The following is a 113,670-nucleotide window of genomic DNA, read 5'->3' as shown; positions in this document are numbered from 1 at the left end:
TCTTGCTTAACACATTTTAAATAAATTAAGGTGGATTCATAATTTCCGCAACCTGTCGTCTGCTTTGTGGCATGGCACACTAAAATTGAATAACACACATTCAACATTAGCAGTACTAGGACTGCTCACGACACAGTACAGAGCAAGCAAAGAAAACTCACTTACATGGCTAGAAGAATAGAGGTACAGTCTTCGGTCAGTTTTCAGCTAGAGCAGAACAAGATAAAAAGTCTTCGTGATTCGCTGAAAACACCAACAATAAAGCATCCATCCACGTATCTACTGTATGCCAAAGGTCTCTCGCTATATCAAATAATAATAATCATAATCATTATCATCAATAATGATTCTCTTTCCTTTGAAGACACGCAGATCTGCTCGCTCGTGTGCATGTAGATTGGAGAAAGGGTTTAAACGAGTTTAGCGCTGATCTAGATTGTGAAGTGGACTACTGGGGAACTAATCCATGTGCCGAGGCCGTCCCGTTGTGTTTTCCCTTGTTTTTATATACAATATTCCGAGGTCTCTTTTTTTTTTTTTTTTTTTTTGGTATGCGCGCTCTTCTGTCAGTAGCTACAATCGTCTCTAACGCTTATAATATAATGCTGACAAAGATATAGTCAGTTTAAATTAGTGACAAGACCACATTGTCCCTTGTCACAGACGTGTGATGCAAGTCCGTGCCTTGATACATTCTACTCGGTTCTCTCAGTGTTCAATTCTGCAGTCTACTCATAGGCTACATGTTATTCATAATTTTCAAATTTTCTGCTCTTGGGTGCTGAGCTTTTGAACCCTCCTGCCTCTATTTTTTAAAAAGAAAAATTTTGAGATTCGTTTCTGATTTGCTCTTCCTCAGTAAATATAAAGTCTCTGGCGTTCCAACTGTTTGTTTGAGTACTTTATGTTTTACATAGATCAGTGGGCTGGGTGTTTTCACTGGAAATTACTTCTTCCTAGTCATGAATTTGCACTGAATGAGAGAGTGGGGAGAAGTGATTTAGGGTTCTGGGGATGAAACCAAAGCACCGGACGAAAACCTCCAACAACTGGCCATATCAACATGTGCCACATAAAATCGAGAGAAGTAGTTATGACGTCAGACGAGAACTGGACTGCATGTGTGACAAATGGTAACCAGGTCGCCTAGAGATCGATAGATATTGGCAATTTAAACCTGTAAGTGAAACTTGAGTGTCTTACGTGCAAAGTTCGCTTTTTGCATCTGTCACAGAATCCCGCTCGCGTTCAGGAACTGCCTGCGACTTCTCTCCGGGGTCTGGGGAGAGAGAAGTCTACCTTGTCGTGATTTTAAAACCACACTATTACGATCAGGGCACAACAATTTTATCAACAAACCTCACAGGCGAAGATGAAACCTACATTTTACATGAGATTGCGATGTCGGTAAAGAATCAAGTCTTGTGTCTCAAACTGACTTCACGTAACGCCTAGCGTTAAAATGGGTAACAGCCAGTAAATTCGAATGTTTATTCTGGCTGATAAAAAACATGCTGATGCAAGGCTTTAGCTTTCCTATTGTATGTTTGTTTGTCACTCTTGACCCTGTCTAATGTTTACACCAGATGACTTGCCCAGTGTCGGTCGCTAATATACACTAATGATGCAGAGAGAGGACAGACGCTGCAGTAACCGCACACCAGGGTTCTGAAGCCGGTGAAGGACCCTAGAGCGGGCGCGTGGTCTTACAGAAGTCACTTTCCGCGAGCTAACTACCTCTTTCCTTCATTATTTTCCCCTTTTGAAGAGGCCCTCTCAACAAGTTCTTACGGCCAGAAGGGAGAAAACTTTAGTGGGGCGAGTAGTGCTTCCCCTTTGCTCTGCTTCTAGGGAGTGGAGTTCCTTCCTTTATTGGTGCAGCGATGGGTATTGCACCGCTCCAGCTGTCTTTGTCCTATTTGGCCGAGGTCTTCGCGTTACCCAGGTAAAGAATGAGAGGAAACTTAAGCGCTTGTTAGAAAATAATCTCGTTCTGTCGGTGCCGACGCGCCGCCTAGCGCTGCAAGTGCAACACTTGGCGTATCCCCGACCATGTCAGATGTCCGATGATACGACAAGGCGAGAGAAGAAGCGCTAAGGCAGCTTATTAGGTTGCAATATATTCTTTTAACAGCAAATTTTTTGAATGAAAAGAACAGCGAAAACTATGAAATCATTCGCGATAGTTGTTTTGAAAAATGTCAGTCGTCTATTCGAATAGTTGGCCAGCTCTACTGAAAGACATCAGCATCATCCAAATTAAGATCCCCCCCCCCCACACACACACACACACATTTGAGTATCCCACTTTAGCCCATTCAAAAACAAGGTGAACTGGATCACAAATTCGCAAACATTATTTCTGAACTATTTAGAGCTCTGACAATTGTAAAATGATCGATACACCACTGTATAGTCCGTTTATGCAAGAACTTGATAACTATCGAGTGAAGCTAGAGTTACATTGCATTGTTTGTCCCTTTATACTTGTGTTAAGTGGACTTTTAAGTGCGTTTTATTTTCAACGAATGGCATTCCGTATTATTAAAAATCCCTTTAACAATATTTAGGAATCACTTGAGCCTTTTGTGATCACTTATTTGCTTTTGATTCAATTGAAGGCTTTACTCATTCTTTTATAATCTATCTGTATTTTTTGGCCTCGTTACATTTGAATAAAAAACAAATTAGTAATTACTATTTTAGACACTAAAATTATCCATCTCTACACAAATCTTTAATAACATTCATATATTCAGTCCCAGAGTTTGTCTACATATGAAATAGTCAAAAAGATGAAAAAGTGTCAAAAAAACAAAAACAAAGAAAAGAACCAAAAACCCACTCCATCCTTTTTGAAAAGCTAATATCAGGCTCCCAAAAACAACACGTTTATTTACGTGCACTTGTTAGAATAAATGAATGCTTTCTTGCCTTGACCATTAAAGCATTATTGATGATAAAATGATGCGTCTGTACTTTTTCAATGAAATATAATGCTTTCATGCGAAATCTCATATATCGGTTATCCAAAGGAGGGAAATGAGCCACGACGAGGTAACGAGCAAGTTGGAGATTCTTAAGCTTGAGCGTAATGGTGTTCAAGTGTTGCTAAAAAAGAAGAGAAAGAACATAAGAAGCTCTGTGAGGAGGAGAAAAAACCCAGAAGGTTAGTGAGGGAAGAAATTAGAGAGGGAGACAGAAAATCGGGATATTTTTAAAAGGAAAATATCACTTTCATGAATTATTATTATTAATAATAATACCAGTAATAAACGTGTGATTTATCTAGCGCGTAATCAAGTTATTGAAGGAGCATGCTTTCAGTGCTTGAGACAAGAACGAGACTTGAACAGCGTACGATGTACTGTAGAAACGTTTGGTAATATTTGACTAAAATATATTCTGGCCAAAATTAGTGATTTTTGAAGTATATATATATTATATTTTAAAAAATAATGCCTGAGAACTAGGGCTAGTTCAATTTACTTTATTTCCAGTTTATGCTTAGGTTATGAGTATCGTGATGGCAGCAGGTTCATACAGTTACTTAGGGGACTTAGATGAGTTTCCAAAGCTTAACTGGTAGAAGTCATATGCAAAAATCCTTTTCAAATAAGTTTACTGAAAAGGAAGGTAAATGGTTAGAAGATACTGAATTATTGAATTTAGCTCTTCTTTAATACTGGGTATCTTCTTAAATTTTTTTTGATGCCAGTCTCTTTAATTATCTGCGCAAAGTATTCTTCAATTGACAAAAGAAATCGTAGGTCGTAAAAATCTGTTTAAAACCACGAACCGTTATATAAGAAAATATTCCATAAGAAATTAACCAGAGTACAGAACAGAGCTTTATTGAATAGACCATCGGCCCGTTTCCAGGGGGGCATAAAAATATCAAGGTAATACACAAGCTGCAAAGACCTATTAACACAAATTTTAACCAGCGTACAATAAGCAGAGAAAAATTATTACCTTGTCGACGTAAGCTTTCTGGTGACTGAGGTCACTGATGTCACAAATGTCGGTCAGAATTAGGAATATAATTGGTCTTCACAAGTCTTACTTGTGTGACGGTGACAAGTTGGGACATAGTAATTTGACCGTCCAATGCAACAGTTCAAGGATATGCTCGAGCACCTCTGCATACCTGACATGACACATATGTCAAGAAGAGAAAGATGAAGCCATCATGGTCGCAGCACCACTCTTCGACTAAATGGGGCACGAGGGCCCTAAAGAGTTCACACCAGCCATACCTCGAGCTCTAACGAGGCCCATTCCTCTTCCCTCTCCCTCTTTCACCTCCTCCTGCAATTGCTACCATTATTCTGCTACTGGCACTACCACCACACCATTGTCATACAACGATTGCTGTTACTACCGCTGTTAGTGTGACAGCAATGAAGTCGAAAACCAAATCACGCTGAATGCCTCCAACGTCGATTTTCGCTCATGTTTATATTATTGTATATAATAATTTATCTGAAAGAAAACTAGAAAATGTCGAAAATGAAATTGTGGAGTTTACACGCATGGACTCAAAAAGGTTTGACTATGCATTTGAAAAAAAAGGCATCTGGCCAAAATCTTATAACTTGGTAAACTTGGAGCATCATATTTCATAGAGCGGCAAAGAATATAGTAAACGAAAAAAGTGAGATCCATATCGTGTGATTGCTGCTTGTTAACAAACCTAGTTTCTTTGAGCTGACAATGTTGTTCACTTACTGGACAATGAGGCGCTGAGCACACCAGTGTATTTATTTGACTCCGTCGTCTGCTCGCAAGGCTCTGACGGTTCATCTGGTTTAAAGATGGAAAAGATTACTGCCACTCCAGCAGAAACGTACGTCCACCTTCATTAACAGGCGCGCACGACCATTTGCAGGCGCTGTGCCGCAAGTAACATACAAGTGAAGGTCGCATAACCCACTTATCACTGGACACCGTGGGTCTGAACAATGACGGGCGTAGTCTCCCTTTGCGGCCTAGTTATTAACATTGAGGAGAGAGAGAAAAGAAATTGGCGCGCGTGAATTAAAGAGGTGGGCAAGGCTGGCAGTGCTGTCTCTCTCTCACTCTCCTTAATGTCAAGGCCATTTCCTGTGATGGCAATTACTGAATGGCATGGCGTACTTTTGAATAGTTCTTCTTGGTGTAGCTCTCGGTCTCTTGTCGAGTCGAAACCAACTATAGAAGTTAACCTTTCTCTTAGCAGCTTTCAGAAAGACAGAAAGATGGGGGCGAAATAAAGAGAGGGAGAAGATGAAAAGGGAGGAACATGGCTCGAAAGATGGGAAGAGAAAGTGTGCATAACGTACGAAGAGCAACTTTAACAACACGTAATGAAATTGTAGAGAACTTTCCCCAAAGCGTATATCCTCTAAAGGCGGGCTCAGTGCATATCGCTACAAACAAACCGACAGCTTCCTAAACAAAAGAGAAACAAAAGCAAGAGCAAACGGAGAACATCCTAGCAAACGGGGATGAGGAACTGAGAAGCGAGCGAAGGAGGTCAGTCAGTTATGAAAGTCACATATTGCAGTATTTCTTGTATGGAGGAATTTGGAAAAAGAAACAATCATAACAGCACAGAACGATTTAACAACTGGTGCAGTAAGACGAAAAGAGATCATAACCGTACAATTTTATGTTGTTTACATGTCCTCATCAATAATATGTTTTTCTATAGCCTGACAATGGTAACAGAAAATAAATTTCTTCATCTAGGTAGTAGTAGATGAAAAAATAGTGTCGAGCAAACGAACATCTGCGCGCGCGTTTATGTGGGTGTTTGAATGTTCATGGTCATGTGTGATATTTGAGCTATGGACTATGCTCATGAACGAACTGAAATTTCACGTTGCATAAGCCCTACTGGCGAATCTTCAAGAAAGCACAGGTGCTGTGCACTAGAGCATTATAGCTTGAAGTGTCGGGAAGAAGAAAAGATGGCAAGCCGCAACTTTACAGGCCAGCTCTTCCTGTCCCGTCGTCCCTTTCGGCCCGGCTCGTGCGCGGCCCGCCTGGACACCATTGTCACCAGGAGCTGCCTTCCGGTGATAGAGCGCCACACTCAGGACCCACTTGACCGTCAGGGGGCGCTGCTTGCGTTGCAAGATACGCAAACGCGATGACGTGGAGAAGGGAGATTCGCAGAAGAAAGCAGCCCTTAGGAGGCATAACGGCAGGGCTGGGTGGCTTTCACAATCTAGCGATTGACCTGAAATGAAAAAAATGGCAGACGAAATTAAAGCCTGAAGGAGGGAAGACGGTGGGGTATAAGGGGTTGGGTTAAAACTGACTAGGATATGAAGAACAATGAACAAATGGGATGACGAAGATGGGCAAGCCTTTCATTCAGCACGTCCCCAAACAGACTAGAGAAACGACAGCTCCACGAGAAGTGGTGGAAAAGTACCACCCAATAGTTATAAGGTCTAAGGGGCTGCTAATACTGCGGCTAATAACGACGATGACAACTGGTGATACTGATGATAATATACATATAATTAAATAATATAACTCATTCATGTATCTGTAAAATGAGTATCGTGATCTACTAATGCTCATAATGTCATGATTTTATGTAATCTTCTTTTAATAACCACTGATGAGAGGTTCAAAAGTGCCTTGAGTATTGTATTTAAGCTGGCCAAAAGCCTCGTATCTTAACGTTGCACCAGACCAAGACAGGAACATATGATTTATCTGCCCATCTCCAACATTTTAAAACGACTTCGTCTGTCCTAAACTGCAGAAAGTTCTGCCAGATTAGTGCACCACGGAGTGACAGGTACGCAGATGGGCAGCCCCGCAATCTTTTGTTAGAATCTCTTATAACAGTACCATGAAGATATTATAGTTGTTACTACTGTTAACGCCACCATCATGAGAACCCCCACTATCACCACGACTGGTAATAAAAATAATAATTACAAAGATGTTTACGTTTTATAGTTTGATTTTCAACATATTGAATAAGAATGAAAGAGCCTATTGACATCCTCTTGTGTACCCGTGCGCCGATGCGTGTGAGTTTGCTAGTAGAGATCGAGTGGGTTGAGTCTGTTACTAGATAATTAGCAAAGGAGCTGGAATTACTCTACTAGCAAGAAGAACGAACGAATCCAAACACCGCCCCAAGGCCCCTGCCGGAGTGACCAAGTGCCACACTTAAGCTTATGTTACAACACTTGTCTTGGAATGACCGCGTCTTACGTTAGCATAAATATACACACAACCTACAGCAGTTGTAAGGCAGACACTTTTAAGGTAACGATGTGGGCATAGTGACTGAAGCAGAAGAAATCTGCGTTTCTGGACACAGTGGTCGCGAGCTGACCTGAGGAGTGATGTGTCCTCCATTCATTTAAACGTTTTGGTTTTTGTTTTTTTTTGCAAGAACACCATGCCAAAGCGACTCTGTGAAATGTGCAAAAGTTGTTCAGATCTCGGTGACGACTTTTCATCGGCTTCGTTGTTGCTGTCGTCGAGTTTTCCCTCGTGATCTTTGCCATAATGTCATAAGCGAAAGGACTGCTGGATATTAAGAACACAGAAAGAGAGAATTGACTTTTGTTGGGTCTGTATCGAAGACAAGGGGAGACAACGCCAGCAGAGCGAGGATACAGCGCGTTGTTCTCTGGATTGCTGCCTACATCTGTAATGCTTCAGTACACGGTATGTTGCTGGTGTGTCAGCTACATAGTAGTCCTCCGCGAGGATGCTCCGGGTTAGAGAATCAGCATCCTGGTTTGTGTTTGTATTGCATGATAGTAGCGTGAAAGGGCTGGGAGACAGCATGGTGCGTTGTGCTCTTGCAGCTATATAGGACAACAGCGAGTTGTCCTCTCAGAGGGATAGTCTATTCAATGTCGTACTGCGCATGTCTTCATTTCAATCCTTTTCTAAACATTTTGTTGATGCTTTTGTTGTTAATGGAGGTGGAGACAAGTCTGAAGCTATGTTGCGCAGATCGCAGCAACTGAAACAACGATAGTGTGCGCATTGCTGCACAACGAGAGCGACACGGAGTTAACTCCACTGGATGCTCTCCCTTTCGTGGCCCGTTAATGAGTGAAGTGTTTCAGAACACATAAGCCGCTCGCTTCGAGGGCTAATTGTATGCAGGAGAATCTTTGACCCTGTAAATCCTTGTTGGCGCATAGACGTAGCGAGTGTGACCCTTCGAATTAACATCTTTAAGTAGATCCTCTTGTCGCTGATTGGTGGACCGGATGTAAGAGGAGATGGGTTTGTCGCTTCGGATCTAGTCGCCTGGCCTGCCTTTGGACTGGAGTGTGTCCACATCCTCTGGCGAAGCTTCAAGGTTTCCGCTTAAAATCTTTTGATGTCTGCCATGGTGTGACTTCTGTTTACATCGCTCGTTTAACCAGATTGTCAACAATGGTGAGTGGGAAATGCACGTAGGAAACTCATTGTAGATCATTGGGGGCCATGTTGTGTATGTGTACATATTTTTTTTAAACTTGACACGGAAGTCAAAGGACGAACAATGGTTACTAAATCAACGAAAGGACGTAAATGTTTAACATTCGATTAGGCAGAGTTGTAAGGGTACTTGGCATTGTAAACGGGAAATCTCTCGTTAAAATCATAGCAGAGAGGACTGTTGATGAAATTTTGGATTTTCCTGTATCATTGCATGTACATGTGAATATCCACCAGGACTCACTGTTCCATTCAACCCATTTTATGAAAGTATAGTCGTTTATAGCGAGCGCAGGATATGCAGTTCAATCATCCACTTCGGCAGGTTTTCCCCTTTGTTTGACTTTGATAATTTTTCCGATAATGCACATTCTTTCTCCGAGCGCATAATAACCAAAGTTTGTATGTATCGTGTGTCACGATAGTGGCCAGTCGATTGTTTCTTCTTCTTTACTTTTTGCTGTTTTTCCTTCATTCTTTTTCTGGGGATTCTTATTCAGAAGTAAAGCGCATGTCAATAAGACAGCGAGAATCGTAGTTATTGCTTCAGATGTTGCATTCAGCGACTGTAATTTTTCTCTGCACATGACACGATACACATGTTTACTTGGACTAGTTTGTCACGATATGGCTCGGTTGTTGATCTAGCTAGAACCACAACCAGTCAACGCGATTACTCTTTTTCTTACCACCATCAAGTAAGTGTGTGTGTGTGTTAGTGTGTGTGTTGTGGGTGTGTTAAAAAGAGAAAAAACAAAGTTTATGTAACTTTTATGTCTGAGATGTGTTTACAGGCACACATGAATTTTTGTAGCTATGCAAATATGAAGATATGCGTCTGTCTGTCTGTCTGTCTGTCTGTCTGTCTGTCTGTCTGTCTGTCTGTCTGTCTGTCTGTCTGTCTGTCTTGTGCTTGAGCATGTCTATCCGCGTGTGTGTGTGCATGCTTTTAATCTCTGATCCAATTCAAAGCTTTTTACTTTTTTTCTTCTGGTTCATTTTCCCTCTAACATTACATTTGTTGCCTCGTCTTCGAATTTTTTGGTAAACAATGATCTTCTCCGTGATCTGTATTCGTCTCTACGTTTTGAATTTAGTTTACTTCTCTTTCCTCTAATATTTTCCACTGGCTCCCTGCGGTGTCGTGGCCACAGCGGCTGATGACTCGGTTTGAGGCCTCGGTGACAGTAATGCACTTCGTTTATACTCGCCTCTGTCGTCCTTATTCTGTTATTATTCTTTTTTTGTGATTAACTGTCGGCTTCGTTTGTTCCTTTTCTTCATAGTGCATTGATATCCCCTCTAGACGAGAAAATATATCATCATCATCAATCATCAATCATCATCAATCATCAATCAATCATCATCATCATCATCAGTAAAAGTGATCACGTTCATCTTTGACGGCTTTTACTAACACAGTAGATCCTAGTGCCACTCATTTGACATGAAATATCGTGATTGCCATGTACTACATCAGTTACATGCTATTGTCATGCTATATGTCATATTCTATGATTGTCTTCAAAATCCTGTGCCTCTTGCAACATGCCTCCCTTCCCCAACCACAGTCTCAGTTGAGGGCCATTTAGAGTGATGCCGAAAAGCATTACCCTTGAGTTAGGATGAACAACTTGCAAAGAAAACATCCAATGTGTTTAAAGTGTGGCAGCATTTTGTAGGAATAGTTTCAGGGTTGTAATCAGGTAAAGTCAATTGTTCCTTTAAAAATATGTTCCAAAAAGTAACCTGTAGTGAAGATTGTCATTCATATGACGGAAAAGAAGAAATGCAATAGTTCTTGTAGTTTTATGGTTGGAAAAATATGCAGGAATTCGCCATTATGCCAGAGAATCTCATCACCGAATTCTGTCTTTCATTTATATGTTTATATATATATGTGTGTGTCGCGCGCGTGCATGTGCTGGTAATACAAGTGAAATACGTTTGTATATTAGCCAGTGAAAGGATATATTTTTTTGTGAAATAATTTTGTCGTTGACCGATACCTTTATTTTGGTGAAACACGTAGATGTTCTTATATACTAGATGATGAAAATAAATCTTCTGAATACATGTAAGCTGCAGCTGCTTCTCGCTGGTTACATTCTGCACACTACTACAAAAGAAAATAAAAGCTTCGGCCACGAAACGGCCTGGCAGTCTGAACCAAAAAGTTCTATGACAGATTCCGCCATAAGGTCTCCACCAGACTGTGGCGAACATCTCTGCCTGCAGTAAAAATTCGATCCAGTTTAACTGCCATTAAATCACAGTTTCTTTTCAGAAGGCTGGACTAGATCTTTGCTAATGTTTTATTCAATATAGTGGAATCGACAGAGTCTAGCTTCAGTGCCAGAAACCGACACATGTCTGTTTCCATATCTTCATTATATCCTCCATCTTCCTCACGCAGTCATCTGACTGATATTCTCGCTTATAAACCATCAAGAAAGTTCCTCTCCAAAAATATGTCTAGACCCAAATGGCATGCCACATTTTCAATATACTTGCAAGTAAGGTAATTCCCTTTGGTAGTCTGGTTTACAATCACAGGGATATCTCTATCATTAATGAATGAAAACGGATTGCCTCAATTGTTGTCATAAACAGCATGTAAGGATGTCATTTAAGTGCAAAAACACCAATGCTGATTCTAATGAACTTTGCACTTCATTACAGGCACTTCAAATTTAGAACAATTGCATACGCAATGTATACAGTAGCTGCAATCTGTATTAAATAGAATATCTACTATATGTTTCACACTCTAACCCCATGTCTGACACTTATATATTTGTGGCCTTTAATATTTAATAGTGTCATGCAAGTGCCATTCACCAAGCTCATTTGCATGGTTGAGAATGAACTCGTCATGATTGGAATCACTTTACAATGTCGTTTAGAAATATGAATATACAACATTTGCGAAAAGTAATTAACACTGGGTGCTTATTGTACATGGATAGTGCTTTTCTACGATCATCCCTTTCCTTACTCCATGGACATGTGTCTATAGTGTGTGTCTACAGTGTATATGGGTCTATCCAGAAGCGAGTGGGTTGGTGCATGGGATATTTTACGGTTAGGAAAAGTGTCAGTAAAGTGTGAGTTTGAATTTGAACAACACTGTATAAATTCGCCGACGACGATGGTGACTATGACGACGACGACGAGGATGATGATGTTAGAGAAATGCCATCAAAAGCAAGGCATGAATGAATATTGCCGTGGGATTAGTTTTTTTCTTATTCAACTGATCATAGTCATTTATTGTTGTCTATAACTTTTTTTCAGACGAATGAAAGCTTGAATAACGTTTAAAGAACTTATAATTTTCTGATGTAATGTCTAAAAAAAATAAATAAGAATTTTAAATATTTTCCCAGATACAATAAACGAGTATATTTAATGGAGGAGACTGTGGAATATATATTTGGTATATAGGGCTAATAGAAATATATAAAACTCTGGTCTTAAAAACCATGAATCCTGCGCGAGTATTAGGTTTTCGTGGTCCTTGTAATGTGGTAATAACAAACCAAAGCCATACCCCGCAAAGTCGGCCTCGCAAACAATGCATGAATAGAGAAAACGATGAAAAGAAAATTACACTTGAAAACAAAATTGGACTTTCTACAATGTTTTGAAAATATTTATTTTATAGTCCTAGTACTGAAGTGAAATTAAATCGCAGAGAACCAGAGGGTAGAAAAAGGCTCTTGGCATATTACTTTAAGGGTCATTTTGTTTCCAAGGGTTGATTTTCTGCGTGACAGTCTCGCGATATTACTGACGAGGATGTATATAGCTGTAACATCAACTATTCAGCATGTCTAGAGTCTCTGAGTCACTCTGAAGCAGACGACATCTAACCGGAAACAGATTTCAAGTGGCCGCTATCAGTGGAAGCCACAATGTCGGCTTTGTCCTGTATCGCTGGCGACACTTGAGTTCTCTCGCCACACTTTCGCACGTTAACGTTACAATATATTCAAAGTTTCAAGACCAGAGATCAGCAGTAAAGGGAGTTAAATCATTTTCGTTAACGTTGTGTTTGAACAATAAAAACAGTCAACCGAAAACAACTCGTTATCCTTCAAACACAAACTGGCGAAAAGTATTCAGCAAACTCGCCTATGAGGTTTGCATTCTTATCGCACAAAAAAAAATAACATTCAGGAATAAGGCTTTGTTGAGAAATTTCAAGTATGAAAAAAGCCGACACTTTTGAATATTTGAAAATTTGTTATTGGAGAAGACAAAAACGGAAGTTGCATTTATTATGATTCTAGGAATCCTGCTTGCACGATTTATTGAGTCACTTACGAAGAGAAATGTTGGAATGAATGTAGCTGTGAAGTATATGTTCAGTTTCTATGCGCTTACCTAAAAAATTATGATACCTATATTTCAGCATAAATACTTGATAATTTGCAGGATGAATAAAACTCGGTAGACTTAGGAAGCACGTGTTTAGTGTCATTTTAACAAAAGTGTGATTCGGAAATCGGCTAAATAAGTAGAAAAGCAGGACATAAAAAAAGATCAATGGCTTTATTGTGGTGGTCTGACGATAAAACGGAAGTGAAACTAATAAAAGGTTTTGCATCTGGCGAAGACATTTGAATAGAAAGGACCGAAAAACAGACAAGGACATTTGAAAAAGACTGATAATCCTAGAGGGTCATTTGAAAAAAAGACAATAAAGCAATATTATGTTATGCATTCAAGCGTATAAAGCCTTGTCATTTGATTCCAGTGGGTACAGACCTAAACTAAGTGATGTAGGATTAAAAATTATAAAAAAATTTCTTTTCATAGAATTTTCAGGAAAACCTTATATTTATAAAGTACTTTATCATGACACATTTTTATTTTATTACGGTTTTCTAGTTTTTCTTGACAATTTATATTCATCATTATCATCATCGCCGTCGTCGTCATCATCGTCGTTGTCATCGTCATTATAGCAACGGGAGTGGTAGTAAAAGGACAAGAAACGGGAACTTGCATGTACCGGACTTACAGCAGCTGTCAATCAAAATAAGTAGGCGTGTCCAATCAAAGACCGAGTTCGAGAAGGCTACGCCTCGCCAGATCCTGCAAGCTCTGTTCATGTTCTGTCACGTGTCCTGACTGGAGGCATTAAGACTCTACGTATTAGGTCTACATAAATACCACATAAAACCTTCTCCCAAATCCCGCTAAGAAATCTTGACAAATACCAAATCGTGGAAGATTATGCAGCATGGCTGCTCAAAACCACATTTATCTAAGAATGGCGAGTAATAATCTCAAGAAGCAAAGCAGATCAGGAACGAATTTTGAGCTCGAGAAAATTCAAGATGAAGTGGAGAGAGTTTGCTTGTGGTATATCCCTGCCTCATCCTGCTGTATGATTTGAAAACTGAAAAAGTGGTGGGAGTTTGAGGCTTTTCGTACAACAATGTTCTGACACTGGAAGCCACGCACATTAATCGTTGTAAAATTTTGCATAAATCATAAATTATTACATTTCAGTTCTGGTAGTAAGGCAAGATTTGAAAAAGAAATAAAGTACGAAAAAGGTACGGCATACTGGTTTCGGTAACTGTCAGTAGTAACTATTTGAACTATCCTGCATTGTTTCGTCAGTCTTAAGGCCACTTCTAACTGGACAAATATTGTCAAATGTGTGACTATGTTTGACATATTTTCACACCACGGTCATAGTTTGACAAACATAATCGACTGAATGTGTCCGGCCTAGAAGGCCGAGTGTGGAAACCAAACACTTTTGTTTCCCCTAACCTAATTCCGTTTTTAAGACACATAAGACTTCAGCACCTGCCCCCCTTTGTGATGTCGTCTAGCGCATCTTCTGTCATCTAAATTATTGTTGTCCTCCCCCACCTTGCATTATACTTGCAGTCATTAATGTCCGCAGAGTGGGCCAAACAAAACTGGCGGCAACTAATAGGAAGTTTCTGCAGTAGCGAAAAAATGCGAAACATTCTACTCTCTACCCCACTACCACTGCCCCATTTATTTGTTTCGTTCTGGTGTGAAAAACGGGAAACACTGAAGCAATCAGGACTGGAGTAATCGGTAAGCTTTTATTTCATCCTTCGCGTCCTTTGACACTACTTATCCAAAACGACTGGGTAGAGCCACGTAGCCATCTTACCACTCATAATGTCAACTAAACCGTCATGGAACATGAACAAATTGACACGATGAATTTTCTTGATTAGTCTCAAACATCAATTGTTTAAGATTTTCTCGCTCACAGTCTTTGTTTGCCTTGAAACCTATTTTGATGTATAGCATCTTGTTTCCTCGCGATATATATATATAGGGTACTCAAGGTACGATAGGTGAACATCAAGTTCTTTAGTTAAGACTTTAGTTGTAATTTTGTATTATCAGAATATATTTTTTCTACTAGCCTATCAAAAGTTATGCTTTCGGAGGAATAGAACAATACTGGCTTACTTGAAAAAGGCAGATATTGCAAACTGAATAGCAAAAGTGTTTTCTCACATTGGTACATCTTCCCTGTCAAGTATCTCAAACAAGAACTCTCTCTCTCTCTCTCTATCTATCTATATATTATTCTACAAATTCCTGTTCTATTTCTTCAAAAATAGTTTCTTTGTTTTGTTTTTTTTTTCTTTGTTTTTCGTTTGTTTTGTTTTCTTTTCTGTTTTTGCTGTTTGTTTGTCCATTTCTTTGTTTCCGTATTTTTCTTTTTTGCCGACCGAATAACATTTTCTTGTTTTCTGTTCAATTATCTGAGTTTTAAATTACTTTTTTCCACGAAGTACACTCTATCCGTTTATCATTTGGGAGCATTATAACTTAATTCTCTGCATGGGTTCAGGGCGCTAGCCCCTTAATCTTCCACTAGCCTTCCTGCGTGAGGCTATGTCCAGGAAGGAAATAGAAAACATAGCCACATGTCGTGATAAGCTTAGCCTTCCTGCCTACACATGCTGATTCCCGCTAAACCTTAGACATCGACGGTGCCCGGTGTCCTACGTCACCCGACTGGCTGGTGGGGCTGAGAGCAGGTCTGTGCATCCTCTTCAGCCGGCACACCATCTTGTACACACCCTCGTTAATCAGCCGTAAAGCGCTTAGTGTTTCCGTCTCTCTGGAGATCAGCGACGCATCGCAGGCAGCTTACAGTCCCATCCTGCCCAGAGAGGCTGCGCTGAGCAAGATTCTATGAAACGGCCCACACAGCTGAAACGAGGGAATGGTTTGAAAACATTACCATTCTTTCCTATTGTTGTTGTTTTTCTGGGGGAGGAGAGGAAAAGAGGTCTCGACTTTTTTGACTGGAGACTTTTCAGAAGTAGCCTCATTAGTATGTGCCTAAAGCTGTGTTATTCAGCTGTTACATCATCCATCTCCACTCCGTGTGAATGACCAGCACAGATCAATCCACCGAAGTTGTATTCGCAGAAGTGGCCTACACTGAGGTCAAGGTTGTAACTCAGGTCAATCCCTGCTTACTCTTTCCCTCCTAAAGCATAATGCGTTTTGTGACAAATTAACGACTGTCGCTTTTAACTTTCTGATTGCTTGGACTGGCCTTCAAGCCCCTCGACAGGCCTCAGACACAGCACTGGCTTCATCAACTGTACGTGTCTGGACCTTGGTGTCATCTTTCCTAGTATGTCCTTTTACCTTGGAAAAGTTTCACGAGAATATGCCCTCTGGCGGTCAATGTAATCCATTTTAATCATCCGTAAATATTTTTGCAGCTTTAAGTAATACTTAACATCCATGGAAGATCAGATGTTCTGTCTAATTTTGTTTATTATTTCACTTTGGTAAGCCTTATGGCAAGTAGTGACACGGTTTTGCGGTTGGGCTTGCAACATGTGAGTAGAATATTAGCAATCCAGTGATGTTCATCTTGCCACAAACATTATGTTTTATTTTTCCTGCAAGAAATATTAAAAGTACTTTCAGCTTGAGAATTCAATCCAACAAGAACTAAACTGTCGGCTTTCCCCCTCATTATTATTGTATATTTCATTTGGAAACCACAAATCAAAGAAAAAAAAAACCAAACAAACCAGAGGTACGGATTTTAGAGTACATTGTTCTGTCACATCTGTGAAATGGTATTAGTTTCATTTTTGAAATCTCCTGCTGTCTTTTTTATAACCTTTTACAAAATATTCCCCTCTCCCTCTCCTCCTCCTTTCTCAAAATCTTCTAGTAAATAAATTTAAAGTTTGCACATTCTTCTTTCTTGTATACCAACAAGTCATAGACCCACAGAATAGGCAATGTGTCGCCTAACACTAGTTTTTAAAACACAAGAAAACATAATATCTTATTAGCTTTAATAGAAAGAAACCAGTTTACTGTGCTTTAATGTACTTCGTAAGACATCTTCAATAAATTAGATAGAAGAAATCTTTGGGAAAAACTTTTAAATCATGGCGCTAAGAAGAGATTAGTAATTAAGGATATAGATGTATACAATAAGGCAAGCTTTTGTGTGGTTAAAGAAAACCAGTCAGTGTCTGGGGAGGGAAGACCTTATCTCCTTTATTATTGAAATTCATATCTCTTAAAATCACATCTACTCGGACTTCAAAGGTGCACTTTCATAAGTAACCAAATTAGCACTAAACCATCTTAACTGTGATGAAACTGACGTGTAGTTTAAATTATTTTTGTTACAGCAAGCTGATAATATCATTTGCTCTAAAATGTCAGACAACCTAAGAGCATGAAAAAAGTAGTATGATTAGCAGAACCTGATGGTTAACTGGAGAAAACTAGTTTTCTAGAGGCAAAAGAAGGAAGAAACCAGTTCTCACAATGTACGTTTTCATTAAAATACTACCTGATAATATTAACTCCTCGTATTTCCTTTTATTAAAATTTGCACACTTACATTTCCGTCAGTAAAAATAGACAAAATGAGATTCCCAAAAATGAAAGGCTTTGTAGAGTCTGTTACAGTGAACAGTGTGTGGATTTACACTATAGGTTACTGGGATAATGGATAATTGAATATCTCAATACCACTTTAGAGGGTGAAAGAATAAAGTATCTCTCTTGAAATATCTTTCTCCTTATCATTTTGTCATCTGCGCTTGCTATTCTTCCTCGTTTTGCATACAGTATTTCCCACTGTAAACAGTGTATGCATTGTCGTAGACTAACATAATACACCAAAGACGACTTACAAATCCCCATTATTTCAACTTTATTATGCCTCAACAACGAGGCTCATTGCACACAATTTGTATTTTCTTTTCGCTTTCTTTACTGAACCGTACAAGGTAACTGGTGACAAATATTTCGAGATATTTGACAACTGCTCAAATTGTAGTTAATGGAGCAGACATTGATTAACTCATTGACTAACTTTCTCATTGTCATGTCTGCAGGACGTGAGGCGCAAGAAGTCCGGAATAATGCTTTCCGACCCTCACGCAGACGACAGCGTCTTCTCAAGTCCACAGACGTGTCAGCCCAACGACACCGACGACCTCGACGTCAAGCGCCGCCTGCAGGAAGAAATACCGTCTTTCTTTGGCACGGCGAGCGATGGCGAGCGTGGAGAAGATACCAGGGAGGCCGAAGAACCTGCAGGTATCGGGAGACAACCAGTCCTTGACGGCAATGGAGAGCTGGATGGGACAGAGGAACTAACCGAACCTGGCAGTGACGCCGAGGATGTCGAAAGGGAGGTAACGCAGCAGCACTGGTCGTCCTTCGAGAACGGAGTTGGAACTGGGATGAGCATGGTGGACATTAATGCCATGAAAGTGTGCACCTGCAGTGGTTTCGAGATCCCCACCCAAGCCTCACCACTCTACAGCGCCCAGCTACAGCAGCAACAACAGCCCCAACGTCCAGACATCCAACAGCTGCAGCAGCAACAGCAGCAGCTTCTTAACCAGCAACAATCGCAACAGTTTTGTTTTCCAAACATGAGCGACGCTCCTACCTCCACTTCTTCCGTGGTCAGGTCTCCTCCACTGGATCCCATGTTGACGCAATCCCAGGAAATGACCGATTCGGATGGCCTTCCTCCATACGAACCTTCCACTTACATCTACAACACCAGCAGTCATTACTCCTCCAACCCATCGCTGCCTTCTACCCTTTCTCCATACGCAGGTGTCTCGGCTAAAGGAGTCCACCCCAGCTCTAATCTGGGGACTACGGATGTCCTTGGGGGACTTGGATCCCTGAGAAACAGACATGGCCGTCCCACGATGGAGCAGACAGGCGGTGATTTGGGCTTAGACAGGACTGTTGGCGATTCCGCGGCTTCCGGGTCACGGACGACAGCTGACGTGTTTGGTCGCCTGTCGGCATCCATACCCTCGATGGGAGGACAGGGTGTAGATCAAGATCCGGTGGGAGAAAATCTGGAGAAGGAACCAGTGACTGTACCTTTAGGTAAGTGAGCCGAGTGTTTGATGTTTGTTGGCGGTAGTTAAGAAACGTACGTAGTACGGACAGAAGTAAAATACAAACATAACTTATATTTTTGTATTTTACTTCTATAAGTACAACACTCATTTAAGAAAAAATATTGACAGGAATGAGAGACACTTGAGACAAAATATCCGAAAGCTGTAATGAACTTTGACCATTTTACATGTTGGCGGACATGGCTTTTGCAATATATTTGTGAAACAGACCTCGCCGAATCTTAATTTGTGTAATCATATTCTCGGTACAGTGTCTTGCTTGAGCTCTACAATCTCGTTTCTTGGTTTTATTTTTGTTTGATTTTTGTGGTAGAGGTGACACTGTTTTTTGGGTAATCACGTTGCAGAAATAAAAATAACCTATACTAACTGTTTGCTCCGCTTAAGCTTTTACCTTCTCCAGAAGACTAAAATTAACACGTTTTGTGCAATCAGTTTAGAATTTTATTCAAAGTAAATTACTAATGCTTATTTTTCTTTTTCCACACAAAACGAAGAGCGACAGGAAAGAGGGAGAATATCCCCTCAACTCTCACACTAATTCAGTTCTTCTGTATAAAACGTTGGATGCAGTATCTTCTTTACTTCCTGTTGTTCCAAGGCACGACATGCAACCGCAACTAAATTCGGCGGTCTCCACCCTGCTTGCCAAACCTACCAGTGTACCAGTAGGTTCCGCACACCACATTCGTACAATGCCAGTGTTCATACACATACCGCAGCCAGAATCCTTTCGAGGCCTGACTCACTAAAACTGTTACCATGCGAGCTGTGCAAGGCAAGGACTGGGTTAGTTTCTCAGTCAGACGAGATGCACTGTCCTAACCTTCTAGATCGACAGAAGCTGCCCTTTTCTCTCTTTCCGTCCAACCGATTTCCCTTTTCCATCGAGCATTCACTGGGGTATCCACTTTATACGCCGGATTAACTCATTATTAACTCCGTTCTGTGTGTTCGGACAATATCACTGAAGAGGAATAAAGAAGAAAAACAGCTGAGCAATAACAAGAATGCAAATGCATAGCTAAACAGTTGTGTTTTTTTTTTTTATTTCGCAATGTGATCTGACTCAGATGCTCGCCTGATTTTGCAATACATTGTGCTTTGCGAGCTTTGGCACTTGGCTCTCGCGACTTTAGTACATACAAGATATAAACAGACATTTTCGCACCCTTGGATGGGTCTGACGCACTGTACATCTCCCTCGCTCGAGTCTCGAAAATGTTTAAACAATCGGAACATCCGAGCAAACAACTGTCCCTTTCCTCCTGTTAACCGTGGCTTCAGTTTCATTGTAGGATGCTCTGACAATGAGCGCATTGTTTTTCCTCGAGACACTTTGGCGAAAGGTCAAATCAGGTGAACCATTAGGTCATTTTGCACCAATCCAGTGTATGAGGACTAAACGTATTGTCCAGGAAAATTAAATAAAAAAGGAAGAAAGCATAAGGCAGCCTCACTATGATGGGTTCAACCTCCACCTCATGGGAGCTTTCCCGTGTAGCAATGACCTGTCTCTGAGTCACACAATTGCCGAATTTTCCTATTTGTACTGTTTTCCCTCCTCCTGACTAGTTGCGGGAAACCTTGCAGTCTGTCACTTTTGGAGTCTTAGTTTTATCCTGTCAGGTTCAGGCTAGTGTGCAAAATAAGCATTAAATAGTATTATTTTCTTGTAAAGTTGTTTCCAACAAACATTTACGAACGATAAAAAAATCGATAATCAAAAACCATTTTTTCAACCACCAACTCCCTTTACAAATACCCAATACTAAAGAAAATAAAGATGACAATTCTTCTTGGAGATGGGTTTTAAAATAAAAATGCTACTGATTCACATTTACAATATACTTGTTTGTATACTTAGAAAACTTAATTCATAAATTTATAAACGCTGTAAGGAGGAGTGTTCTATTCTGGCTGATTGACTAGTGATGTACTAGCTTACAGTTCGGTTGTTCCACAGCCCATATCATGTAAGAATAATATAAAAGGGCTAGAACTAAAAATAGAAATAATGGAACTATAACTACGTGACTTTGGCAAACACGTTCTGATTCACTTGAAATACTGTACTGCGAGCATTTATTCCAAGAAAAAGAGGAACAAAGTAGAAAAGAGTTCCTCCAATAAAAGAACATATACACGCAAAGAGGAACAAAGCAGAAAAGAGTTCCTATGTTCCTAATCTGCTTGCTCATTATGGCTACCTCAAACTGAATAGTGGTTTACATTTCTGAGGTTAGTCATAGAGAATGAATGAGTCATGTCACCTCGTCAGCGAACCGCTTTACACAATAGAAGTTCTTCCATACGATGAGCGCTGTGTATCACCGAGATTTACTTCACAGGTCAACTTCACTGGAAAGTCTGGTGCCGGTGGGAGGTGAGCATGAATAGTGACAGGGTAGATGGCATTCATCCTATTTTCAACATGAGTAGGTACACGAACAGGGATCATAATCAACTTTTTGCTTTTGAAACCAGATGTGTTTTCTTTTTGTACAGAGTTTTGAGCTTGCCTTTGGTGGTGGTGTAAAGCGTTTTATAATAATAATGGGTTTGCAATGCTTCGTCTTTGGCCAGATCTTAAGCAGATGTAGCAATGGTTTCGGCAAAATTGTATAACTGTTATATGTGCATCTTGATGAAAATGTAACAATAATAGTTTACAGGACCGGCTGCTTTGTCGTGATATAGCCTGGCTCGGTGTAAAGCACAAATTCCCCCACCCTTCTCACCAACAGCCCTTCCTGTCCCTAACCCTCCCATCTGTGCGTTGTCCTTCGTGCCCTGTGGAAACCTTACTTGTGACTGTTGTCTGCTATGCTCGACAGAGAAGTCTTAAGGCTGCTGTGAAAGTTGGCTGTAGTAACTCAGCTGGTCTAAACATGAGTAAATGAGTAACAGCGGATGGAGTTGTTCCCATGCTGCCCTGCCTGGTAATTGGAAACGCGTTGACCCTTCTCTCACACTCCTGCTACAGGTGAACCGGTGTTTGTGTTTCACTGAAGTCTAATATGAAGGTGTTTGCACGCGCTTCTGTTTCTGCTGAAGACAGAGACAGCCACGACGTGTTACTATGGTATCGAAACCCAGCCAGGCGAAGACTACTCCGCCTTGGAAATATTACCTGTTGTATTCTTCATACTGTGTCGTTGTTTGTAGGGGGCCGAACTTGGGTTTTCTTTACCCCTCTGGTGACAGAAGAGATGGGTGCATTAGTTTTCGAGAAAAATGAGATCGGATTTGAAATACACGTATGCGAAACCGGAAAAAAGGCTGAAATCTTGAAACGCCGATTGTGTCTTGTTATCGGACATTGTCGCGCCTGGTCCAATGAAAAGCTTTGTTGAAGGCAGTCGACCAAAAAATTATAAAGTATAAAAAAAAAGAAAGGACATTTATTCTTCGTCTTGCCGGCTTAAACAAAAGGTGTATGTGTGTACAAAGGAAACATTTTAACACTTAGAAAACATTGGACATTTTGTTATGATATTAAAAGAAGAAAAAAATTCTTTTGAAGAAAGAAATAGTACATTTGCATATTATACATTTTCCCCTCTTCTGTCTTTTCCTTCTTCTTTGGTTTTTCTTTTTTCACATTTGTGTCTATCTTACGTTTATAGTTTGTTCTCTGTGTGTGTGTGTGTTGTTGTAGTTTAAACAATGATTTTTTCTGTTCATTGTAACTGTTCACTTTAACTGTTCACTTTTTTGGTAACGGGTCCTGAAAATACTTTCCTTGTCATCACAATAATCATCATCATCATCATCGTCGTCGTCACCATAATCATCGTCGTCATCATACTTCTGTATTTCGTCTGTAGACGTCGTTCAGTTGTTCATCGTACAAAAGATGTTATCAGGCCTAGTCGCCGAGACCTCCTTCAGCATGGTCTCCCTCCCTACACACACACATACCTCCGCACCCAGCTTAGTACTTAAGCCTCTTTGGTCCCCTGGCAGACATTGTGGTGTCCACTTGCTGTGGCTTCATGCAGTGCTATCACCTAGTCCAGACCAGATGTCCACCTGGACACTTAAAACCATCAAGAGCATCTTGATTTTCACCAGTCACACCGAAGTGGGACGATTGCTGCTAATCCTGTGTCTGAAGGAGCCGCTTGCCTAATAATACCATGCAGGACATGTCTTGCTGTCCAGTTACCACGTGGTACAACAAAGGTCTTCTAACGTGTTTTCAGCATGTCAGTTCTTTCCACATCGCTCTCTCCAATCTTTTGTTTAAAAGTGGGATTTTTACAGCTTAAAAGTGCTTTCTCAAAATTAAGCGGATTTACAGTATAATAATGTCTTAAATATTGTGTATACCGGATCTTAACTTTCATCCTGATGATTTACTAACACTTACGCATTACATAGTACCAGCAAGATTCTCCGATTGGTGCTCATAGTATATTATTGTCTTTTTCCATCGTCATTTGAATGTTGTTTACCCTTTTGATTGACAATTGAGTAAATGCTACCGCTTGATTATCTGTCTTTTCATAAGTTTAATTACTCAGTTAATAAATGTCTAATATACTTATATAGCACAGAATATTAAATTGCTATGGGGCTGATGGATTTGAGATGAGAAGTTTTCTGGACAGATGGTTGCTAAAGAGAATGACCATACAAGGAGGTTTATCCTCTGTTTCTTCTTCTCGTCCAGTTTCTTCCTTGCTCACTGCCTTGACAAACTTTAACCATTAACGTTTAACGATATGGTCAGCAAGGTTGAAAGAACGATGATGAGCAACAGAGAAATAAAATGTATGTTACTCAAGGACAAAATTTTATGGCAAAGAAATTTTCCTTCAAGAGTTGGATAAAGAGGCAGGCGAAATGAAGGTGGGGGTGCGATACGTAGGAGGGCAAAGCAGTGGTGGTCGTTGCCTTGTAGGTTGAGAGGCAGGGGTACAATAATTAACGGGCGTGGTTACGGGTATCCACTTGGAACACCTCTTTCATCCATGTACCGCCGTCGCAGCTTGCCACTTCCTCCGAATCCACCCTCTACCCGCCCTCCCATCCTCCCATCACTCACCCCTCTGAACTCCTTTTGTTGTGACACCAAGTCACGCCACTCACGGGAGCTCTTCAGACTCCCATCCCCATCGCCCCACCCTCCTTCCGTCTCACGTGCCGCCCAGATAAGCTCTGGCATCTTGGCTGCTGCTACCTAGGTACGGCGTCGGGGTACGCGGGCCAGCAGCACTCATCCCCCACCCCACCCACCGATGACAAGACGAGAGCCGAGAAGGTGCACTGTCGTCACGCCTCACTTGCTCTTGACCAGTTGTTCGTGAAGGGTGAAGCGGGTAGCTAGAGTGTGGCGGGTAGCGATGGGTGTCAAGCTATGTCCTGACAGCCTGAGTTGCGGTAGCCCCAACTGTGTGTCCAGTCCTGCAGCAATGTTCTGGAATCGGTCGCACCCGGATACGATGTACGGTCTTTCTAATGAAGACTGCACGTGTTTGGAAACAGGTGAGATGAAAAAAATTGTGTGTCTGTGGGAGCGAGAGAAAGAGAGAGAAATCGAGCATGTGAGCGTGCCACGAGCGAGTTAAATATTTATCTTCTTTTGCAACTGTTTGACATGGCATTGCAAATACCATTGACTAAAATCGCGTTCTTTTTAGATAAAGTTTCATAGTGTGATTGAACCTTAAATTTACATGATTCGATGAATCCACCCCATCATTGAGAGTTAAAACTTTTAATTAAGGTGTTCGGTACTCAGATATCTAGATTAAATCTTTTTGATTGTAACGATCCTTCTTCTAATTTACTTGTATTTTTTTTAGGGAGATATTAAGTATATTGAACAGTGAGACAGGTGTTGATAGTATCATCAAGAAAAACAAATATAAAACTACAGCTCAAAGTATTTAGAATTAATGCTTCGATTTAATAAGCGACACAAATCGAAAAGATGGACAAAAAATTTTAATTTAATTATCTTTTGAAAGATACTGGACCATTAAAAACATACTGAGAACTCCACAAACAAAAACAGATTAGCACATTACCATAGACAATAAAAGTAAAAAATTTATTGTGTCAGTTTGTACTGATTTGAAAAGCTATTTGTTCATAGTAAAGTGCAAAGACTTTTCCATCAACCCTTGAACAATATTTTGATATTTAAACCTAGGACTACCTTAGCTTGAATTTCTGTCATCAAAGATGAACAAATTATTAATTACTATATTTGTTTAGTCTGATCATTGCTGTTATATTTTTTAATTGCTGACCTCCTTTCTAATAGCTTTACTAGTTTTGTTTTTTTTAAATACAAGTTTAACGAAAGCAGTAAGTCTGAAAACCGATATCTGAAACTTAATGTGTAATCCTTGGCGGATGTTGTATTTTGGTATCCTAAGTATTGTATTTTGGGTACTTATCGGGAATGTCGATTTTACTGCTTTCCGTCAAATGAGAATAATGCTGGTGATGCCGATAACAGTAATTCCCTCAATATCCGCCCAGCAACATGTTTAGCAGAATAAAAACATCAGGGAAAACCCTGTCATGAGAGACTATCTCATTACCTATTTAATCCGGTTTATACCATCCGCCTCGGTCTGTTTTCCCGAGTTTCCACATGAGATCTCTATAATATGTGTAATCTGTAAAGGTTCCTGAAAAAGCCCAGTACTCAACACTTCACGAAAAATGAAAATGAAAAATGCATATTTGGGGACAAAACGCTTTTTGTGGCAGTTCAATTTACCCAGTGGAACTTTCTGTTTGTTTGTTGTGCTTGTCTAAGTTTCCTCTGGTTTTGCTTCTGGCTCCACTCAACCGGCTGTTAATATCACAGACACGCCTACAAATTGTTACGTGCAATGGAATATTCTTTATTGTTCTGCACTTGCCAGAAAATGTACAGTTCGATATCAGAAGACCTACAATGCAATGGAAGGTTTTACTGCTGTGAAGATTAACAACATGAAGTTCTTTCAGTTGCTTACAAATGTCGATCTGATTAAGACATTTTGCTGTGGCTTGCCAGCGTGAAAAATCGCATTATTATCGCACAGTCCTCTTTTTTAAAAATTAACTGAATTCATAAAACTTTTAGGAAATGAAAAAAAAAATAATCCGAGAAAAGAAGCTTTTGTAATATACATTGTAACATAATGTTGGTTTTGTTGCCTTTAAATATGTTCGAATACTGACATAACGATAATTTTTTCCTGTACCACGTGATAAAACTGCAATTCCAGGGAGATTTGTACTAATACTTCTGTTTTTGCTTCTATTTATTTACTGCGAAAATGTTACACACACACATACATCACATTTATTAAACATACATTAATGTTATTTAAAAAGTCATTTCTAAGTAGTCACAAAGATGTTATTTTTCAAATCTCTTAATACACTTCTGATCTTTGAAACCATAGCAGAATACTATCAAAAGAGGAAAAGGATCAAATCCACCTGTCATCTTTTGTTTCATTACAAGAAAGAGAAGCTTGGATGAATAATGAACCCACCACTATATACAGCCACAGTTTTACTATCTGTTTCGATACGTCCAAATAATTTCTGTGAAATTCTGTCACAGCTTATTCTGTAAGAATTTAGAAGGCGTTGACTCATGCTATTTTCCTGAGCAAGAGGAGTAAGCTAATTTTGAAGGATTTAATTTCATTGAGTTTTACCTTTGTTAAAATTGAAGGTTTTGTTTCTTACTTTGCCCACATCAAGGTATGACAACATGTTCTGTTTTTTCTAAACTGACAAAGCAAAAAACAAAACTTACAATAACCATGCAATGCTGTTTCGATCCTGACTGAGGTTAAAATACTTCCTAGACTTAACCTTTCATCTGCGCGGTCTCTAACGAATGAAATATGCCCCTTTTTTTCTCTCTTTTTCAACTGTGTCGTGATTTCTGTGTTCTGTGGATGTCAGAAAACACCACTAGTTGCTTGAAAAAACACTTTCTGCACTCTCCTCCTTTCTTCTCTTCTTTCTATCCTTTTCCCACCCACTCTTCTCCCCCTCCAGCTTCCCCTGCCACAAGTACTGGCTGACTCTCGGGTTAATCATTCACCTACTCTGCTAGCGACGCGAGGGTTTTTAGCGCCCTGGAGGGTATGTCGCAATACGCATTTGAAAACAAAGAAGGATCCCAAATACATTCATCCCATTGTTTTCCGCACGCGCTAACACATGCCGTAACTCGCTGGAGAAGCGGGGAACTATTTAGCAGCTACCCCGCCCCATCGGGCCTTGTGCGCGGCGCTTGCGTGCTGCGGTGATTAGGCGACATATGCTGAACACTTGTACTCTTCCGCGTCAGACGCTTCCCGACTTGACTACACAATTTTCTTTGGACTCGTTCACGCTTTTGGAAACGGAACTTTTTTTGTTTGAGGTAGGGAAGATGAGGGGAAAGGAGAGAGGGGGGGCTGCCATTGCCGCGGGGGGGACGAGCTTGGCGGAGGTATACAGGAAAACAGCGAAACCATCTGAAAAAACTCCAGCGACTGGGTTTGGTAACTTCGAGAAGGAATCGAGTCCAGATTAAGCACTGTTTATTCAAAGGCTTTCCGCCAGGACCGGAATGTTACTCTTTGCGCCGACAGAAAGTACGGGCTAAAGACAACACATTGTTGTCAAGCCTGGGTCCAAATGTTCCCAGTATCACGTCCGGCGCAGACATTGTTGTATTCCTGTTGGAGCCGCCGTTTGATTGGCGCCGTATTTTCTCGTGTTGTCTTTTCCTGCAATGACAGAGGAAGCAAGGGTAGGGGGGGAGGAAGTGAACTGTTTGATAAACAACATGTATCTTATGCATATTATTGAGAGCCGTGGTGCACATCAGCAAAAATGATACTTACCTTGTAAGTGTTACTCTCGTCATGCTCTGAGATTGTCACGCACAAATACGCGAGGGAGGCAATATGATTGATGAAAATACAACAAATATAAGTAAAATTATACCGGAAAAAGTTTTAAAATTCGAATTATTTTTCTTCTAAAAACTCTTACCGCAAAGTCCCAAAATGTTGATACCGCTGGTCTTGAAACTCTCCTAAAAAAATTGAAAGGCTGTTTTGAAAGGGGTGGGATGGCAAGAGCCCAAAATTATGCAAGAGGCAACAATAATTACCCAGAGGAAGATAAGCTACTTCTCCAACTAAACGTACACGTGCATTTATTTCAGTCAAAACTGGAGTCGCTGGAACCTTTCTGGACAAAGATATCGGAACTCTCATGGAAACAAGTTCAAGATTATGGCTCACAGCCTGACACATTCTGCTCAGTTTTTGGCTATGTGAAAATTTGCAAGAGAGACTCGCACCGATGTTCGAAAGCGATTTATATGACGCGCGCGAAATATTCTAATGAATCGGCGAAAGTGATTAGCTGAGGGATGATAAACAGGATCCTCTGAACTGAATTTAGGACGCATAGAGAACAGCTGCAGCGGAAAATGTTCTAGCTATGGCCATCGTTTGGTTAGCATGGAGGTCGTGAAGACAACGGGAATAGTGAACGCAGTATGTTTTCAGGTTTGACACTAAAGTGCGTGCAACCTTCGTATCATGCCAGTGTCGCTATGTACGAGTGCGTGCGTGCGTGCTGGGAGTGGAAGCCGGCACAATGGTGGTGCTTGTGTGGTGGTCGTCACTGTGTGATGAACTGTAATGGTCGTGTATGGATAGTGCGTATTTTCTCGCTTGCTTGCTTAGAGCCCCTCTGCAAGGAAGAGACAGGGATGTAATGCTAAGTGTTAGTCTTAGTTGTACTCTCTATCTCTCTCTCTTAATGCCCACACACCAAGCACACAAACACACGCATACGCAGTCAGCACTGGCCAAGTGAAGTGACAGCGCTGAAGTAAGATCACGACCGAGAAAGCCTGTTTAACTGCGATAAGTACAAAGGGAACGGAAGTGTGAATGGGTACACACAGCATCCTCTTGTGCCGCACAGGCTTATCACCCTCGACAACAAGCTCTCAAGTGAGCGTCTTCTGCGCTCGAGTCGGTGCTGTCCGGCCTGATGGCTAAGCACGCGACCGACTGGAGACTGATTACTGGTGATGAGGCAAAGGATTGCAACAACGAAACAAAACTGATGGCTGTCACTCGTCAGCGCATAAACTAACTTTTTAAAATTTGATTTTATATTTAGGCTGAATATTATTCCGCTGCAGTAGAAGAGCTGTGATATACGCGCGTGATAAGTATCACAGCCTGTCGGGTCTGACTCTGTACTTTTCTTGCAGTCGCGTGCATGAGTGAGGAAGAGGAGGTTGGAGAATGTGCATATAGGTGTGTCTGAATCAGTGTGCGCGCATGCGCCATGAAGCATTACGTGTGTCTGCGTGCGACCACGAATATTCTGACGAAACGTTAAAGTGCAGAAGCAAAGAAGGAGCTTTGTGACAGATGACATGCCGGTACCGAGCAAAATGACGGCGGACAGCCAGGCATCCACTAGAGAGAGCGAGAGTGAGAGACCGTAGTTGCCAAGGTTACCTGCATCTGCGAGTGATACCTTTGGTGTAAATCTTGTTAGTAAGCGATTGATATCACGTGCTTCATCTTCATAAATTATAGAACTGTGTAACTTATGGAAACTTTAGTACACAGTTCAGAAATGCGACATTATGCGATACGATAAAGACGAGAACCAAAAAAATAAAAAATTATAGCAAGAAATGTGTCGATCTTAATTTTAGTTATAGATTATCTTTCCTTGTGGCAGTTTGTTCTGTTCCCTACATAATTTTATAATGTTTTCGTGCAGTAAAACTAAAATAAATACACTACATGCCATTATTAATGAAAATTGTTTGCAATTACATAAAAGCTTTGCCAAGTTTTTTTACTTCAACTTTGGTTGATATATTCAAACAATGGAGAAGAGATGACACGAAAGGTACGTTCGCTGGGAATGTAAGTACAGCCACGCTTTAAATATCCAAGGAAGTTAATATTCTACACCAGCTTGTCAACAAAAAATCTGTGGAAGGAGGAAGTCGTAGCCAAAGGTTATTAGACCTCTGCAAAGTACAATTACCTAAACCTGATGAAACTTTGAACTCGCATGCTCAGCAACCAAACATTTTCAAGATGTATAGAGAGTACTGTCGGCAGACCTGTGAGACCTGGGGAATTCCAGAGTGTTTTGCTGAGCTAAATACAGACAAGTGCTGAACTAGAAAGTTTGAAGTGGTTGAAAAAAAACACTAGCTGTGGCCTGTGGCTATTTGAAGTCTGCTCGTTAACTATTTATCGCCAGTTCCGCATGCCCGACGTCGCTTCCGGCTATTGGTTTACGTGGCAAGACCTTTTGCACCGTCCTCTACGAAAGGTCTACAAGACAATTTTCAAAGTGTATGCTTCCTCCAAACTTGGCGTAGACTCTCATATACACTTAATCAAAGTTTCTTATCTGTTTTTACATCAGTGAAATAGTACACTCCTTTCGTGTTCTTGTGACTTTTTAAAAGTCAGCGCCTTCTTCTCGCTCTTCACGAGCTGCGAGCTATCAGCTTCATCAAATTATTATTCTTGTTGTTGTTGTTGTTGTTGTTGTTGTTGTTGTTGTTGTTGTTGTTGTTGTTGTTGCTGCTGCTGCTGCTGCTGCTGCTGCTGCTGCTGTGGTTGTTGTTGTTACTGGGGAACAGCATAGCCTGAGCACTGCTTGGATATACCCGAAAAAAGTATCTGCGTATATAATATTACCCATTGATGTTTTTTGAAAGGCGCTGTATGAACGCTTTTTCAGAACTGAAACAGTAGCTATCTGTTGATTTCTCTTTTCCATTGATGTCGTTAACATTCTTCATTGCTGTTGATGGTGATGATGAGGATGAGGAGAAGAGGAGGTGGTGGTGGAGGAGGATCAGAAGTGCATGTACCGGACCGAAAAGGTGTACACCTTCCCATTATATTAAAATATAAGTTCCAAAAAGTTTTCTCCACCAAAAATAAGAGAGTATTATTAAAACAAGCCAACATTACTTTTAAAAAGTGTATTATACAAAAATTTGCTTTCGTATGTGCCTCAAATATATATGTAAAAGTCAAATGAAACGTAGCGATCATCCGGTTTATTTTTGCCCGATGTCCACTACGTTTTATTTGACTGTCTCAACTATATATATATATATGCATTATATATGATAATGATTAACACAAAGGATAAGATAAGAAAGAAGAGAAAAGTGCGGGACTAAGTAAATGAGCACTGTAGAAAAAAAAGAAGGCAACAAAATAACAATGACGATTATGATGTGAGCATAATGTTGGATGATCAGAACTGCTGTTAGAAATGAGTCAGGAATGGAGGGTGAGAGAGAACGAGAAGAATAACTGCTGTGGTTGAGACGGGGAGAGAGATATAAGCCAGGACAGAGGGTGGGAAGTGATTATTATAAATACTTGGTATGAGATTACTATCATTCGTATAATGATTGTATTCTCGATGCCCCTAAAGGGTGGAGAAAGGAATAAAAAATCGTGAATCTTGAAATCTCGGCAACGTGTGGAAGGTTAACACTTCCTTTGAGGGGACTGTGAGGCTACCCATTACCTGTAAGCAGTCAGTCAACCCGAGGCTGCCGTCGTCCACCCTGATCAATGAGACTTCTTCCCTACCCTACCCTCCCTTCTCCCCTCCCCCCGGTAGCGGTATCCATAACAAACTAGGCCAAAATTTAATGAAAGTTTAAACAGTAAGATGGACAATACTTTAGCTTGGGGGTGGGATAGGAGGTGGAGGCTCCTAAGAACAGCGAGCTTCGCGCTTGTGAGCGTAAATTTGGATCCGCCACTTAACGTTTGCCCCCTTCTCTACCTCTGTCGACGCTGGAGGGAGTAGAAAATAACTTATGCACATGGAGAAACTTTCCTGTGACGTCACATGCTCCACCTCTTCCCCAACAGTCACCTCTCAGACATTTGCTATGTGACGTCATCATTACAATGGTTGCCACGCGCAGGCCCAGCCTACACGCTTCCGGCACACACTTACTGACAACAGAGCACAAACAGGAAAAGCTAAATAAATTGCGATAAGAAAAGATTATATTAGATGCTTTCGGTTTCATCATTGAAAACCGCGACACGGATGATTTTTAAGTGTGTTGTAGTAAGACTGGCTGCTCCAAACACATCAGTTCCGTGGTTGTCAATTAAATATTACCTTGATGAATTTTTACAATCTTTCCTTGCTATAATTAACTTTTAAAACTTCTGAAATGTTTGGACCTTCCGACAAAATGTATGAAACAATGTTTTCCTCAAGATAAAGAGAAGTTTTCGCAGTTTTACCTGAGCGTTGTCGGTTTTATCGCTTATATTTTATTAGTGTTTTGAAGTAAAGGATGAACACTGTTTCAAGCCACGATGTAACCTTTTTACCTGAATAGGATTAATGGGTGGTTTGTTTACAAAAGTTTCTAAATTGATAGGAAGGACAACTTTTCTTCTTGCAAGGATAGTCATGAAACATTTCTTCTCTGCAACAGAATTTGCGCATTCTTTATTTTTTCAGTCTTTAGTGAATCCTGTGTGGATGTGGATATGAATAAGTGAGTGGGTTGCTGGGTAGAGTATCTCTACTTTATCCATTACACACGGTTTTGTTTCTTCTTTCTTAGTTTATAAATTTTAGCACGTCTTTTTGAAACGACTGCTTTAATTAAAAAAATAATAATGGTGCTGTTGAACGTGGTTTGTGTCGCACGTGTGTGTGTGTGTGGGCGTTAGCGCGTGGGAGGGATGTGTATGTGTGTGTGTGGGCGTAAGCCCGTGGGAGGAATATGTATATATGTGTGTGTGTGTAAATTGTAGAAGTGTGTCAGGTTTTTGTGAGTGTATATATGTGTAGGTGTGTAGTCTTGTGTGTATGCCTGTGTGTGGAAGGTAGGTGAGTGTATATGTGTGTAGGTGTGTAGGTCTAAGTGTGTGATGGGGATGTATCTGTGTATAGGGTGGTGTGTGTGTTGTGGAGTGGGGGTGAATTTGTGTGAATAGGTTTGTGTGCAGCTGTGTGCATGGCACTGAGTATGTGTATGTGGGTGAGCGAGTGGGTGGGTAGGGTTTTGTGAGTATATGTGTATAGATGCAAGTATGTGTAAGCTTGTGTGTAGGTATATAGATTTGTATAGGGATGTGTGTAGGTACATGTTTGTAGATGTGTGTAGGGATGTATGTGTGGTGTGTGGTGGTATGTTTTATTTTGGTGGGAGTGAGAGTATGTGTGTGGTGATGCATTTTGTGAACTTAGCCGTTCTGCTTGACGCTCTATCAACAAACATGTCCACTGGCATTGTTTACATCCTGTTTATTCCGCTGCTTTGCTGTTCCCTTATGAGTCACGTAGTCATTCAAGAAAGTGGAGGGTCGTGGAGGGCTGTAGAGGTTCCATGAACTGTCGATCAAAACCTTGCCTTTTAACTTTGTGAATGAGCCTGCCGGCTTCAGTGAATGGAGTCGAAAACAGAGCGACAAGCGGAAACTCTACACGACGGAACTGGCTGCTTCAGGTGGCATTTGCATCATTTACTCGCAGCTGTAGGCGGGAATCCTAGCTTTTGTGTGGGAGGTTAGGCAGTGCTGTCGGCTGCTGGCTCTCTTTTGTTAGCAGTATTCTATTTCTGTGTGATGGCTCCGCTGGTTAACTGGTTCCCTTCCCCCTCACCTGCCAAAGTGGCATAAATAAAGTATTTATAAATGTCAGTATTGATTAGAACTACAGCTCATTATGTTACTAACTTTCCTCTGTTGTTTTGTTAATGTTTATCTATTCCTCTTTCCTGTTTGTCTTAATTTGCTTTTCTTCTTGTCTTTCTTTTGTTAGTTACATCCCCCCTTTTTTTTCTTAGTTTGCCGAACCGTGTTCCTGTTGTCTTGTTCTTTTTCTAATTGTTGTCTGATACCTTCAGCCCTCTGCCCTGAAACTTCATCCATTTCACACATTAGTTTTTCTTTATCTGTTTTTAACTTATCCTATGTGTAGTTAGATCAAACATACCAATGAGAAGATAATGATCATATGTGAGCTGATTGCTTTTATATACACATATCATTTATGGTGATGGGCAAGTGAAAACCAAAGGTCGCCAAACACTTTAGATAGTATGCAGGCTTCAGGATATTTTAATATTTCTCCCAGGGATGGTATAAGGCAGGGGTGGGCAACTTCTCCAGTCGGCGGGCCGGATATGGGGAAATGAAGTCCTTGGCGGGCCAGATTACTGGATCAATACCTTAATCGCGTATTTATCTACATATGCAAGGAATAAATCGTGTTTAATGTAAACTCGTAAACTTTAATTTTAAAGCATAGAGACCGGAAACAGTATTTAATGATGTTAACGTAATGTACATCAACAGCTGCTGAAGTCAATGAGACAGCTGCGGTCGATCACAGTTGTCAGCAAGTTGCTTGAACTCAGGCTGCATGTCGGACGTAGACATCCTGAGTAACGACTGCACGTGAACATCAGTTAGACTGGAACGCAGTTTGTCTTGTTAATGTTCATGGTCGTAAATGTTTGCTCACAAATGTATGTAGATCCGAACAGAACAAGTAGTTTCATGTCATCTTTCTCAGAAAATGGGCAAACTTGGACTCATTTAGTGAAGCATAAAGTTTGTCAATGCTTTCAGATTGGAATTTCTCTGTCAGGGTAGAGACACACTGCAGGTCAATCCATTCCAGCTGTAGGGCATCCGGCACCTTTTCAAAGTCAGCTGTAAACGGGGATGACAAGATATCAAACTCAGCAGCAAGTTTCTGGAAGTCCGCAACACGACGAGCAAATTCATTGTCTAGTGTAGATACAATATTGGTGTATTTCTCAGTTTACATCATCTGGGCTGCCATAGTCTCCAGGGTAGGAAGGTGTGTTGTGATATTCTGACAAATTCACCATCACTGAACGATTTGCTGTGCTTGGCAATGTTGTATGCGACCACCAAGCTGGCATGAGTAGCAGCTTTCTGGGCTACTTTGGTTTTTATAAATACATTCTGCTGCTTTACAAGTTTTCTGTCCAGTTCTGTTGCTCTTGTTTGCCGTTCCGCTGCTGATAAAGTCCTGCCATAGCCTACCTTAGCCTGCATGTGTCGTCGCATAATGGCGGTTAACATGTACTCTTTCATCACGACAACACTTTCACTGCACAACAAACATACTGCTTTCTTGCCGACTTCTAAATCTAATTCTAACTGAAAACAAAGAACCAAAATAACTAACAGTCACTATTATTCGACGCAGTAAGCAAGTAATTAGTACATGTAGTGGGAGATTGCGGCAGAATGTGGCCGCGGGCCACATTATCATGTACGACCAGAAACAGTCTGCGGGCCAGTCAAAATCCCTTCGCGGGCCGGATCCGGCCCGCGGGCCGTATGTTGCCCACCCCTGGTATAAGGGGTCACTGAAGTTAACATGACTCATTTCTGATCATGATATATGAAATTATTCAAGATTTACCTATTGAACTCTTTTTCAGTACTATGTTTTTACTAATTGGTAACACTTTGTAAGGCAGTAGTTGAGGGTTCCCTTGGACCTATTTATAGCCATGTTTTTATCAAGTGCTGGCTCCACACTCGGCAGTTGTTGTCAGTTATTTCAGACCTAAACATTAACCATACTGTCATCAACTGCAAACTGCACATTAACTCTCGCTGACTAACAACTTTGCACTAGGAAGTAGTTGCTGTCTCTTCTAGAAATATAAAAGGACATTCTGTAGATTTGTCAACCGGCATCTGCAGTTAGGACATGTCTATTTTTGGTGGGGTCATAAAGTAAAACAAACTGGGTCTTTCTATCTTCAGACGTAGAGTCATGGACGCGAGAGCACGTGCGTCAGTGGCTGGAGTGGACGGCGCGCGAATACCAACTGCAGGATGTTGACGTCAGCAAGTTCCAGCACGTGGACGGCCGGCGTCTGTGCGCCATGAGTCGCGAGGACCTTGTGCGCCTCGTCAACACACACAACGCCAGTGTCCTGTTGCAGTACCTCGCCTACCTGCGCCGCAAGCATGAAGGTGCGTGCACTATACTCCCAAGCGCGTGCCGATTTGACCCTTCCCCCCTTCTCGACCGCAAGATAGGGATTACTACTTTTCAGTGAAAGCTAATTTTTTTTTTAAATTTAAAAAGTTACATCAGTTTGAAGAATCTTGCACGTCTTTACTTCCCAAGAATGAGAACGTTACTTTTCATAAAAATCATGTAATTATTTCCCCCAGATTATGCTCTTTCCAAAGAATCAAAGAATGTCCCTCGTAGATAGATAGCTCTGACAGAATGAACATAAAGGTATATACAATGCGATAAAACATATAATTATAAAGCTCTGACAGCGGGGTTATAAACAATCCTCGTTTTTGTCATGGCTTCTTTCTTGTCTCCTGTTGAACAATGTTTTTGGACGACGCCATCGACGACATATCACGCCCTTTCAGTGCAAGTGCGTGCATGCATGTGTTTATAAGATTACCTGTTTCCTTATTGTAATGCTCTATGTTTGCGCATCTGTCCGCAGACTGCATGAAAAGCGCCAACTCTCGTCTAAGTGGCGGTCCGATCAGCAGCACAAACAATTTCCTGATTGGTCAGTGACTCCGGCTGTTATGCTCTTTTTACTTGATTTTTCTTCGTCACGAACTAAATAAACGATTTTTTCCAATCAATAAAAGCCACTCTCGTGTCAGACATAAAGTTTGTCATATCAACCTATGTGCAAGCACATACTAGTCTCCCTCTTATTCTAAGGTTTTATGATCATATCTTAGTTTATCTAGCTTAAATGCACTTTAGTGGACAGATTGTGTATTCTCTGTGTCTCAAACCAGAACAGTGCATGATTCTTTTCATTAGATTTTAGTTAGTGTTTATTGAATTCCAGCAACTTTAACAAAAATGAATATTTAGATTATACGATTATAAATCATCTTACACGTCTGCTTGTATCTTTAGCTTTTTTGTTTTTTAATGCGCTTGAAATCCTATGTTTTTAGGCACAGAACAACAACTCCACCAGCAGCAACAACCACCCCATCATCAACAGCAGCAACGTCAAAGCCCACACATGCTTCATTCGTCGCCAACCAGCACCACTCACTACAGGGGCCATATTGGTGCCACTGCTGTCTCTTACCCCAGCCACGCTGGGTCTCCGGCCTACTGCATGCCGAAGCCAGGTGGGACATGACAATTTTTCCATTTTTCTTCTTTTGTACTAGCTCTGTTTTTTGTTGTGGTTTTTTAACACCGTAAAGGTCTTCTTCACTGAAGATGTTTGGAGGTTAATTTCCTAGAACTAACCGCCATATATTATTTTGCCACATAGATCGCCTTATTTTCGTTATTAAATAATCACATAGTCGACATTTTCTGTGTGGTTAAGAAGGCTTTTTAAAGACATTTTATTCTGAAGCATGCGGGCTTATGACTGTCACACAGCAGGGGGCGTAACTATGGACTAAAGACATATAGTCTGGACTTGCTCTGTCTCCGTTCCATAACCACATCTCAGTGATGTCCCTTAAGCTAATTATCGGGAAAATATCTTTAGTTTACCTGACCAACCTCAGAGGTCTGCGCCACATTGCTTCCGATCCATGCTTTCCCCCGAGGTAAATATCGTTGTCGCTGCTCATTTCCGAGGTAACTTTATCCCAGGTCTATCTCTATCTGCCAGAGGTGGAACATACTTTGGGGAACGACAAAAAGCCTGCGAATGTTGGCGATAAAATTACGACGCTTGACGACAGTTGTATTGAAACTTTCAGTAGTGTACATATTAACACAAAGATATAAAGGTGGTGATGTGGTTCCAGCATGCGTTCAATACCAATTCAGTACAACTATTAATAATCCGTCAGGTCATAACTCAATGTTACAAAATATTTAGTCAAGCCTCTGGTTGAAATATAGCACAAAAATATATCAGTTTATTCACAGGAATGATTCCTTAGATAAAGTGAAAGCTTGAATTTGTCGACTTTTGTTATTTATCAGGGATGTTCTTTCTTGGAGTTGCTCACTTTGGAATAGTTTGGCAGAGGGATGCTGTCGTTTGGTCATGTGCGTTCTATAACAATTGTGTTAATTAGAAAATTTTAGAATCTCTTATTTAAAAAAGCTGCTAAACACTTTTAAGATATAAAACCAGCAAAACTTTTACAATACAAGAACCTGTGACTAAAGAATCCTTAATGATGGCCATACTTCAGATGTAGTTGTAGACTATATAAAATTTCTACTATTAATAATTTATTCACTTGCTTTTATGGATTCTTCCTTTTTACATTTTTTCTATTCTCCCCTTACTACAACTCTTTAGCCTCGCTTCTTAATGCACCAGTTAATACGTATTCTACCTCGTCACGCTGGATATGCTTACTGTCTCGTGAGAGACAAATGTGTTTAAAATTGTATTCCATTACCGCTCTTGGGCGAAGAATAAATACACACCTGAAACCTGACACCTAAAAACAGTTCCAATGCTAAAGGTGATCTCAGGCACTGTGGCCGAGGTAGCGTGTTCAGGCAGCTCACCGCCCTCGTTGGACCCTCGCGGTGAGTTTATTTAAAATCAAGAGGCAGCGTGCCTGGTGCCTTGCTGCTGATGTTAGACCGTGACAGGGCAGAGCGATCAAACACGCGCATTTTTGTCCGGCGGTGTTCAAGGCTACATTAGCAGATTGCAGGCGCTGCCAGGCGCATCTCCTCGCTCGTTTAGATGTGTCTCGCCCAGGCGGCACTGGAACTGAAGTCCGCACACGATGACCGAACTTCCGGGGCGGAGTGTTGGGAGGGAGGGGGATCTAAAAGAACCTGTCTCTTCTGGGGGTTTTTTTCTTTCTGGCACGTGCTTCTTAATATGTTTGTGATGTGAGTGCTTCAGCACTTGAGTGCCGGGGAAGGAAAGAAAGAGAAAATGACCTTTGACTAGGACAGGGTTGGTTTTAGACATTGGGCCAACCGGATTTTGTGTCCTTAATGCCACAGTCGCTGTAAGCTGCGGTTTTTGTGTATTCTAGTATTTTGTAATATTTTGTATTATTTCCTATTTGCTAGCAGTTCTTAGATATATGTACCTTAATAATCTTTTCAGTTTGTATATTCATGTCTACGTGACCGCGTGTATGTTAATGCAGTCGATTAGAGAAATTATTGAGACGGAACCGACACACACACACAAAGAGACAGTCTCTCTCTGTCTGATCGTGTTCCTCAAACAGTTATATGAACACGGTTTGGTTTTTTTTTTTTTTTTAAAAAAAACTCTCGTAACTAGGAATTCAGATAACTCTGTGACATGTTCAATGCCAGAACTGAACCCGACGTGTCACTCGGGTGTCTGACAGCGGGATCGAGGTTGTTGACGACAGGCTGCAGTGCGCAGTGGCACCCACTCGCCAGTTGCCGACAGTTTAGCAATTATGAGAACCCTGTCTCTAACCCGTCTTCGGGGGTGATCTCCTCCTCTGCTTGGTTATCTTTAGTATGTGTATTGAAATTGTCACCATAGGAGGACCTTGCATGCAACATTAAATAAGGTGGTCGTTTGAGGCCTAGAGACTAGATTATCCCTCGTATGTTCTTTGACTTGAAAGCGTTGTTTTTTTCAGAGTACTTTTCTGGTTAATGTACAAAAAGATTATTGCAGTCTTTACTTTCTCTCTTTCGTATCGCCTCCACACACTTCGGAACTCCCAGCTGTCCGGAACTGTCCTGAGTTCCTCGTTCAGTCTTAGAATCTGCAAATCCCTTTCTCTCATTTCACACTTTCATTCTGGGACACGCACACGCACGCACAAATATATTTAAATATGCATGCATACACGCACGCACATTCACGTACGCATCAAAGATTTTTCCTACTAAGAACTTTAAAAGCCAAAAAATAAAAACAAAAATTTTAAAAATCCAGAGAAAACGGTACAAGCGTGCGAAGGGTTTAATTTGCAGCTCACTCAGCAATGAAAGCGAAATTAGATCCCAGAGCCCATCGCCGTCGCCGACAATGTTGACTTTTCCACCGGAATGTATCATTGCGCGCTTTATTCCCGGCCGCAGTGTCTACAAACGGCTGGCTGGCTAATGGCGCGAGGCGATGTAGCTCTGAGAGCCTGGCCGCGCTGTCTGTAGACTCTGTGCGCTCCGCGTTCCCCCGGGGTCCGTCCTGGGGGAGCCAGCCTCCAACCGTAGCACAATGCCGCCAGGATATCGCTCATTTATCAAAATAGATCCCTGGCCAAATGTATTCCACAATCATAACAGTCATACTCGGAAACGAGTTTGCTGTTTCATTTTCCTGCGCCACAATGAAAAGGTAAATACACGTGCTAAAAGCTCGCCGGTGTCTGTCCATGGTCCAGGAAATTCGGCAAATATTGGACTTGCCTCGCGCCCGGGTACAACTTGTCCTGCTGGTGACACCTTATCCTGAAAGACCTCGCCGCGTCCGCAGCACAGCGGCGTCTTCCGCTGGACGGACTCCGGTGCCTGATCGAGACGAGGGGAGATTATCGTTAGCTCCGCGTCTGAGGGCTGATTTGCAGTTTTCACTGGTTGCAGCGGCGCTCTAGTAATTACTGATAAACTCGGGGAAACGCAATTACTCGGCGTGGCCCATTACTGACGCTAAATAGCTCTTTCCCTCGCAAACGACCGCCATTGTTCCGCGACAGCCAGCTCTCGGGGAAGACAACTCCCGGCGTGGGACCTTTCCGTTCAGCTCTTCAGTGTCTGAAAGCCAAATCTTTTTCCTGCTCAAAGTTCAGACCAGATTCAGTTGTCCACAAACTCTCTGTGGTTCTGTTTTCGGCGAGGAGGGCGTAGATCGATTCTGAACTTGGTGTGTGTATGTGTGTGTCTGTGTCTGTGTTGTTCTTGTGCTTGTGGAAATCGGTAGACGTATAGACAGATCCACAGTCTATGTTAATAGGTATATAGATAGATTATTGTTATAAATGTATGCAGGTAATTTTCAACCTTTAGTAACACCAAAATATTTAATCTATTAATCTTCTGAAAATAGGGGGAAAACCACAAAAAGATTAATAACTATATAGACACTTCTACTCGCTCTTATATTACTTTTATTATATTAATATTATGTACCTATTTTTTTATGTATGCCTAATCTTAATTCTGCATATATTTTGCTCCCTAAATCAAATAATTTAGTTATTGCTTTCGATTTTTTCTTAGATTTTTGTAATAGGCAGTCCCAAAAACCTTACAGCAATTTATTTTTCTTTTTAACGAATATTTGAAGAGAACACCCTTCACCAAGAGAGGGGAAAATTTAATAATAATTATTCAAACCCAAACCAGTCCCTTCCTTTCAACCCCGAGGGCAGGTCAAATCAGGGCTGTCCCTCTTTCCTGTAAAGGCGCCTGGAAAGATCTTTTGATATTAGAAAAATTATTAGTTTCAGGGAAATGCTAAACCGTTCATTGGCTTGCAGTTTAATCCAAATACCTGAAGAATGCCATCGTTTTGCTTCATACTGCACCACGATAGTCTTTCAAAACATTACCAAAAACGGGGAAATATAAAAAAAGAAGGAATAGGAGAAAAGATAGAAGGATGTGTGTGATGGTCTGACGAGCCTGTGTGAAATAACTAATTTCAGCGAGCGAGGCATCGCTTGTTAAACATTGACCCTCTCTCACAACTGCAGCCGTCTCCATAGAATCTGTGGAAGAAAATAAAAATGATGCAGATGAGTTCCCAAGATCTTGTGGTTAGGACTGCTTCTCTTAAAGCTGTACTTGACACAATTTTTCTTTGGTGTATTAGAAACAATTTTTATTTGATGAATTAGAAACCGTCCAGGGCAGAAAAGTTTGGTGAAATGCCAAGAATTACCTCTTCATTGGACAGAAGCTTAAAGACCAAATCGAATGATTCTCTTTTTTTTTTTTACAGATAGCTATCGGCAAAATCGAATGCACTGACTCCTGTTTGAAAACAAGATATAACTACATGTAGGAATAGGGTCTCTACAGGGAATTTGCCATGTAGTAGCAAAAATAAGGATAATAAAGATAAAACATGAACTAATCATTAACAAAACCCAATTGCAGACAACTTTTCCAGAACAATATCTAATCGATCCTGTAGTTTGTTAAGAAACTGCTTGTGCTTCTTGACAGTTAAAAATAAAACCGACTGTGTCAGTGGGTTTGTTTTATTAACGTGCGTCAACTGAAACCAACGGCAATTTTATTTTCAGAACGAAAAGCTGCTACACGTGCTGTAAACATTATATCTGTTGTTAAATGTTTTGGTGAAGAGCTGATGAACTGCTTTCAGTTCTGGTCATTCTCTTGCGAAGAAGGCAAGCCACTGGAAGTGGTGCAAGACGACCGCTGCACAAAAGTGAGCGAGGCATCTGGCAAGCCGCAGATTAGCCCCGGCAACCACTGCAGCCAACTCTCAAGATGGAAGCCATACTCTGCGCCCGAGTGCCGTGCGGCTTATTATTAGAGCCTCGAGAACCGATGAAGGTGTTTCAATCTCGATCGCGATCCTTTCCTCTGTCTGTTGACTCGCCATCTATCCACATCTAAAAGATATCATCAAAAATTCGACTGTGGCAACGGAGCCATTGCCTGCCATCTTGGTCGTTAGGAAGAGTTGTACAGATGGGAGGAACGTTAGGTCACAGCTCATGCACACAGTTCTATCAGGCATAAAGTCGATGACATAGCGAACAGTTTTTCTTGTGATCGTGTTCTGTAAAACACTCTTTTGCTTGAGTGCAAAATGCTTTATTGAAAATATTGGAATTACCAACTGCATCGTGTGTCCACATCTTTGCAGCCTGACACCATGCAGACGACCGCGCCAACAGTGCTTGCCCTGTGCTACAGAGTAAGGTACAAAAAGACCGCATACACACACACATACACTCGAACACGAACCTTACAGACACTTCCTTCGGCGCAGAAGTCGGGAGTTTGGAACTCATTTAGACCTGAACGTGGAATATTAACTTTGTCCAAATATCAATCAATCAGTACCTGGTCTTTCGGAGAAAATTAAAAATGGCAAGAGAACAGGCTTGGTTCAGCCATCCATGCGCCGCACATTACAGACGGTTCACTATTTATACAGCCTATCAGATATGAGTTGTTAATATTTATTAACCATTTTTGTGATGAGAGATAACAGTTGTCACCCTTCAGAAGGCTGAATACATTGGCTTGGTTTTATGCTGTGGTTGTGTGAAACTTGTAGATTGAAGGAGAAGACGCAGTAAGAACACTGAGCTATGTGGAGGCAGAAGGAACAAGATTTATGTGTCCGCAAGTCCAGTGTTGAGAAAGGACCAGAAAATGTATTGAGAGAACGGAGCTTCTCTGCGACAGTATTAACCGCTCACTGGCGACTTCAAACGGCTGATTTTCTACGGGAGGAGAGTGAGGGGGAATCGGACGTCTGCTGGAGGAGGAAAGAGGACCAGTGCGCAAGAGGAAGTCGTGCGGACGGGAGGGGAGGTTCGCCACTTAGCACCCATTCATTGATCATTCGAACACACGCGGGCGTACCGCTTTTTCCTCTCTCTGTCCCCCATCTTCCCCTCCCCAACTTCCCCACACACACACACTCTCTCACACACACAACTCTACCCCATCTCGCCATCAGCCGGCCCCTCCCCTTTGCTTCTGGGACTGCGGGAACCGATCGGCGCGCGAGTGCTCTCCCGTGTGGACGGCACTGGCGGGAGGCGGAAACCACAGAGCCCAATCGTCGGTAGCCTGCTGCTGGACCCATTGTGCGCGCCCCCTGGCGGGACATTGAGCTCTGTTTACCGGGGTCTTCGGCGGCGGAGTGCGAGCTGTCCAGCCATGGCTATCACACACACAGTTCCTGCAGGAAGTTATGCCTCTCTCCCTTTACTCTCTCTCTCCACCCAAAGATCACTTTATGTCGACCACAGGCGCACGCACGCACGCACGATGGCGCGGCTCCCTCTCCCTCCCAGATGTCCTTTAGCGCCGAGCGAGCGGCGAGGGCTGATTGATTGGTTAGTTGTTGCAAATTACAGTTATTGTATTAGTAGGGCTATATAAGGAGCGGCGGTTGGGAAATGGGAGGCGATAACTCCTGACGCCACTCTGTCAGATTTACACGTTCGGCGCGATCGCTGTATGGATTCCCTCCCCCAGATGCTCTGCTCGCTGACAAGCCTGTTAGTAGCGCCTGGCTCTTTAACGTCTGGCTCCAACGCCTGCAGCGTGTCTCTCTGTACGCCCTGACATGGCTGCGAGCTGGTCACAGTAGAAGGTGAAAAAGAGAGGGAAACCCCCACCCCAAAAAGAGGAAAAGAAATCCGTCAAAGGGCATACGTCTAGCAGAGACTTAACACATTAGTGTCTCTCCCCCAAAGTGTCTATGAGAGTGAAAATTCGTTTGGACTCATCTGACTAGAGTGCCAGGCCATCGGGGTCTTTTCTTCCCAGAGTAAACATGGCATGGACCTGGAGTCAGGAGCTGTCTGGAAGCAAGTGAGATTTACAGGGGAAAGAATAAATCAGCAATCTCTTTATCTGTGGACAGGGTTAGGAAAGACACTTTTCAGCCGAGGATAACACTTCACTGGACAGTCCACTGGTGAGCAGCGCTCACGGATGCTCAAGAATTAATGACTGGACATAACTGTGGTTAGGAACTCAACGGACTAAAAAGAGCAGGCTTTCTAAAGGCAACATTACCAAGTGAACACTTACGTATGATACACATTTCCTGAGGATCCATCATCATGATTGGTTAGTTATGGTCTTAAAAGAAGTGTCTTTAAAGAAAGAACATTGTGATGGAAGCTCCGCATTGTATTTGCTCCTGAGTCACCGCAAAGGATGTCATTTGTAGGATCAGGGAGTTAGGTTCCAGTGAACTTCATTGAGAAGGAAAAGAAAAACGTATTCTCTGTATCGGGTCTGAACTTCACTACAGGCTGAACACTACTTTGGAGACTGTGAACATTAGGACAACCAAGACCAGAGAACTTCACTGCATCGGGGACGTTCCGACTCGTCTGGTGGTGGACATCAAGACGACCAAGAACATCCGCTCGTGCCACGCGCACGACAGGAAGGGACGTCAGGCTGGAGAAAGTGGAGCGCGAGCTGATGGGGCTGTGGGAGAGCACATGGAAGCTCAAGGCCTCCATGCAGTCCCTCAAGCGCCCGGACTATTTTCGATCGTGTTCTTTGCCTGGTCTGCCGGGCCTGGTGTTTACAGGTAACTAACACGACGAATTAATTAAGAACCGTTTTGTAACTTTCGAGAACACCAGACTGGGATTGTAGACTTGGAGTAAGCTCAAACAATTGTTAAACGGTAAAGTAATGCCTCTTTTTCGTCCTGCTCGGTTCTTTCCTTTTCTTTCGATAGAACCCAAAGAAACCACACAAAAAAACTGCAAGAACGCACGAACGTATCCATAGTCAGGTTAGGTAGATATAGAAAGTGAGAGAAAGGAATGAAAGAATTCTTTGGGCTGAGTTAGCACAAGACATGTTTGGGGTAGTGCATGGACACACGTGTAACACTAATCAGCTACGTATGATGCAGTGTCCATATACATAAAGGATTTATTCTTAAATGCCGGTTTCGAAATTATACTTTTTTTCGAAACTGGACGCTACCTACGATTACTTATATGAGTCCTGGCTACTCTTCTTTTTCCTCTTTTGACTCTAAGCTGTCACAAAATGACAGAGCGAAGCAGGAAGGCAAGTAAACAAAAAGTGAGGATAATACGAGAAAGAGAATTGGTGGGGAGGAAGGGTTAGGGACATACAGTCTGCCTAAGCTGACTAGGAGACACTCCCGCTATGTTGTCCATTTCTGCTTTGGCAGAGGTTTTGAAATAGGGTTCAGTCTTCTCTTCGAGCCTGAATGTCTGAAACTAAAGACTAAGTCTGAAGAGGCAGACCAGGCATTGGCTTTAATACATATGGGACTAATGTGGACTAATACAATAACCGTAGAAAAGAGTTGATGTCGCTTTAGCTTTACCATTTATGTCAGTAAAATTACATTAGATGTTATCATGTGATATCACAAGGAACGAAATTCCGAAAAACAGAAACTACACTGTACAATGCAGAAACACACACACACACAGAGTGCCATCGCTGTCCCACCGACACTAAAATTGTCCTGACATCTCCCGCTCCTAAAACACATACTCTCAACTCCGTGCTATGTCACATGGTAGCTAGGCAACTTGGCGTGGATTTCCCAGGACACCTCTTAATGTTTGTCTTGCGATGAGATCAGCAGACTCACTTTATAGCAATGAACCCTGGTTTCCCCACTCCCCTCCAACCTCACACTTCCCGTTGTTGTGTTCTTTGCCTCTAGTATTCTTTGACCAACATTAGAAGAAATATAATTACAGTTGTGTTATATTTATATTATGATCAGTATCAAAACTGTGCGCAAATTAAATGTATTTGAGGCAGAAACGTCCGTCTGGTGAACACACAAGGTAGCTCGGCTCGAAAGTCTTTGAACGGTGAACCACTCTTTGTACTTTGGTACTTGATAGTCAGTTAGTTTGTTTGGGACTTAAAGAGGTCGCCACAGCCAGGTGAAAATGTGAGGTAGGTGTGTGGCGCTGTAGTCGACAAATATATTTCGGAAACATGCCTGTAAATTTTGTTTGAAACTGAAAACGCTGTGAACTTAAATTGTTACCGGGGCGAAAGTGTGATATCTACATGGCACATGGTGATGAGATGACAGCAAGGGTGTTAATGTCTGTAGTCACAGAATTAAATTTCAGGCTGACCAATACCACGGGAAAACAAACAGTGCTAAATCAAATACAAGGTCTTAAGGAAATGCTTCAGCATTATAAGGGACACTGAATGGTTATCGCTGCGTTTGCTGCTGTTGCCATTATTCTTTTTTCTTTCTTTCTTTTCTTTCTGTCTTTTCATTCTTTATTCTCTTTCTTTTCTTTTCTTTTTTTTTTTCTTTTTTTTTTTTTTTTTTGATTTTCCCTTACCTTTCTTTTTTTACGCTTTCATTCCTCCATGTCTCTCTGTCTCTTTTTTTCTCTTTCTTTTCAGATGTATATCTTTACATTTTCATTTATGTGCAAAGCTTTCTTGAAACAATTCAAAGACGAAAAAAAAAGATGAAGTATAAGCCGTAGAAAGAAAATTAGAATCTGATGGACTCATGAACAGTGGAACAGCGTGTTTTTTTTCTGTCCAATATGCTAGGACACATAATCAAAGGACTTTGCTCTTTATCGGCCACACTGGAGGAATCTACATGTAACATTTAAAGAACAAAATTTGCCTCCTTTGGTACAGGTCATCTTAAGGACAGAGTCCGCCTTGTGCATTGTTAGGTCTTGTGCCTATCATCAGTCGGCCTGACATTGATGAACATGTCGCCCATGATGACCACGATCATGTCGGAAGGGTGACCGTGTAGAATCTGAGCCACGTGACAAACACACTACTTAAAAGCAGTAGTTGAAACGAGGGTTCTACTTTATTTTGCTATTGTTGCTTTTATTCGATTTCCAAAGGGGGAGTCCTAAAAGTCGCGATTACAAAGATTGTACAGTCTTTTTTTATTTCACTCTCATAATACTCCGTGATGTCAAAGTACCAGGTATAAAATTATACTAAAATCTTTTTAATGTTTAAATTAATCACCCAGGACGTGTTATTGTTTTTGCATTCACCACGCAAACCGTTATTTATGAACTTTGATACCGACATACACAGATTCATACCTACTCATACATATTCTCTAGGCAGTAAGTACATATAGATATATAGACAGGACAAATAATTAACTAGTACACGGAATACCACTGTAAGCTTTGTTATTGTGTGTTTGGTTTATTACTCGCATGCACAACTACATGAGAGGTAATCACTACATTGCTGACACTTTAAGAAGAATAAGTTCGAGTATTGAGACAAATAGTTTGCACACTATGCTGTATGTATGTAGAGTGTACTGTAGTGTACTAGCAGACTACCCAAAAGTCATCACCGGAGATATAGTTTCATCTCTCAACCTTGTTTTCCCCCATTTTCAGAACCCCCTACCTTCAGCGGTAAGCCAGCGTGGAACCCACAGCAGGCAGGCGCGCAAGGTGAGATTTCGTTTACCTCCCTTTCAATACGTTGCCGAGCGTTTCTCATGTCCGCTCGTCGAGAGAGTGAAGTGACATTTTAAACTCTTCATCGTCCATATAATTCAGATTAATCAGTAAATGAGCAATTAAAATCTTAACCACGAGCTGGTTAAAGGTAAAAATGCGTGTCGCTTTCCTAGATATAGAGATCTAGACGGTGGGGAGATAATTAAGTAATTGTTGGGTTTTTTTTTTTTTTCTAAAGATACATTCAGCTAAAACACAAGCATGGCTTGAATGCGCATAGTTCACGTGGCTGTATTGCACTTGTGAGTAAATGTAGAGCGAATGAGTAAAGGAAGGAAAGAAGAAACAAAAAGGAAAAAGGAAAAGACGAGAGGGGGAGGAAAGATAAAAGTCTGCATGTGTGGGAGAAAAAGAGAGAGAGAGACCCGATTGTATTTCATGTCAGATATGGATGCTGTTACAAAAACGCATGAACAACAGGACTGACTAATTTTCGTCGGTTAGGGTTCGCTGTGAACAATATCCTTGGTTAAAGACACACCGACCGCACTCCGTTCCTGTTGGCTACACAACATAACAACCTGCCACAGGCTGAAGTCTAGCACAAGCAATTTATCTTGTTTCACTAACCATCGTACACCGTTAAAAAAAAGAATCCGTCTCACTCTAACTCCCGCCCCTCGCAGCTCTTGTCACCGGGGGTCACCCTCGTGCATGAGGCGCGTGAGCAAGCTCGTGCAGCCGCCAGCTTCGTTCCGCGGCGACGCTTCTCCGAATTGCCCAACACCGAAACTTTGATGATGTCGCAGATGAATGGATTTTTGTCTCTCGGGGAGTAATCATTGCTCAGTTCCCGTTAGAGATGTTTCGTACACTAATAATGGCGACGTAGTTTCCAATCACGTGTACAGTCGTGTCCTGTCAGACTGTCTAGGCGCCTTTACAAAGTTTGTTTTGTTTACAAAGTTTATTTTTTCTTCTCCAGATAGATAATTAAAACTTGAAAAGTACCTGTATAGTTCCAATGATGATGATGATCGATTTATTAGTATTATTGTTTTTATTCAGTTCGATGAGAGCCAACGTCTTCAGTTAAGGTTTGAATGCAATATCATTTAGTAGACTCGCTTGGAGACAGTTTAAATCCAGATATAGACTGCTACTAGTGTCATGCATTGTCAAGATCCGTGAGAAAATCCGTTAGTTGATTTATGAAAAATCCCATCTTTTGTCAACTAGTGACAATCATTACATGTTGATTGGATGTGTGTATAAAAGTGTATTTGTGTCTGAATGAGTGAGTTATGGGTGGATGCGTGGGAGGATGAGAGAATGAGAGAAATACCAGCCATGACATGTGATATGTTTGTGTGGAAATGAAGCTTCAATCTAGTTCTGGAATTATTCGTATTCTTTGAACACATCTCCCCTCGTATCGATCAGAAAAGTGAGCTTAACAGCTTTTGACTGCGATTTTTTTAAAGCCAGAGAATACATGATACATATAAAGTACATAATACCTACATAAAATACACTCAAGGCAAAAAATATGGGGACATAGCATTTGAGAGTTACAACAAATTACTGACAATTCTTTGGCACCAACAATTACTTTATTATAGGGAAAATTCCTTAGGTTCACATAAAATTTTCAATGTTAATGATATATAGAGTAAACATCTATGATGTAAAGCTTCACCGTGTAAAACAGTTTCTATTTTTCATTAGGAAATGACAGCTAGAACCCAAGGCCTGCATATGAACACTGGTGCTGAGTCTGGTGTCTTTGAAGATGCTCAAATTATCCAGCAACCTGAACTGTTTTATTTACTTTTAATTGCTCAATGTTTTTACGCAGCTTTGCGGCACAGACTATACAATCCCAGTGACACAAGCTTCACACTGAAGCCCTGGTTCAGCAAAGTTAAGAGTCCGTAAAAGTTTCGAGTGATTAGGAACGGATTATGATCACAAAGAAATCTTCTGCACTTTGTTTAAAGGGGCTTGAATCTCGCATTTCAAGACAAAACTCAACAAGAGGATAATCCTGTGGAATCAAATGACGAGTAAATGGAAGCATTAACCAAGAAAACATATTTTCTCCCTTTCAACCGTATTCATCAAAAATTGAGTTTCCTAACCCAAGTGTATTTTCCTCCGCAATCAACGGGGGCAGCAAGCCAAGCGAGCGCGTGCATTTTCTCGCCTAAATCGCGCGAGGCTTGCATTAGCCACACCCAAAATTAACTTTTCATCGTCTCAGCTTTCCAGTTCATTAAATTTCATCGCTTCGGCCGCTGGCGGTGACACCGAAATTGCCTTGAATTAATGTGAGGTCATCTAAAAACAAGGACCGGACCGAGGACCGATGCGCTATTCAACACTGTTCCCATTTGTGTCGCAAAGCTGGGGTGGGGAGAAAGGGGAATCACTTTCAAGGATACTTTGCCGAGCGTTATGAGTCGTTTCTTGTTGAGGTCTTCCGCACCGTTAGGGTCGAACCCTCTTTGTTTCGAACTGTGGAACCGTAAGGTTGACGGGATGTCTTCAAAAAGGAATTAAAACTAAAACAGAAAGCGGCATTAGTGATGTCATTGGAATAAATTAATTTTGACTGCGTGAACTCAATAACCATTTCACTTGACAATTTCCTGTCACTTGTATCCAGCATAAGCTGAGGAATACGTGCAATCGATGAAAACTTGTTCAGAGATCAGGTTAACCATGGTTATTGTCATGTCCAGTGTTACTATGCACGTTTGTCATTGGCAATATTACATACTCATTTTTCAGTGCGAATGTGTCTGACAAACATTTCAGGAGATGATGCTCGATTTTTAAAAAAAGCTTTGTTCATTGCATTTATTTTTACACACTGAAGCAACTTTATATTTTGTTCTTGTTTGTGTTATGCACGGGTAACCATTTTGTATCTAATTTATGTTTGTTTTGTTGTTTTTTAAACATTACATTGAGCTCTATGCTCCGAGGGGGAAATGTGCTACATCCAGTGTTGTTATTGTTGTTATTGTTGTTGTTATTGTTATGATTATTATCATTATTATTATTGCACTGATTTCTGTCTGTTGTCCAGGGTCGTGCTACTCACAAACCTTCGCAGCAGTGCCCAAGCCTGCATTCGATCCGTCGCCGTCTTGGAGACCCCAAGGTCAGTTCTAGAGATGGACAACCCTAGTCTGATCATCTCTTTATCCTCATTTTTTTTTTCTTCTAATATTTCACTATCAGCACGCCTCCGAAACATGCATATGTCTGTACAATTCAGTAAATACTGAGAACACGGAGCCCTCTCGTCCTCTCAGGTTAACCCCAGTGTCAGAAACAAAGTTCAGTTCTTAACCATCTTATCCATAGAGATTATCAGGTAATATGCAGCTGTTGAATAAATAATTCCTTCATTTTGATGTTGAGTGGTTTGTTAGAAGTTAATGTAAAGGGCTGGTTCCTGGTCGAAATGATTTTTTGTTCCGAACGCAGCAGACAAGATGTCCTCCTAGCAAAAAGTCTTTGAGTTGTTTATTTTCAAGACATTTTAGAATCCACAGAGCATTCACGACAGGGTATCAAAAACTTGCTGAAATTTTAGAGAACTTTAGACTTGAGAAATGTTTGAATTATTTCTTAGAAGTGCCAGTTGTATTGCACGTCTGCTGCGAAAAAAGTCAAAAGAGATAATTTTTGTACTTATTTACACTTATTCTACACATGGGTAGTTCATGGTAGCCAGCAAAACGTTTAGCAAGAGGTAACTTTCCTGAGAAAAGGCGATGTTTAAGGTAGCACAAAGAATTGGTACTCTTCAGCTCGGAAAGCCTTGTGCTGTTGTTTGGTACTGTCAATCTTCTCGGTGTCTTTTCCGTTGGTTTGTAAAACAAAAAAAAGTGGTTCCTGGCCATGCTCCTCTTCCAAACCGCCACCATTGTCTTTCATGAGATACTGAAGGTCAGCGGATTGTGGGTCTGACGACCGTTTTTATTCTTACAACACTCGTGTCTGCATCGTTTACTTTGCTGCATTTTTTCTTTCACTTGCTCTGTTGCCACTTCGTATCCGTCTTATTGTTTCTGCTGCTGCGGCGACTGAGAAGCGTGTCGATTCCGGAACCAACTCGACAAAAGAGAGGACTGCCTGGCTTCCCACGCCATACTAGCCGCCCGCCCTTGTACGGTTTCCTATCTTCTGGCACTAGCACAGCCAGACACCTTGCGGCCTCCAGGCCACAGCACTAGACGTTCGGATCTGAATATATCACGTGTTCGGAGGATTTCTGTTAAACTGTTGTGTGGATACATCGGTAAGAAATATCTAGCTGGCTTAGGGAGGAGCTAACACACACACATGCACATACATAGATACACTGCATTCTTGTATTCTTGTGCTACAATTATCTCTGTTGCCCTTTGTGTGTTTTTTTCCTTATTTGTCCTTTAATTGGGTAAAGGATGTGAGTGTAAAGCAGTATATCAGTGAATTTCATTGTTCTGATCCTGCCTTAATTCACATCCCTACATATATAGACTCTAATTGTGTCTGTCAAAGGAATGATTTCGATTGCTCTTCCTAGATAGCAAAATTTCCTTCTCTTGAAAGCTTCTATTATTTAAAACCTATTCAGTCTTTCGCCTCATTTTTTGAAGCGTATCAAAGTGGGCTAGGCGACTATAATAAAACCTCAAATGTATTAAAAATAAACAAAAAATATATTCAGAAAAAGGTTTTCATAAGATAGCTTAATATTCAGGCAAGGTGGAAAGCTCACTTTGTCATGTCTATTATAAAGCTCTCACCGAACTGACAATGACTTATTTGTTGAGCAGAAATTATTTGTTGTCTTTTTTATACAGAGAACTTTGCACATAACCAAACTCTGTGAGTCTCTCTCTCTCTGAAGTGCTTTTGCCATTCAATAAAAGTTTCAGTTTAATTTTTAGGATCAGTTTTATTGAAGGTTTAATGTGCCTTTGCTGAATCTTTTATCAGTTAAATATTTCAGTTAAGCTGCATTGTTATTGTATTGTATGATCCTTTTCCTCGAAGAATGTACATGTTACCAAATATCTCTGAAAATATGAACATGGATTCTACATTTCTGTCAACCCCAAAATATATTTTCCCTGAAGTCAGCTTGATTTCGGGTTCTGGAGACAGCTCATGAAGCAATGTAGTGACTAAAAAAATGAAATAAGAAAAAAAGAAAGGCAGAGAGGGACAACACTTACTAAGTAGTTCATGAGGCACACATTTCTCTGGGTATGCCAGAAATGATGAGTTCTTTTGGTGATGTATTTCACTGACAGCTGTTTCATGTCCTCTCCATCTCTAAACTACAGTGAGGCCTATTCGACTTTCACACCGAGTCATGCAAGCAGAGTTTCAAACAATTTGCTTTACTAGAGGATACCTCCTTCTCATCCCTCCTCTATCTCTCTGTCTTTCCCCTAGCCCTCACCCACACATCCCCTTTACCTTTGATTTCACGAGAATTGCAAGCCTGGAAAGCTGCCCATTGTACTGGTGTAGTCCCCAGCACCAGGCGGTGTGCCTGTGAACTGCCGCAACACGGATATCCTATGTGTATGGAGGGAAGCCCCACTCGTATCCTGCGCATTTTGATTGCTCGCGCGCGCAGAATGCGACAAGGATTCTCAGAGATTGGATTTCGCCATCTCTCATTACACCCTTGAAACACAGACACCTTTTAACACTTTTTAAGGCTCCTCTTGCAATCTAACTAGTCACAGATTCATAATTTATACTGGAAATACAGATAATACTCGTGTGGACCGTGAAATATTGCCTGCACTTTGTCTCTCTGTTTCACTTCCTCCCTCTCTCCGCGTCTCTCCTCCCTCACCTCTCTTTCTCTCTTCCTTGATGTGTATTATAGTTCAGAAATAAAGATAAAGGAAATTGATAAAAGCTGGTTGCAATAGCATTTGCTGTGGTGCTTTTCCACCCATTTGATTTATCATATTTTACTGCATTTGATTTACATAACCATCGCTGTTCTTTTTATATTTTCTTTCTTTCTTTCTTTCTTTTTTTTTTCGCTTCTACCTAAATACTTGAGAGTTGTTCTACCGTACATGCTTTACTCAAGAAATCGCTGTTAACATCAGCCTCGCATTCAGTCCAAGATCAGTTTGCAGCCTTTGAAGGGTGTTGTAGGCATGGTACCAGGCAGCACTCAGTGACTGTCAGACACACGATTACATGAAGTGTGTGCTAGCTCTGTGACTGGCCAGACCCAGTCACATCTACTGTCACTTTTCACAATTTCTTTCGAACTGTGAAACTTGTATCAGTCCATGGGCACTTCAATATGTAAAAGTGAACAAGGTGTGTGCGTGTGCACATGTGTGTATGTCTATATGTGCGTGCGTGTGAGTGAGAGAGAGAGAGACAGTGCTCACAAATACAGCTCACGAGAAAACAATCTGTGGCTGTTATCACTTAGAAACCATCTCGTTGTTAGACACACACCCCATGTAGCTTTAATACTCTAATCCCACCGCTAATCTTGGATTTCCACAGCAATTTACACACATCCAATGGCCCCCAACCAATTTCTTTCTTTCTTTTTTGGAGACTTTAGAACACGTAAAATCCGGTGCCACGAGGGCTTTGAAAGCTGAAAGCCTGACGACCACGTGTGCCGGGCACAATAGCAAGTGGCCTTCGCTGAGGTCGCCCCGCGGATACGAGAGGGCGCCAGTGAGGCGTTCATGCCGGCACGTGCGTCCCCACGACAGGTACGCCGACACGGCGTCACGTGACCGACAGGCACGCGCTAGCTTTCAGACTCGGGTCACTCACGCGCGACCGTAGGCGAGGCGAGGAGTGTGCCGGCATGAAAGGAGCCACCTCCCCGACCTCCACAAACAAACTTAACAGGGGTGGCTCGCCTAGGGTGATTGCGCAGGACAGCTAATATCTAAAGGACAAAGGCCACCTCTACATGGACAAGATCAATCGCTTGCCGGCTAAAATTAAGACACAGAACCATTAAAGGGCGGGGTGGGTAAGTGGCGATCGTCTGTAACGTGCAAAGGAGAAGACAATAACTCTACTCAAGCTGCGGTTGTCTCCTCCTTCCTGACAGTCGTTCGTAGTGGACTGCTTTTCAATCTTTACGGTGAGATATTTTGGCGGTTGATAGGGTGTAAGGTAAGACCATTCTTTTCAGAATTGTTGTTTAATTCACGAAGCGTGTCTCGAACACTTGGCACGAGAGGTCGATTGTGTTGAGAGCGTCTGGTGAGAACAGTTAAAAGACAAGTCACCTGCAGTGAACTGTCGTGTCATACAGTTTCATCACAATGCCCCCAGGTGGGGGACAAGGTCACAGGTGTGGAGTCAGCCCACGACAAGCCTCGTGTGTCTAACCATCTGAGGTCGTAAGGAGCGTGGCTAGTGCGCTGTCCTCCCTGATGATGTGCCGTTCAAATCCTGCTACAGAAGGACTCATTTTTTTTAATACCCATGATTTTTAACATTGGCGGAATTGGCAAATTCCGTCATTTTAACATTTTTCACCAACACAACCAACAATTCATTACCACCATCAACAGCACCCTCAACTGAAAGCAATGATGGCGGTGTTTTTGTCTTCGTTTCGCAGACTTAACATTTTAAGATGCAACAATCACACACGTGTAATAAAGGCAGGGTCGTTGTTACTCTTGTGTGAAGAGTCGATATGCAGAACAGTTGGATTTTCGAAATTCAGGACCATTTAAGACAGTGGATAATTTGCATACATCTGTGTGTTTGCTTTTATGTGTGTATTTACATTGCATTTTAGATGTCGTAACTTGATGAGTATATTGTAAACATAGTCACAAGAAACGATTGCAATGTCTCACCAACTTCAACTGAGGGTGCTGAAAAAAAAAGCGGTCTGGACCGATCACCACAGCAGCTACGATTGAGTCCGAGCTTTGATGAGCTAGGGTTGACAGCTTATTGATCTTGGAGGCTGGCTACATAGTTCTGGCCAGGCATCTTCGCGGCCCTCGGAGACTCGAGGAAAAACACGAACCCGACAAACTTCGGTCCGCCTCGGGAACCGCGCGCTCCCGTCCGACATTTCCGGTCCAGAAAGGGTCTGCTTTTCTAATATCCTGCCTTTTCCCTGCTTCTTTCGGCCATCTCCCGGTCTGCTGGAGTCGATTACCTCCCTTGGACACTAGGCTAACTTTTTGCGTCACTCATCTGTTCTCTCTGGTGTGTGTGTGTGTCGGTCTGTCCGTCTGTCAAACAGAGGATGAGAGAGAGAAAGAGATTCAATGCGATTTCATTGCTGGACAACGGGAAAGTTTATACTTAGCGCCTACAGCACCAACCTAAGTAAACAACCCATTGCAGTCATCTCAAATATGCATGAAATACTCTTCTTTTGTTGCTTGTATAATAAATGTTAATGTGAATATCTTAGATTGGTCATTATCATCCCCGTCAAGTTTACGCCGCAGTAAAACAACTTGTAAGCGATGAAGGATCTCATTTTTAAATAAAACTTATGATCAATACACTTGACCTTTCCCCTGCCCCTTCTAACACGATTTGCCGGACACTAGAACGACAGGCTTTCCACAGGCACTGTGGCGAGTGGAGCTTCAATCCAAGTTATCGGCGTTCCGTATTGAAAAGGCAATAATTGAAAAAGCCTGCTTGATCTTGGTGCTAAAAAAAGGGAAGTCCGCCGGCAGAAGTTTGGCCGGGGACCTGTAACCGTTTCGTCCCGGCCATTAGTGAGGGAACGTGTTGGGCAAAAAAATCCGATTCGACCCTGGCAATGAGCATTTAGCGAGGGCAGGACCTTGTCATGGAAGAGCTGCCCGTGTTACACCGGCACACGGCCGTCCCTTTCTGTCCACTCCTCGCCGCCAGAGAATCCCCAGCAGGCACCTTTTATGCCTCAGTGAGCACGAGTTGTCTTTCCATCTCCTGGGCCCCTGATCGAATGTTGGAGACTTCGCAGGGATAACAAACCGTGTGCGGATGCTGAAAGGGAGGTGAAGTTAATAATGCATCGCCGTGATTTTGCTGCAAACGAGCGGAAAATTCGACGAGAGTGCCCGTGATGGGTTGTCTTCCCTTGAAGGAGCAGTTAGGGCCGCGGCGATGTCATAAAGAGACAGGTTTTGCTGCAGACAACTTATGATGGTGCTGCCCCTTTGGTTTGGCCTCTAATTGATCAGAGAAATGTTCATACACACGGGCTGCAAAACATTCCTCGCCGTCGACATTTGATTTGACGTTTTCATTTACTTTTTTTTTCGGGGTTTTTTTCTTTTCTTTTCTGCATAACTCTAGTTCTGAATACAAAAAGAGAAAAGATTTGAGGCGAAAGGCTGGGAAAGCTTATCTAATTGATGTAATTACTGAATTAGGTATTTAGTTATCTCCATTGATCTGATTGTTGTATTAGCTACCTAGCCACCTACAATACAAAGCAATTCTTTTGTTTCAGTTAACCCGTACGATGTTTTGGCCCCTATTACCAGCCGTCTGTCAGCGACAGGTAACAGACCTTTACATATTTTTAAAAGTTGATGCGACATTTGAGAGGGTGGCCTAGGGTTCTCTCGCCTGCGTTAGAATATTATTTAAGCATAGTGCATTAATGAAACAGGTTAAATCTATCACTTTTAAAAAGTGTTTTGTCTGAAGTTCGTACCAGCAATGAAAAACGATTTATTTTGCCTCGTAGAACATGGCGAAAGAAGGGGGTTTGATTATTTGACAAGGGTATGGTTTACAGATGTACGTGCACTTCTATCAGGAACGACTTTTAAAGCATTTGTACATCTTCCTTCTTTTGTTACTCGCAATCGCAAAGTATGCTACTAAATAATGTGCTTATATTTGTTTCAAATTGAGAAAGCCGATAAGATAAGAAATTGATGGGTAGTGAGCATTAGTAGCTAAATTAAGCTAGCCTTATAGCTGTGATAATTATATTGTTTTTGTTGCGCGACACCTACATTCCTCTGTTTTTATGTATATGGACAAACCGTATGTCTTAGGCTCGGGCCAGATCCAGTTGTGGCAGTTCCTGCTGGAGTTGTTGTCCGACTCGGCCAACGCAGGCTGCATCACGTGGGAGGGGACCAACGGCGAGTTCAAGCTGGTCGACCCGGACGAAGTGGCGCGGCGCTGGGGCGAGCGCAAATCCAAGCCCAACATGAACTACGACAAGCTCAGCCGCGCGCTGCGCTACTACTACGACAAGAACATCATGACCAAGGTACACGGCAAGCGCTACGCCTACAAGTTCGACTTCGTCGGCCTGACGCAGGTGCTGCAGTCGTCTGGCGACTCTTCGGCCTTCAAGAGGGATTTCCAGCAGGACCTTTTCTCCTACTCGGCTCACAAGTACCCACATCACCCGCACGGCCTGCCCCCGCCCCACAGCCACCACATGGGTTCACCTCCTTCCACTCTATTCACCCCGCACAGCTCCTACTGGCCCAGCCACAACAATAACTTTCTACCCGGGATTTCGGCATCCATGATGACGCCAAGTTCACATCTGGGATCCCCTCTCTCCTACCACCCATATGGATGAACAAGATGTTTTTTGAACTGCAGTACTCACGCTTGCTAATGTAGATTTTTAAGAGAAAAGGAGGTAGTGAGAGAAGCATTTAACATGCAAGGGGAAACAAATCCTGCTATTCGTCTAAAATGTTTTCTGTGTGCTCGCTTGTTATGCCTGGATGTGTGTTTTTTCTTAAGTTTCATGTCAGGCGTGGGTAGCAAAGCTGTCATGTCTTCGGGGTGCTTCTCGGTACCCCGGGAGGTGTGCATCGTGTTTGCAGCAATTGGCGGGTGAGGACATGAGTGACACTTGTCTATGTCGTAGCTAGCCTGAATGCTGCCCATGGCTTTCTCGTGAAATCTCCTGAAATCTCGAAGTTTGCAAGAGAGCGAGCCACATCAGGTCTCTAAAGTCCTTAGTATGACTAGCACATGCACAAATGCTATTGTTAAAATTATTTCTTTTCGAAAGAGACTTTTAAAAACTTTCTTTATGGAAAACGATTTTATACTGCTGATGCAATAGCTTGAGTGTTACAGGGGAGACTGCTTTTTCTGAAGGCGTGCTGAAGAACGAGACTATTGCTTGTAAACCGTGACATGCCATTGGGAGACTGTTGAAACTGGAGTTGACAACTGTTATAACATATACACTGATGGTGTGGAAAGAATTTTTTTGCGAAAAGTTTAAAATTTATTTAATATTCTTTAATGAGCGATGCTTTGTATTCACTTACAATCTGTACATGTCCGTGCGTGTGATATGTGTGTCTGGTTTTGTGTATATTAGAGAGAGGAAGGGAAGGAGAGAGTGGACAAAAGGGATTAAGGGAAAATATCGTAGTTTAAACAAATTTTATTGTGTTTTAATTGATATGCTCCATATATACAAAAGAGATCATTTCGAGGCTGTTTTCTACTCATGACAAAACTTTCAGAATACTCATTTGTTTGGAAGTCATTGCATATCGTACAGTATGTGCTAAAGTGTTTAGTCACAGACAGTCACAGTGTTTCAACATATTTGTCGGCCATGCAACATGATTTCCACGTTTTGTGATGAATTATGGAAGATATTTATCGTTATATTACTTTCTCGGATAGAAGTTTACAAGCCTACGCTTAAGGGGCTTTAGAAAAGATACTCGTGCTTATATTTCATTCCTGATGAAGTACATCATCATCATGATGGTGATGATCATCATCAATCATCAATCATCTTCATCATCATCATCATCATCATCATCATTCTTTTGCTTCTATTACAAGAGGAACTCCGTTTACAAGCTGCAAGCGAAAATGATGAAAAGGCAAATTGTAAAAGAAAACTTCTTTTAAAAATCAAAATTGCAAAGTAAATTAAGTAACCGCTACAATGTTTCCTCGGTGCCAGAACTATGTTTGCTTATGGCCTTTTTAAAAAAAAATGCATCCAAAACAAAACTGTAACCGATGTGTTTAGACTGACCTTTCTTTCCCCTCCCATCGACTGCCGGATCTTTCTCGAATGAGTTAATGCTGTGCTGTTGTGTGTCTATACTTGCTTAGTTATATGTTTTGGTCTATGTATGTATGACAGCTATGTTTATTTTGAATCTTTATTTGTATATTTATGTATTTTGCATTGGTTATATTTCTGTAGAGCGGATTGAACCTACTTTGAAGTAAGGATATGCGCAATGACAGAACTGCTTGATGTATTTATTGACACAATGTACGCATTACAAATAACAGACTAACTACCTAGCTTTATCCATGTACTAATACAGTCTCATTTGCTGGCTGTGGCTAGCTCTCTCTCTCTCTCACCCCCTTACTTTACCTTTCTCTTTCTAGCAGGCACACATAAATTTATGGTACCTTTTATTTTTGTATATGCTCACGCCTGCTAATTCTTTCCGGAAATCACTTAAACTTTATTCAGAGCAAGAGAGGTTTTTTTTTTGGTGTTGTTTGGTTGTGGGTTTTTTTTTTCTATTTTCATTCAGTATATCAGAGAGGAGGGGATGAAATGGTTCCTTTTAGAAAAGCAGCATCCCCTATCAACAATCCACCCCAGAAAATCACCGACTTCTTTCTTACATTTTCTTTGAAACTGATGTCTCCCAAAGGGCTACTGTTCAAACACAGCAAATAGGTATTTGGGGATAGTTTTTAAAAGAAAAGAAAAACCCAGGTGATAACAATAATTATTATACCCACAAGCAGTCTCGACAGAGAATTTTCCCAAACATGCTTCTGATTATAATTCAAATTATAGACATATGTCACATTGTATATCTGACTAATTTCTTCATAACTATCCTTTATCAATAAACTTTATAAAATTTTCAGAAATCAGAGAAATTTGACTCGTTCTTATAAACAGACGTTTAGGTGAGAGCTTATATGACAATTTCAACTCGACTACAACTTGTAACTTACCTACTAAGGCAGGAATTTCGCTCGCGAATTTAAAATGGCGGTTACGCAGCTTCTTCCATACTTGCTTTGTTGAGTTCTTTTTCTTGATTTCGAGTCTACTCTTTGTCGTGTCTTCATAGTCATCGTCATCATTTTCGTCATCGTTGTCGTCGTCATAATCATCATCAGCAGCAGCCCCTCAATCATATCCCACAAGCGATCTCATTTTAGAGAAGTCAGGCCTACCCTGGTAAAGCTTTGTCGAAGAGAGAACCGGGTATGCTACTGAGTGTAATTCTCATGGCACCTAACCCCACCATAGAGACAGGATTAACGCGCTATACAGCAACAAGATACAATAATCATATTAAATATTAATTGATAAATTATGATTAAGAAATAATTAATAATTATTATTATTAAAATTGCTAGAAGCAAAAGGTTTTCAATTCTTGAGCTGAGGAAGCATTAGTTATCATGAAGTAACCTGGAAAATTCAGGGAGCTAGAATCAGAATATGTAATTCTCATGGAAATTGCAGTCTGCTGTTCATACAAGCACAAATTCAAAATTTTAAACAGTTAATGGAAAGTGTATCGACGAAGCACAAGGCCCATAATAAGAAAAATGTGACGAGTGCACGGTCTGTAGATCAGGAAATAATTACAGAGAAATGAAGAAAAGTAAGCCATCATACAGGCGTAACCAAAAAAAAAAAACAAAAAACAAAACAAGTCCAAAGTTGACACCACAGTCATCGTACATCCAGGAACGAAACAGAAAAATAAATTTTAACAAATCAGCCTCCCTCTCAATCCACTTAAGCAAAGGGACATTACTCTCATCCTGCGTCTTAAGACTTCCTGATTTACTCTTTATAATTATCATAACTGTTTTATTTTTACAGAAATGTTTGTAAGGAATCACAGAATCATGCATTCTGCTTTGTATTTGTAGACGCCGACTGGTTATAACTGTCAATTTTTTTTTACTTTTTTTTTTGGCAAGCACCCAGCCTGCGGCGACCTGTACAAAATGACTTCTCATGACTATGTTTCGCTTTGTGAAAAACTCACCTCTCCACCCTGGGTGTAACTAAATCTATTGTTTTTAAACCATGCCATGTTCTCTTCTGTGTATATCAATTCAATGTACCATAAATCCAGTGGTGCGCCTGCTGTGAATTCTAAACGGGACATAAAAGAATCCGTTTGTTTTTGTTTTCTTTGAACATTACAACGACATTTAGTTTCCAACAGTGTTCATGCATAATTTACTTACGGATTGAACTGTTGGCACTTTACACTGTTTGATTAAGCCGTTGTAAGAAATAAGATTCAACTAACCTCATTTGTTAACTTAGCTGCTATGCTTTTCATGAAATAAAATCAGAAAAATGGTTTTGGTTGTTGTATGATGTCACACACACAAAACAAAAGTGATGAGGCGTGCTCAGTGGTCTCAGTGATTGAATGTACTTACATGATGCACGGATATACAATCTTGTCTGTTGAGGTAAGAACGTTGTTTAAATACTCGAACTCGTGATAAAATACAAGCCTTCTGTCTTTCTTTCAGTCTGTCTGTCCCTGTACTTCTCCGTCCTTTTCTTTCTCTCTCTCTCTCACACACACACACTTTCATTCCCCTGTTACCTCCGTCTCGTTATTCCTTCTCATCTTTTTGTCTCCAACTATTCCTCTCTCTGTACTCCTCCATCTCCCACTTACTACCCTCTCTTACACCAGTCTCCCTCTGTCTCTTTGTCTGTTTGTGTGTGTGTGTGCAAGATATTTTTATGTTCTCCAGTACACCAATCCCTGTGCTTACACTTGTCAAGATGTTTGGGAGGGAGATCCAAAACTCAGATAACTTATAATTCATGGCAAAGACTTTGCTCACGGTGAGATTTCTTGTTTAAAATATCTATATCTCTGTGATGACTTTCCTTGTGGGACATGCACTCGAATGTAAGTTATTTTTTCATTTCCAAACTCTTAATTTACTGTAAAACAATGGGATACCATTCTAAACTAAAAAATTGTTTGGTCATTTCAGAGTAACGTTCGGTGTTTTTATTTTATTACAGCAATATTTACAGGCATTTTTATTCCAGCCCCATTTCATTCAATTGACAGTTACAAAAAAATCCAATCAAATAAAAATTAAAAGCACAAGATGAATATTCAAATGCCACTCGTAAAGTGTTGCTCTTCTGTTTAACGCTTGGGTTCACTTTGTCCTGCAACTCTCCCAAAAAGAAAGCCTGTAAAAGCTGACTTTATGGCACCCATTTCTTTCTCTTCCTTCCCTTTTTTTGCTTCTCATTTTGGGCTGTAAACTGGACAAATTCATGGATCCCTTACATCTTGCGGGGAGGAAAAAAATGAGTTCATTCCTGATCCGATTCCTCTTAGTGCATTCTGGGACTGCAAATTATTGGCATGCTGCCGGAAGTGGATGGAGAAACGATCTCTGTGACCACGCATGCGCTAAATGAAAATCACGCGCAGTCAAATGACGCTCAAGCGCCACCACCAAATGGCAAAGACGCAAGAAACACGTTCATGTCGAGTTCTCGCCCCTGCTGCTCAACGGAATAAAAAAAAAGGGGGCGCAGTTAGGATGGGATATTTCTCTCTCGGACCAAATTAGTGGTAAACAAACATTTTTCTTTCTTCTACTTTTACATCTAATGCATCCGAGGCGAAATCCATTTAATAATTATCAGTTACGGGACAACAATATTTAAATATTCATTATATATTCTCGTTGCCATTTCAAGTACTTTCTTAAAACAATTTTCTGAATATTTGTTTGAGATGAAGTGAAATCTTGAAGCGAAATCTTGAAGCAAACGCCGTTCTCAGAGGACAAATTTCTGGATATTGCCGGATTCGAGTGTGGAGGGTCTCGCGTTCACATGAGTGTAGCCTTTTTTGAGAGGGAGCGAAACGCGACTCTTTTGCACGGAGTGAGAAAAGCAGATCCGACTGCACAAGGGCAGAGAACCGGGACGTTGGGCAGCGGATCTGGACGGCGTGTAAGTCAATCAGGGGGAGGAAATTGCCATATTGAGTGGCCGGGCTCCTGCCTGCACGATGCACGTTGTTCCGGTACGATATTGAGTTTTTATTTCCGTCCTGCCTCTGTCCTACACTTTCCCGCCAAGTCACCGGCACGTCTGTTGCCGAAACACACCACTGGCCAGCGCGAGGACTGCAGGATCGATGTCCTGCCCCCCGGGGGTGGTGTGTGGGGATAGGGGAGGTGGAGGATAGTACCCAGGTCTTGCTTCTCAGTGGCTGTGGGTGAGTAGGGAGGTACTTCAAGGGTGTGTATCTTATGAATTTTACTTATTTATATTTAATTCTCTTTCTCATTTCTTATTTCTTTCTTATTTTTGACTTTTTGTTTTGTTTACTTTTTTGTCATTTTGTTGTTTCGTCTCCCCCCCGTTTTTTCCCTTTCTTACTATTTCTTGTGTGTGTGTGTCTTTAGTTTCTTTTACGATGTTCGTAGATATATTTTAAACTGAAGCACTAGGTTATCAGATGAAATTAGACGAAGTAAATACTACCTTTGCTTCAACAACAGCAACGACAACAACAACAACAACTTGATCATTTTACTATTTATTCATGCATGACCGTAACCTCTGAGTCATGATCCTCCTGTTCGTCCCACGTACTTTCAACTTTAAGCTAAGAGCAGTTGATTGGTCGGACAAAGTATACCACAGGGTAAGCAGGATAAACTTCTGAGTGACACTTGACGTAATCGACGTGAACAGGGCGAGGTCAAGAAGGTCGGGGTCATGAACACGTGACTACGTGGCTGGGGACAGTGAGAGGGAAGAGGGAGAGATGCTGGGTGCAAGACGCGACATTTTATTGGCTCGTTTATTTGTTTATATTTTCGAAAAACATAGTGTATGTCGTGATGTGCGCCATTTTGTGCGAGGTTTTGTAGGTGTGTCGATTCTTCTTATCTTCTTTTTAAAGCCTCTGTGACCGGTAGTCTGGCTTTTTTGCATTCTTGTTTCTAGTATCGGTTTCTATTTATACCGTTCATAATATTTAGATTTTTTCTTCTTTGTGCTCGATATTTTTCTCTTGCTTTCTTCATTTTCCTCAATCTCTCTTTCTGCGTTTTTCTTTTTTTTTTTTTTTTTTTTTTTCTTTTTTTTTTTTCTTCTTATTCTTCTTTTTTTTTTTTTTTTGTTATTTATTCTATAAATATGGCATAACCTGTAAAATTTTAGCTTTTAAATGCAAACCATTCAGGCTGGTCTTTAAATTGAGATATGGAAATTGTAGAAGTATTCGCTTAAGATTAGTGAGCGGACGATTATGTTTCATTGTTTTTGTAGTAGAATTAATAAAATAAAAGAATGTTGGAGGTTATGAATTGTGGTATTTATCCGCTGCTATCTTCTCGTCTCTCTGTCTTATGTAACAAAGGCAAGTGGCTCAAAGTATATCGGGTAAGGGGAGCAATAGTTCCTGCCAGGTAGTGAGGCGCCTAGTTAAAATTTGTTCTTATTCTCTGTCTTTCTTCCTTTCCTTCTTGTTCTTTAGCAAAAGTATGTTCTACTGGCGAGACAGGTCAAAAGGACCCTCGGAGATTTCCCCGTGATAGGCTGGTGACATTTAAAATAAATGTACACCTTCTTCCTTATTTTAGTCCTCTTTCCTCGTGTTTTCTCCCTTCTTCTTGCTTTCTTTAACTCGGTCTCTTGATATAAATCAATTTCTCTCTTTCTCACACTTTCACTCACTCCTAATATCCACTTCTTGCGGGTAGAGCAAACGCCAAGTTATTTTGTCCGCGTCTTGCCCCAGAATGCACCATCTCGCAGAACACACACACCGGAAGTACAAATGATAGGTGTTTTCCTTCAATCTAAAGTTCGTCCCCTCCTTTCCTTTGTCGCTGCTTTTTTTTCATCCTGAGTCCTGGCTCTCACACCACGACCTTAAAGTTTGTGATCGGAAAATGAAACGTTCGATTTTTTGCGCCTTGACGTCAGACTCCATGGTCCAGCGCCAGGCGTCGCTGCTGACCAGGCACGTGCACCGGTTGACAAAAGGTCACGCAAAGCTTTCAGAGGTCATAACCTTGTCTGTTTAAAAAACTCGCCAGAATCAGGTTTGTTGTTTGGTAGATATGCGGAGTAGACAGTGGTGAGTTCGGGAGAGGGGAAGTGGTGGTGGTGGATGAAGGCAAAGAGAATTATACGCCGTTCCGATATAAAGATTTTTTTCAGCATCATATTATTTTTTTTAAACTTATATAGCGCATTCCCTTGCCGTTAGCTAGCTTAATGCCTTTCACAAAATAGAAAAAAATAAATAACTAATAAATTATATTTAAGGTATTATAACCGTATCAATTGTATTTTGTTTTTTAAGTTCTCGGTAAAAATGTTTTTATGTGCATTGTTAATTGCTTCAAACTGGTTTAGAAGGTTTTATCCGAATTTCAGAAGTTTGTGCTTGTTCGCTGTAAGAGTATTGCAATTTTTTCGGGGTATTTAGAGATGGTCATTCCCCAATATCACATGCGCTTTTATGCTCTGAAGACAGCTCTTTCCTTTGAATTGGGTTAAAAAGCTATTTCGTACATGTTATCCAAAATTTATTAAAACAGCAGTGGTATGATTGTTATGTTGAATTAAAAGTCTAATGGCAAGTAATATTATTTTTTAAATGATAGAATAGTTCAAAATACTTTTGTTTCAAACTCGGAGTGAATTTAACTTCCGAGTTTTCGAAATGCGCGCCTGAAAACATAACTGTGTATAGAAAGAAATAAAAAATACAGACATTTAGCACGTTCGTGCTTACTTTGACATTTTAAAGACCACAACCAACAGGAAAACTTTGCTTATGTGTTAATTAAGTGGGTCTGTATTCAACCCAATCATTAGAAAAAACAGTGCTGCACCCCTCTAGACCTTTAATGATCCCACAACTCTGGCAGATGTGAGAGAAAGAGCACTCTTCATGTCTTCCAGTCCTTGACAGCCCCCAAAATTCAAATAGAAAGGGTTCAAAAGGTCATGTTTTTGTAGGAGCTGTTAACTCGGAAAGGCTTATTATGTTTATGTAACAGCCTGTGAAACATTAATTCTATCCTTTAAACTTCCTTAAAAGTTCAGATACCTATTCATCAATTGCTGGACACAACTGAGTTATCAGTTAATGATATGATGGACCCGCCATATCCTAAAAGGCTAAATCAGTTAACTGGTTTTGTTCTTTGTATCCCATTAACTACAGAATAGTGCTTTTCTTACATCTTTCCTCGTTGCAGCATGACCACATGTAATGATATTGCTCCATTAATATATTTTTATTTACATTCTAGGGAAGACGAGCGTGATGTCACAGTCATGATGTGACACTATGTCCTTAATGATGTAGCTTTTATGTCCCACCATGTCCTTGTTGATGTAATCTTCATGTCCCACTATGTCCTTGTTGACGAAATCTCCATATTCTTGTCTCTTCCTGTCATTTTGTATCCCTGTGACAGTCCTTTGTTTCAGTACATTCACAGTTTGTTGTCTGTTTTTTTTTGTTTGTTTTTTTTTTTTTGTTTCATAGTTTTGGTTGCAAATATCTACTCAAAATCTTTCACAAGGCGTGACACTGCCAGTGAAAACTCCCGACACTTGTAGACAATGTTCTTGTTGCGCTTCCATTTGTTGTCCCGAAACTTGACCAGACCTGCTTTGGATGTTCCACAAAACCTTCAGATTGAATTAAAATTGCATAGCTGAGCAGTATTCCGTATTTCACTTTTAAAAAATATTAATAAGACAAACTCACTTCCGTGGCTTCTTCCACTTCAACATTTCTCACCCACTCTCCCTCCAAAACATCCCTAAAAATCAGGAATTCTGCAAACACCGCGAAGATAAGGAAAATAATTTTTACCCATTAAAAAAAGAGCAGGAATGTAGGAAAAACTCAGCAAAAGATGATAGTTTTATTCTACAGGGATCCATCATTTCTGCGCACCGTTCCTCAGCCAACAAGCGATGTCCGATTCGCAGGGCTGCATCCTGCCGGATTCCCGCCACTCGCGGCGCGCGCACGCTCCCTTCCGTTGTGTGCGCCTGCGCTTCCGAGTAAGCGCGGGAAAGCATTAGGCCGCTCGCTCCGACGCGAGGAATATCGCGGCAACCATGGACAGACGACTGGAACCGAACTATTTCCACGACCTCTGCTCCGACAAAAGTCAATCCGCGGCGGAGGATAGCTCGAACCCGCGCACAGCCGCTGGTCGCTCCGCGGTCTTCTGATCAGAAATTCATCTTTAAGCCATTCCTACGGTGAAAAGTTCTTTTTTCTCTCCAGGAAGGAAGTAGGGCCCGGCCAGCGTTGCTGCTCCGCTATTCGGCGTATTGATCTCTGGAGAGGCGAGAGGAGAAATCGGGGTAACGCGAGAGAGCGGTCTTTTTTGTTGCCAGTTCCCGCTAAAGGAAAGCAAAGGACTGGGCAGAATGGTATACATACTTGTGAGTTTTTCAGCCGGTGGGAAAACACACTCGGGGAAAATGATTTTTCGGAATTTGCTCTGTTAATGGAGATTAATGGAAGTCATTGTCTAGAAACCCGAAGAGGCGGACACTGGAGATGGCATTAGATATTCGGCCCTTGTTTGCTGGAAAAGAGTGCTGGCACCAGGTTTTCTTTTGAATGCCCGTATGTTGGGCAAATGAAAGGGTTTGATATTGCTGTTCTATTTTAGGTGGAGTAAGACGGGCGCCATGACTGTGGAATAGGTGTCAGTGTGCGAGGGAATGATGGGGCAAGCAGTGTGCGCATGCGCGTGTATGTCTGCGTGCGCGTCTTAAACACGTGTGTGTTTTGGGGTTAGTTAAATCCAGGTAGTTAAATTTTATTCTTTTTTTTTTCGTCGAATGTCAGTTTAACAGGTCTATAACTGCAGTCGGACGCTGGTACTTTTAAAATGTATAACAAGAAGATTTATTATTCATTTTTTGCATCATCATCATTATCATCATCACTTTTTCTTTTTCTCTTTCGTCTGTCCTCTTGTAACATTTAGCGCAGGAAGAGTAAAGATCGAAAGAAGAAGAAACAGTGACAAAGAGAGGGGCCAGACGATTTTGTTTTGTTTTGTTCTGTTTTGGTTTCTTGTTTTTGTTTGTTTTTTGTTTGTTTGTTTGTTTTTTGTTTGTTTGTTTGTTTGTTGCTTTTGCTTTACTTTCTATAGCAGTAAACTCTTATAGAATAAGAATAAAGAAAAAAACTGTTGCGGTATGCGAGAAATTCGAAAATAATGATTTCAGTAAAGCACTTCTGTTTGTACGAGCTTGAAGGTTCATTTAATAGTGAAGTGTTTCGATGATTTTACTTTAAGAGGTGAGAGAAAGGAATGAGGAGGGAGATGGAGTTTGTGGAAATAACTCACGATGGTCAGCAGATGTGTGAAATCAACAATGTCCCGAGACGAGATGTGAACCAAGCACATACTGTTCTGGCTGTACTATTAACAAGTGAGTGTTTTAATAATGGGTCACCGGTCAGCTTCAATGTTTTCTTGCAGCAATAAAAAAGTTCAAAGTTTACGCTAAATTAAATGTTTAAATAAAGGAACTTAGAGTAGGGTTCTGCTGACCTAGGGAAAAGCAACAAATAAAAACACAATCGCAGAAGCTGAGAATTGAGTTAGAGGACAGGAACAACATGGAGTTGGAAAAAGGAGGTCACGTGGAGAACAAGAACGCTGTGACGTCACCTTGTTCCCTCCTCCCCAACCCACCCCACCCCACCCCTCGATTCCAACTAAAAGAGTGGCCTGGGGGTTGAGGTGGGGGTGAGTGCATCCGCCGCGGTTTCCTCCCTTTTGGTTGGATCTCTTCTGTCGAGACTGAAGCGCACCGGAAGCGGTACTCGTGCATGCTTGGAAATCTGCACGTGCATCGAGGAGAGACAATGGAGACAGTTTCATTACGAGGGTGACGCAAGCGTCGCCGTCCTTCAAGAAGGGATGCAGCGACTCACCCTTTCCCCCGTACCCGACCTTCCACCCGCCCTCTCTTCTCCCACGACAACTGTCTTTCGGTTCTTTTGACACTGACCGCACTGTCTTAGCCGTCATTGTTCACTTGTACCCTCAGACCCACAACAAAAGTGAACACATTTCAGAAGGACTCGCAGTTATTTTGTGAGGAAAGTCCGTCCTTCTGGACTCATCGCATGTCCACCTTTTAGTCACTTCTAGTATTTTACTTTTAATAATATTATTTCAAATTACATTCATGGCGCTGTACTTTCCGATTTTTTTCTGGGGTGGGAACCCTGTTTTAAAATGGCTTCTGCGTTTACTTTAATTTATTTTAAACTCCAGACTCGTTTCTGAAATCGTTACCGGATGTTACAAACCCATCACAGGTTTTCTTTAATGTGTTGGCAAAATCTCCCGAGTGTTCTTGATGCTTTCAGAAAATCGTCACATTGTTATTGATATGTTCACAAAATATAAACAAGTGTTATGTGTTCACAAAATGACTAAAAGTTCTTGACGAATTCAGAGAAACCACCACAGAGATTTTCAATGCGTTCACAAATCCTCTACATCTGTTCTCAACATGTTCTCAAATCAGGACATAGTATTGTTTTTGTGTTTTCAGAATCACCACGAAGTGTTCATGACAAGTAATTACTATACACGTGACGGTGTAGACTAACCCCAGAACTAATTTGAATTTTAATTTCAACCTGTCTCATGAAATGTCACTCACGCCTGAAGAAGAATTATGTCACTGAACCATTCAATAAATTTTTCATCGTAAGTACACTTCAAAAAATTAAAATTCATCACAAACAAAATTATATTTAGCAAAAGTAATGTTCTAACTTAGACATTGCCCGTTACTACTCGCAACACCTGCGTCAGGTGTTCCAGTTGCTATGAAAGATTTTTTTTTTTTAATGTTCCACTTGTGCCCGGGGCTAGTAAAACAATCCTGCGCTCTTGCAGGTAACCCCATTACCGGCTTCCTGGATGCTATAAAAAAAAACAGGCACTAAAAATGTATTTAAAAAAATAGTAATTAAACCGCTTGTTAACGTTGCGTCGACCAAATTCAACCCTCGGATAATGTATCAGTAGAAAGGAAGGGCCGGGGTCACTTTTCAGTCGATTCTTTTGATATTTTGATGTCCGACTTCCACAAATAGCTTCTTGCAATCTAGCATAGCACAGAGTTGTATAGAGAATAGAGGATACTCTTCTTCTGGTGGTCATGCAGTACAGGATGGTGATGATGGAGTTCGTTACTGGAAGAAACATCAAAAGAAAAAGCAGTAGTAGTTAGTAACAGTAGTAGATGTAGTCTGCGCTTGTCCCGAGGGCAGTGTGTGTGATAATTTATTTCTTCAGCTTTTCACAGCTTAGTGAAAAAAAAAAGAAGCAGTGGTAGTAGTTCGTTAGTCTTAGTAGCAGTTTTACCATGTGGATAATATAATACCACAGGTGGATGGCTGTCTTGTCTGCCAAGACCAACGCGAAGTTGTCCGTTGTTAGTCTCGGCGAGCCGTAACAATGAATGTGACTAAACCGGAAGCTTTGTACACTCCTGCCTCGTTTTAGTAGTTAACTGGAAAAAATCGTCTGCCAGCAGTCTAGTAATACAAGGTCGTGGTACTTCCAGCCGTAGTAGTTACAATGAACAGCAATAGTAGTATAAAAGTAGAAGTATAAAAACGATTATAGTCAGGTAGTAGGAGACGAAGCAATGGATGTTTTGTCATGGTAGCTGCAGAATTGTAACAACAGCAGTACTACAGCAGGAACAACATCTACAGTGGCGTGGTTGCTGTAGGTAGAGCGCTGGAGGGCTGATACATGCACCGCGGACAGAGAAGTGGTTGATGAAGGTATAAACAGGTGAAGAGGGAGTATTGATAGAGGGAGACCACTCAGCCAACGAGCTGTTTATTGATGGTAGCCTTCCGTGGAGGAAATTCGTTCTGCGTGTGCTTAAAACCTCTCTCTCTCTACCTGTCTCTCTGTCTCTCTCGTTCTTTCCTTTAATCGGAGAGAAATCTTTTTCCTGGCGCTAAATGCTCTTCATATCCCTCCCAACATCAAACCCGTTCTTGTCCAATTTCCCTCACCCGCCAGCGGCAACGCAGTCTTTGTTTTCTCCCTTTTCTTCTCGAGTTTCTCCCTCTTTCATCCACCTCCGACACCTGACTGACGTCATTAGTTCCGAGCTAGAGAAGGAATCGAACTTCGCTGGAAAAGAGTTCCTTCCGCCTGCTTGATGGCGGTGAAGGTTTGCTCTAATCTGCTCATGTTCTCTCCTGGGACCGGGGGATGGCGTGCTCACAAAATGGCTTTGGAAATAAAAAGTTTTAAAAAAGTAACCATAGCAGGTTGTAAAAGAAAATAAGAAAACTAAACACCGATGAAGTGCCGTGGCAGCGAAGACAAGGGTTTGATCTTTGGCTGACTTTTTGTGCGAACAATGTTAAGAGGGGAAAAAAATCCAAGACTAAAACCGCCCTCGTCACTTTTTTTAACTGTAAGAGAAGCGCAGAAAAAAATGGAGTAAATATTCAGTAACTTCTTTCTTTACGCGTTCACTCATGCCTGCATGTGTGCACATGCATGGAAGTCCTGGTGTGAATGTGTGAATATTACATAATTTTGTTTTTATTTTGTGGTTTGTTTGTTTGCTTGTTTGTTTGTTTTTTGTTTTTTGTTTTTTTGTTTTTTTGTTTTGTTTTGTTTTGTTTTGTTTTTTTGACTTTTGAGAGGCGATATTGCGTGCAATTACAACAGAGTGGAAGAGGCGCACTTGGGTCTGGAACAGTGTCTTATAAACCTTTCTATGGACAGAATGAGAGAAAAGAAGAAAGATAATCAGTCAGGAATATGTAGAGAGAAGAAAGGAAAGACGATGGGATATCAGCGGGTTCAACATGCACTCACCCTCTTCCTCCCTCTCTCTCTCTCACACACAATCAGGCATGAAAGGTACCCGGATCGAACGACACAAAGAATGACCACAGCGAAAATTGCTGCAGCTTGTCACAACCCGAGAAACAAAAGTCGGGTAGGTTATACGTTCCAAACACCTCCCCTACTTCTCTACTGTGTCCACGATTGATGTTAGGGTTAGTTATGGTACCCCATCTGAGAGGAAAAGTCCGAGGTTTTCCTGCAATTTCCTACCCGTCATGTTTGGCGCGCGGGCTACCTACCGGAAACTATCGATTTTGGGGGAGGGAGAGAAAGATGGGGTAAGGGATGGAGGGGAAGCGTGACGAACTATTTTCTCTCGCGTAAAGCTCGGCAAGAACCTCCGCACCACCTCCCGGGCCGCCCCCAGACAGCCTTTCTCCGCTGCCAGCCTCCTATGACGCTGCTTCACCCGAAAATATTAATCTCACTTGTCCATTTAATGCTCTGTAAATCAGACCCAACTCCAGACGATCGATCTAAGAGTCGGTGGTTGAAAGGAACCGCCTACTCTGCGCCGAGGTGATAAAGAACTGCGAGCTTTTACCGGGGCCGGGTGCATCTAGGAGCGGACCCTCGCGCCGTGTTGGGACAGGAAGTTCTTTTTTGCTGTCAGTTCTCGGCTGATAAAAGCCGCGTAGTGAAATTTCGTGTTGCTGCTAATTTTTGTGGAGCTGGCGGTGAGCTGCCTTTTGTGGGAGTGTTTTCCTCTTTGCATGCAGACTGTACCTTGCTGCCGTCTGTGTGCTTTACAGTATGTGTGAGAAGCGGCCATAGACTCTCGTGTTGAGAAAGGATGAAAGGAGTAGTGGTGTGAGGAAAAAAGTACTCTCTTTCTCTCTTTTTTCTCTTCTTTTCTTCCTATGTGTGCATGTACAGTTAGAATCGCGCATCCTGAGTGTCAAGTTCGAATCTGGTCCGGGGCACTCTGTTCTTTTTTTTTTTTTTTTTTTTGACGATGTTATTATTCATTATTATAAAGACCTAGTGTTTGTTCGTGTGCGTGTATGCACGAGCGAGTTCACCTGTGTGTGCTCCAGAAAATTATTCTCCTTAAAGTATCTGCTGCGTTGTTCCTCTTGTCCTTCAAAGTTATGAAAGTTTTGTGATCCCTGATGAGTTAGTAACTTGTTAAAATAAAGCAAACTGATGAAATCTTTACCTCGACTAAAAGTATTTCATTTCTCCTTTTCTAATTCCCTCTATGTCCATCACTCATCGGCTGTCTATAGGTGCAAACGAGACAGACAGTCGGACGGACAAAGCTGGGAAAGACAACTATTTTATTTCCTAACACACGCAATGCTCGTTCTTACAAATGATGCGTGTCGAGAGCGGGGAGAGGCAAAGTTTAGTCGTCCGTGGAAAAACCCCGATTTCAGATCCTTCCTCCCAAACAATGACTGCTTAAGAGAAAAATATCCTTAAATGGGATCCAACAGACGAGGCGAAAACAGTTCGCTCCAAATAGAGGGTAAGGGGAGGCAAGCGTGGAGGACGGGGAGAGGGTTGTCTCTTCATTTCGGATCATAAATTGACAATCCTGACAATCGAGACTCGGGGGTCGAAGATGAGGGGGCCGTCTTCTTCAGAACTTTTAGCAGGGCGGGAAATGTTTGAGCTTCCTGAACCAAACTAACGTTCGCCTCGCGGACCCGACTGCGCGCGCTCTTTGCCTCACGTGCTGCACGTGCAAGGACGATTGCGTGCTGCGTGCACGCGCGTGCGGAGACCTCGTGCGCGTTAAACAGTGCTTCTTCATTAGTGGCCGGCGCGTGGGGGCCTGACGACGGTGGCCGTCGACCGCTTTTGTTTATGGAGCCGATCGCTCGCTGCTGGGCGTCCGGGCTGTCCCGCCAACATCACCATCCCCATCCCTCCGTCTCGTGTCCCGCTTTCCTTTACCACCCCTCCTTCTCTCTCTCTCACTTCTCCCCCTCTCTCACATCAAACTCCGTCCGAGCTTGCACCCCGGCGAGGCTTTCTCACGCCCCTCCCACTCCTAACACCTCCGCCCTTTTCTCGCTTCCAGCCCCCGTCCCCCCCCCCGAGCTCCACTTCCCAAGTCCTTCCTTTTCGTTTCATGCTTGTCTCCCCTCTACAACGGCGTCGCCACCTCCAGTCTGTCTGGCCGCACGATTCTGTTTCCGGTCTGGAAGCCATCTTGGTCATTCATCATCGCCAACAGCGAAACATCTAAACTTTAGTTTTTCTGTGTTTTTTTTTTTTTTTTTTTTTTTTTTTTCAAGTTAATGACAGCAGGAGTCACGATTCATTATTGCATGAAACAAAACTCTGAGCCCATCCATCCAAAGCTTCTTGCAGCGCCCCCTTGTGAATATGTGTGCATCGATGCGTATGTCTGCATGGACGCTAGCATATTTTTTTAAATGTTAAAACCGTTGCTTTCTTTCTTCCTTTCTATTTACCTCTGCACTGGCTGAGTATTAATAGGTTACTACAATAATATATTACCGTTTCTTATGCACGCTCAGTTGTACCCAAAAGAGATAGATATTTAATTTATCAATTCTTCATATATATATATATCTAAAAATAGAAAGTTGAGAATTTCTTTCTACAATCCATCTTCCCAGGGTTTATTTTTAAAGATCGTTTCCAGCTATTTAGTGTAAGAAGATAAGAATAAAGTTTCCGCTGTGTTTGCGCTTCTTCGTGAAATTGCTAAATTAGAAACTGCCACTCGACACCAATTTGAATATTTCTTAATTTCCTTCGAATACAGACACGTGCGGAGAAGTGCAATTCCCTCGAATGTTTTCGCGAGGAAGACTGCGATACTTCACCCGAGTTTTTAATTTGTCATCTTTGTCAGTCACCATGTTGAGCCCTTAACTTTTGACATTTGATGTACTGTCACAAAATTACAGTAGACAATTTATTTTAAGCTGAGTCAGCCGCTGAGGCTGTGTGACAACAATCTACTCTAGCCTCGTAATCAACTGTCACTTCTAAACAGAAATTAGTTGTTGGTGTCTAGGTGAAAAAAGTCACGTGATCGTTCAGAAATTATAAATGATCTTTATATTTCAGTCTACTCAATTTACTGTCGTTATAATGAGGTATTCGAACGCAATCTTTTATTATTATTATTATTATTATTATTATTATTATTATTATTATTATTATAGCGCATACTCACGCTCGTAAGGAGAGTGCTCTTAGAGACTGAGACAAGAATTAGACATGGACAACAGAAGAAGGCATGGAAGGATGAAAACAGTATTGATGACTAATTAAAAACAAATATAGAAAACGCAAAGAGGAAAGAGGCAATAAAAAATTAGTGTCATGATGCAGCAGTGGAAGAGGAGTAAGGAAGAAGGAATAAACAGGAGAGGGGATGGTTGACAAAGGACCAGCATCGTGTGGACTGATGTTCGAAGTAATGCTCAAGGAAGAAGTGTGTTTTCAATACACATTTTAAAGATTCAAAGGTGAAGAGGTGGTGGATATGGAAGGGGAGAGAGTTCCATTGTTTTTCTGCACTGTGACTAAAAATCCTGTATGTTGTTATTTTGGTTGCAGGAACAGTGAGTATAAATGTTCTGGCGATATGAGGAGCTGTGTGTACACTATGTTAAGATGCAGTATATTCAATTTACGAGTTATAACAAGGTATGCGAACACGACAAGATCAGATGATACTAGTGCCTGTCTCTGTTTTTTGGGGTTTTTTTTAAGCATCTGGATTCATGTAACATTGATATCGTTGGCTCCAACTGCGTGTTTATTGGGTAACACCAAAGAAGTCCTTTTTTTTAAATGGAATAAATTAAGAAACCGCATTAATTGAATTTTCCAGACTAGTGTGGCAAGGGAGGGAGAAGATTTGGGGGACCGTTATGTGTTGTTGTAGAAGTCGGTGGTGGCTGAGAGCCACGGTGCAGGTGAGGCGACAGGCCTTGCAAGGGAGGTAATCGCTGCCGCACTGTCGCCGAGCGACACAAGAGGCGGTTCACGTTTCAAGACCGTGCACTGATGTCGTCTGCTCTTCATTCACTGGCACAGGCCTCCAGTCCTCCCCACTTCCTCTCTCTTTCAACTCGTCACGGCCATCAACCGCTGACAAATTCACAGTTTCTTTCTCCGCCACGCATCTCGCCCTCTGTTTTTTTTTTAAACAGCCAACCTGCATTTTCTGTAATTTGTAATCATTAAGCAACTCGTAGTTTACTTCTACAGACCTTTACAATGTTGTTTACTACCCTTTGATACCCTACTCTGTACTTGGGAATTGTGGGATTCTAAATTCACGTGCAAAGACAGGTAGATGAATGAAGACTGTGTGTTTAAGGTTAGGGGGCGGGGCTACACTTTGACATTTTATACTGTGAGGTGACAATAATATGTTAAAAGTTGTTTATGGAAGATGAACTACTGATAATCATGCGGCTTAGGGCGATTAGCAACAAGAAGAAGAACTGATAGTCTAACAATCTAAATAAATACATGTATATAAATTATCAATTAACATAATATATATCTCTAAAATAAAGATATCTAGGCATTCAGGAGAAAAGTAGTTCAGTCTGTTTCAAGCTGATTTTCTTCTTTTTTGTTTAGATGCTGTGTGACATTATTATGTTGTTAGTAACAGTAATAGATTAATTGTTAATATACAGAGTAATGAAGGGGGTTATCCCATGAATTGCTTTTTCTAAGTTTAAGAGGTTTGTTTGTCATTTAGATTATTTTAGAGAAAACTAACTTGTTTTCAAGACGCTCAGTATCAGGGTTACTCAGTTTTACATTAACTGGTTTGTTTGGATTTTTTAAAAAGCTAAATTGGTTATTGTATTTTTTTATTTTGCCTCCTATTCTTGTGTCCCTCTAAATCTCGTATTCTCATTAAAGTTCTCTATTTCTCAAGCCATTTTTTTTTCCATCCTACTCTCTTTCCTTCCTTTCACTGTTGTCCTCAATACTTCTTTCTCACCTAGTTCTCCTGTGTTTTTCTTTCTTCGATTGCCTGTTTCTCACTGTAATAAGCTGCAGCAGGTTTCATATTGTTTCGTATGTAAGTGATGTCATCTTATAATAAGTCTTATAAGTCTTGTAATAATCTGCGAACAACGAAGAACAGCATTCTAGTTCTACTATCGGATGGATGAGTTTGTTGACATCTTCGCGTGGATTTTTTGCGGACTTTCTCCAGTCTGACCGCTGTCTACCATCAACTGTCTTCACTCTCCATCTCTGTGGCTTCAGCTGAAGGTCTAATGACTCCATTGTTCATCTTAGCTGTCAGCAGATCAACAGTCTCCCTTTTCTTTCTTTCACCTTCATCTCTGGGGGCTCCAGGGTGCCATGTGTGATTCGTCTTACATCTGAGAGGGTAAGTGTGCGTAGAACTCGTTACACACTCTTCTTTGTTTCTCCTATTTCTTTCTATCGCTGTTTCTACTCTTTTTCGTCCCTCTCTCCCCTCTCGACTCCCCCCAACCCACCACACTCACCCACGCACCCTTTAAGTTCTGTTCGTCGTCTGAGGAGGAAGAGCTAACGTCAGGACCGTCCTGTTGGCCCTCGTCTCCTCGTCTCGATACTGTGCGCTGGAAGTGAATGGTGCTAGTTTGGAGCGGGGCAGACGTCCTAATGGCAAATATCCCCCGTCTTCCGGTGCCTTCAGTTCCAGACAGTTTCCTGACTCGGCGTATGCATCCTGTTTCTTGGAATGGCGAATAGGGTTTTTAGATGTGACGGGTTTGGATTTTTTTTTCCTTTTTATCAAGGGAAGGTCCACTTGGTTTGTGAAATTTGTGTGTGCTTGCTCACCTATGTGAGGTGTGTTTGTGTGCGTGTGTAAGTTGGGTGGTTGTGCATACATACATACAAATATATTTGTGTTCTTTAGAGAGGAGGCAGATGACAGAAGAAATACATCCACAGCTATTAACAGACAAGCCAGCGAACGTATAATTAATGGATCAATGAATTTAAATTTCTTACTCATCTTGCCATGAACACATGCATAACTGCTACTAATCCTACTGAAGAGCATATAAATCTTTTTCTGCCCTAACAATCAGAAATAACAGCCTTTTTAATCCTACGAAATTTAAAGACAAATGTTTATATTATTCTTGTCAGACATGCATACCTTGCTAACCTTGTACAAACGCACAAATGTTGTTTAAAGTGTTATGTTGTTATCTTAGATTGTGAACTGGAATATTTCAGCTGTCACATTATACTTGGGTAGTGGGTGGCAGGGTCAGATGGGACGACAGGTAAAAATGTTAGTCTTGCACAATATATTTGTCTTTCATTGACATCAACAGTTACAGGATGAGGTGTCGCCTTCATATCAGAACTCGCAGCAGACTCTCGGAGTGAGTTTCAGCAACTTGTGGTTAGTGGCTTTAACAATGGGAAAAGACTGTCGGTTCGAATCCTGCTCAAATCTACGGCTGAAATTAACCCTTCTCCTCTGAGCATCCAGCAGAAACCTGTGAATGTTTATCAGGAAGCGGAGAGGTGGCAAAAACCAGAGTGTAGTGCCTTGTCCTAGACACCATGGCCATCACCTGTGGTCAATATGATTTAGACAATGTTTCTTCAAAGGCTAGTTCACTTGAGAACTTATTTCGTATTATATTTGCTTAATTCACTAAAATCTGAGTCCGGGACTTTAAAAAAAAAAAGGTCATGACCTCTTCTTTCTCTGACAAGGTAAGCACTTCTGATAAAATGTATAATAGATAATAAATATGAAAACATCGTCCTCAACAGCCGCCAGAAAAAAAACTTTCTGGAGCACGAGGGTCACGTGACTCACGCCAGCCATGGCATTAACAGCCGTCAAACACGCGTGCTTGACAACCCCCATTTTTTAAAACCGAAGCTCATCAATTAAATAGTTATTGTTTATAATTTTGTTTAAATCACCACATGGCATTTTAAGTGATGTGAAAATGGCTACTGTTCTCATTTTAATTGTCCTCGCCACGAGCCGTGACTCCAGTTTCATCACATTTTCGGTAAGTTTGTATTAAAGACCCTGGTTATTACACCCTCCCAACTCAACCGCTATTTTTGCACATTCCTCGCAGGGAGGCTTTAGAAAAGTGTAACAGAATCATCGCAGGCGGTGCGAGGAAGAAAATTAGCGCCGACTCGCCATCAAAAGTCGGGTTTGAAAATGTCTGGGAGTTGAAAGGGGTCGGCGCAGGAGTCAGCAGTATTGACGAGGGAGTAAATTGACGGTAATGACTAAATGAAGGGTTGAGAGCGGCGCAGGACGTGTGAGCGGTCATTGCAGGTCACGAGGCCAGAAATTACTGCAGCGCCCCCACCGCCGTTTGTCGACTCCTAGGGTGCTTGACCACCTCTTCATGCAGCCGTGGAGGGATGTGTGTGGGGTGGGGAGTGTGAACATTTCCATTTGAATGTGTCTAGCCGAAATTTTCTCACCCCTGAAAAAATAAACTGTCAAAAATATTATATAATATTCAACTACTTGTGTCTAGATTTGAACCCTTGGTAACGTTCTGCCATCTGCTTTATAATCTTCATTTTCTCCATTTTCTTTAGTATATAAAAATGTATATTAAAGATAATATAATAGAGTTTTTAAAACATGACACTGGGACAAAAATATAAATTTTTAATAATGATGGTGCGCTTGGCTGCAAAGTTTGTTGAAACCCGTGAAGCTAACAGCAAGATTTTCAAAGCTGCTCCTGAAAAGGAAGGAAAAACATAAAAGTCAGTGATTTATTGTTTTTTAATAAGCTTCAGTAATTTCATATGTATTTTTAAATGTTAAATGATTAAAAATGTCAATAGACTTGCTTAACGGGGGAGAACAGTATAGTGAACTTATTGTATAGTACACATCGCTCATACGTCGCAGAGGGTTAGAGTTCACCCCGAGCCAGCAACGAAGAATATATCATGACATAGCAGCCAGCCCTGTAAACAGATGCCACATACAGCTCACACATCGACATGTCTGGCATCAAATATATAACAGGACAGAGTTCACCGTGTCCAAAATTTTCTTGGACGCGAAGACGAATGAGTCTGTGTTGACAGAGATGGTAAAATAAAAAGAGACAAAGAAAAAGAATTTGTGGCAAAGTGAAATCCGTCCTTTAGTCTGAAGAGCTGACTAGTCGTCATTAACAACAGCTGACCCCTCCACGACCCAGGGGCCATAACGGAGGTAGAGTTATCTCTCGGACAGCGAGGAGGTCGAGTCAGGATCCTTAAACACAGACAGACACATACCTTGAAAAACTGCAGAAAACCAGAAACTACACCCTGCCCACCCTTCTTCTTGAATGTAGCTATTGACCAGAGGTTAATCTAACCTCGGAGGCAGCTAGTACCTACGATTCATCCCTCCGGTGCTCCCTCCTCCCTCAAGCTTGACATCATCTCTTTGACTGACACGATGCATTAAAGAGAGCGGAGATGGCGGAAATAAGAGGTGTGATCCCCATGGACTTCTGCCGCGAAGCATAAACACACGCGCGGTCCGCGTGCCAGAGAGAGGCTGGCAAGTGGACACAGTGGATGAAGGTGATGGGAGGAAGGTTAGAGACAGAGGGGGAGGTAGAGAGAAAGAGAGAAGGGCAGCTGTACGTGTGGGCAAGCAAGACCCTTTTTTTTTATCGACATCCAAGTAGCAACATTTTCATTTTCAACAGACAAATGCTCCTGCGAAACGACATCCACGGCCTCCGACCGACGCGCGCTTCCGGTCGTCGAGGCGTCGTCATAGCAACGCGTGTTCTGATTTCTCTTCATCAAAAGTGGTAATTACTTCTTGTGGAGGATGGCCGCTCGAATCCGAGATCTAAATTTCCTTTTCATCCCGTTCCGCTCCCCACTTTTTGTGCGCACACCAAATACAGGCAGGCCCCCCTGCGGGACAAATGAGTATTTGCGCAGACCAGTTGCAGTGAAAAGATGGACCAGCGGCGGAAATTTCTCATCACAGAAGCTGCGATTTTCCGCACTTTGACTTGAAAGTAGTGGCAGAGACTAGGAGAAGATTTCAAATTATCTCGAATTTCTTGTGTCACCTCTCTCTCTCCGAGTGTTATTCCTGTCCAAGGAGGTTGGGGTGGCCATCTGAACCATACTTTCCACCCCAGTCCCACCCTCCACATCCCTATCATCCCCCACCTGTCTGTGTGTGTGTGTGTGCATGCAAATGATGTTGAACACCGTGTTATGTGACACGGGGGAAAGTAGGGGGAAGGGTGGTTATTGCCGGAATCTCGCTCTGAATTGTCGTCCAAAAGAGGTTGGGGTGGGAACGGAAGTAGTGGTGTCAAACATATCCTGCAATTCAGATCACAACATGGAGGCAGAGGACCGTATGATAGGGGGACGACGATTACCGACAAGGCAGCTGAGCTTCGATAATCTTTTTTTTTTTTTTGCCTTTTTTTTTTTGCCTTTTTTGAGATCCGCATAACTAGTACTCACCGACGATTTCGATAATAATAATAAAAAGAACAATACGAAAGTGACAGAAGCTATTTCAACCAAAATTACTGAAAGCCGCTTTGAAACTTGATTCTGTGTATGATGATATTTTAGGAAATTCTAATATTAATCAGGAAGATCATGTTTTACTTCTAACGGTCCTTTTTGTGCAATTTACTTTCAAAGTCCTTTTCTATTCTGAATTCCTTCTTCCTTAACTTTATGCAAGTCTTCTTTTTTTCTTTCTGTCTCCTTCTTTTATTGAGTTATTTATCTTTTGAATTCTTCCCATTTCACATATGCTTCGTTCTCATAAGACCGACCATTTTCGTTTCATTCAGTTTGCTTCTGCCTCCGTCTGTCCTTTCTTTATCATCTTTATTTTACCATCTTTAATTTTTCGCTGTTTTTCTTTTTCTTTCTCATCAATACTCAATCTCTCTTTTTTTTAATTATGTTCACGTTAGCTTCATGTGACGCTTTCCCGCTTTTGCTGGCCTTTATTCACCCTGCCCACTCTCTTCATTTCCTGTGTAGGCTCCATGGTGTTGACCTTTACCCCTTTGTTCTTTCTTCATGTTTCTGAAACATTCATTACTTGTTCTTCCATCTTCCTCTTTTATTCTTCTCGTCCATTTTGCTCATAATACCTTTAACCTTGTATGCCATCTAACTTCTCCCTGGCACTTTCATTCTGGAGTTTTATTTTTCTTTGACGAGCTGGGCGGTCCGGTGGCGCGACGGTTAGTGCCTGTGACTACTACAGTGAGGGTTGGATGTCCTGGATGCCTGGTTGTCTGGTTTATCTAACCTTCATGTCTCAGTTTCTCGATAGTAACAATGGATCTTGGCACAAAGACTTCGGACAAAAACAAAACCTCACAGAAACTGAACGGATTTGTCACGTGTCTTTTGTAGGTTTCGTAATAGTAGCATGGACACATGGACAAACTTTAGCCTTCAGTCTAACATTTTCATTTTCTTAAGGCTTGTTATTTCAATTATTTCAACACCTACACTGGTCAACAGGTGGACTAAAAATGTTGAAACCAAAAGGCACAGAAGGAAACAAAAAATTCTTTTCCTGTTCACTCTAGAAGCACATATAAAAGGAAACAAAAACAGAAGAAAAAACAAGAATAAAGAGAGAGAACGAAACAAGGAGAAAGAAGTGAAAAAATCAACGTGAAAATGGTTTCAGAAGGGATTAATAGCAAACCCTTGTGTAAAACTAAGTTGTTATTTTGTTTGTTTGGGTTTTTTACATCAAAATACAAGCAGGCTGTATATGATAAATATTAATATGAATATGATGATCAAGTTGATGGTGAAGCATATGTTAGATGCTTCATTACTAAAAGTTTTGAAGACTTCGACAATGGACCAGAAACTCGATGATCCAAAGTTCTTCTCGGACCTGTGGGTGGAAAGTTCTACCCCTGCTGGCCCAGCAAACTCGGGTTCCTGGTTAATCATGAGAGGACAAAAGTTGTAAAAGTAGAGGATGAAGTTCCTCTTACACCATGTACCCGCAATACGAACTCCCTCTTACATTCACCTGGACACCTTACATTGACCAAGAGAGTCTGCTAGTATAAAAGTTTCATTTTTATCTTTATTTTATTCACTTTGGTAATCCGTGTGAGTGGAAGGAAGAACTTAGAGGTACATTGTAGCAAACCTGGCAGACTACCGATCATCAAGGATGAGTCAATATTTAATCCTCGCCAACCAAACGTCAGCACTTCATTAAACGACTGGATTTTAATCTTGCAGGTGTGTCTGTTGCAGTCTCTGGACCGTAAAGCTTGCGATGGAATCGGAAATTAATTAGCATGAAATCCTGTTAGTATGTTTGATGCTCCATTAGCACTGGCCCTGACGCTTGCCTGCCAGAGACGGACACTGGCTCCGCTTCCCTCGCAGACAATCTTGTTGAGATATTGCCACCACCGTTATATTGACAGTCGCTTCCCCTTCGGCCGTTTTCATACAGGATTATGTCCCTTATCTGTCTGCATCGGAAGCGGCCATCTTTGAGTTCCTGGGCCTGACGGCCAGGGAGCGAGGCCACAAGACGTTTTTCGTGCGCTGATTGTTTCCGTTGATGAATGCAAACATTAACAAAGCAATAGGCTCATCCCGTGCGATAAAAGATAATCGTACGAGCTGACGACTACAGCCGAGGAAAGACCAGACTGACCTTTGGTTAAACTGCTCGAGGACGAAAAACTGTAAACAAGGGAGAAAACTTTTGAAATAAAGTAAGTTTTGGTAGTGTCCTTTCAATATTTATATTAATACGGTATTATTTATCGTTTAATTTATTTTTATTTTATTTTTACTTTACTGCGAATACTAGCACAGAAGGAGTGTGACTAGAGTTGCAGAGGAACACGGTGGTCGTACAGGTCACGAAAGGTCAACGCGGCTGCCCAGACACTAAGCTGCATTTGAAAGGTAAGAGACAACTTTTCGAAAAGTTCTGAAAGGACGTGAAATCTGGATTGTTATTTTTGTTTTTAACAATCTGTACAATATTATTATTTTATTTATCTGGTGTTTTTAATCTCTTGGCCATGAAGAGAGAGTTGAAGAAGGCTCGTACGCTCGCAACTCTCACTCCCTCTATTCCTCTTTCTCCTCCCACTTCCACCCCCGCACACACACACACAAGCAGGAAGAGACGGGAATAAAGAATCCATTGATCAATACGACAAAGGAAGGGCACATCAGCCGGAGATGTGTAACTGCTTTATGCAGGCGAATTTATTGCTCAGTGTGCACGAGTGGGCAGCAGGCACAGGACATCAAGAATGCGCATGCGTGCGTCTACCTGGCGTCAACTGCTAACTAGTCACATCCGCGTAGACATTGGCGATGTCGTCTTTGTGACCTCTGTTCATGGTGATGACTATGGCGATGATTGTAGCCTTGAATGTCCACAACATAAGGGAGATAATAATATCAGCTCTTAGGTTACTTCCCTTTCTTTCCGTTGAACAACAAAATTTTTTACTTTTTAGATGTTTAAGCATTGGAACCATGTAAAATTTGAAGCTCAGATATTGTGTGTGCGTGAGAGAGAGTGAGTGAGTGAGAGAGAGAGAGAGAATTCCTTTTTTAAACATTATAATCAAAATATTCATATTGTAATGTTTACACATAACTACTACATCCTAGACACGCCACTGAGACGAAATGTGTCCGCGAAATGATAGATGAAAGCCATACAATATATACCAGCATTAACCTACTTCATAGCTTTGATAATACCGACAGATAATATCAGATACTCACAGCACCATGTAGCGTAAATATCACGTAACAACAATAACAGTAACGTAGCCGCAAGACCACGTGAAATAAATATCATATTAGCATTAGTGACCGGGTGAGATAAGCATACCCGGCCACAGAATCATGGCCGCTACCCAGTAGATCAATACCTCTGACCAAGACTAGTCCTGTGCCCAGCCAGGCGTGGCGGACCCGCACCTGTGATTAATCGGTCCTCGCAACGTCTTGCCACGTACACAGGGGAAATAATGCACCTGCGCCGACACAGTTATACCCCCCCTTGTCTGAAAACAACCTGCGCACGTGTCAGTGTAGCCATCAAAAGGTTCCATGCTGCATGGAGGCTTTGTGGACCCGCCGGCTAATGCCGGACCCTTCAGAATAGACCAACGCTTCCTTTGAGGGCTTCACACACCATTTTATGGCCACCCTGTGGCTAGGAGTTGTTCACGGGGGCGAATCAGCACTTTTCCATCAGAAACATGCAAACATTGTACACGCTCACACGTCAGCGAACTGACAGTAGTCTCCATGTTGAGAGAGAATAGTCATGTTGAAACTTTACCTGAGTGAAATGTGTTTCTAAGATTAAAGTTGAGAGACCATTGTATGGTCAATTGTTTCTTATAAATATATTTTGGGAGCTGCTATCCATACTTTTTTTTAACACAACGCACGTGACTTGATCTAAGCTGACGTCAGAAATGACTGCAGCCAATGAGAAGCTTTCAAACATCAGCCCAATCAGTAAGCTCATTTTGTGATGTCCCAGGAAAAGAAAACTTGACTTTTCCAAACTTCCGATGAAAACTGCGAAGTTAAAGAACTTTCATCTTCAAAAGGGAGTGGAGCTTTGCTCACAAATTTTGGAAATAAATTGATTTTCTGATGAGTTAAGTGACTTATTTTGTACTCGGGCTAGCCTATAAAACAGGCTACAAACTACAGTAGTGGTAACCTAAAAGTGGACAAGGGAAATGTGAAATCACGTGTAGGTGTGATTCAAAGGTTTTTACAAATATAAAAATGTCTATGATAAAAAAAACATACTTCCACTTGTTTGCATGCCCCTTTGCCATTTCAGGGTAAGAGAAAGTTAAATGCAAGATCCCAAAGTTTCATAATTTTTGCTGTTCAGTTTGGTCAAGGCGCTACCCCGTGTTAAGAGAGGTTCCGGCTGTATGAATGAATTTGCGTCAGTTCTAGGACATTAAACAACATAATACCAGGCCCTCAGTCCATTCCACGGACACAATGGCAGGGTCCCTGGCTCAAAGCTCAATCGGATCTCCAGCCATTGACGGCCGCCCATGATGGCTAAAGGAAACTGCAAGAGGAGTGGCGGGGGTGGACGGAGGGTGAAGAGAAGTGGGAGAGGAGAGGAGGGACACAAGTGCGGAGCGGCCACGCGCCCATCCATCATAATTATTTGCAATGCTCGAGCAGGGCCACGCACGTGATGAAAGCGACAATATTTTGTCTATTTGCCGTCGGGCCGTTGGGGGAGGGGGCGAGGCGTCCGAGCGACGCGTGTGCGCGTGCGCGCTTGATCACGTGCATCTTTGAAGACGCCGCTGAGGACGACTTGGGCGATGTTTCATCGCTCGCCTGTCCCCCTCTTGGTGTCATCCTGGCAAAATTAACGAGATCGCAGAGTGCGTCCCCTCTCCCCCCCCCCCAACTTCCCTCTCCCCTACCCTACCCCCACACCCGTTAGAGAGGAGGCGAGTTGACTGCATCTCGCCCTCCATCGTCTCCCCCAACCTTAGAGCGCCTCTCTTTACTCTGGCAAACTTGGCTAAACGATGACAACGAGTCCGATCAAGCCTGCTTTTTGGAGCAGAGCCAGACATCACGTGGTATGTCACGTGGTACATCTGTTTCTGCGTCGATTAAGAAGGTGCAGCCAGAATTATTTACAGGTTCCTCCTCGCCTTGAGGTTATAATGTGGTTGGGGAAGTCGTTTTTCGAGAATCGCCCGTCTGTATTTAAGACTTAGGAAAGTAAATGCAAACTTTCAGAACGCTAGAGAGGTGTGGATCTTCATCTCCTCACAAATTAATTGATTGATTGATTGATTGATTGATTGATTGATTGATTGATTGATTGATTGAATAAAAGCCACTGCCATTTTAGAACTTAACATTTTTGCCTCATTCACAGTAAAAGAAGAACAGAACCCACAAAGAAACTAAAAATTACACAATCTTCCCGGATTTCACAGTATTAATTTCGTCGGCATCGGAGAGAAAAATCAATCGCTCAACCCCCTTGCCCTCCTTCTCTCCCTCGACAACTCCTGGTCCCTTTCTCAGGTGTGTCGGATGCGTCATGGCGGCGGCCGCATGCACGCTGTGGCATGCGCGTGGCAAGCACGTGCCGCCTGCTGCTGACGACAACAAAAGAGGGGTTCGGGCACAGAAGCTGAGGCGCACGGCATGTGTGTGTGTGTGGGAGGGGTAGGTAGGCTCCCTTGACCCCCTCCCCCCATTTTCCACGAACGACACGTTTCTCCATCCCACGTGGAACGTGACATGACTGCATTTCGTCTCCTTCCACCCCATCCACCCCCTTCTCCACCCTTTTCTCACCTTCCCTCTGCCAGTGACCTCGGCATCAAGAAGCCCTGTCCTCCCTGTGGCTGACCTTTCCTGAACTCTCTTCCACTCTTGGAGGACCCCCAAGCTCGGCTTTACGGTCCCATAAACACTCTCCAAGGTCTTTTCAACGGGGAAGGCGTCGTGATTCACCTCCCCTTCCCACACTAAGGACTTTGTTGTCGCCCTTGATCCCCAATAGATGTTTCGTTCTTTGAAGCGATTCGCTTTCCGGTGGCGGGTCTCGAGGCCTGCTGCGTGAAGAGATTTTCATCCTGAAGCCTACCTACATCCGCAGTCCTGCTGGGGGTTGGTGGGAGGATGGTGGTATGGTGCAACAAAGGGGTGCTGAAGGCAGTAAGATAACAAATAAAATCTTTCGTGTGGAATAAAAAGAATTTTTCGTAATAGAAATGTCGGTCCTTATATTCGGTCTTTCATTTATTTCTACGTCTGTGGTAAGGGTTACCTGCTAGAGCTAGAGGTTAAAATTTGTACTGAATAGTCTGTGCAAAGCTCTTTTATTAGTTTAAAATAGTTTATTACCGTTTGTTTTACTCTTTTTTCTTTAATCGGACATAACCCCCATTCATTGACTTATTCCTAAATGACTAGTTCTGTTGATGCCTCCAGTAATAGTCGTTCTTGCTTAAAGATAAAGTTATCCCAAGATTGTTGATTGTCAGTACAGCCTTCCCAGGTGACATCAGCATAGTGAACAACATGTAGTGCAAGAGATGTGTACATAGTTGAAAATAAATTCATAATTAAGTGATATTGCTTAAAGCAGCCAAGCAACATAGAGGCTTTTCTGACAAGGCATCCGATGTGCAGCTCCCATCTCCAATTATTCTGAAGTCAAAGTTCAAGCTGTTTGTGCGAGATACATAATTTCCCACAGAATATTGTAATGTGTAACAATTCGCCTCGAATACTAGCAGCTATTAATTCATTAGTAGCCCTCTATGCCAGACTATGTCTAGTGCATTGAAAACATCAAAAGATAGTGCAGTAATTTTTATCACAGAAGGATACAAGATTAATTAAGGTTAATTGGAAAATAGCATCGCCACCCTGCATAAAACCTGACTGGCCTGATGACAGAATGTTATTTTTCAGTACAAAAAGTGTAAATTTGAGAGTAAACACATCTTCCTAGCGAAGAAATTGGTCTGTAATTTTCACAATCATTTCTGCTGCGTGTCTTGTACACGTGCGCATCCTTCCAGCGGTTGGTGAAGACTTCTTCTGGAAAACAACATTTAAAAGAAGTTAGTGGAAAGTGATTGTGTCTCATGCTGCAATAAGAAATTTGTTGTGGATAACAAGTCAGGGCCAGGGGCGCAATTATCTGTCCGCTGTCCTATCGATTCTTTGACTTTAGTTTGGGACAAAATAATTTCACATAATTCTGCTTTACTGAAGTGGATGGAAGGAACAGGGTCAGTGCCAGCGGCTTAAGTTCCTCTTTTTAAACCGTTTAAGATTTTTAAACATTTGTTTGATAAATTTTACCGTGACGATGATGATGATTGATGATTGATGATGATGAATTTTTTTTTTAAAGCATATTTCCCCCGAGTGGACGAAAGCTAAATGCTTCAAATGAAAGACTACAAACGAACCGAAAGTTAGTATGCAAGAAACATAAGTATCAGCAAACAGATGACACCTTGACATAAACACCAATGAAGTGCATGGATAAAGAATTGAGGAGTCAGCGGAATTGATTATGAAATATATTTCCTAGATGGCATTTGATGCCTGTAGTCGAGATATGTGATATTAGATTAAAATGTTACTTTTAGTATTTAAAATTTAAGAATATTGTGACATGATGGTGATTTCCCTTTCTTTTCGTTCTCGCAAGGCATCCACACTTTTCTCCTCCCAAGTACTTTTCTGTTGATGTTTACTACCCACAATGGCACGACAAACCCTGTAAACACAACCGGCGGTGACCTGTCGTTGAGAGGTCAACTCAGTCCGCCGTGCACCCACTCATCGTCTGGCATTGTGATGACGGCTTCAGGACAAAGACAAACACAGCCGCCCATGTTGACCAGCGCTGATGAGCCTGACCTGCAGATGGTCGTTAGAGGCCATTCAGTGTCGCCAACTGCCATCAGCCGGGGTTGCAGCAGTCGTCCTGTGTCCTGTCCTCGCGTGGACGTCTTCCACACGGACCTGCACACCCTGTGGTGTGTATGTACAGGGTTACTAACGGAAAGGCGATACAAAAGTCATGCAACGCGGCCCAGGGAGGCTTGCCCAGGCGCATGCTTGCTGAACTCCACCCTGGAGATATTCTCCTGCCTACGAGTCCCTGGGTGCACGTACAGCACGTGGTGCAAGAAATCAGCTGACTTGTCCCCCTGACCCTCATGGCGCTGTAGGGGTGACCTCGACTCGCGGCCAGCGGCTCGTTCGCACGTGGCGACGGAAATAAATCGCTTTCTATCCTAAGTAAACACCTCCTTTCTCTCCCCGTACTCTCAATGACTTGTAAAGCTGCTGGAACTAGTGAACCTGAATCCGAAGATTTCGTGAGTCCCTAAATTTTTTTGGGAAAAAAACCTTTCTGTTCTTTTGAGTAATTATAGGGGATCATGTCAGAGGTCAGGGGTCATTTTACAGCGACAAAGTTAGGAAGTCAATAGAGATTATTTTTGTTTGCCTGCCACCGTAGGTTTCGAACCTCGCCATGGCTCAGTAGCTGTAACGGGTCTGTTTCAACATGACAAAACAAACCTTAATACTTTAATAACCAAAAGAAGTGCGGAATAAATAACGAAGAAATATCATTAAAGAGACGATTGTATTTATACATATGCAGGCATATATCAAGAAATATTAGCACTGTAATGGAACTTATCTTTTCAACTTTCTGTAGGAGTCACGGCTGTAGGGTTGTTTCCACGCATGGATTTTTGTTTCAGAACATCACAGCTCACGTAAATATTCTGGCACATTCCCATTATATTATTGCAGCACCGTTCAGTCCACAGACCTATCCACAGCCCTGTACTGACAAGAATTTGCAAGGGAGGTCATTCCCGAACATACCAGCACTTAGTGAAACCTTCCTAAAAACAACAATCTTGACCTCTTCTCGAGACGGACTTTCGCTCGCTGACTAGAAGCTCGGCGAAGTGAAAGTTTTCCGTCCAGTCGAGAGACTAAGCTGCTCCATTGTTGACACCTTCCTTGGTCCACCGCAGGCCACCCCAGTTGATAATTAATTCGGCAGAGATCCTACCAGGGGTACCTTAGGGCTGTTCTTTGTTGCCAACAAAGTTTACAAACTTGACATCGCAACACCCGGGTCAAAGCTTTCCACACCTGCACCCCGCTCTGACCGTCCTCACTGACCGTTTACACCTTGGTGGAAGCTTGACCACTCAGGTGTTGGTGGTTCGGGTGAAGTTAGTTCGGGTGTTAAGACCATGGCTTGACACTAACGTGGGCAGCTGTCTTGCAGGATCTGCTGTGTAGTGTTGCAGGATGTGCCCTGCAGTCTGGTAGGATGTTGTGTGATGCACATGCCAGCATTAACTAACACGGATGTGTTGGTTGTTGTTGTTGTTTTTTCGTTTTAGTCTTGATGATGATGATGATGATTATTGATGATGATTGATGATGATGATGATGATTGATGGATGATGGATGATGGATGATGATGGATGATGATGATTGATGATTATGATTGATGATTATGATTGATGATTATGATTGATGATGATTGTTGATGATGATTGTTGATGATGATTGTTGATGATGATTGTTGATGATGATTGTTGATGATGATTGATGATTGATGATGATGATGATTGATGATGATGATTGATGATGATGATGATGATGATGATGATGATGATTGATGGATGATGATGGATGATGATGGATGATGATTGATGATGATTGATGATGATGATGATGCATTTAGCGTTTACACATTTTCATGGAAGCCCACGCACGCACGCACACACATACACACATTCAAGACTCAACCCCTCCTCTCTTTCTCTCTTTCCTTTTTTATCCCTTTTTCCGAAGTTCGCTCAGCCAGACTCGACCCCTTTCCTCCCTCTACCGGCACTGGCACAAAAAGGCGCTCGCCTCCTTAATCAAACCAGCGGCGCGGAAGGAAATAAAAACAAAATTCAAATGAGGTAAAAAGTGTGAATCAGCGAACAGGGAAACGCTATTTGTGGGTGATTGATTGCCGAGCCTTATCGATAACCGAACAACGCGCCCGGCGTGTTGGCCACTTCTGGCCACGTCGTCAAGAGCCCGGCTGTGCACGCGGCGCGCACCTCGCAGCTAGTCAGTGCGCATGCCCAGCTTACCTACAGCATCTCTACTCCCCTAGCGGCAGATCCTGACTCCTGGTGATACAGAACCTGTCTGCTGGCATCAGAAGCTGTCGTGAGATGTCCTGACCCACACATCATGTGTGTGTTTACTCACACGCATGCAAGCTCTTCAACGAACGTTTTATTTTGACACTTTGCTTTCTTATCTTAATTATCAGTAAATCATCGGTGAATGATTGCAGACACCCTCCCGTGTGAGTCTGGCGGCGTGGTGTGTGGCAATCAAGAAAATGGCGGTAAATACATATATACCACAGAGTATTCAGTCTCTCTCTCTCCGAGAGATCACTATAAACCACATTTTTGTGGAGGGGGAGGGAGCTGGATAGTGGCCATCATGATGTTTTCTATTTTAAGATGTAATTATTCTTCATATATTCAACAGATGCTCGAACTATGTTCCTGAAGCAATAAAGAATCAATCAACCAATCTCTGTTCCTAACATCACCTGAACCGCCCCCTCCCTCCTCTCCTTTCTACAGATATCCATCTACAGGCTGACGATGAACTCAAAACACTCGGAAAACCCTCCAGGAATCGATCACAAGGTCCACAGCACTAACCACGAGTGTATACATCAGCATCACCTTCTTGTCATCGATGCTTTCAGTCTCTCGCCTGAGGACAATACATTTCCACAATTCTCTAACGAACTCGTACTGTTTCCTGAATTCTTCTGATGTTATGATCCTCCCTACACTGAGATAGCTGAGTCTGCTAGTTATCAGCTGCTACCTGATCTGTCATAGCTACTACCTGTTGTATGCTGGATACATCTTGTGAATCGTATGCATCTTTCCTGCTATCCAGTACATTGTCTTCTTTTATTTTGTATGTTTACTGTTCTTTTTACTTTCTCTCGGCAGATTTGATGATTTATCAAATTTCTTGCTTTTAAAGAGAGCATTGTTACAGTGCAGGTAGTCATCGCTATAACCTATTGACAAATATAGAATATAGGAAAATTATATATAATATTACGCCGCTAAGTTGTTAAACATAAAATCTTGCTGTTTCTGTGGAATACTTTATGAAGAGGAAGGGAGAGAGAGAGGTTTACTTTCCCTGATAAATCAGGTTCCCCAAACGTGATGCTCCTGGTGGGCAGTGGAGTTTCACAGTCACAGGCCAGGTCGGGACACGAACACGGGACCTTTTACCTCTGAAATAACAAGCTGTATTACTATGGAGCTTTTGCCCTCACTTTTTCTTATTTTCGTGTTCGACAAACGTCTGAACTCTGCACTTGTCACTCAAGCATTCATGTATCCCCTGGATGGCTCGCAGACGATTTTTTTTTATTAACTCCTAGAACAAGGGTATTTACAGAACAGCTTCCGGTTCTGCCATGTTTCAGTTTAATTACTAGAACGAGGCTGGTGTGTTCAAAGCTTCCGGTTTAGTCTCATTCATGCTTTAGGCTCGCCAAGACTAGCAGAAGAGAACTTCGCAAGAAACCGAGGGTTGGTCTCGGCAGACAGACAGCCATCCACCTGTGAGCATTCCCAGTCTTTCTCGTCTGTGTTCAAGCCCCGTACCTGATAGTCTGCCATAGTACCACTGTAGCGGCGATAATTATTGGCTTGACACGGTCTGCAGCTTGTGGCTGAAATAATTGTCATCTGGGTGCCACACCACCTCGCAGAACAAAAGGCTTTGCTTGGTAACAGCCCCGGGCGATGGGCGCAGTAGACCAAGGGTCAAAGATGTTAGCGGCTGACCTCTGAGTTGAATGCACTTCCCTGGGTCAGTCACTCGGATTTGGAATTGTGGCCGTGGGGGGAAAATACCGAGATCTCCGTCAGCTCGACTGGCATGAGATGTTAACCCATATTGCGCCAAAGACAACCATATGATTAGCAATATTACTTGGTGAGGTTAAAGAGTCGAAAAACTGAAAGAACAAAAATAAATCCGAAAAATAGAGTAAATTTACTATTTGATGTGCGGGTCATGGACATCGTCAATGTCTGTAAAGGACGCACCGCCAGCGAAGATTTATTTATTCAGCAAACTATGGACTAAGAATTGCGACCGTGAGTGGAACTTGTGTCATGATTTGTGGCTGTTTGGTCTGATTGCCAGATCGTTTCCAAACTGCACTTCAAAGGAACTAATGGAAGGATCAAACTCTGATTCATTAGAGTACATTTTGGAAAAGGCAGAGCCCGGATGTTAGTGTCCGGCTTACGACCGCAAAGGAGGCTCCTCAATGCCCTTCCAATCTGGTGCGAGCCTTGTCAGGAAGGTGGTTGTCATTACCAACATCCGCTTGGACATCAGGTCTAGCTGTTCATTAATGTTACAGGCGGAATGTTTGCAAGTGTGCACGATCGCGCACGAGCACACACACACACACGCCTTCTTGGTTCCAGCCTTATCCTGGCATTTTGCCAACATCCGGGTCCCTCGTCTTCAAAGCACGCATTTCTCTTTTCAGCTTAAGTCTGTCCCCTCTCCTCCTCTTCCCCTCATACCCACCCAACCACCGTGAAGGGAGCATGATGCCTAAGGTGCTGATTTGTAAAAATGTCTCTGTACTCCTTACTGGAGATTGTTATGTCAACAAATCGAAAATGTGGTGAGTCGAATTTTTTTTTTTTTTTTTTTTTTTGTGAGGTTCAACTAAAAGGTTGCTAGAAGGAGTATGGAATTAGTGTTGTTAAGGGAGGATCCTGCAAGTGACTTGTCTGTTTGACTAGCAGCCTCAGTTTTCTCATCATTTTCGAAAGGATGTCATACCACGTGGTACAGCAGAGCCTGGTGGCCAGTCAAGAGATAATGAGAGCAAGAGATAATGAGGCATAATTATTTTGGTCTGAGAGGTGGATTGGTGTGCGATCTCAGTGTACAATAATAATTTGGGCCATTTCTTGCTTTTCCTGCTCTTAGTTTTTCTGATTCCTCTCTGGTCTGGGGTCTATCCGTTCACTACTGTTTGTAGACGTTGGAGTCAGCTAATTAGCTTCTGGAAGTTTGAATTCTGTACGTTTGTGAGAGTTCTCTCACTCGCGCGTGCAATGAGAGAAAAAGGGGGAAGCGGTCGAGGGTCACTAATAAAGCGAAGATGGTCTGTTCTTGATTCTGCTCTCTACTTGTGACACATATGGCAGCTTTGCTTAAAGTACCGCCATAGCTACTGACCCCATCCCCTTAAAACACACCCGGCCACACAGACAAACACACACACTATCCATCTTGACTATTTCATTCGTCATTTGGAAGGATGGACAGCAATTATGCCACAAACTCAATGAAAGGTTAAAAATCTTTCTTGAATAAAATTATTATTTTTCAAAACATATATCATCCAATTCCAGTCTCGGCTCAGGCCGCTTTGAGATGCAATAAATGGTAAAATCTTTTCTCCTTTTTTTCCTGATGGCGCGCCAAGACTTTTGTATCGGTGGCTGTGCCGGGTCTTGTAAACACAAGCCCAAAACCCATCGACGCTTGCGCTGTGGAGGGCAGCCAGGACACCAGACCGGCCCCTTCTTGCCGACCGGAACCTCATCGGGATGTCATGATTGATTGCGGGCCCTGACTAAAGTATTTGAGGCAGCAAGGACAGGTTTTATTTCCCCTTTGGCTACGCCTGAGCCCGGGTCTCCTCTCGGAAATCAACTGTCATCCGAAAATGCACATTCGTATCTGTTTACTCAGACGGTATCATGCGTCGTGGCCATAAGCCAGCCATCCCCTCCTGCAGGCCTAATGGCGGAAACGCATCAACGCCAGTCACGTGATCGCGCCACTTCCGGAAGAGAGTTTCGAGTTTCATTGATTTCATTGGTTGATAGCGGCGAGATCACGGCAGCTTCGATTAGCTTGTCAGAGAGTTGACAAATATTTAGGTGTTTCTCGCCTGGTGGGGCATCGATCAACGGGAGGGCCAACCAATCCTTGTGCGGAGTGAGGGGGAAGGGTGGAGAACAGAGGGCGCTGTAACGAGAAAGGTTGTCTCCCCTTCCTCCTCCTCCACTCTCTCTACCCCACTTATTTCTCCCTCCTCCTCCAGGCCCTCATCCATCCTGCATTCTCTGCCCGGGGCGCACTGACTTCCGGTAGACGACGAAGGGAGATGGCTTGTTTGTCAGCGGAGGAATCTGGTTGGCTGCAAAGAGCCTGTTTCCTTTCCAACCTCTCCTTTTTAGACCTAGGCCTAAAAAAAGTGAAAGGGGTGGGTGGATGGTCTGCTTTTGATGTAGCGATGCCTCTCTCGATGCTTCGATTGTCTTCAAACTGCATGTTTTCTCTCTGTTAAAACTGCACGTGTGCGTAGTCATCTTTAAGACAGACTTGTTTGGTGTTCCCTTGTTGCATGTCTACCTTGCAAAAGACATTGACCCTCTAAGCTTTAAGTACCCTTTCCGTATGTCTGTGTGTGTGAGAGAGTGTGAGAGAGAGACAGAGAGCCTGAATGAAAGATCTGCTTTCTGAGCTCTGTGTTCAATCAAAACTAACCTAAATTGGTGGCCGGTGTTTCACTTATCAGTTTATAGGTACATGCAGGCAAGTGACCACTGACATTAGAAAATTTTTTTAAATTTTGATTTAAAAAAAAATATCAGAACAAGATAGTTAACAAAATAAATAAACAAACCTCAATTCCTCCCTTCCTCACTGTTTACAGTCGTTCAGAGGTTGTATGCTCAGCCTAGCTGCAAGGCTAAAGCAACGCAGTGAACTAAACTCATCTTATTAGTCATTTTAGCTGACTTAACACCTTAACTATCCAGGACCTACCGACTTGTCGTGCACCTGACCCCAGATCCCGGTACCTTGGGATGTGCATGGCTGCGACCAGACAACGCGAAGTCGGATGGACAGACCACTAGCTGCGTGACAGATGCGAGAAGACAACGTGTTCGGACAGACCCCCGTAGTCACGTGACTATACATGGCTGCAGCCAGACAACGAACATTCAGGCGGACAGACTGCTAACTACGTGACTGTGCATGGTCGCGACCAGACAGCGAACACTCTAACGGTCAGATCAGGGTGCACGAGCCGCGCGTGCGCGGGCCCCAGAGGTCTTGATAAACATGTTACGGCCGCAGTAACAGATAGCTTTTCACACGCGAAACTGGACTTTTCCATTAGACATAATCGGCGATTAAATGCCCAGCAAACTACAGATAATCGGGGACGTTCCCATCTGCCCTGCACTTTTGCGACATCCTCACACGACAGACGGCAGAGCCGTGCGCCGGCCTCGGGATGCAGTGTTCGGATCAGATGTTCCTCGCGCCGTCCTCACGTGGACAGGTGAGTGAAGACGAAGAGACAGGTAGGCCATGGACATGCATAGGTGGACTGCTGTCTGTCTGCCAAGACCGACCTGAGCCTCTTGCAATCCACTGTTAGTCTCGGCGAGCCTAAGCAATAAATGTGGCTAAACCGGAAGTTTTGTAGTCTAATGCCTCGTTTTATAGTTAACTGGGAAAAAAATCGTCTGCCAGCAGTCTAGTAATACAAATTCGTGGATAGGCAGAAGAGAAGGTAAAGAGGCGTATATCTCACTGATAATAAACAGAAAAATAAAGGATATAAAAAAATTAAATTAAAAAAAAACAAAGTTCAAACTAAGCAAAGAAGAGATGATACAAGGGTGGAAAGAGAATGAAATGAAAAATGAAATAAAACAAGAGGTTTTCCTTACTGATAGCTCTGTCGATAGTTAGTATTGCCTTCAAGACCATTAGACGGAGTGGCACTTGAACAACATCTGAAGCTGTATCACGGTTGGTGCAAATAAACAAACGATTTGCGTGCATCAGACACGAACGGTGTGACCGGGTCACCGGGCTGTCAAGCGACCTGTCCGGCATTCGCCGCCAAGTTACCCAGCAAAGCGTCTCGCGAGATGGCATTTGCTGCGGAGCTTGCGCGCGCACGACGGAAGTGGAGAGCTTGATAAGATTGCTGCACCTGCCCGCTGGTGGAGAAGATGAACCGGTGATTCTGTGAAACAAAGACAGGGTGTAGTTGGAGCTGCCGAGGGAGGTCAGCGTCAGGTTTGCGCACCGCGTGGCGATGTTGTTACCAGCTCCAGAGATGCTCCACACACTCGACAGTAAACAGAATCTGTTACACCACCACTCCGTTTATCTCTTTTTTTTATGGGAGGAGGAGAAGAAAAGTCACGTGTAAGACGAGACAAAAAAAATGTATAATAAATTATTTTGTGTGTGTAATCAAGTGAGCGAATTACTGAGCGAAAAAGGAAAGAGAAAGAATAAAAAGAGACTGAATCAGGCTTACAATCCGTTTTAGAATTTTATTCTTATACTCAAACATGTATTTATAATTTCTTACATTAAAGTCCACCTCTGACAAAGGGGCTAATAATTGTTTGTAAAATGTATAAAATAATAACTATTCTATCCCTCCACCTGCCATGTAACGATGGCGGTCCGATGGCACAACGGTTTGCTCCTGTCATTAATCCAGTGAAGGTTGGGTGTTCTGGGTTCAGCTCTCATCTTAGGCACAATATTTTTTCTCTGCCTAGGGCTACATCACGGCAAGGCAGCCAGCCCTGCAAACAGATGTCACATGTGGAAAAAAAACCCAGCGTGTCCGAGACGGGAGCTGAACCCAAGACAGTCAATCCTTTCTGTATTGCTGCCGCGTCAGATTGAACCGGGAAAAGAAGTCAACCAGCATTCCAAAAGAATCTTTTGTGAATCTTACTCTGATAAATGCGATCAAATGTTTGAGCATACCAAACTATCGTTATCCATAAAACATAATCAAAATTCAAAATTATGGAAAACAATAAAAGAATATTTAAGCAGTGAGATGAAGTTTTTGAGTCCTGGCGACTGCAGACAAATAACAGAATATCGTCGACGATTATTTCAAACCCGTGAGTTCTGACAAAATGAAAGGCATATTTCTAGCAGTCAAAAGTACGAGTGTGCAACACCGAAGGTTAAAGGTCAGTCTCGCTATTGTCACGGGGCGGGATACCCGATTCTCCTCTCGTGTGGTGCGATTATTAACCACAGAACTTGACCTGCTGGTCACGACTCATCAGTTTTCCTCTCCCCCACTCCGACCTCCCTTCACGATCAACAAGCTGTAGGTGGGGTACAGCACGTGGAGGTGTCCCTCCCGCTGCAGGTCGGTTGTTGATGAGTACCTGTATATCCACGATTGTGGCTACCCGTTGTTCATGAATGTGTCAATGATTGTGATTACCGATTGTTGTGATTAATTGACTGCTAATATTTGTGCTAGTACCTCCTATCTGCCAATGTTTATGTTATCCGTTGTTGCTAGTAACTGAGTGTCGATGTTTTGTGTTGTCGCACACACGTGCTCGCCAGGTGTAGGTGGAGGGACGCTACAGGTACAAGACAATCATTCCTTCACACCTCCTTCCATCCCAGTTTTTCTAATTTGGAAAACGAACTAAAGGAAAGTAAATAATGTCCCTACATCTGTGTGTGTGTGTGTGTGTGTTTCTGCCTGTCTACATCCATCCATAATACGTGTTTTGTGTGTCTGCGCCGTGAAAGTACAAAAAGTACACCTGTGCTGATTGACGATGTAAGCGTTTGCGTGCGTGCCAGAGAAAGCATGGCGGAAAGGATACTAGTAAAATAAGAAATAAATGTAGAAATAATAATAATTAACAAAAATCACGGTGTTGTCGCCAATAGAAAGGTAAAAGTGAGTAAGAATATACAGCAATCATGTTAAGTTGTCTTTCTTGACACCTAGTTCTCTCCCCTCTCACTGTCCATCACCGTTCGTTCCTGCTTCTTGAGCGCAGTAATTCCAACAGTTCTAGCAGCAGCATCGAGAAAACATTATGACCTGTGACTTTAAAAAAAAAAACAGAAAAGAAACGAAAAAACCCGAAGGACAACGCTTTCAAAGAACTACTTAAATTCGCATATTCCTTTTTTAATTTTGGTCAACAGAACAAAGCATCGCCAGAGGTACACAACGATGGCCTGCCCTCCACCTCCCGTCGCCTCCTCCTCCCTACACACACACCATCCCTTTTTCTAAAGCCCATTCCTTCTTTCAACGCAGACAGTGTAAAAATGCAAATTGATCGACAGAGCAAAGAACTGGTTTAACAAGATGGAGGTCGTTACGCGACGGAAACGCCGCGGAGAAGACGGTCCAAAATGTCCGAAACTGTTTTGAATGCCTTCAATGAGGCCGCCATGCCGCGCGCACTTGCCGCACGTGCTGCATGTCAATTTGACGTCAGTCAGAGTTCAAAGTTGCACGCGCTTTTTTTTTTAACCCTCTCTCTTTCTCTCACCCTCCATCCATCCCTCAATCCCTTTTGCCCGGCTCACCTCTTCCCGAACCCACCCATCCCCCCCACAAACCATCCAAGCTTGCAAGCCTCCCGCTGAAGCAGGTCCAGGGATGGAGGCAGGCACTCAAGTCGCCGTACCTACCGGATTTCTATTGATCTGGCTTTTCCCGGAGAGAGACTTGGCGGGTGCGCCGTATCCCCACCCGATCGATGGGCAATTGTATGCAAAATAGTCAATTAAATAACCTTCTACCTAGACCAGTGTTGCCGGCTGAAGGGCGCAAGAAATGGCGAGCGATGCATAAATATGGCTCCGCCTGCAACAAGGCAAGGAGAAACGCTGTTAAATAACTCTTCTGGACCGGGGTGGATGTGTGGGTGTGGGTGGGTGGGTGGGATGGATTGGAGATTGCGGCTTCTTTTGGGAAGGGTTGGGGGTGGAGGTTATCCTCGAAAAAAAGCTTTGTGCGGCCGCTCAATAAATTTTCATTTTGCCTTTGAGGCCGCCTGCTAGCCTGTGTCGGGCCTAATGGGATTGTATTGTCGCTGGCTTCGAACAAGTGGATTGGGGGAAGAGTTTTCCCCGGTCAAACGTATCGAGCGAGCTTTCACGAGGCCAGGAAGGCGGTTCTTTCCTTTTTCCGATGGCGGCTGCCTGCCGCGGAAGTGGCCCACAAATGATACGAGAAATGAACAGTTTGCCTGCATTACCTACGGGCCCCCACCTATCTTCCGATGACATTATTTCTCGGATGAGCTGACATTTCAGGTGAATATATTGCAGCCTGTCGCGGAGCCAGCAGTCTGCCGATTCCACTTCATAAGCGAGAGGGTTCGATTTACCCTGTCATGCTAGAAGACACTAGGGTAAGGATTTTTACCCCACCACCACCACCACCACCACCACCTAACACACCTTCCCTCACCATCACCGAAAGTCAGGCGGACGCTTGGACAGGTGCACCTGTCTCCGGCAGCGCAATGGAAGCGACACCAGCAATCGCCTTCTTTTACCTGATCACTGGGAGATCAAAGAAGATTTCCTTCGATTCTGTTTTTTGTGGGGTTTTTTTAGGTAGGGATGGGGATCGAGTGGGAAAGAGGAAGGGGGAGTCGTGGAGGATAAAGAACTGGTTTAGGGAGGGAGGTGGTTTGCTGGACCGGATGCGTCATCTTTGGCGAAGGATTTCCATTCTTTAGGTGCTTTTAGCATGATTTCCAGCGTTTGAATGGCTCAAAAATGTCTTGTTGTTGACGCAGAAAGTCTTGCTCAGATACTATTTCAGGCCAGTATCCTCCTCATAGAAAAAGAAAGAGGAACATCAGCTTGGTTTTCTTTCTTTCTTTCCAAGAGCCGCAGACTTCTGCTGAAGGAGCCAGAAGCTAGTATTAGTTTCTCTCTGATTTCAGCGAATGCTTCTTCCTCGTTATACCCACTCCTCCCCTACCCTTCTCTCTCTACTGATAAAACATCATCAGCATCTTAGACCTTCCATTAAGCTAAACTACCTGTAGGCACAAAAGGGTGTTATCTTCATGTTTCTATCCTTTGTCACCTGCAAGAATGTAACCCCCACAAACCCACCCTACCCCCCAAAAAAAAATCAATCTCGTTTTTTCAGTTTTTCTGTGAAAGTGCTGTTGTGTCATATAATCCAAGTGCTTGCCATTTTTTGTAATTAAACGCATATCCAATATTTTTCTTTCCAGATTTTCCAGACTCCGATCAGGTGTCGTGTACATTCTACGTCGCTGTCGTTGTTTGTGAGACGATGTCGAGGACAGAGTATAGAGAAGGACAGTATGAAATAAAAGTCATGTCGAGGGTCAATTTTGGTATGCTTTTTTATTTATTTTGAAAGAGAGAAGGGCGGACGATTATTTTCTGTGACCATCACCATAATGCGCCGCGCATGCGCACAATATTCCTGTTCGTGTGTCATGGCGCGGAGTCAACAAATGTAGTGCACTTCCTTGTTTGTCCTTTTCTGTGTGATGATGTCTTTCGTTGACGTCCCTAGGGGAAAACACAAACCTGACTGCACAAGAGTACCGCGAAATGAGGCCCACAGCCACGAACAAAGTCCATCGTCTATAATTAGCACTTGGCTGGACGCGGGCGAGTGAGTGCTTTTCATCGTCGCCGACATGATGAACGGCGCGTCGCCTACACGATGAAGGTGGGGGACAGGGGGGGGGACAAGTCTGTTTGATGAGAAAGTCAGCTCGATACCTGGCTTGGACAGGTAACTTGTAACTTGGCTGATTCACCGTTGACCTTGCGGGTCAAAGCGCTCGAGAGGTGAAGAGTGTCGAGGGGAGATAAGTCCGCTGCTTGTTGCCAGCAGAGAGAGAGAGCGGTTAGACTGTTGGGAACGAGTGAGAGAAAGCCTTGGAGGAAAGGTAGCCATAGCAAGGGGTTGGTGTATTCCTGTCCTCACCAAATTTGGCAGGAATATTCCTGTCTGCTTTGGAAAGGTCCTAGGCTATTTTCGATGCTCTGGGGTATGTTTTATTTTCTATACAAGATGCACCAATGGCTCAGGATGAAACAACAGAAGACAGAAGAAATTGTGATATACCTATATTACTTAGAATAAAAATGGACAACATGTTTTTAGACGGTTCCAGTCTCGCTCTCTCACAATATTATAATCCACATAATACATTGTAATTAAACATAATCCACTTATAATCCTAAATAACCATTCCAAAAAAATCCATCCGATGTTAAAAACAGGGATAAAGGTATCTAGCAAGACAATTAAGGTGCGAAACATCTGTAAACAAAACAATCTGTCTGAAGTATGATGGATGAGTTCTATTGAGACAACATTGCCACACTCGGAGGACACCAGGAACCTTCCCACAAGTCACGTGCTTGTGCTTTAAAGGACCAGTGTGGTGTAAAATGTTTTTATAATGATTTAGTGGAGTTGATTGCAGGATGCTATTTCACGAACTCTAGGTAAATACCACCTTGCTATATTGTTCTGTTGGTGGTCGTGTTTGCAGAAGTATATTTTGAAAGAGAAAGACGGGTAATCAACAAGATTTGAGAAAACAGTCTCGTGCACTGAGTTTGTCTCTGTCATTAGAAAAAATGAACACGCAAGTTCTTTAAGCAATTGTTCAAATCCTACATGGGCTTTATCTAAGAGTTCAGAGAGTTCATCCACTGAGTAGGCTCATCTTTTTTGATTATTCAATATACAGTTAATTGTAAAGAATTAAAAAAAAACCTGTTCCTGAGCCGAGAACGTGCAATTAGCTGCGGAAAATGGCGACTGTAATACTCACCTGTCCACCAGTCTTCAAGCCCCGCTGCTTCTCACTCGCACTTTTGGAGGGACTGGTTGTTCTGGTGGAGGATGGATCGCCAACACGACAGCTAATTCATTAATTTGTGCGAGGACAAGCACGCGCGCCTGACATCCCGCTTGCCCCGCTCATTCATTTACAAACTTTGGCCTTTATTGGGCGCAGACATGATCTATTTATCAATCACGATCCAGTCGTCTGTAAAACCTCGATGTTGGCTCGGCCTTCCTCGTTTTCCAAGAATGCGCTGCCCTCGGCATCACGAGACCACCCACCCACGCAACCTCACCCACCCGCCGCTCGTCCTTTGTACACGCGGGCTAAGATAATCGACTGTAATAAGCCGTCAGTAATGCCGGCCATCTTTGTCCCGTTAAGTCCCTAGCGGCAATCTTCTCTCTCTCTTTTAATGTATTTATTCATGTCAGGTGAACGGACAAAAATTTCGTTCTGGACGAGTGACTTCTAAAGCGAGATGAAGGTAGCAATTTAACGTGACAGTTTGCATGTTGGGGAGGAAACACGGGGCGCCGTGGGGTGTTGGAAGGTCTCTTCATTCCCCCTCTCAACCATCCACCTCCCCTCCAGATCCCAGCGGCCTGTTTGCTGTTGATAATGGCGACAAGCTTCAGTCGCTGACAGGCAAACAACATGTCCTGCGGGATAGAGGGTTGGGGGTCAAGTCTTGTGGGTCACAAGAGCCAGTGGAAGGGTCACGAGTGACTCGTGTGCGTCACCAAAGCTGATCGGTTAGAGACACGTTGAAGCCATGCAGCTAATGTCACACAGGTCTGCGCGAGAAGGTACTTCTGTGACGTAACCAGCGGAAACGGAAATCTACTTCAGCCTACAATTCGCTTTTAAGCGATTTTCACACTTTGTCTGTGAGGTTCCGGACTAAATAGTTTAGTTCTGACACTTGTCTGTGAGGTACCATCCGCTGAATAGTTTAGTCTTGACTGTTGACTGCTAGTACACAACTTGTGAATCTGTTCATCCAGCCCCAAAAAGTGCTCAAGCACTCGCACGCACAGACACCCACACACATGAATGGACACACGCAAACGCACGTGCACAGACCTGTACACACACGCAAAGAAATCAGTTATTCATGGCGGTAGGGATGGAGGTTGTGAGGAGGGACTTCTGTTGCTTAATTTTGTGCGTTCCCCTTTCTCAGGGCTGCGCAAAGCCTTGTCCACGTCCAAGTGCGATGGCGATGGCGATGGCGAGGGCTCAAGCTACGTATCGACTGCAGCCCCGTGTCCCTGAGGCGGCATTGAACACGTGAAGGTGTTGTAACGTAGAAGGGAAAACGGACCTCACGGCGCACGCCCTGCACGTGCAGCTCCAGTAAACATGGCGTCCTCACGCGCCGTCGGCGCCACGGTGCTGTCAGACACAGAGGTCAGTGATCGATGGAGGGCACGTAGTTTACACGTGATATTACGTCATGAAGAAATGCGCGTTCAGAATTAAAGGTCGGGTGGGGAGGAGTTCCCTTTTTTTTCCCCCTCTTTGAGTACGAAACCCTGACTTTAAACCCAGGCTTTGCTTCAGAGCAAGATGATCAGGGGAGAAGACCAATGCTTTAGATTACTCTCCCTTTACTTTTCAGGGACGAGGCTTTGGGCGTGGGTTTGGAGCTGAGGTACACGATTGCTTTGGAAGTTTTGCCTCTAGTCCATCAACAAAACCCCAGAAACCCTCTTCCACGACTGTTTTTGGTTGAACATCAGACAGGGACTTCAGAAACCTGCCCCTTTTTTTTTTTTTTTTTTTTTTTTTTGACACCGTCAGGTTTAGGTTTTGTGGACAGTTACCACCCCTTTCCTCCCAGCACCCCATCCGATGTGTGCAGACGGGGTTCCTTCAAAGAAGCAGAGAGACAACAACAGCAGTAGTTAACTTTTCTTGTAATGTTAAATTACACTTCACTTTCTAGTGGCTGTTATAGTTTCGTTTTCAACGTTTACAGCCCCTTTAAGTCAAAATCAAAATATCTTCAAAAAATAAAATTATTTGAATTTGACTTTTATCTGATTAATTAAAGGTAAAACAATCATGGAGACAACTTCGTGTACAAGTACCAGGAGAATCAGTAGCACATCTGCCTCCTTCTCACAGACAGGTAAAATAAATGTTTTGAGTTATGCTCAGTCCCCTTCATTTCCTCACCGACACCATGCGCCTAGGTTCCAGCACGTGCGTCGGCCATACCACGTGAAATAAAATTGTTCTGATGCGAATGTTGATGCGTGAAAAGCATTTTTTGTCTCAACGGCCCAGTTATTTCTCCGGCTGTCACATTTGCTTCGTGGCCCCGCCGCTGCTTCTGGTGGTGCTGTTGCTTCTGGTTGATCTTTGCTATGAATACTTGTCTCCTCTCTGATGGAAACGTCATGCATGGCAAGTCAGCGCCGGCGCTGAGCGGTTGAGAAGCAGGGCACGGTCTGCTGTGAAATCAGTTTGCCGACATGCATTATAGATGGGCCGACGATCGACGAGCGGGGCGATAGCGGGGTTAATCCGATTTTCATTAGTGTATCAGCGCCTGGGAGGAAAACGATCCATAAGAGACTGATTTTATTCATGAGAGCCAACCCTGCTGAGTTCTCGCACAGCGGGAATCCGTCCAGCCAATCAGGAACGGCGTTACATTGAGGTTATTTGAAGACGGTCCAAACTGCTGCCGACCGTTGCTCCGCATGTGTGACATTACCGAGGGCGTTGTTAGAATACAGCGCTTTAAGAATATTGCGCTTTGAGAATATTGCCATCATTAACGCCGTGTAAAGAATGGAACAAACTGCGAGGTCGCCTCCCCCTCTCTCTCTCACACGCACAATGATCGTCAAGTTTTGCGTGGTAGACAACAAGTCAAATTTTGCTTTGTTTTCCTTTTTTGAGACACTCCAGCTTTTCTCTATCCGCTACGTGGTCGGGAAAAAAACTAAAGGGTTAAAAAATAGTCTTAAATTAAATCGACGTATTTCGTTATTTAATCTTTAATATATGTGTGTGTAGTATTTGTATATATGTATGTGTAGTGGGGAGGAGGCGGTGAGAGATAGAAAAGAGAGAGCGAATGAGACACTATCATGACTCATTATTTTTAAATGGTTTTACCATCAATATGGAATTGTGCACAAATTTCTAATTATCAAGTTTTCATTCTTTATTATTCTGTGCCTGCTTATTCTAACGAAACCATCAACTGATTGTTCTTGATTAATTATAATAAAAGTATTTAGCGGGGGCGGAAGTTGAAAGGGGGTTTCCACGAAATTAAAGATAATTGTCCTTTTTAATTAGATTATAAACTGTTTTCTCCACATTATAGAATTTATTGATTCAAAATCTTGTCCATAAATCCACTCACACACTCACACACGCGTACACACGCACGCACACAGTGTTACAGTAATGAAACTTTAAACTGCGTGTTCCCGGTAATAACAGTAATAAACTGTTTTACCCCTGGATTTTAGAGCCTTAAACCCTATTTTGTATTTGCTTTCAAAAAAGTCTTAACTACTTTCTTCAGTTATAAAACGAAGAGTTTATTAATCTCATATTTTGAGGATCGCCATTTCAGAACATGCACACATGCAGCCATCAGACCACAGTCTAACGATGGCGCGTTCTGAACTCACTCCCCCATCGCCGGTGGAAATGCTTTAATAACCACTGATTGTGCCTCTTCCTCTCAGGCAAGGGGGAGATAATCAGACGCCTTAAAGTCGCCGGAGTTTTGGGAAGGAAAACGGAAGCTGGAGAAGACACAGCCAAGGGAGGCGACTGCAGTCTTTGCACCAAGACCGGTGTCCGTTGGCGGCAGACTATTTTTATTTGTGAAAATAGCTTATTTTCCTCTAATAGTAACCCCTTTCCACCCCTACACCCCTCCACCCTTACTCTTCTTACCACTCTGCTGGTATTAAATTTGTTCCGTTCACGGATTGGTTGCCAAGGGAACTGAGACCGTTTCTTCAAGTGCGATAGAGAGATGGAGGGGGAGACAGGGGAGTAAGAGTGAAGAAGGAGGTAGAGGGGAGAAAGAGAGAGGAGGGGACTGGGACAAAAAGTGGTAATGACATGTATCAGATCTTTTACTGGCAGTGCTCCCCTTTCATTTCCCTTGCTACTTAGTCGGCCGCCGCACGGCCTCTGCAGACCTATTGTTTGCGTTTCCTGGAGGGAGAGAGCGGTCCAAGAGAGGGTTCCGGCGGCCGGAGAGTCAGAGGATATTATTGTTCACAATATATGACACTTTCCATGTCTCTCGCCGTGTTCCCGGCTAAGTGGGGCTCCCTTCAGAAATTACTTCACTTTTATTCCTTCCCTGCGCAGTCGGTAATGGAAACGCCAAGAAATTATGGGTGATCAGAAATGAGAATTCAATGAGCGGGAAGAATCTCGGCCCAAAATCCTACGCGCGAGGGACAGGAAGAATAATTAATAGCTTTACAAAAGTGCGGGGCCGCGGCGTATGGGACATACACACTTCAGAGGTAATCAAGTCGGAAGCTGTTTTTAATTCGCTAGGCCTCACTTCTCGCGAGAAAGAGAGTTAATTATCCACGATAGATGCAATCTTGCCGTGTTTCGCTTTTCTGTTGTTCTGGCGCTTCGCTTAAATATCGTCGCTTCCAAGCAAATTTTATGACCGCTGTGTGAAAGGGTTTTATTACCCGAAAAAAAGTGCACGCACACGACCACACTCTCTCTCTCTCACACACACATATACACACACGCTTGTACGCACGCACGCGCATACACACACTTTTTTTCTGTCGCAAAATTCTAGAGACTGTCTTCGTGTTATGGCGCTCTGATATCCAAGATGCAACCGAGAGAAAAAAAAATCAGTAATTTAAAACACAAATTATAAAATGTATTTATGGAAGTCGCCTACTTACCAGCTGGGATTAATGGTTGTTTTCACTCGGATACAGAAACTGAGGCTTGTCGAGTGTCTTAAGAAACCAGAGATCAGTAGTCGGTGTAATGTCCTCTCTATTATTACCAATCATCCCTACATTGTCGTGAACCAGGAAATCAGCTTTTAGTCATGCGCGAACAGTAGACTTTGCTTTTGGTGTTAATGGACTTAGTAATGACTTGCGTCACTAAGATTGTGATCACCAGCCACAAAGGTGTTTTGTTTCTTCCTAACTCAGGTGTGTTTTTAGAACTTGTCTCCCTCCCTGCCCCTCCGATATTATGCAAGGCTTTATTCCTCCTCCTGACCAACTCGTTTGCCTGTCAAAGAAACGAAACCCGGCCGTTTAATGTTTCTGATTGACGTCAGAGCACTCGCTGACCATCGGCAGTAAGTCGTACAGGTGGTAGGAGGTCGGTTACCTGAGTGTGAACGATGTACTGAAGGTGGGTGAGGGACCCAGTTACAAGATACAGCCTCGACTGACCGAGTGTTTTCATGAAAGTCGGTCTTGGTAGTGTTTGAGTTTCAGTGCTGTCTCGATTTATGGCGATGATCTTTACAATGAATATATAATTTACATCACCTTCTCATATTCAACACTATCTCGGATTATTTGTTTTTAATAAAATAAATTGTGCTTTAAAATGTGTTTTGGTGTCTCCTTTAAAATCATGTCATCTTTAAAGAACACGCACACACACACACACACACACACACACACACACACACACACACACACACACACACACACACACACACACACACACACACACACACACACACACACAAAGAAGGAAAGAAAGGTGATATAAATGTCACTAGAAAAGAGATTATTCAGAAAGAGACATACAAAAGGCCTTCGTTATTATGTCTTGTCTTAACGTCTTTCACTCTCTTCAAAGAAAGGAAGTTTGGGCGAAGAAATAAAACTTGTTATGGAATATTTCAGTAGCACAGGTAAGATGGCGGTTGTCTTCACTCAGCATGTGGTCCGAATACATGTGTGATATTACTCTTTCTCTCGCTTGTCACTGAATCTTTCATCTATCTCTTCATCTTGCATCTATCTCTGCATCTTGCATCTATCTCTTCATCTTGCATCTATCCATTCATCTTGCATCTATCTCTTCATCTTGCATCTATCTCTTTATCTTTCATCTATCTATTCATCTTCCATCTATCTCTTCATCTTGCACTGTCTGTCCTTCTCCTGAGTCCATTCACTGCCAGCTCCTGTGGCGGGTGTGACAGAGCGCCATTACCGCCGCGTGCAGCTCTGGGAGAGAAGCTTTGCCTCCAGGCGAGAGAGTGGCCGGCAAAAAACGCCCACGGAGACGACGACTGCAACTCGAAGACTGCAATGAGAAAATATTGACGTTCACGCGTGAAGTATTTGCATAGCAAGCCCCGCCCTCCAGCGTGGCGTTTATGAACAGGCATGGCGGCCGAGTGGGGGAGTGGGTACCGAAGGGGTGGTTGAAGACAATGGACTGAAGTGACCATGGTTAATGAAGTTTCCAATTGTCTGGACAGATCTCGAGACAACAGTTCTTGGTCAGTGTTTGCTGTATTGTTGTTATTATTGATTCTGATGTGCATTTTAGAGTCTTTGTGTCGGACATGGTCATTTCACATAATTTTTTTCCTCTTTTTTTCGTTTTTCCCTGCAGATTTTCAAATCCATCAAACATCACACGCAAAAGGGAGACACGGTTGGCATCTTTTGTCCATTGTAATACGACACACGGGTTCTCTCCCTTGACTGACGCACGTGACATGAGCTTCGCTAGACTGAAACAATGGCACAAGTAGTGACCTCCCCTGTAGTGACAGTGTCAGTGGTGTTTGGCGTTTGCTTTGCGTGTGATTTCGTTTCTTTAAACAAGCGGACTAGGGATCTTTAGCCCTCCTGAGCAAACTTATGTACAGTAAAACTTCTTCACTTTACAAAAAATAATGAACTCATCTCAGCTTCCTTGGGATCCCGACTAAATTAAATTTTATTTGAAACACCACAATGAAGTGAGTGTAATCATTTATTTTTTTTTTATTTAGCTGATTTAGAGTTAACTCAAAGCGTTTCCTTTTCGCAAGCATTCTTCCTTTAATTAATGAACCCGTAAGTGTTGAGAGGAAATGTTTTCTTACAGTTGCCCTATAGAAGTGTTTTCATAATTATGTTATGCCTGAAGGGGGTTTGTGCTATTGGATTTGTCACAAGGATGTTGCTTTTTTCTGGTCATAAGTGTGTTTTTCGTAAGTACATTTAATTAAAAGTATTGTATCAGAGCATATCGGTGAGTTAATATAAAGGTGTGTCGGCCAAAACGTCACGTGATCTAAAAAAAAAATAGTAAATTTTTTCCTTTCTTTTGTAGGCAGTCCCGTGACACAACTGTTAGCGCCTGTCACCAATACAGTGATGACCGGTTGCCCTGGATACAGATCTTTCTTTGCATATAGTATCTGTTGACAGCGCTGGGTGCTTTGCCGTTATATAGTCTTAGCTGCTGACTCGGCGTAAAGCACCTATCCCCCTCCCACACACACTCTTTTGCTGTCTAAGCTTTCAGTGTTTGCAGTAGTTCGGAGGAAGGAGACCATCTTGTACCGTGGGTCAGCAGGTCATCTCGCATTGCTGGCCACGTCAGCAAAAAAAAGCGCATTCGACGTCAAGTGATACCGCGTGCGTATATTGCGTCATTGACTTTGACAAAGCGACCGACGTCATCGCCTTAAACTTCTGACGCAACGAGCACGTGACGAACACGCGATACAGGAAGAGCTCAGGGGCTACTTGCACAATGTTTCTAAAACTGTTTTAAAGGGATACTAAAGGGTAGTGATAAGGCTGTGGCGACAGTCAAACGTTTCAAAAATAGATTTAGTTAGAATTACAGAGCACGAGAGCGATACAGGAGAAATAAAGGATTCGTTTCTCACTTAATTACCACTTATTAGCACTATTTCGGTTGCCGATGTTTATAAAAATCGAAAAAATCCAGTGAAATCGACCCTTGTGTCCTTCCGCCGAGTATCTACGATAGCTTCCCGAGATGAGTCAAGCAGACGAGTCTTTTGTGACGTCACAAACGACAGGAAGTGTCTGTGGTCATTGCTAGGATAGTGATCGGTGGCGTCTCTTAGTTGGATTTGTGATCTCCAAAGTCATTAACTATCGAGATGGCCATGAATAATGTTCAATTTTACCAATTTGAACCACTTGCATCAGCTCACAATCGACTGCACATCCTCGGAGGACGAGGAAAATGTTGCAGCAGTCGAAGCACAAAGCAGGTACGTAGGACCAGAGATCTGTAGGGACAGATCTCTGGTAGGACTATAGAAGTAAGTCATACTGTGTGCACGGGAACAGAAAGTGAAAGCATGCTTTACCTTCAAACACTTTAAATAAACATAATGCACTCAAACTCTTTACACTGGGCATTGTTGTTGACGAATTCACTTCGTAGTGTATTTAAAAAATAAAATTACATTTGGTATGCTAATTATTTCCTCACACACACACCGGAATATTCACATTGTATATGATAATTTGGGTTTTAAGTGAACTTTCCTAAGGATAGTTTAAAAAATTAATAGTTTGAAATATCTGTATTTAAATATTTTAAGCACACCTTAATATAATACTATTTGCAGCCATTTTTGGGGGATATAGTTTGAATAATTACACTAATGACTTACTTTATAACAACGATGGATAGAATTCAAGCAGAGACGTTTGCTTTATATGTTATTATGCCTGTGCTTTTAACTTATATGTTTGTTGTTTAAATGTGTATTTACATAGATTCATTTATCACAGTTTCAGACTGGTGCATTTGTGAGCATTGTGAGGAATGGCCACAACAAATGTTGAAGCATAAAAAAATGTAGAGTAAAAGCTTAAAAGTGAATTGTCAAGAAAATGTTCCCTATACATCATGAAAATTGTTACATTTATCCAAATCCAGTTATTGGACACACTTCATATCAGATGCATCATGTATCTGACATGAATTGTAAAATAAAATCTTCCCTTTGTTAACATTAATTTCTTTTATTTGTTCAAACTCAGGTATGGGACACACTTTATCTTTATGTCCAAAACAAATCTTGCATGCATCTGGCATTTTTATTTTACAAACATCATTTCTGAAATACTTGGTGCTGAATTTACCTTTCATTCTTTATTTTCTTACAAACTAATAACAATGCAAGGAAAACTGTGTGAGAACTGATTTCTTTCTTTCACATAATATACAGACATGTGGCTTAATCTTTTTATTTCCTCAAGTTCCACTGCA

At 42.3% G+C, this 113,670-nt stretch overlaps 1 protein-coding gene and 1 long non-coding RNA gene across 6 annotated transcripts; both read left to right on the top strand.

Moving 5' to 3' along the window:
• Positions 1-7,292: 7,292 nt before the first annotated feature.
• On the top strand, positions 7,293-62,458 carry LOC112576578 (transcriptional regulator ERG-like). Of its 4 annotated transcripts, none has more exons than XM_025259138.1 (9): positions 7,300-7,686; positions 17,862-18,882; positions 35,753-35,965; positions 36,466-36,534; positions 36,941-37,123; positions 48,023-48,079; positions 51,183-51,257; positions 57,585-57,635; positions 58,141-62,458. In XM_025259138.1, the coding sequence occupies exons 1-9, from the start codon at positions 7,672-7,674 to the stop codon at positions 58,680-58,682; spliced, it is 2,226 nt and encodes a 741-aa protein (XP_025114923.1). In that variant the 5' UTR covers positions 7,300-7,671; the 3' UTR covers positions 58,683-62,458. The 4 variants fall into 4 exon arrangements, with proteins under 4 accessions (XP_025114924.1, XP_025114923.1, XP_025114925.1 ...); XM_025259140.1 differs by lacking the exon at positions 7,300-7,686 and adding an exon at positions 8,212-8,415; XM_025259141.1 differs by lacking the exon at positions 7,300-7,686 and adding an exon at positions 15,928-16,120.
• A 1,426-nt stretch (positions 62,459-63,884) lies between these two features.
• Positions 63,885-102,926, top strand: LOC112576701. 2 transcript variants are annotated; one of them, XR_003101880.1, is made up of 3 exons: positions 63,885-64,368; positions 84,894-84,991; positions 102,805-102,926. It is a non-coding gene; the product is annotated as an uncharacterized LOC112576701 (long non-coding RNA). The 2 variants fall into 2 exon arrangements; XR_003101881.1 differs by lacking the exon at positions 63,885-64,368 and adding an exon at positions 83,800-84,795.
• The last annotated feature ends 10,744 nt before the right edge of the window (positions 102,927-113,670 follow it).

This window comes from Pomacea canaliculata, linkage group LG12, assembly GCF_003073045.1.
Source record: "Pomacea canaliculata isolate SZHN2017 linkage group LG12, ASM307304v1, whole genome shotgun sequence".
NCBI lineage: Eukaryota > Metazoa > Mollusca > Gastropoda > Architaenioglossa > Ampullariidae > Pomacea > Pomacea canaliculata.
The sequence above is the reverse complement of the archived record's forward strand: the minus strand, read 5'-3'. Positions and strand labels throughout refer to the sequence as shown.

Excerpts from the sequence above, each read along its gene's own strand:
- LOC112576578 (XM_025259138.1), top strand. Across the intron at positions 48,080-51,182 it reads ACAGCAGGCAGGCGCGCAAG|GGTCGTGCTACTCACAAACC; the intron begins GTGAGATTTCGT and ends TCTGTTGTCCAG. Across the intron at positions 51,258-57,584 it reads GCCGTCTTGGAGACCCCAAG|TTAACCCGTACGATGTTTTG; the intron begins GTCAGTTCTAGA and ends CTTTTGTTTCAG.